Source organism: Leptodactylus fuscus, chromosome 11 (genome assembly GCF_031893055.1).
Source record: "Leptodactylus fuscus isolate aLepFus1 chromosome 11, aLepFus1.hap2, whole genome shotgun sequence".
Taxonomy (NCBI): domain Eukaryota; kingdom Metazoa; phylum Chordata; class Amphibia; order Anura; family Leptodactylidae; genus Leptodactylus; species Leptodactylus fuscus.
The window spans coordinates 60,207,607-60,351,785 of NC_134275.1; the positions used below are offsets into that span (position 1 = coordinate 60,207,607).

Consider the following 144,179-nt stretch of genomic DNA (forward strand, 5'->3'; position numbering starts at 1 on the left):
CTCTCAGACTGATTCTGGCTCTGACCTCTCATACTGATTCTGGCTCTGACCTTTCAGACTGATTCTGGCTCTGACCTCTCAGACTGTTTCTGGCTCTGACCTCTCAGACTGATTCTGGCTCTGACCTCTCATACTGATTCTGGCTCTGACCTCTCACACTGATTCTGGCTCTGACCTCTCATACTGATTCTGGCTCTGACCTTTCAGACTGATTCTGGCTCTGACTTCTCAGACTGAATCTGGCTCTGAACTCTCAGACTGATTTTGGCTCTGACCTCTCAGACTGATTCTGGCTCTGACCTCTCATACTGATTCTGGCTCTGAACTCTCATACTGATTCTGGCTCTGACCTTTCAGACTGATTCTGGGTTTGACCTCTCAGACTTATTCTGGCTCTGACCTCTCCGACTGATTCTGGCTCTGACCTCTCAGACTGATTCTGGCTCTGACCTCTCAGACTGATTCTGGCTCTGACCTCTCAGACTGATTCTGGCTCTGACCTCTCAGACTGATTCTGGCTCTGACCTCTCAGACTGATTCCGGCTCTGACCTCTCATACTGATTCTGGCTCTGACCTTTCAGACTGATTCTGGCTCTGACCTTTCAGACTGATTCTGGCTCTGACGTCTAATACTACTTCTGGCTCTGACTTCTCAGACTGATTCTGGCTCTGACCTCTCAGACTGATTCTGGCTCTGACATCTCATTCTAATTCTAGCTCTGACCTCTCAGACTGATTCTGGCTCTGACATCTCAGACTGTTTCTGGCTCTGACCTCTCAGACTGATTCCGGCTCTGACCTCTCATACTGATTCTGGCTCTGACCTCTCAGACTGATTCTGGCTCTGACCTCTCAGTCTGATTCTGGCTCTGACCTTTCAGACTGATTCTGGCTCTGACCTCTCAGACTGATTCTGGCTCTGACCTCTCAGACTGATTCTGGCTCTGACCTCTCAGACTGATTCTGGCTCTGACCTCTCAGACTGATTCTGGCTCTGACCTCTCAGTCTGATTCTGGCTCTGACCTCTCATACTAATTCTAGCTCTGACATCTCAGACTGTTTCTGGCTCTGACATCTCATACTGCTTCTGGCTCTGACCTCTCATACTGATTCTGGCTGTGACCTCTCATACTGCTTCTGGCTATGACCTCTCATACCGATTCTGTCTCTGACCTCTCAGACTGATTCTGGCTCTGACCTCTCAGACTGATTCTGGCTCTGACCTCTCAGACTGACTCTGGCTCTGACCCATCAGTCTGATTCTGGCTCTGACCTTTCATACTGATTCTGGCTCTGACCTCTCATACTGATTCTGGCTCTCACCTCTCAGACTGTTTCTGGTTCTGACCTTTTAGACTGATTCTGGCTCTGACCTCTCATACTGATTCTGGCTCTAACCTCTCAGACTGTTTCTGGCTCTGACCTCTCAGACTGATTCTGGCTCTGACCTCTCAGACTGATTCTGGCTCTGACCTCTCAGACTGATTCTGGCTCTGACTTCTCAGACTGATTCTGGCTCTGACCTCTCAGACTGATTCTGGCTCTGACCTCTCAGACTGATTCTGGCTCTGACCTCTCAGACTGATTCTGGCTCTGACCTCTCATACTGATTCTGGCTCTGACCTCTCATACTGATTCCGGCTCTGACCTCTCATTCTGATTCTGGCTCTGACCTCTTAGTCTGATTCCGGGCTCTGACCTCTCATACTGATTCTGGCTCTGACCTCTCATACTGCTTCTGGCTCTGACTTCTCATACCGATTCTGTCTCTGACCTCTCAGACTGATTCTGGCTCTGACCTCTCAGACTGATTCTGGCTCTGACCTCTCAGACTGATTCTGGCTCTGACCTCTCAGACTGATTCTGGCTCTGACCTCTCATACTGATTCTGGCTCTGAATTCTCAGACTGATTCTGGCTCTGACCTCTCAGACTGATTCCGGCTCTGACCTCTCATACTGATTCTTGCTCTGTCCTCTCATACTGCTTCTGGCTATGACCTCTCATACCGATTCTGGCTCTGACCTCTCAGATTGATTCTGGTTCTGTCCTCTCATACTGATTCTGGCTCTGACCTCTCAGTCTGATTCCGGGCTCTGACCTCTCATACTGATTCTGGCTCTGACCTCTCATACTGCTTCTGGCTATGACCTCTCATACCGATTCTGGCTCTCACATCTCATACTGCTTCTGTCTCTGACCTCTCAGATTGAGTCCGGCTCTGACCTCTCATACTGATTCTGGCTCTGACCTCTCAGACTGATTCTGGCTCTGACCTTTCATACTGATTCTGGCTCTGACCTCTCATACTGATTCTGGCTCTGACCTCTCATACGGATTCTGGCTCTGAACTCTCAGACCGATTCTGGCTCTGAACTCTCAGACCGATTCTGGCTCTGAACTCTCAGACCGATTCTGGCTCTGAACTCTCAGACCGATTCTGGCTCTGAACTCTCAGACCGATTCTGGCTCTGACCTCTCAGACTGATTCTGGCTCTGACCTCTCATACTGATTCTGGTTCTGACCTCTTATACTAATTCTGGCTCTGACCTCTCAGTCTGATTCTGGCTCTGACCTCTCAGTCTGATTCTGGCTCTGAACTCTCAGACCGATTCTGGCTCTGACCTCTCATACTGATTCTGGCTCTGAACTCTCAGACCGATTCTGGCTCTGACCTCTCAGACTGATTCTGGCTCTGACCTCTCATACTGATTCTGGTTCTGACCTCTTATACTAATTCTGGCTCTGACCTCTCAGTCTGATTCTGGCTCTGACCTCTCAGTCTGATTCTGACTCTGACCTCTCAGACTGATTCTGGCTCTGACCTCTCATACTGATTCTGGCTCTGACATCGCATATATATGCGCTCATGCGGGTGTCCCATATATATATGTGCTCATGTATATGTGTATATATATATATATATATATATATATATATATATATATATATATATATATATATATAAGATAAGATAAGATATTCCTTTAATAGTCCCACAATGGGGAAATTTCAGTGATACAGTTTCATAGATGGTACAGTAGTATATAACAGGAGAGAAACACATACAAGCTCATGGCAGAGAAATCCTAGGAATCAGAGCAACTAAAAAAGAAAGAAACACAGACACACTGCAGGATCATTTAGTTCTCTGTGCGGATTGCTGTTAATAATAATAATAATAATACAGCCGACTGTGGTTGTAGGACACGAGGAGGGGTCACAGCATGTAGATATAACAAGCAGAAATTTTTGCAGAGGTGGGGGACATAGTCAGCTATTATGATAACGTGGTAGTTCTTGGTAGGTAGTGAGATCTGCTCACAGCTGATAGTTTGGTATCTTGTATCAGCACTATTGTCCTTTTAACCACAAGAAAAATGCCCCAAATGTCCTTTGTCACAAGCCCTCCTCCTTCTTCCTCCTTACCACAGTGTTCTACTGCCCCAAGGAAGTCAGAGACCATCCAGGTATACATGGTGCTGCTCTCTTGCCAAGCTTCCATAACTCCTGGGGTAGGTGGGTGATGGTAGGTTTCCAGGCTGTAGCAGAGTTCTGCGTGTCCACAGTAGAAGAGAGAAATACCAGTCAGCTGTAGCATCCTCACACATCAGCAATAGACGCCAAAAATCATCTCCTTGAAGAAGAAGTCCACACTTCCATGTAGGTTTTCCTCCATGCTGCATGGAGAGCCATGCTGTCCTAGCTGGGGGGATGGTAACAGGCACATGTGGAAACCAGCTGAACCAGGTCTTGTCATTGTCCATGCTTTACAATGGAAAACAAAAGGAACAAAATACTCCACAGGGTCTTCCATTCGATTTATAGTTGCTAATTCATAGTGCTAGATTGCTTGGTTACCGGATTCTTGAAGATACAGAGAAAAAGAGTGAAAAAGGAAAGAAAAGTTTGCTCCCAGCTTGGAGCACTGCATCAAGGCAGCCAAGCCCCTCAGGGGGGCGGCGCCAAAAAAAAAAAAAAAAGAAGTATATATATATATATATATATATATATATATATATATATATATACACGGTGCTCGCATATATATACTGGGTGTCCCAAAAAAATGCGTGCGCATATGTGCGCGGGTGTCGCATATATATGCGCTCGCATATATATGCGCTCGCATATATATGCGCTCGCATATATATGCGCTCGCATATATATGCATATATTTATATATATAAATATGCGCGGGTGTCCCATATATATGCGCAGAGGTCAGAGGGTGTATATGCGCTCGCGTATATGTGCGCTCTATATATATATGCATATATTTATATATATAAATATGCGCGGGTGTCCCGTATATATGCGCTCGCGTATATATGCGCTCGCGTATATATGCGCTCGCGTATATATGCGAGCGCGTATATATGCGAGCGCGTATATATGCGAGCGCGTATATATGGGACACCTGCGCATATTTATATATATAAATATATGCATATATATAGAGAACGCATATATACGCGAGCGCATATACACTCTATATATATGCATATATTTATATATATAAATATGCGTGGGTGTCCCATATATATGCGAGCGCATATACACCCTCTATATATATGCATATATTTATATATATAAATATGCGCGGGTGTCCCATATATATGCGAGCGCATATATATGCGAGCGCATATATATGCGAGCGCATATATATGCGAGCGCATATATATGCGAGCGCATATATATGCGAGCGCATATATATGCGAGCGCATATATATGCGAGCGCATATATATGCGAGCGCATATATATGCGAGCGCATATATATGCGATCGCATATATATGCGAGCGCATATATATGCGAGCGCATATATATATATATATATATGCGAGCGCATATATATATGCGAGCGCATATATATATATGCGAGCGCATATATATATATGCGAGCGCATATATATATATGCGAGCGCATATATATATATGCGAGCGCATATATATATATGCGAGCGCATATAAATATATGCGAGCGCATATATATATATGCGAGCGCATATATATATATGCGAGCGCATATATATGGGACACCCGCGCATATTTATATATATAAATATATGCATATATATGCAAGCGCATATATATGCGAGCGCATATATATATGCGACACCCGCGCACATATGCGCACGCATTTTTTTGGGCTCTGACATCTCATATATATATGCGCTCGCGCGGGTGTCCCATATATATGTGCTCGTGTATATGTATGTATACATATTTATATATAGATATATATATATATATATATATATATATATATATACACACACACACACAGGGTGCTCGCATATATATACTGGGTGTCCCAAAAAAATGCGCGCGCACATGTGCGCGGGTGTCCCATATATATGTGCATCAGCTTCAAACTTTTCTCTAATTCGAGTGATGGTAACTCGTGTAGGTGGTTCTTTGTTAAACTCCCTCCTAAATGGATTTTGGACCATACCTCTTTACAAAACAATTCAAGTTCAGTTAAGTTTGATGGTCGCCGAGCATGGACAGCCCGCTCTCGAATGATCTAAAAACAAAGATTGTTCAACATAGTTGTTCAGGGGAAGGATACAAAAAGTTGTCTCAGAGATTTAACCTGTCAGTTTCCACTGTGAGGAACACAGTAAGGAAATGGAAGACCACAGGGACAGTTCTTGTTAAGCCCAGAAGTGGCAGGCCAAGAAAAATATCAGAAAGGCAGAGAAGAAGAATGGTGAGAAGAGTCAAGGACAATCCACAGACCACCTCCAAAGAGCTGCAGCATCATCTTGCTGCAGATGGTGTCACTGTGCATCAGTCAACAATACAGCGCACTTTGCACAAGGAGAAGCTGTATGGGAGAGTGATAAGAAAGAAGCCATTTCTGCAAGCACGCCACAAACAGAGTCACCTGAGGTATGCAAAAGCACATTTGGACAAGCCAGCTTCATTTTGGAAGAAGGTCTTGTGGACTGATGAAACAAAGATTGAGTTGTTTGGTCATACAAAAAGGCGTTATGCATGGCATCCAAAAAAAACAGCATTCCAAGAAAAACACTTGCTACCCACTGTAGAATTTGGTGGAGGTTCCATCATGCTTTCTGGCTGTGTGGCCAATGTCGGCACCGGGAATCTTGTTAAAGTTGAGGGTCGCATGGATTCCACTCAGTATCAGCAGATTCTTGAGAATAATGTTCAAGAATCAGTGACGAAGTTGAAGTTACGCCGGGGATGGATATTTCAGCAAGACAATGATCCAAAACACCACTCCAAATCCTCAGGCATTCATGCAGAGGAACAATTACAATGTTCTGGAATGGCCATCCCAGTCCCCAGACCTGAATATCATTGAACATCTGGATGATTTGAGAGCGGGCTGTCCATGCTCGGCGACCATCAAACCTAACTGAACTTGAATTGTTTTGTAAAGAGGAATGGTCCAAAATACCTTCATCCAGGATCCAGGAACTGATTAAAAGCTACAGGAAGCGACTAGAGGCTGTTATCTTTGCAAAAGGAGGATCTACTAAATATTAATGTCACTTTTCTGTTGAGGTGCCCATACTTTTGCACCGGTCAAATTTTGGTTGAATGCATATTGCACATTTTCTGTTAGTACAATAAACCTCATTTCAATCCTGAAATATTACTGTGTCCATCAGTTATTAGATATATCAAACTGAAATGGCTGCGGCAAACACCAAAATATTTAGAACTAAAAATGATTAAGATTAATAGGGGTGCCCAAACTTTTTCATAGGACTGTATATATATATATATATATATATATATATATATATATATATATATATATATACATACTAGCTGGTACCCGCGACTTCGTCTGCGGTGATTGTAGAAGTGGGTAAATACAGGCGCGGGTAAGGTTTTAGTAGTGTGTATAAGGTGTGGGATATAAAATGTAACTTTGTATCTTGTTTTTGCTGTAATTCTGAGAATACGTGAGACTTTTGTGTTGAATGTAATTTGTATTTCAGCTGCTATACGGTGTTCTGGGAAACTGTACATAGTGTGTTTGGGACAGAGGTATTTCAGGTTAATATACTTCGATATACGACATTGTATGATTTGTTATTTTCCGCCAGTACATGTAAGTTTTGGGCACAGGATACTCTGGAGCAAGCAACATAAAGTCTGGCCCTGTGCATGACAGTTTAGTAACCCATCATGTCCTTCACATTAACCCTTGTGTAAGAGTTACTGATATGTGAGAGACTTGGAGGTAATAATTCAGTATCTTCATTATTGAGGTCTTTTATTAGTACCTCCATATGTCTCACATATTAGTAACCTTTATATGGGGCACACAGGGGTTAATATGAGGGACATGATGGGGTTTATTCCTATTAATGTGAGGCACATGGAGTTACTAACACTAAAATAATAATCACAAATGCCTGACATTAATGAGAATAGGAACTACAGGAAGGGAGCTGTGTGTTTCTTCACTTTGCTAGCAGCTTCCTCTCCTCCTCGGGAACGTTTGCAGGATGCAGACGGCAGGAGCTATCACTATAGCAGGCAGAGACCTGAGCGAATAAGCTCCACCCCCCGGGTTTCCTGCACCCCTCTCATTGGAGGGCAGTGAGAGAAGGGGAGTGTCCTTATGCCTCAGCTCTAGCAGAGCACTGAAGGGACGCTCCAACTTCATTTAACTCTTGCAGGTCCTGTGCTGCTGGTGTGCCAGTGAAATATGGCAGGAGTGCCACTCTTGGCACGTGTGCCAGGGGTTGCAGATCTCTGCTGTAGAGGGTAATATGAATTTTGTGGCTTGCTATGGTCCAAAGTGTGTGAGATTGCAGAGATAGTGATGTGAGTTTGGGTTTTGTGGGGGTCCTGGCACAAACGTATGTGCGCTATTGTGACGTAAAGTAGCCTATTGTGCAATCCTGTGTAGTAACTATGTTTGTGGAAAATTTCTGCCAAATCGGTGGAGCGGGTTTTGCGTGATTGACCGCCAAACATCCAAACCCACAAACATTTCACAATTATAATATACTAGCTGGTACCCACGACTTCGTCTGCAGTGAGTGTAGCAGTGGGTATATACAGGCGTGGGTAAGGTTTTCGTACTGTGTATAAGGTATGGGATATGAAATGTAACTTTGTATCTTGTTTTTGCTGTAATTCAGAGAATACGTGAGACTTTTGTGTTGAAGTTACTTTGTATTTGAGCTGCTATATATATGGTGTTGTGAGAAACTTTACATAGTGACTTTGGGACAGAAGTATTTGAAGTTAACCCTTTCCCGCCGATGGCATTTTTTGATTTTCGTTTTTGACTCCCCTCCTTCTAAACCCCATAACTTTTTTATTTCTCCGCTCCCAGAGTCATATGAGGTCTTAATTTTTCCTGGGACAAGTTTTTCTTCATGATGCCACCATTATTTATTCTATATAATGTACTGGGAAGCAGGGAAAAAATTCAGAATGGGGTGGATTTGACGAAAAAATGCATTTCTGCGATTTCTTACGGGCTTTGGTTTTACAGCGTTCACTGTGCAACCAAAATGACATGTCCCCTGTATTCTGTGTTTCGTTACGATTCCGGGGATACCAAATTTATATGGTTTTATTTACTTTTTGACCCTTTAAAAAAATCCAAAACTGTGTTAAAAAATTTTTTGGGAAAAGTCGTCATATTCCGACAGCCGTAACTTTTTTATACGTCCGTGTACGGGGATGTATAGGGCGTCCTTTTTTGCAGGGTCGGGTGTACTTTTTAGTTCTACCATTTTCAGGAAATGTTATTGCTTTGATCACTTTTTATTCAAATTTTTATCAGAATCAAAACAGTGAAAAAACGGCGGTTTGGCACTTTTGACCATTTTTCCCGCTACGGCGTTTACCGAACAGGAAAAATATTTGTATAGCTTTGTAGAGCGGGCGATTTTGGACGCAGGGATACCTAACATGTATGTGTTTCACAGTTTTTAACTACTTTTATATGTGTTCTAGGGAAAGGGGGGTGATTTGAATTTTTAATCTTTTTTATTTGTTTTTATATTTTTTTTACTTTTTTTTACACTTTTTTTTTTGCATTTATTAGACCTCCTAGGGGTATTGACATGGGTGGGCGGTGTTGCGGATTGTCAGAGCGGTGGGGGTCAGCAAACATGGCTGCTCCGGAGCGTTAAAGAGAACCTCCTAGAGTATTGGTAAGGTGAGGGGCAAACTGGTAATGTATATGTATATGTGATTGTGTGGGGTTAGGGGCGAGGCTGTAGAGGGCAATATGAATTTTGTGGCTTGCTATGGTCCAAAGTGTGTGAGATTGCAGAGATGGTGGTGTGAGTTTGGGTTTTGTGGGGGTCCTCGGAAAAACGTATGTGCGCTATTGTGACGAAAAGTAGCCTATTGCGCAATCCAGTGTAGTAACTATGTTTGTGGAAACTTTCAGCCAAATCGGTCGAGCGGGTTTTGCGTGATTGAGTAACAAACATCCAAACACACAAACCCACAAACATCCAAGCTCACAAACTTTCACAGGATGTATCTATGTGCAGGAATGTGTATTTCCTGTATTCTTATTGATAATCATATACATATACAATGTCTCTCTTGGCCAGTTCTGGCGCCCCCTATAGACACTCCACTGTACCGTAGCTGCTCCTGTAGTGAGGTGACTAGATTGGAGTTTCTGGCGGCAGCTCCTATTAGCAACTCCATTCTAGTCACCTCAGTACTGAACAGTCTACATTGGAGTTGATTCTAGTAGTTCCTGCCTCCAGCACCTCACTAGTGAATTGTCTAGATTGGAGTCGCTCCTGGTAGGTCCTCCCTACAGTAACTCCATTCTAGCCCGTTCACTAGTGAGGTGACTAGAGGGAGGACCTACCAGGAGCAACTCCATTCTAGACGCAACCATGCTACCTGCGGTGTGGGTGTGGCTTGTAGTAGAGGGCGTGGTTAGACGGATGCGGATCCGTATAGTCCGCAGGCCGGCCACCAGGTCACATGGCGCCATCTAGTGGGGACACGACGCACTGGTGTCCGCAGAAGTCCTTCCCATGACGCTCCTAGTTGCGGCCAGAGGTAAGGGGCGTGTCCTGGAGATGACGCAGCGGCGCATGCTCTGTGGGCGGCGGGAGGAGAGGAAGTGGAAGAGGTGGAGCAGGAGCCGGAGCGGCTACAAAAAGGTAAAATCCCCCGAAATCAGCCCGGACGTTGAGCCCCTGCCCCGCCCCCACACACAGGGCGGCCCTGTAAGCCTGAGCGCCCGCTGCGGGGCGCCAGAGAGCCGCCCCCGCCTGCCCACACATACAGCGACCGCCACAACGGACCCCACTAGGGGGTAAATACCCGGAGATCACTATGTGTACCGGCCCGGGGGAGACAGTACCTGCAGGCTATAGTATATACCTGGAATAGGGCAACAACAGCCTTACATCAATATACGTGCCCGGCTAAGTGGGTAGATACCCAGAGACTGTTATATATACCCGGCTAAGGGGGTAAATACTCAGAGACTGTTATATGTACCCAGCAAGGGGGCAATACTCAGGAAACTGTTATATGTATCCAGCAAAGGGGGTAAATACCCAGAGACTGTTATATGTACCCGGCAAAGGGGGAAAAGACCCGGAGATTGTGATATATTCTGAAATTTCCCCACTGTGGGGAAAAAGGATTATTTTATCTCTCTTATCTTATATACCCGTCAAAGGGGGTAAATACCCAGAGATTGTTATATATATACCTGTCAAAGGGGTAAATACCCAGAGATTGTTATATATACCCGTCAAAGGGGGGTAAATACCCAGAGATTGTTATATATACCTTGCAAAGGGGGAAAATACCCAGAGATTATTATATATACCCGTCAAAGGGGGTAAATACCCAGAGATTGTTATATATACCTTGCAAAGGGGGAAAATACCCAGAGATTATTATATATACCCGTCAAAGGGAGTAAATACCCAAAGATTGATATATATACCCGTCAAAGGGAGAAAATACCCAGAGATTGTTATGTATACCTGTCAAAGGGGGTAAATACCCAGAGATTGTTATACACTCCTGGATAAGGAGGAAAACACCTGAAGATCACTGTACTCCTGAATGTATATGCCTGGTGACTGATATACAAGTGATGTAAACCTGGAAACCATCATGGATTTATTCATTTTGCTTAATCACATGGTAGCATTGTATTCTGCCGAGTACAATGGGGTCACTGTCCCATATAGGGCTCACTACACATATTGGGGTCACTGTCCCATATAGGTCTCACTACACATATTGGGGTCACTGTCCCATATAGGTCTCACTACACATATTGGGGTCACTGTCCCATGTAGGGCTCACTACACATATTGGGGTCACTGTCCCATATAGGGCTCACTACACATATTGGGGTCACTGTCCCATATAGGGCTCACTACACATATTGGGGTCACTGTCCCATATAGGGCTCACTACACATATTGGGGTCACTGTCCCATATAGGGCTCACTACACATATTGGGGTCACTGTCCCATATAGGGCTCACTACACATATTGGGGTCACTGTCCCATATAGGGCTCACTACACATATTGGGGTCACTGTCCCATATAGGGCTCACTACACATATTGGGGTCACTGTCCCATATAGGGCTCACTACACATATTGGGGTCACTGTCCCATATAGGGCTCACTACACATATTGGGGTCACTGTCCCATATAGGGCTCACTACACATATTGGACTTGAGGAGCAGACAATCAAGCAGAGCTCAGGAGGATTGAGCAAGCTAGGCTTCAAGCGGCACTTAGAGCTGACGAAACGTCGGAGCAGGCGGAGATGCTGGAACAATCACAGGCACGGCGTGAAGAACAAATTCAACAACAGGCCAGCTTGAGAGCTGCCAAAAGCGAACTGCTGAGATGCCAGAACAATTACAGGCACGGCATGCCACGCCAACTCACACACAGCTATGCTCCAGGTTTCCATAACAACCCCGCCATTTTTATACACTACACCCATAGCTCACCCGGGGGTGAGCGGCTGTGTCCGCCAGAGTTGTGGAGCATGGCCCCCAGTGCGACCTCAACCCATCAGGTCTCTATATGATTGTGAACCCTGGAAGAGAATCCATGGTGTCCAAGTATCCATAAAGGCCCCCCGCGCGTCTCTAAAGGACACCATGAGATCCTCCATGCACTGGATGTCTTCCACTTTTTGAACCCAGTGGCGAAAAGAAGGGGTGGGACGATTTCCAGGGCGCCGGGACACATGCCCTAGCGGCATTAATCATGTGCCGCAGGGAAGATCTACGGTAGGCACGGAGAGGGAAGTCCGAGCGGTGGAGCAAGAAGAGGGCCGGCGATTAGGGGAGGGGAGTCTGTATGATCTGGACAAGCAGTCTGTGAACGCCATCCCAAAAGTTCCTCAGTGCAAAGCAGCTCCAAAAAATGTACAAAAGTGTCCCCTCCTCTGTGCCACAGCGCCAGCAAAAAGGAGAAGAGGACGGGAAGAACCTGTGCAATTTAGATGGGACATGGTACCATCTAAAGATCTTCTATCCTGCCTCCTGATACTTACAAGCAAGCGAACTCTTGTGGGCAAACTCAAGGATTCTAGCACATTGTGAGTCCGAGAAGGACAGATTCAGGTCCGCCTCCCATATACACAGGAAGGAGGGTCTGTGGCCCGGAGGAGGGGAAACCAGAAGGAGGTAAAAGTCCGAGAGAGAGAGAGCCTGAATAATATCCAGAGATTGTTATATATACTCAGCAAAACAGGTACAAGCCTAGAGACTGTGATATATACCTGGTAAACAGGGTAAATACCCAGAAATTGTTATATGTACCCAGCAAAGGGGGTAAATACCCTGAGATCGTAATACGTACCCAGGAAAGAGCATAAATACACACAGATTGTTATTTGTACCCGGCAAAGGGAGTAAATATGCAGTGATCAATATACGTATCCTGCAAAGGGGTAAATGCCCATAGATCATTATACTTAACCAGCAAAGGCGGTAAATACCCAGATATTGTTAAATGTACCCGACAAAGGGCGTGAATACCCAGACATCATTATATTTACCTGGCAAAGGGGGTAAATATCCTGAGATTCTTATACGTACCTTTAGAAAGGGGGTAAATACCTAGAGTTTGTGATATTTACCCGGCAAAGGGGGAAAATGCCCAGAGATTGGTATATACACCCGGCAAAGGGGTAAAATCCCAGAGAACATATAAAGTACCCGGCAAAGGGGGTAAAAACCCCTTAGGTTATGTATACCTAGCAAATGAGTGTTTTCACATGGTAGAATTTTTTCCTCCCAGAATCTTCCTCACATTGATTTCAATGGGAGCAGCAGGGCGCTAAAAAATGAAGTGTCCTGCACGATCTTGCCACAGATTCCATGGCTAATTCCTTGGTTGGAAACTCCTTTACCATTATATATACTCAATATAGGATACATTTTACACTGTATGTACATTACATATCATAAACACATATATATATCTGCTATATTGTATATAGGTCACATCGTGTATATATATGCTACACTGTATATGCACCACACACCATACACATATACACTCACCGGCCACTTTATTAGGTACACCTGTCCAACTGCTCGTTAACACTTAATTTCTAATCAGCCAATCTCATGGCGGCAACTCAGTGCATTTAGGCATGTAGACATGGTCAAGACAATCTCCTGCAGTTCAAACCGAGCATCAGTATGGGGAAGAAAGGTGATTTGAGTGCCTTTGAACGTGGCATGGTTGTTGGTGCCAGAAGGGCTGGTCTGAGTATTTCAGAAACTGCTGATCTACTGGGATTTTCATGCACAACCATCTCTAGGGTTTACAGAGAATGGTCCGAAAAAGAAAAAACATCCAGTGAGCGGCAGTTCTGTGGGCGGAAATGCGTTGTTGATGCCAGAGGTCAGAGGAGAATGGCCAGACTGGTTCGAGCTGATAGAAAGGCAACAGTGACTCAAATAGCCACCCGTTACAACCAAGATAGCCAGAAGAGCATCTCTGAACGCACAGTATGTCGAACTTTGAGGCAGATGGGCTACAGCAGCAGAAGAGCACACCGGGTGCCACTCCTTTCAGCTAAGAACAGGAAACTGAGGCTACAATTTGCACAAGCTCATCGAAATTGGACAATTGAAGATTGGAAAAACGTTGCCTGGTCTGATGGGTCTCGATTTCTGCTGCGACATTCGGATGGTAGGGTCAGAATTTGGCGTCAACAACATGAAAGCATGGATCCATCCTGCCTTGTATCAACGGTTCAGGCTGGTGGTGGTGGTGTCATGGTGTGGGGAATATTTTCTTGGCACTCTTTGGGCCCTTTGGTACCAATTGAGCATCGTTGCAACGCCAAAGCCTACCTGAGTATTGTTGCTGACCATGTCCATCCCTTTATGACCACAATGTACCCAACATCTGATGGCTACTTTCAGCAGGATAATGCGCCATGTCATAAAGCTGGAATCATCTCAGACTGGTTTCTTGAACATGACAATGAGTTCACTGTACTCCAATGGCCTCCACAGTCACCAGATCTCAATCCAATAGAGCATCTTTGGGATGTGGTGGAACGGGAGATTCACATCATGGATGTGCAGCCGACAAATCTGCGGCAACTGTGTGATGCCATCATGTCAATATGGACCAAAATCTCTGAGGAATGCTTCCAGCACCTTGTTGAATCTATGCCACGAAGAATTGAGGCAGTTCTGAAGGCAAAAGGGGGTTCAACCCGTTACTAGCATGGTGTACCTAATAAAGTGGCCGGTGAGTGTATATGCTGCATTGTATGTACACCACACATCAGACACATAAATCAATAGTCTAGTGTGTGTACTCGGCCCAGTATATGACTTTTAGGCTCTCTCTAATCCTCCGTCTTCTCTGAGCTGGTTGCCGAAGGCTAGCTGCTATGATCTCTCCCGCTCCTGTAGACTATAATGTCCTGTCAGATCAGCTGATTGGTGCGAGGTCTGGTTTCGGAACCCACACTGATGCATAAAAAACACCTGGTGGCTTCAAATCCTCTTTAAAGGGAACCTGTCACATTGATTTGGGATCCTAAACCACCCACAGGTCCTTATAGACTTTATACTGACCTAGAGATTAGTCGGACTCCTCTCTGGTGCTCCCGGCGCCTGCACAATTCCTCAGTGAAGAGGAGTGTGCACTCCCTGGTTTGACTGTTTAAGTGCCAGAGGTACAGGGTAAGGTGTAGTCATTTGGCTTCACTAAAGGAACTGCATCGGCGCGAGGAGTAAAGCAGTGTGGGAGCATAAAACTTATTTGTAGTGCATGGATGGCTTTTGGGACACTAAACTCCAAGGCCATAAGGACTGACAGAATCACGCTGACAGATTCCTTTTATATTTATACTCTAGTTGCCCTGCAAACATAGTTCTGCTCTTTCCACTTGTCCAGGAGTCCATTCACACTGTGCCCCTTCCACTGTCCTGTCATCCCATTGCTGCACCATCCATCCTGTGTCCTGTGCACCTATTGGATGTAGGTGGAGATGACCCTATGTAACTGAGAATTGGACCCAAAATAAATGGCTGTAACGTACAGGTTTAGAGGTCATCTTCACTCTAGAAGGAACTTCTCACAGCCGTATTCACTGCACACCAACAAGATGGCCCCTGCTGTAGGATGACTCTCGTACAGGAGACTATGCACTCTCCTGGACGTACATATGCCATCGGTGACACCTAGGCCTGGACAGATATGAATTAACCTCCACAGGCTTCCTTACTGCCTCATATAGAAACCAGTTCCAACTAGCAAAACCGCAGACACCTGTCTACAGACTATTTTAGGGTGCCTAAAAAAATAAGCCTTCACACATTGCTGTGTCTCTTTAAAGGGGCTCTATCAGTGGGAAAAGTTATTATTAACTAACTATATACTTTCATAGCCTTTAGAAAGGCTATTCTACACCTACCTTTTGTATGTTTATCGCCTCCGTAGTTTTTGAATGAGACTGATATGCTAATTAGCTCTCCAGCGAGCATTGGAAGTCTCAGCGAGCACTGTCTGCTATGCTGCTGTCTCATATCCCTGCTCTCACACACAGCAGAGCGTGCTCGCTGAAACTTCCGTTGCTCACTGGAGGCTAATTAGAATTCAAAAACTACTGAGGGGATTTACATACAAAAGGTAGGTGTGGAATAGCCTTTCTAAAGGCTATGCAAGTATATGTTTAGATAAAAATGACTTTTTCCAGTAAGAGAGCCCCTTTAATGAGAAGCAGAGTCCCCGATCAGCGCCTCCTATTTTGATAAATTTCCCCTGGCCTTTGCTTCCTTGTGTGATATGTGCAGAAACGCGCCGGTATATATTTTCTCCCAGGCTGTGCATGTTTTTTCAGGAGTCTAAAGCTGCGTTCACATCTGCGTCGTTTTTATGGTCTGTTGCAGGGCCAGAAGAGCTGTAAAATGGTTCAGCAACAGATTGTGAGGGATCTGTCAGGTGTCCCTTATTTCTTCACAGACATAGCCGGGCAAAAAAAAAAAGCTGGTTTTGCAGGACTTTATCTTCTGGGATTTCTCCTGGAATTTGCACAAGAGACTGTGACACAGATGTGAACGTAGCCTTACTGTATGGACCGACCAATATAACCAATTTACTCTCTGTTCTCCATTTTCTTGTAGCCAAAACACTGGAGGCCATAGTGAACGCCCTCGCCATGTCTGGCGACACGGAGGAAGTGACTCGCCTCCGTAAGCCCAGATTTTCTTATGAGGAAAACCAGATCCTTATCAGAGAAGTGCGAGCCCATTATTCTATGCTGTATGGTGCACAGAGCAGACGCCTTAGCGTGGCAGAGCGACGCCGTGTGTGGGAGGGCATCGCTGCAAAGATCAATGCCATCACTAACTGGAAACGAACAGCTCAGGAAGTTCAGAAACGCTGGAATGACTTTAAGAGACGGACCAAGGAGAAGCTGGCTCGCATCCCTCATTCCACACAGAATGGCACCGCAGAGGACGTTCTCACGGCAGAGGAGGAAACCATCTTTGCCATCCTGGGGCCTGGGGTGGTACCTGGGAGGGAGTCCTATCTCCATGGGACGCGGCTGGCAGCTATGGGTGAGCATTAGATTGTACCTTCTCAAGTTCTCAGTGACATGATTATAGTCTATTATCTGCAATAACCCTTATGTTCTTCTTAGCGGACCCTTGGTGCTGATCTTCACTTTAGAAAATATCTAGTGACCACCATAAACCCTAAAGGGGCAATTCAGTTTTAGACTCCCATCATCTATGTATACATTATAGAGCACCTGTTACCATCAGGGCTATGTGATACAAAGGTTTCCGTCCTTCATATTGTATGAGGTCTCCCGATCCTTTCCTGCTACTGGATCGATCACTAGAGAGGATGGTGTCGAGTTCCTAGAGGACCCGTCCACCCTTCTGTCCTCTACTATTGGTGATAGAATTGTAGGAATACATTGACAATTGAATGTTACCGGCTTGAGGGGGTGGGGGTCCCTGCATTGTTCATTCATCTCTGACAGTGGCAGCCTATGGAACACCCCTTTGTCAAGAGGAATAACGGAGAGTTGTCAATTTATTCATAAACTTCTAAGAGGAATAACAGGAACGGCACAACGCAGACTTGTAGGAAAATATTCCACAGAATTGTTATTTCATGGATATCGAGGATACTAGCATGTGAAAATCCGCCCAGAGTAGTGTGACATACCACATTATTCCTTTATTTTTCTTGTCCCCCTATTTCTGTAGCCAGTAGTTTCTCCGTTCTCCTGATATTCCTGCTGCTATTTTGTGCAAATGAGACTTCGGTACACTAATGAGACAATTTTTAGTACCTGGATGGTCCTAGCCTCCACTGACAACCAAAGTGGTCTTAACTTCCACTGTTAACTGGGCAGAACTAGCCTCCATTGACATCAAGGAGGTCTTAGCTTCCATTGTTATCTGTGTGGTCCTAGCTTCCACTGGGTCAACTGAGTGTGATCTTTCCGTGCTGTGACATTGTCCAATAAGAGGAGCCACCTGATACCATGTGACCTCACTCTACTCTCTGTTCAGCAGGAGAAGCGCAGTGAGAAGAGGAAATCCCGGAGATCATCTGTATAGAAAATCCCAAGGCCATGAGCAGCTCATCTTGCATGGGCCACACAGTCGGGCACACACCTACACACAGCCATGTCACCCTACAGAAGAAAGCTGTCTACACCTGACTGCGTTGAAGGAAAGGCTTATTAGGAATATGAACAGCAATCCATCCGGCACAAGCAATTCCCCTCAAAGTCCGCAATAACCCTTCAGACAAAAGTGAATCTTATACAATGCTATGAAACTCCTCAGACCTGAGCGATTCTCCTCCATCTATTTGATAACCCTCATAGATATGAGCGATTCTCCTCCAGTGCTACTATAACGCCACAGGTACAAGTGATTCTACCACCAACTCCTCCATAACCCCTAAGACATGAGTGATTCTCCTCCAACTCTATGATAACCCTTCAGGCATGAGTGATTCTCCACCAACTCTACCATAACCCCTAAGACATGAGTGATTCTCCTCCAGCTCTACCATAGCCCCACGGATAGGAGCGATTCTCCTCCAGTGCTACTATAACTCCACAGGCACAAGTGATTCTCTTCCAAGTCTACCATAACCCCTAAGACATGATTGATTCTCCATCAACTCTACCATAACTCCGCAGACATGAACAATTCTTCACTATTTTTCCAATAATCCTTCCGACACAAGCAAAAACCCCACAGGTAAATATACATGGAAGAGAATTGCTCATCTGTGAATGGTCAGGGGTTATTGCATATTTGATGAAGAATTGCTTGGGACTGAGAGATTATCACAAAGTTGGTGGAGAATCTCTTGTGTCTCAGGAGTCAACTGTAGAACTGGAGCTGAAGACTTGTGGGGAGAATCGCTTGTGTTGTAGGGCTTAACCATGGAGATGTCTGAGGAGTTCACCGTGGAGTTGGAAGAGAATCTCTCAAGTCTAAGGAGTTAATGTAGAATTGGCGGAGTATCGCTCATGTCTGAGGCGTTAACCATAGAGATGGAGGAGAATTGTCCATGTCTGAGGAGTTATTGTAGAGTTGGAGAAGAATTGCTCATGTCTAAGGAGTTATTGTAGAGTTGGAGAAGAATTGCTCATGTCTAAGGAGTTATTGTAGTGTTGGAGGAGAATCTCTCATGTCTAAGGAGTTATTGTACAGTTGGAGGAGAATCGCTCATGTCTGAGGAGTTATTGTAGAGTTGGAGGAGAATCTCTCATGTCTAAGGAGTTATTGTAGAGTTGGAGAAGAATCACTCATGTCTAAGGAGTTATTGTAGAGTTGGAGGAGAATCGCTCAGGTCTAAGGAGTTATTGTAGAGTTGGAGGAGAATCGCTCATGTTTGAGGAGTTAATGTAGAGTTGGAGGAGAATCGCTCATGTCTAAGGAGTTATTGTAGAGTTGGAGGAGAATTGCTCATGTCTAAGGAGTTAGTGTAGAGTTGGAGGAGAATCGCTCATGTCTGAGGAGTTAATGTAGAGTTGGAGGAGAATCACTCATGTCTAAGGAGTTAGTGTAGAGTTGGAGGAGAATCGCTCATGTCTGAGGAGTTAATGTAGAGTTGGAGGAGAATCGTTCATGTCTGAGGAGTTATTGTAGAGTTGGAGGAGAATTGCTCATGTCTAAGGAGCTATTGTAGAGTTGGAGGAGAATCGCTCATGTCTGAGGAGTTAATGTAGAGTTGGAGGAGAATCGTTCATGTCTGAGGAGTTATTGTAGAGTTGGAGTAGAATTGCTCATGTTTAAGGAGTTATTGTAGAGTCGGAGGAGAATCGCTCATGTCTGAGGAGTTAGTGTAGAGTTGGAGGAGAATCACTCATGTCTGAGGAGTTAACTATAGAGATGGAAGAGAATTGCTCGGGTCTGTGGAGACATTGTACAGTTAACACACGAAAGATTCATTTGCACAATAGAGGTGAGACTAGTTGGAGAATGGACGAATTACTGGAGAAAAGTGACTAAAGAAATGGGAGCATGAGTAACAGGTGATGTGGTATTTAATAGAGATGAGCGAACACTGTTGGATCAGCCGATCCGAACAGCACGCTCCCATAGAAATGAATGGAAGCAACTGTGACGTTGACTTTGCCGGCGGCCGGCCGGTGTCACAGGTCCTTCCATTCATTTCTATGGGAGCGTGCTGTTCGGATCGGCTGATCCGAACAGTGTTCGCTCATCTCTAGTATTTAACACTCTTCTGGGTGGTGATAGCTCCTCTTTTAGGATGTTTGTCACACATGGACATCTTTCCTGTAGCCGTAGACTTGTGATGTTGTTCACCATAGCCTCCATTTGTCAGTCCTGCTGAAAAAACATCTCGATGAAAAATTTTTTGCGTTAACAGATTCACTTGAAAAAAAATGAAACAGAAGTTTAAAAAGCTCCAGAAGGATGATGTCTACAGAGGGCGCTGTTTGTAGTCAGGACCCTTCTCTGTAACCACAGAACAAGCAGTGAGACATGCAAAACACAGTCATGTACAAATGTAAGTGTCCCCCATGTACGGTGTTATTTATTCCCATCTGTGGACACTGAACTACCTGCTCCGTAGTCACACAGAATATACCGACAAAGAAAAGAAAGAACAAATTCACTTTACAGTAAATGTATATTTTAGATATAAATTTCAGTGCTGCATTTTTTTTGTTCTTAAAGACTTAGCTGTGGGTTTTTTTCACCAAAATCCAGAAGGGGGACGTATAAGTGATTCTTGTATATCTCCCATTTCTTGTGAAGCCCACTTAGGAAAAAAAAAAAAACGCAATGTGTGGCCTTAGCTTAAATCTCTTCAGATTTTTTTCTGCTGTGGATTATAAAACCCCAAAATATTGTGTTGTACTGTACCAAATGTGGACAAAAATCTGCATCAAATTCAGTGTTTGGTGCTAGAGGAACATTTTGTGTGTTTCCATCAACGAAAAACTTATTTTCATGCCCTTATATCTCAGACATTCGGCTTGATGAAGACTCCACGTCTGGATCCACAGAGCTCTCTGATGCTTCGCTAAGAAGATTCTAGATGCTGATGAGTCCGGAGACTCATAAAGAAATCAAACAATTGTCTAGTTCTTGGAAGGTCATCTATAAGCGAAGAAGATTGCAGGATCTTCTCCAGACATGGTTGTTCAATGAAGATGTAGGATACGATACTGGGAGACATCATCAAGCATCTTGTGAACTTCATCCCAGCATCTACAGGAAGATGTCTCCACTACTGATGTCCCAAGACAGGAGGGAGACAAACACCCATGATATCTGCTTAGAGGTTTCAGGAGCAGGTTACCTACGTCCAAGAAGAATGTCCAAAAACAAGATGCTAGAAGACCACTCTATGAGACCAAAATTTCATGATGAGGTGTACAAGGAAGCTTTCATCCCTACTGAAGTCACGGTGCAGAAGGTGACCATTAGATAGAATAGCACACATGACTACTACATGGGGCTGTGTCTAGGTAAGGCCAACGTTGTCCACTTGGGCTTGTAAAACCATGTGCTCTAGACAGATAAGTCAGTGATTGTGTGGCTTCATCGCAGGACCAGAAGAACCTAATACCTGCAACGTAAAGCATGCTGGTGAAGACGTCTGGCCAGCTCATCATCATGGAGTCCACAATGAATGTTTCATTGTACCAGAGACGGTTGGAGAAGATTGTTAAGACCATCTTATGGAAGATTAACGCTCAGCAAAGTAAGGACTTTGTAACGTGGCAACTCATATCTTTAACAAAAAGGGTCCCGTTGTTACAGTCCAATGTAAATCCTTTCTTACTTTCTTTCTTATGGTAGAGTTGGAAGGGACCTCAAGGGCCATCGGGTCCAACCCCCTGCGAGTGCCGGTTTTCCTAAATCATCCCAGCTAATTATTACTTTCTTTCTTATGGTAGAGTTGGAAGGGACAAACAATCCACTGAGACGCTACGTAATAAATTACAGTGAAGTGAATTTGGTCTTGTTTCAGTTGATTCTTTATATTCGGTGGGTCTGAGGAGCAGATCCTTACGTTTCCACATATCAGAAAAGGTCAAATTTACATGGGGGTACTTACTTTTCCAAATGCCTATATTTTATAGCTTGAGGAGCAGAGTTCTGTTGATTTCTGTCTATGAGGCCTTTAGTTGGTTATTAAAAGGACACTTCTCAATAGATACCACAGCTTACCCAACACCAATGACTCCTCAACTTCAGGAGGCTCCTTCAGGATGAGCCACAAGGCTCTGGTATAAAAAGATCTTTAGATCTTGTAGTTTTAATTTCACGGGAGAGCAGCAGTGACAGCATTGCACACAACTAATACAATATCTCTTCTAATCCGCAGACTTACATTTACCCGGGCCCGGATCGTCTAGTGCAGAAAACTCTCTCAGTGGTCCCTGCTGCCCCCCAGAAGCTCCACTGCTGCTTCACCCTAAGGAATCTGTTTCTCCGACACCTCAGCTTCATATTGTTCAGCTGCCCCAGCTTAGCCCTTCTCCAGATCCATCAGATGGGGACTCTCCAGAACAACTGCCCCCAGGTTCCGGTTCTCCTTTACTTGCACCTGGGGGTGTCAGTCAGCACTATGACCCTACGGTTGCAATGCTGAGAGCCCAGCAAGAAACAGCTGAAGCTATACGACACCTGACCTATACCCTGCGGCAGAGTATGGACCGCTTGACCAACGTCCTGGCCACCCTGTTGCCACTTATACCTCCCCAGTCAGCATCACCGGCACCCTCAGCCCTTATTGGGCCGGTTTACTTTCCTACAAAGACAGAGCCAGAGTCTGAACCGTGTTCTGTGGGTTATGAGGTAGAAAGTCACGAGGCTCACGAAGATGGAGCCCAGGAGGTGACAGAAGAGCAGCCGCAACTTCCATCCTCTCCACCTCCTAACAAGAGGAAGAGGTTTTCCTACTTAACCCCTCGTAAGCGCAGAGGCCGTTGGAAAAACGTATAGATGCCGGTGAACTGTATGAGGAGGCGCAGAGCTTCAGGATTCTTTCTCAATGACTCCCCAGATAGAAAACGCTGAATTCTTTCCGCAGGCGCCATGTTTATTTCAGTGTTTGAAATGCGACTCCCACAATCCTCTTGTAGTAGGAATTGTTGAGGATAGTGTAGTCCAAACACAGCTGGCAGGACCTCATGCTCCTCTCTGCTCCTATACCCCGGTGGCCATGAAGCTATTTGTGGCTTTGTAGCCTTCGGCCTTCCTTTATTGGGTGACTTTGAGGAGATTGCTCCTTCGTGCTGATTCCTCCTCACGGATAATGTTTTTGTTGGTGTACAGCTGCCTGGAGGAAGCCTTCGATAAAACACACTGGTATTGGGGTTGGTAGCAGAGGCTGACCTCTGGTGTCAGGGTGAAAGCAGAAATATTTCAGATCCCTCATGTCATCCTGAAGCTTCCAGACATCAGGGTGACTGGGTGCAGATGATGGATATAAAGGGAGCCGCCCGTCCAGCGTTTGTTCCCTGTTGCTCTCAGGTTTTTATATGGGAATGTTCCATATTGTGACTGACTTCTCGGGTCCTGTCCTCCTCTCTAGCTCAGAAAGCAATATATATGTATAGAAATCTGCATCCTTACTAGATGGTTTCCCCGCCTCGTTATGTTAATTAGACGAATGGGAGCGTTGATTCTGTATGTAAATATCATATTAAAAGCTTCTGGTTTCTATCATGTCGTCTTCATTAAAGAGAGGAGGACAGAATTCTGCAGGTGGGAGAGCTGAATGCCGGATACACATGGTGCAACGCTAGACAGAAACTCCAGGAGCAACACCTATGTAATGTACCAATAGCCTGTCCCTCCAAAAATAGCTGATATTTACCCCCACCAGCTAGCTTCTTCTGGGGTGCCTATAGATAATGCAGCTCATGACAATTGACAGGCTTCTCCTGTACTCGCTATTCTGTTTTCGGTAGTAGATTATATGTGAAAATTTAAAGAGAACCTAAAACCATCTCTGCCAACTCCAGCTCTTTTGGAGGTTCCCTTCCACTATTTTCCTCTATCTCCTACTATTCCTGAACAATTAGTGCAGGTAGTTTTGGTACCTGATATGCTCATTAGGCTGTGTAATGTCAGTTGTGCGTGCCAGACTCATCAGAGCTAAGAATCACACCCCTTTGTCTACTCCTGCCTGACCCCGCCCTCCTGACAGTACAGAACTTAAATAACATATCAGGTACCAAAACGTTCAGCATTTATTGCTTGGCAGCAATGGGGACTACAGAAAAAAATCCCAGCACAGAGGTGGTGAAAGGTCCTCTTTAAATAGCACATCAGGCACCAAAACTAACTGCACTGATTGCTCTAGAATGGTGGGGGCTACAGAAAAAAAATCCAAGTGTGCCAGAATCAGTGGAGCAGCAGCTATTGCTGGAGGTGGCGAACGATCCTCTTGAAAGGGGATAAGATATGGATGAGGAGAGCCCAGCAATCAGTATCATAGTCCTGGAAAATCCTTTAGGCTGGGTTCTCACTACGCTTTTTTGCTGAAGAATTATCCACACTTGTTAATTGCAGTAACAAGTAGCACATGTTACTATGAAGCTCACCTGTATGGTAATGGTCATTAAACTGAAAACTTTTCGTGCACTGGCTGTTGTCATACATGTGAGGGCTCATTCACATCTGCGCCCGTACTCCGATCTGCAGGTTTCCGTTTCCTGCACAAAACAGGGTAGGAGACAGAAACCCGCAGGCATGTTTCAAGCCCATTCATTTGAATGGGCTTGAAAAGTTCGGCCGTGTGCGCCGGTGAGCATTTTATGTGTTCCGCGGCAAAACCGTTTTTTTTTAAACCGGACACAGAGTCGGACATGCAGTACTCTGTGTCTGGTTTAAAAAAACGGTTTAGCCGCGGAGAGCATAAAACGCTCATCAGCACTCACGGCCGGACTAGGCATGACAGGTTTCCGTCTTCTGCATGCAGAAGACGGAAACCTGAGAACGGAGACCAGATGCTGGTGTGAACCCAGCATAACATATAGTAATGTGCTACTCATTGCTTCAATTAAAGGGGTATTCCCATGACGCTTGTTCACTAACCTGCAGGCTGTTGTGCTCTCTTCACTTCCTGCTTTTCTCGGCACATTGGTGGGCGGGGTTTCACTTGCACAAGATTGGTTGTAAATGAATTACCACTGTGTGAAGCTGATGTAGCAGAGCTGGATTTGAGTCAGTTTGCATTACATACAGAGGTAGGACTCCCTATCTCAGCCCTTATCAGCCAAATTCAATTAAACCGACTGATAAGAGCTCAGAAATCCTGGAGCACTCACCTCCCCTATCTGAGAAGCTCCAGTACTTATCAGACACAAACAGCTCAGAGATACTCCCAGTCCCTTCCTTCCCCCCTGAGAGCAGGCAGCTACATCACTTGACAAATGAGCAGATAATCCCAAGGGCCATAGAAATGGAGTGTAAACAATGAAGTGAATAAATTAAGATAGAGGCCAAACAAAGCAGTTTTGATAAAGCAATGCATTTAGGAAAAGTCTTAAATTGACATAAACTAGCAGTATAGATAGGATCCTTGTGATGGGACAACCCCTTTAAAAACCATGCACAAAAATAAAAAAAAAATTGCTGTATAAACACTGCCTAAGGCTAATTCCCCACATTGCGGAAACGCTGCTTTGTTTGTTGCAGATTTTGTTGTGGTTTTTGAGCCAAAGCCAAGAGTGGCTACAAATGGAATCGGAAATATATAGAAAGCTCTTAAACACTTAACTTCTGTTCAATCTACTCCTGGCTTTGGCTCAAAAAACCACAACAAAATCTGCAACAAAAAAAAAAAGCTGCATTTCCGCAACGTGGGGCCCCAGCCTAAGGGGCCACACAATTGCATACAACCAATGGCGTAGTTATTGGGGGTGAAGAGGTAGCAATTGCTAACAGGCCCTGGATCCTGAGGGGGTCCAAAGGCCTCTACAACATGAGATGACGCCAATATTATAGGTAGCTAATGGTAAGTTACACTTCTGCGTACTATTGGAGGCATAACATGAAGCCTCTGTGCAAAATATGTAATGGTGCCCTACCTACTTTATATTTTATGTGTTAGAGAGACCTTTAATGCTCTTACAGGGTCCAGGGCTCAGTAGCAACGTCTATTCCTGCACCGCCTATTGCTACCCCTTGCACACCTCAGTACACTCATATAGTGCAGCCCAAGCCTTACACCTCTTGCACACAACCATAGTTGCTACGCGACTACAGATCTGCAAAAAGGCTTGTACGATCCCCTACACTTGTAATGCGAGCAAAATAGGGCATGCTTCATAATTGGTGGTCCTTGGCTACGGCATGGGCACATGTCTGCAAAAAGTGCTGTCGTGTGTATGGGCCCATAGGGGTGAAGGTGTCCGTACTGTGTAGATTGCAGATCAAGACTACGGTTGGCCTCATCGTGCTATTACACATCTTAGGTTTACTCGCATTAACACGCTTTTTATTCTAGATCTGCAGTTTCGCACCAGCGCTATTACATGCGCTGATTTTACTTGTGTTGAGGTGGGTGATGTCTTTTTTTCTACACCAATAGATATAATTGACATTGATCAAAAATGCACAAACGTGGTTTTAAGAAAGACCCCCCTTACCATGAATAAAAACACAAGTGTAATATCCCCCTCTGAAGGGAATGAAGAATTGGGTAAAGCTTGTATTTGTGCACTGCGAGGGGGTGCGCTCATGGCCATGACACATTTTTATATCTGCCTAACATACGTCATAAATGACAACTGGTGATCGGGGGAACATTACTATGATTATTTGTTTGTCCCCTCATTGGCCAGTGTAAGCCTCTATTCAGACGACCAAGGTGCAAAACAGCTGTGAAAAGGGACATTTTTCATGGCCATTTTGCATCCATGGGGCAACTGTTTTCACGCATCCCTCATGGTTTTGAGTTTATAGTGAGATCCGTGTAAATAGGGTTCACTTTATGGGTGTGACAATAAGAACTGTCAGCATTGCTGGGGCAATTTCAGTACCCTAGCAATCACCTCGGGGCTGGAACAGTAATTTCAAGGCTGCAACAACGCAGGGCCGCCATCAGGAATTTTGGGGCCCCATATAGCCTAAGTGTCTGCCCCCCTCCCCCTCGCCATTTTAAAACTACCTTATTTTGCGACATACCAATTATGTATTATATTTCCCTTTATTTAGCAGCATTACGAGGCTTAATCAGATTCTATTTGCAGGTACAATCTGCTACGTGTGACAGCCCCTATAGGAAGCCAACACCATCTATAAAAGCCCTCCTAATAAATCCTCAGGGCTTATTCACATTGTGTTTTTGGCCTCCCTTGCCGGGATACGTTGGTAACCAGTCAGAATCAGCTGTCAACTTATCCCTGCACGAAGAACTGGCCATTAAAAAAAAGGCAGTTCTCCGTGCAGGGATAAGTGGGGAGCTGATTGTGACTGGTTACCAACGTATCCTGGCAAGGGAGGCCAAAAACGCAATGTGAACACTCCTTTAACGTGAAAGTCCCACCCCCAAACAGGGGGATGCAGATCTGAGTTGAAATAGGACATACAATGACTGCTGCGGGCGCCAGGGAGCCAGCACACGGTGGCGGGCCAAAACCGGCCCCCCCCATTTTTCAATTTGGCCGGGCCCCTGACGCCAGTAGCAGTAGTACTGGCCTATCGGCGGCCCTGCAACAACGAGTCAGGTCTGTGACTGCAATTTCAGGGTTGCCACAATCACTTCAAGGCTCAGAACACACTTGAGCTTTTTGCAAAGTTTGCAGTTCTAAGATACATGAACAACAATTCTCTTCACAAAATACAAGTGGAGGCCCAGCGGAGATGTAAAAAAATATTAATAATCACCTTCCTTCACCTCTTTTGGACCTTCTTGCAGTGTCCGTCACACTCTGTTTCGGTCCCCTGGTGATGCCATACGCCCACGGTCACCGCCGAAGCCTGTGATTGGGCATTACCAGTCACATGGGCACGCTTGGCCTCAAAAAACTGCAGAAAATCTGTGACAAAAAAAAGCTGGGTTTCCACAACCTGGGGCCTCAACCTAAGGCACATGTATGTATGTATGCATGTCATTGGGCCATGATCAAACATGAGGGGGTCCAGGTCCCCACTCACTGAAATTGGGACTCAAAACGTACAGGATATAGGACCTGTCCTGAGTTTTATTTTTGGCTCATAGACACATTAATGGAACTGTGACTATACATGGTCACGTCTATGGGACCATAGAAAGATATGGGTCAGTGTGATAGCTGGGAAAAACAGACGGTCATGTGCGTGATGCCTAAATTGGGCACATTCACATATCCAATTTTTTTTTTTTATGGCCTGTGAATAAAATAAAATGTCCTTTTGATGACGATTAGTTGAAGATCCATCACCCGAACCCCTGATGATCAGCATTTTGGTGAACTCTGTGGCCTCGTCACACTAAACCAAACACAATGCCATTAGTGGATGTCCTGGAATTATTTTTTTTGCCTGGAGGCCGGGGAAGCTAAAAGAAAAAAAACAAACAAACATACGTATGTGTTTGGTCAGCAGCACCCGGGTATTTGTTCCGGCAGAAGTCTTCAGGAAAGGAATCGGGATGTCACAAGTGACATGTGAGCAACGTCCTGGGTCCTTGCTTGAGGTTACTGATTGGTCTCAGTGGTCACGTGCGGCCAGGACTTCCACTGGACCAGGCCCATGGGCACCGCTGGACCACACAGCAGCCTGGGATACTGGAGCGGCACAGACAAGTATATTTTTTATTATTTTACACCTTCCCTGGCCTCCAGGAAAAAAAAACTGTAATTAATGGACAGCCCCTTTAATTTTATGGTGATGGCGGAGAGAAAAATCATCCAAGGAGGAAACCCGGGCGGACTCCATTATAACCTATGGGGTCTTTGGGTTTCTGTGTGTAATTGCTTATTAAGCAGACAGGGTTTCCGTATTTCACGTTCCCAATTGTACCCGAATGACAGAACCCCAAACGCCAGTGTGAACCTAGGCTTAGGCTACATTCACATTTGCATCATAGACTCTGCCCGCCTGACATCGATGCACTAAAAAGCCACAACTTTTATGTCTGCTGCATTCAGTATAAAAACAATAGACTATATTCAATGGTGGCCGCCGAGCTCTGTATGTAACCTCCATTTATCAGTCCATTGTCCTGCTCCTCCTTCAGACCAGAACAAAGACCCTGCTAATCTATTCTAGGATTCGGTCGTCAATTGAGAAAGCCTAGAGAACCACCAAATCTTATCTGTCCGCATCATGTGCAGGGACATGGCTGCTTCATTATAGAGACCTCCAGAAACCTCCATCATTGTGTCATCGGTCACCGCCAGGGGCAGAGCACGTGACACACCGGAAGTGAGCCCTGGAAATACGTCACAGCACAGACCAACATGGCCGCGCCGGCAGCGCTGTGACGGAAAGACAGTAACTGACAGAAACCGAGAATACAGCGAGGGATTGTGGGAGAGACCGAGAAGGAAGGCGCGGAACCGGAGCTCGGACCGGGATATATATCTACCTGGAGGAGGTCGGTATGTAGCAGAGTCTGTGGTATTACATAGGACTGCAGGTGACATCTACTACATTATCTGTATATAGAGAGTTATCACTGTGTTATCTGTAGTGTTACATAGGACTGCAGGTGACATCTACTACATTACCTGTACTCAGAGAGTTATCACTGTGTTATCTGTGGTGTTACATAGGACTGCAGGTGACATCTACTACATTATCTGTACTCAGAGAGTTATCACTGTGTTATCTGTGGTGTTACATAGGACTGCAGGTGACATCTACATTATCTGTACTCAGAGAGTTATCACTGTGTTATCTGTGGTGTTACATAGGACTGCAGGTGACATCTACTACATTATCTGTACTCAGAGAGTTATCACTGTGTTATCTGTAGTGTTACATAGGACTGCAGGTGACATCTACTACATTATCTGTACTCAGAGAGTTATCACTATGTTATCTGTAGTGTTACATAGGACTGCAGGTGACATCTACTACATTATCTGTATATAGAGAGTTATCACTGTGTTATCTGTGGTGTTACATAGGACTGCAGGTGACATCTACTACTTTACCTGTACTCAGAGAGTTATCACTGTGTTATCTGTGGTGTTACATAGGACTGCAGGTGACATCTACTACATTATCTGTACTCAGAGAGTTATCACTGTTATCTGTGGTGTTACATAGGACTGCAGGTGACATCTACTACATTACCTGTATATAGAGAGTTATCACTGTGTTATCTGTGGTGTTACATAGGACTGCAGGTGACATCTACTACATTATCTGTACTCAGAGAGTTATCACTGTGTTATCTGTGGTGTTACATAGGACTGCAGGTGACATCTACTACATTATCTGTACTTAGAGAGTTATCACTGTGTTATCTGTAGTGTTACATAGGACTGCAGGTGACATCTACTACATTATCTGTACTCAGAGAGTTATCACTGTGTTATCTGTAGTGTTACATAGGACTGCAGGTGACATCTACTACATTACCTGTACTCAGAGAGCTATCATTGTGTTATCTGTAGTGTTACATAGGACTGCAGGTGACATCTACTACATTATCTGTATATAGAGAGTTATCACTGTGTTATCTGTGGTGTTACATAGGACTGCAGGTGACATCTACTACATTATCTGTACTCAGAGAGTTATCACTGTGTTACCTGTGGTGTTACATAGGACTGCCGGTGACATCTACTACATTATCTGTATATAGAGAGTTATCACTGTGTTATCTGTGGTGTTACATAGGACTGCAGGTGACATCTACTACATTATCTGTACTGAGAGAGTTATCACTGTTATCTGTAGTGTTACATAGGACTGCAGGTGACATCTACTACATTATCTGTACTCAGAGAGTTATCACTGTGTTATCTGTAGTGTTACATAGGACTGCAGGTGACATCTACTACATTATCTGTACTCAGAGAGTTATCACTGTGTTATCTGCTGTGTTACATAGGACTGCAGGTGACATCTACTACATTATCTGTATATAGAGAGTTATCACTGTGTTATCTGTGGTGTTACATAGGACTGCAGGTGACATCTACTACATTATCTGTACTGAGAGAGTTATCACTGTTATCTGTAGTGTTACATAGGACTGCAGGTGACATCTACTACATTATCTGTACTCAGAGAGTTATCACTGTGTTATCTGTAGTGTTACATAGGACTGCAGGTGACATCTACTACATTACCTGTACTCAGAGAGCTATCATTGTGTTATCTGTAGTGTTACATAGGACTGCAGGTGACATCTACTACATTATCTGTATATAGAGAGTTATCACTGTGTTATCTGTGGTGTTACATAGGACTGCAGGTGACATCTACTACTTTACCTGTACTCAGAGTTATCACTGTGTTATCTGTGGTGTTACATAGGACTGCAGGTGACATCTACTACATTACCTGTACTCAGAGAGTTATCACTGTTATCTGTGGTGTTACATAGGACTGCAGGTGACATCTACTACATTACCTGTATATAGAGAGTTATCACTGTGTTATCTGTGGTGTTACATAGGACTGCAGGTGACATCTACTACATTATCTGTACTCAGAGAGTTATCACTGTGTTATCTGTAGTGTTACATAGGACTGCAGGTGACATCTACTACATTACCTGTACTCAGAGAGTTATCACTGTGTTATCTGTGGTGTTACATAGGACTGCAGGTGACATCTACTACATTATCTGTACTCAGAGAGTTATCACTGTGTTATCTGTAGTGTTACATAGGACTGCAGGTGACATCTACTACATTACCTGTACTCAGAGAGCTATCATTGTGTTATCTGTAGTGTTACATAGGACTGCAGGTGACATCTACTACATTATCTGTATATAGAGAGTTATCACTGTGTTATCTGTGGTGTTACATAGGACTGCAGGTGACATCTACTACATTATCTGTACTCAGAGAGTTATCACTGTGTTACCTGTGGTGTTACATAGGACTGCCGGTGACATCTACTACATTATCTGTACTCAGAGAGTTATCACTGTATTATCTGTGGTGTTACATAGGACTGCAGGTGACATCTACTACATTATCTGTACTCAGAGAGTTATCACTGTGTTATCTGCTGTGTTACATAGGACTGCAGGTGACATCTACTACATTATCTGTATATAGAGAGTTATCACTGTGTTATCTGTGGTGTTACATAGGACTGCAGGTGACATCTACTACATTATCTGTACTGAGAGAGTTATCACTGTTATCTGTAGTGTTACATAGGACTGCAGGTGACATCTACTACATTACCTGTACTCAGAGAGTTATCACTGTGTTATCTGTAGTGTTACATAGGACTGCAGGTGACATCTACTACATTATCTGTACTCAGAGAGTTATCACTGTATTATCTGTGGTGTTACATAGGACTGCAGGTGACATCTACTACATTATCTGTACTCAGAGAGATATCACTGTGTTACCTGTGGTGTTACATAGGACTGCCGGTGACATCTACTACATTACCTGTACTCAGAGAGATATCACTGCGTTACCTGTGGTGTTACATAGGACTGCCGGTGACATCTACTACATTACCTGTACTCAGAGAGATATCACTGTGCTACCTGTGGTGTTACATAGGACTGCAGGTGACATCTACTACATTACCTGTACTCAGAGAGTTATCACTGTGTTATCTGTAGTATTACATAGGACTGCAGGTGACATCTACTACATTACCTGTACTCAGAGAGTTATCACTGTATTATCTGTGGTGTTACATAGGACTGCAGGTGACATCTACTACATTACCTGTACTCAGAGAGTTATCACTGTGTTATCTGTGGTGTTACATAGGACTGCAGGTGACATCTACTACATTATCTGTACTCAGAGAGTTATCACTGTGTTATCTGTAGTGTTACATAGGACTGCAGGTGACATCTACTACATTACCTGTACTCAGAGAGTTATCACTGTGTTATCTATGGTGTTACATAGGACTGCAGGTGACATCTACTACATTATCTGTACTCAGAGAGTTATCATTGTGTTATCTGTAGTGTTACATAGGACTGCAGGTGACATCTACTACATTACCTGTACTCAGAGAGCTATCATTGTGTTATCTGTAGTGTTACATAGGACTGCAGGTGACATCTACTACATTATCTGTACTCAGAGAGTTATCACTATGTTATCTGTAGTGTTACATAGGACTGCAGGTGACATCTACTACATTATCTGTATATAGAGAGTTATCACTGTGTTATCTGTGGTGTTACATAGGACTGCAGGTGACATCTACTACATTATCTGTACTGAGAGAGTTATCACTGTTATCTGTAGTGTTACATAGGACTGCAGGTGTCATCTACTACATTACCTGTACTCAGAGAGTTATCACTGTGTTATCTGTAGTGTTACATAGGACTGCAGGTGACATCTACTACATTATCTGTACTCAGAGAGTTATCACTGTGTTATCTGTAGTGTTACATAGGACTGCAGGTGACATCTACTACATTACCTGTATATAGAGAGTTATCACTGTGTTATCTGTGGTGTTACATAGGACTGCAGGTGACATCTACTACATTATCTGTACTCAGAGAGTTATCACTGTGTTACCTGTGGTGTTACATAGGACTGCCGGTGACATCTACTACATTACCTGTACTCAGAGAGATATCACTGCGTTATCTGTGGTGTTACATAGGACTGCAGGTGACATCTACTACATTACCTGTACTCAGAGAGTTATCACTGTGCTATCTGTAGTGTTACATAGGACTGCAGGTGACATCTACTACATTATCTGTACTCAGAGAGTTATCACTGTGTTATCTGTAGTGTTACATAGGACTGCAGGTGACATCTACTACATTACCTGTATATAGAGAGTTATCACTGTGTTATCTGTGGTGTTACATAGGACTGCAGGTGACATCTACTACATTATCTGTACTCAGAGAGTTATCACTGTGTTACCTGTGGTGTTACATAGGACTGCCGGTGACATCTACTACATTACCTGTACTCAGAGAGATATCACTGCGTTATCTGTGGTGTTACATAGGACTGCAGGTGACATCTACTACATTATCTGTACTGAGAGAGTTATCACTGTGTTATCTGTAGTGTTACATAGGACTGCAGGTGACATCTACTACATTACCTGTATATAGAGAGTTATCACTGTGTTATCTGTGGTGTTACATAGGACTGCAGGTGACATCTACTACATTATCTGTACTCAGAGAGTTATCACTGTGTTACCTGTGGTGTTACATAGGACTGCCGGTGACATCTACTACATTATCTGTACTCAGAGAGTTATCACTGTATTATCTGTAGTGTTACATAGGACTGCAGGTGACATCTACTACATTATCTGTACTCAGAGAGATATCACTGTGCTACCTGTGGTGTTACATAGGACTGCAGGTGACATCTACTACATTACCTGTACTCAGAGAGTTATCACTGTGTTACCTGTGGTGTTACATAGGACTGCAGGTGACATCTACTACATTATCTGTACTCAGAGAGTTATCACTGTGTTATCTGTGGTGTTACATAGGACTGCAGGTGACATCTACTACATTACCTGTACTCAGAGAGTTATCACTGTGTTACCTGTGGTGTTACATAGGACTGCCGGTGACATCTACTACATTATCTGTACTCAGAGAGTTATCACTGTATTATCTGTGGTGTTACATAGGACTGCAGGTGACATCTACTACATTATCTCTACTCAGAGAGTTATCACTGTGTTACCTGTGGTGTTACATAGGACTGCCGGTGACATCTACTACATTACCTGTAGTCAGAGAGATATCACTGCGTTATCTGCAGTATTACATAGGACTGCAGGTGACATCTACTATATTATCTGTATATAGAGAGTTATCACTGTGTTATCTGTAGTGTTACATAGGACTGCAGGTGACATCTACTACATTACCTGTACTCAGGGAGTTATCACTGTGTTATCTGTAGTGTTACATAGGACTGCAGGTGACATCTACTACATTATCTGTACTCAGAGAGTTATCACTGTGTTATCTGTGGTGTTACATAGGACTGCAGGTGACATCTACTACATTATCTCTACTCAGAGAGTTATCACTGTGTTATCTGTGGTGTTACATAGGACTGCAGGTGACATCTACTACATTACCTGTACTCAGAGAGTTATCACTGTGTTATCTGTGGTGTTACATAGGACTGCAGGTGACATCTACTACATTACCTGTACTCAGAGAGTTATCACTGTGTTATCTGTGGTGTTACATAGGACTGCATGTGACATGTATTACATTATCTGTACTCATAGAGTTATCACTGTGTTATCTGTGGTGTTACATAGGACTGCAGGTGACATCTACTACATTACCTGTACTCAGAGAGTTATCACTGTGTTATCTGTGGTGTTACATAGGACTGCATGTGACATGTATTACATTATCTGTACTCAGAGAGTTATCACTGTGCTACCTGTGGTGTTACATAGGACTGCAGGTGACATCTATTACATTTTTCACCCTCGCAGCTTCTCCGATTCTCTTGTCTTTCCTCAGACTACTTTGGCCTATCCTCTCTCATGGCGCTCAGTGTGGCCTCCCAGTTCTTCTCTCAAGATGATGAGGCCTCGGATGTCATCTCCACCTCAGAGAAGGTAACAGTCTATAGAGGGGAACATAACTGTGTTACCTGGTAGGTTTATGGGGTGGTTAAATGACAGGGTAACCTGGTGGGCTTTGAGGGCGGTCACGTGATGTTATTCCCCACTTGTATTATATGTTGAGCTCTTTTTTTTTCTTGGACAGTTGCAGAGTCGGGGGACCCATTCATCTTAGGCTTGCTTCATCTTAGCAGTCTCATTCTCATCTCCTTTTTCTTCCAGGTGGTGGAGTTGCTGAACATGGCCGCCCTCGCCACCAACGATTCTAAGATCACAATGCTGAAACAGGTGGGTGTGCTTTCTGTCCGGAAGACCACGTTCCAGTTGTTTGTCCACAGAGCTTCCATATATCCTTCTTTTCCAGGTTCAGGAGTTGATCATCAACAAGGACCCGACACTGCTGGACAACTTCCTGGATGTACGTTCTGATCTGGGGCGGGGGGGGCAGCAGTTTGGGGTGCAGGCTCTGACTTTCCTTTTGTCCGTTCTGTAGGAGATTATTGCTTTTCAGGCTGACAAATCCGTGGACGTCCGGAAGTTTGTGGTAAATTTCATAGAAGAAGCCTGGTGAGTGCAACACAAGCCTCTCAGATTGGGGGGAGAAGGAGGTGTATGTGAATGGGGATGATTCAAAACACTGTGGCCAGACAGGGGAAAGATAGATGGGGCTAGCAATGAGTTTTCTATTGTCAAAGTTTTCAGGGGTCTCGGTGGGTGGTGGTAAGATGAGTCATCTTTGCTTTCTCTCTAGGGTCTGAATTTCTAGGGTCTCAGTGGGTAGACCATCTTTAGCTCCTCTCTTGAGGCTATGGTTTAAAGGGTTCCAGTGGGTGTAGTCAGGATGATTCACCTGCATCTCCTCTCTTGTGGTCAGGGTTTCGGGGGTCTCAGGAGATATAGTCAGAATGGACCACGTGTGTCTCCTCTCTTAGTGCCTGGGTTTTAGGGGTCTTGGCAGGTGTTTTCAGGGTGAGTCTGCTGCATTTCCTCTCATTGCCAGGGTTCCCGGCAGGTGTTGTCAGGGGGGAGTCACCTGTTTCCTCTCTTGGGTCTGGATCTTGGTGCGGGTTGTCTGGGTGGGTCAGCTGCATCTCCTTTTTCGGGATCAGGTTTTTGGAGATTTTGTGAGGTGTTCTCAGGGTTCACCTGCGTTTCTTAGTGTCCTAGATTTTGTGGTTCTTGTCAGGGTGAGTCACCTGTGTCTTCTTGTTCTCAGAGTCTTGGCAGGTTATGTCAGTCTGGGGTCACCAGGGTCTATTCTTTTTTCCCGGCAGTAAGCTGGATAATGAGCTCCTCATCAAGCTGATCGCTAATCTGCACATGCTCCTGAAGGATGAGAACGTCAATGTGGTGAAGAAGTCCATCCTGACCATGACTCAACTGTACAAAGTGGCTCTTCAGGTCGGTGTGATCGCACTCAGGCGCTGGCATCATCATTGCATTATAGGGAGTGGCAGCGGACCTGGTCTGGTCCTAAAAGATTTTTTCCTGACAGTCTAGCTGGGCTGTGCGGAACACCCCTCCTGACAGTACTCGTCCATAGACCTGTACTGTAAGAAGGGGCATATCGCCAGCCATGACACTGCGCTGTGAAGAACACGCCACAGTACTAATATATGGACAAATACAGCCTTGAGGGGGAGGCCATTCCTCACAGCCCAGCTAGACTGTCAGGAACCCCCTTTTGACAGTGGGTAGAGATCGTGGCCGTTATAACAGCACCGATGTCTTCAGCCCTGGGGCTCATAACGGGAAAGTCGACAGTGCGCTGAATTCAGTGCACTGTTGGGGTTCTAGCGGTATATTAAGCCACATGTGCCCGAAGACATGAAAGGTCCTCTTTAAACATTAGCAGGGGTCCGACATCCAAGCCCCTGGCCGCTCAACTGTTTAAAGAGACTGTAGGTCTTTCCAATTGTATAGCGGCTGCGAATGGTTCTCTGCGATAAGGTCAGGTGACCGTTGTATTTGGCCTGTGAAGCATTAGTGGCACTTGGGACGATCCTGATCACTCGTGAACTCTGATGAAGCCAGTATAAGGAGTACCTTATGTCATAGCCACTAGTTAGAAGGCTCCCTCACCCATAACATGTCACATGGTGCTAGTCCTGAATGTACAACAATCTGCCTCTTGCATCTGGTAAGGCCTCGTTCACATCTGTGCCCGGCACTCCGTTCTGCAGGTTTCCGTTTCCTGCGCAAAACAGAGGCAGGAGACAGGAACCTGCAGGCATCTTTCAAACCCGTTCATTTGAATGGGTTTGAAAACTGTCCGGCCGTGAGCGCCAGTGAGCGTTTTATGCTCTCCGCGGCGAAACCGTTTTTTTTTAAACCAGACACAAAGTCGGATATGCAGTACTCTGTGTCCGGTTTTTAAAAAAACAAAACAAAACGGTTTTGCTACGGAGAGCTCGAAACGCTCACCGGCGCTCACGGCCGGACTCGGCATGACAGGTTTCCGTCTTCTGCATGCAGAAGACGGACACCTGATAATGGAGCCCAGACGCTGGTGTGAACCCAGTGTAAGCTTTGTCTGTGGCCTTCACCAAATCCAAGTTCTCTTCTCTTAAACAGTGGGTGGCCCGATCTCGCCCTACTTCGGAACGTCAGGAATCCTGCTGGGATCTGGTAACTGAAATGGCAACTGACATTCTCCAACTCTTGGAGTCTGACAACGATGGGATTCGCACACACGCAGTGAAGTTTGTGGAGAGTTTGATTGTCACCTTGTCCGCTCGAACTGCAGACAGTGAAATCCCAAAGAGGCAAGAGGGAGACATCAGCCTGGAGCAAATACCTTCTGATCACCCCTTTCTGAAGTACAGTATGTATTTACAGCCCTCTTCTCCGGCCCATTCATTGAAGAGTTATTTATTTGACTCCCTGGAATTAGCCACTAGCATCAAGAGAGGGACAGCTCTCAGTCCGTCATGGGGGGTGGTAAGGCGAGGGAATTACCTCTGGGATGCATCGGAAGAGTGCTGACGTATTCTGTTTCTTTGTAGATGTATTACGAGATGTTGGGAAGCAAGCCCTTAAAGAACTCCTTAAATTCATGGCTCACCCTGCAATCTCCAGCATCAATCTTACTGCGGCACTAGGCTCTTTGGCATCAATAGCTCGTCAGAGACCCATGTTCATGGCAGAAGTCATCCAAGCCTATGAGACGCTGCATGGTGAGATGATAGGGCTGCACTGCATGTGGGTAGGACATTCAGTTTGCAGCATAACAGCCTGGAGAAAAATCTACTCACTCTTTTTCTTCTCTTCCTTCTCACCCTTTTTTTCCCCCCATGCAGCAAACTTGCCCCCAACCCTAGCCAAATCTCAAGTGAGCAGCGTTAGAAAAAACCTGAAGCTGCAGTTGCTTAGTGTTCTCCGGCACCCGTCATCTTGTGAATACCAGGGGCCTATCAGCACCCTTCTGATGGATCTGGGTACTGCTCAAGCAGAGATTACTCGCCATCTTCCTCCACCAAAGGATCTTGGCCGCAAGAGAACCAGGGAGGGTGGAGAAGGAGGCCAGAAGAAGAGTCGTACAGGTAAGATTTTAAGTAAGAGTACATATTAATGGCAAGGACAATTGTCACTAGTCTATACTTGTTTATATAGTTGGTAGAACATAGAACGACCTAGGTATTTCGGTTACCAGTAATCTCAATAGTTGCATTGAAAGATAGGCAGCACGAGAGAATTTTGCAAGGCATAAATGGTGGGAAATGCCCACTATGTACAAAAATATAACTACTATAATATAATACTGCTCCTATGTATAAGAATATAACTACTATAATACTACACCTATGTAATACTGCTTCTATGTACAAAAATATAAACTACTATAATATAATACTACTCCTATATACAAGAATATAACTACTATAATACTGCTCCTATGTACAAAAATATAACTACTATAATACTACTCCTATGTATAAGAATATAACTACTATAATACTGCTCTATGTACAAGAATATAACTACTATAATACTGCTCCTATGTACAAGAATATAACTACTATAATACTACCTCCTATGTACAAGAATATAACTACTATAATACTGCCCGATGTACAAGAATATAACTACTATAATACTGCTCCTATGTACAAGAATATAACTACTATAATACTGCTCCTTTGTACAAGACTATAACTACTATAATACTACTCCTATGTACAAGACTATAACTACTATAATACTGCTCCTATGTACAAGAATATAACTACTATAATACTGCTCCTATGTACAAGAATATAACTACTATAATACTGCCTCTATGTACAAGAATATAACTACTATAATACTGCCCCCTATGTACAAGAATATAACAACTATAATACTGCTCCTAAGTACAAGAATATAACTACTATAATACTACTCCTATGTACAAGAATATAACTACTATAATACTACTCTTATGTACAAGAATATAACTAGTATAATACTGTTCCTATGTACAAGAATATAACTACTATAATACTACTCCTATGTACAAGAATATAACTACTATAATACTGCCTCTATGTACAAGAATATAACTACTATAATACTGCTCCTATGTACAAGAATATAACTACTATAATACTGCTCCTATGTACAAGAATATAACTACTATAATACTGCTCCTATGTACAAGAATATAACTACTATAATACTGCTCCTATGTACAAGAATATAACTACTATAATACTGCCTCTATGTACAAGAATATAACTACTATAATACTGCTCCTATGTACAAGAATATAACTACTATAATACTACTGCTATGTACAAGAATATAACTAGTATAATACTGCTCCTATGTACAAGAATATAACTACTATAATGTCATCATTTCTGCTCTTATTAACTCCTTTTTGAGGTTCATTATACATGGATGGCTAATGTCTTGATCTTAAGACTTGTCACACGCTCCGGAACTGGGTGGACGTCATCGCAGCTGGTGCTTCATGGGCTTAAGGAGTTTGACATCAGTAATTTGGTTATAATACTAATCTCAGTACCATGTAGAGGAGATTCTACAGTTTCCATATATACCTCTGTTGTTCAGGTTTGCAGCCCCACTTTCATGTACATTTTCATTGTATTGATATGTAAATGAATGGGATCCTCATTGTGGGGGAGGGGGGGTTGTCTTGGAATGTTTTCTTTGCATATGGATACAATGGTGTTTTACCTGACAGTGTAGCTCTAAAGCTGAGTAACAGACGAGTATATTTGGAAACTGTATAATCACCTGCACAAGGTTTTGGAATTGGGATTGGCTGTTACCAATCCTCATATAACTAGGTTGATAATTAGGTAGAAAAATAAAATAAGTTATTTCTCTGAGCTTTGGTGTGCAAAAGAAAAGAAAAACTGGACACCGTGCCGAGAGGTTTCCATACTCCTTGAGACTTTGGGTTTTTCTGAGTGTTCTAGTTGCTCATGGCTTACCCCATCTGATCTAATGTGTGATGAGAACAGTCTCTTTCTTGCAGACATTCCTTTGGCTGATGATGATGATGAGAAGGACACCATCCCCCACAGCACCTTACCCCCGGCTGCCCCCAGCTCGCTGTCTGCTACTGACATCACTGCCGATTTTCTGCGTCCATTACTGACTCCAGAAAGTGTTGCCAATCTGGTGAGTGTGGAGTTCGGCCGATGGTTTGTGTAGAGCGAATGCTTCCGCTTCATCTTTCTTCTTAAGCTGTGGCCTAACCCATTCCTTTGTGGTCATGTCTTGTGATCCCTGGGAGCTCCTACAGAAATGTCTGTCTTGTCTTCAGGTCCTTATCAGTATGGTCTACCTGCCAGATACAATGCCGGCCTCCTTCCAATCCACGTACACCCCAGTGGAATCTGCTGGAACGGATGCTCAGATAAGGCACCTTGCACGTCTCATGGCTACACAGATGACTGCGGCTGGAATCGGACCTGGTAATGTGACGACATCTGTATGCTAATACCGCACGTTTAGGTCAGCTGCAGACTCATGAATAGTGTACTGCATAGTAGTCCTGCGGTGAGGCTGGTAGGGTGGGTTTGGGTCTCTGGACAGTGTTCAACTCATAAAATCCAGCCATTGTTTGGGCTGCTATTTTACTGATAGATAAAGCTGTGTACAGCTGACCTTAAAGGGGAGGTGAGTTAGGTGAGTTTTTAATTTAGACGCTGTTAGGGATTTGGGGTTTGCCCTTGGCATGTAGCCTAAGAACAGGAAATTGTTAGTTATTTAGTTTTAAAGGGATCCTTAAGAAAGGCTATTCTTCTCCTACCTTTAGATGTCTACTCCGACCGTCGTTTGGTAGAAATCCCGGTTTACTTTGGTTTGCAAATGAGTTCTCTCACAGCACTGGGGGGGTCCTCAATGCTGCGAGAGAACTCTCCAGCGCCACTTCCATCTTCACCTGAAACGGCCTCTCCCTGTGTCTTCTTCCGTCCTGGGTTTCAATCTTCTAGGCCTCGGGCAGAGCTGACTGCACATGCCCGGGCCACAAGAAAATGGCCGCTTACACAGCTGGTTTAAGCAGCCATTTTCTTGTGGCCCGGGCATGTGCAATTGGCTCTGCCCGAGGCCTAAAAGATCGAAACCCAGGATGGAAGAAGACACAGGCAGAGGGTGTTCCAGAAGAAGATGGAGGCGTCGCTGGAGATTTCTCTCGCAGCTTTGGGGACGCCCCCAGTGCTGTTTGAGTGCTGGGGCCCACCCCCAGTGCTGCGAGAGAACTCTGTTGCATACCGAAGAAGACTGGGAATTCTACCAATTCCCTACATCTAAAGGTAGGAGAATAGCCTTTCTACGTGTTAGTCATAAAAAAAGGGTATCCAATGATAGGATTTCTTTAACCTTCTGCCAATACTCCGTGAGCAGATTCCCACTGCTTCTTCAGCAGTGGCGTCATGTTCCTCATTCACACAGTCTGCAGTCAGTCACTGTCTGCCATACAGGCGTAGCACCGAGTAATGGTGTAAGACATGGGATGTGACGGATCGTAAACATACTGTTAGAAATTGCCATACAATGGCGCTAAAACCAGACTGAAGTTCCCGTCTCGCCTTGGACACTCCTATTTGCTTTGTGTTTCTTCAGGTGTGGAGAAAGTGAAGGAAGCAAGTGTGGAGGTGGTGGAGGAGGAAAGTGTAAAACCTGAAGGATTAGTTATCAAAAGAAGGGTCTCCTCTCTGCATACTCCGGGTCAGGCCATCTCTGTGGTGGGTTCTCAGGCTAAGGATATAAAGGATGAAGACATCGGAGCCCCACTTGCCAAGAAAAGACCTGAGCCTATTTTGCCCGTGACACAGCTCAGGTGAGAAGACTCTGTACAGGGCTTTGGCTTCCACAATGTCCCTCTCATTCCACGAGCTTAATTTTTCTTCTGTTCTTTTTAGGACGGCTGGTGCAGGGGGCCGGAAGAAGATCTTTAAACTCAAAGAAGTTTTGGAACCATTGACTGAAGCCCAAATCAAAAGCCTCAAGCTGGCCGCGGTGCAAAGGATCTTGCAGGCAGAGCGTAGTGTGGGGGGCAGCAGTGCAGCCCAGGTACCCTACAGTCCTCCCTGTTATTATTTCACTGCCCTAAAGTTGTATATTCTGCGTCTTCTCTTGTCTCCTCTCACAGTAGCACAGTGTAAGAGGTACAAGCTCCCCTGGGATGGTATTAGAAGGTCACAACTTAGAGAGTAAAATAAGTGACCATAGAAGAGTCTCTAAGAGGAGCGACGTTACAGCAACTGCTCAGTGTAGGGAGGGAGCAGAGCCTACAGAAGGGGGACGTCAGACAAGATCACATCGAACCTTTGTATACCAGGAGGAACATGTCCACGAGATCACATCGAACCTTTGTATACCAGGAGGAACATGTCCACGAGATCACATCTGGCGTTTTTTAATAGGAGTGACACATCGGCCCTGTTTGTTCTAGTAGGGACACGTCCACAAGGTCACATCTCCACTGTATTACTAAGGAAGAGCTTGTGAATGAAAGAGTGCAGATTGCGGGTGCATGAACCTGTGTCGCCATCATTGTTTCCATGTCACTGAGTCCCTGACTTTGGCTCTCTTCCTTCTACAGATGAGGGTGAAGGTTTTGGCGCGGTTGGTGACCCAGCTAGATACTTCCCTGAAGGCTGAAGTCTTGAGCCACTTTCTCTGTGATCCTCGTGGACGTCTGGACATGGCTCTGGCTTGGCTCTTTCAGGAGTACTGTGAATATCAGTCTGGGGCCGGAGAAGAAGGATATCAGGAGTGTCTGATAGGAATTCTTACTGGACTGCAGGAGCGACCAGACCAGAGAGATGGGTCAGTACTGGCCGGTGTCTGCTCTAGGGCACAATCTCATTGTACTATTCTCTTTTCAACAATTTGATATATTTTTTTTCTTTTCCTTGAAGTGTCTTTACAAAAGTTGTTCTGGAGGCTCCACTGCTCACAGACTCTGCACTAGACGTTATCCGCAAATACTGTGAGGACGAGGTAAGGCCTGGCCAGGGTCGTCGATGAATATCACTGATGTGATATACACTGAGTACACTCTTCAGTTATATAGATAAGGAGTTATACTGTGGATGTTATGTATCAGGGTGTGTGTATGATAGCGCAGGGATATATTACTATATATGTTATGTATCAGGGTGTGTGTATGATAGAGTTAGAGGTGTATACTGGGAATCATTCATGGGTTTTATTTATCAGGACATAAAAAACCCCTTCCCGTCAGAAGTTCAGGAATCCAACCTCAGATGAAGAACATACAACAGATTCTTCTTGGTCATTGGTCACAAAATGGAAAAGCAAAGTGTGATAAACTTTGTCCTGCTCCAAATGTTTCCAATGGGAGGCAGAATGAGGGAAGAATCTGCTGCTGATTATTATATAGATCTTTACATACATACACACACACACACGAGATATATGTCAGATTTGAAAAATTGAGCTCTGTCAGGAAGTCAAAAAATGGCTGCGGTGGGAATGGGTTAATACTAGAGATGAGCGAATAGTATTCGAAGCTATAGTTCCGAATACCTCGCTCCATAAGAATGCATGTAAGCGGCCGGCGCTTAACCCCTTGGTGTTCGGCCGCTTCCATTCATTCCTATGGGAGCGAGGTAATCAAAACTATAATTTCGAATACTATTTGCTCATCTCTAGTTAATACAGCTGAATGATCCAGCCCAGCAAACTGCCAAAACTTCTGCTTTTATAGAGATGACACTTGTTGATCAGTTAATAACGGGTATTTGGGTTAGGGTTATGGTTAGACTTCTGTGCTCCCGGAGTCATCCTTACTTGATGATGTCACTGTGTGATATTTTTAGCGGCTCTTGCTGATGTCACATCTTTTTGTATTCAGGGTCGCAGTTACCTGGGGATGTCCACATTGAGGGATCTCATCCTCACTCGCCCAGCTCGGCAATTCCAGTATTTGCATTTACTCTTGGACCTAAGTTCAAATGAGAAGGATAAGGTAGGAGTTCCTCTGTGCTGCTGTGACTCCTGCCTCTTCTCCCGCTGTATTGTTTGTTTGTTTTTTTTTATTCCACGTTGTGTGTTGTTAGGTCCGCCAGCAGGCTCTGCTCCTTATTAAGCGCATGTATGAGAAGGATAGTCTCCGCCAATACATAGAGAAGTTCGCTCTGAATTACCTTCAGCTGCTCGTCCATCCCAACCCCCCATCTGTGCTTTTTGGGGCAGATAAGGATACAGGTAAGCAATGGCTAATGTTGCAGACATGCGCTGATTTGGGTGGGTGGGGTATAAAAGCTGATAGCCTGCAGCCAGTGCTCTTTCTTCTCAGAGGTGGCTGCCCCCTGGACAGAGGACACGGTGAAGCATTGTCTCTACCTCTACCTGGCATTACTGCCACAGAACCACAAACTGATCCATGAACTGGCGTCCGTCTACACAGAGGCCACGGCCGATATCAAGAGAACTGTGCTGCGTGTCATTGAGACCCCGGTGAGGCATTACGGTCTTCCTTCAGTACACAGACTTAAGAGCCACGTAACTTTGGATCTAATTCTGGTTATTATTATCCTGCAGATCCGTGGCATGGGAATGAACTCCCCGGAGCTGCTCCTGCTGGTGGAGAACTGCCCCAAGGGGGCAGAAACCCTGGTGACTCGTTGCCTGCACATATTAACCGATAAAGGTAGGTCCCGGACCCCGACATTGTATTGACATACAAAGATGGGACATATAAGGGTTAATGCGTGAGTGTTGGATGCTGGGGTCATCAGACAGGCAGCACATGGTGCAGCACGTGCGAGATTCGTTGTCAGGAGGAATACCCCAGAGGTGCGAGAATAAACCTAAAACATCATCTAGGACATGGGAAACAAGGTGCATACAACGATTCCAAACCTCCTGCTATCGGCTATATGCTGATATTCCTGGCTGTGGATATAGTGTATAGGTGGAGCTGCTGTACTGACTCTACCGTATAATGTGCTGAAGGTAGAGTCTGTCAGTGACTACTCCCTCCCTATACACCAAGCCTTCCTGACAGACCTGGCATAGAGCAGACACTTTTATATGCTGAAACATCTATACTGTACATGGTATAGGGAATCCATTTCCCTCTTTTGACGATATCATCTTGATGTTGAAGATGATGATACCTGGGATGTGACCGCATCTGTCATGTGGTGAGATCACTAGTAACTGTGTCCGTCCTCGTTCTAGTTCCCCCTTCTCCGGAGCTGGTGAAACGTGTCCGGGATCTGTACCAGAAGCGTCTCCCAGATGTCCGTTTCCTGATCCCTGTACTGAACGGCCTGGATAAGGTAAGTTGAGAGCTAACGCTGACTAACGTCCCTCAGAATATAGACTGTAGTCAGGATCCCATCGGATGGAGACGACCTCACTGTGCACTTTCTGTCATGTAGAAGGAGGTCATTCAGGCTTTGCCCAAGCTCATCAAGCTCAACCCCATCGTTGTGAAAGAAGTGTTCAATCGGCTGCTGGGAACACAGCACGGTAAGAGAAATGCGTGGATTGGGGACAAGGGGCAGGGCTGACACCAGGGAATCTACTTGTGTGTATGGCCTATTACATCTAGATGGAGCAACTTGTACAATGTGGCTGTAACTCTTCTAGGAGATGGAAGTAGCACGATGTCTCCTCTGACTCCTGGAGACCTGTTGGTTGCTCTTCATAGCATAGACTCCAGTAAATGTGACATGAAATCCGTCATTAAAGGTAATTCTTCATGATCTATGACATCTGCTGTGTTTCCTGGAACTCCTCATTCTTCTGTTTGACCGTCTTCTTTGCCTTCTTCTGCTCCAGCCACCAATCTGTGTTTTTCTGCACGCTCGGTGTATACATCTGAAGTGCTGGCGGTGGTTCTGCAGCAGCTAATGGATACCACACCGCTCCCCATGCTTCTTATGAGGACAGTCATACAGGCCCTAGGCATGTACCCCAGGTTAGGGGGCTTCATTATGAATATCCTCACCCGTCTCATCTACAAACAGGTAAGAATTGTCTGGACGGTTGGTTTGGACATCGGGCCTTTGGAATGATGTCATTTGACGCTTCACATGTTGGGAAAGTTACAAGCTGAGGGGCTGCTCCAAATACAGGTTGTGCTCTCATTTCCAAAGTGGAGTGTGTCCTGACCGAGAAGCGACATGATGATTATTTGGCTTCATAGAGACAATTGCTTATGATAAAATAGGCGGTGGTGGTTCATTGTCTCAAGGGTTATTTATAGAACCTCAGTTGGTTCCAAGTTTTCTCAGTCTGACAGGACTGCCCCGGGGGTCTTTGTTTAGGCAGCCAGGACACTGAGATGGAGAAAACAAAGGAACCCTCTGCCCTCCCTTCCTTCACTTTTTATTGAGCGTGCAAACATTTGCCCTGTGGGAGTCCCACCTGTGGGTGCAGTTTTTAGTCCCTGCCCCAGTGCTGTATTCCTGTGACTTTAATATATGTCATGGAGTGGAGCAGATCCCTAGAGCAGTGTTATAGGACTAAGGCCATAAGACTAAACGGCAATGAGTCCAACACTGAATACCTGTGGCAAGAGACGAATGTTCCTGAAGGACCTAGAAACACAGTGTGAACGTAGTAGCCCGAGGCTGCACACAAGGCTATGGAAGTACAACTCTTATTTTTTGGCTTTGTGAATTCTTACAGCAGTAGAGTATGGTTGTACGGGTTTATTTGTTATATAAGACATGACTGCCAAAACTTGCAGAGCCCCTTCCTCCTAGTCTTATCTTACAGTTTCCTGCCCCGTGGCCCTCATATAGTATATAAAATCCCCCACAGGGGTCCACACAGGATAATACTCCCAAGTGGCACTTCCAGTACTGGCTAATATCAGCTCTTACTCTGATTCCCTCCATTACTGCCCCATCTACGTCTCATACCAGCGATATGACTTTAGTCTCCAATCTTTTACACATTCTTGTCGTTACTTTAGGTCTGGAAGTATCCGAAGGTTTGGGAAGGTTTCATTAAATGCTGCCAGAGAACCAAACCGCAGTCCTTTAGTGTCCTCCTCCAGCTCCCTCCTCCGCAGCTCCAGTCAGTTCTCCAGACGTCCCCTGATCTCAGAGATCCTCTGTTGGCTCATGTTAGGGCTTTTACACCGAACCAGGTGAGTTCTGAGAAATCCTTACTGAACACATGGCCCAATGCTTTCTAATGTCGATGGATGTAATAATCGAGTGTCTTTCCCACCAGTTGGCCCATGTTCCTCATGCCATCATGGCAATTCTAGAAGCTGAATCCAGAACTGACACTGAATCGGATGAAGTTGTTCCGGCAGATGAGGTCAGTAGTTAAAGCCTCCATGATGCTGGTAAAACACGCTAAATTCGGGACCTCTCTTAATCAGATCGTTGTTCATTCCTTTCTTGGTTGTCTAAGGCGGCAGAAATTCCATCCCAAGACCTCATCGCCCATCGTCTTAACCAAGAAAAAACACTAAAGCGCCAAGTTCTGGAGGATCAGAAAGCAAAAGTTGCCCAGGAAATGGAGGAGGAAACAGAGATGGAGCTTCCAGTTATCATGGTTGATGAAGAGGAAGAGATGTTGATGGTTTGTGTTGTGTTATTTCACACCTTCCCGACATCTGCCATACTAGTATGGCGGATGCTGGGTGTCTAAAGATGGCGCCCACCATAGCTGCCGAGTGTCTGCAGTTTTATACAGTAGACACCTGGCGCTAATCCCCGCACCAATTGCAGGCATTAACTCCTCTGGCACCTTGGTCAGAGTTGACTGAGGCGCCAATTTGCAGACGGAACCTGGGCTCCCGCATTTTCCCAGGGATCTCAGGCACCCGGAAAAAGCGCCAGGGCCTGAGTCCCGTTTCTGTGAAGGCTTCCCGACCTACTGTATGTAGCCTGCAATAGAAAATTTGTCTCGCAAACATAAAGACCTCATATGGCTCTGAGAGCGGGAAAAAATAAAATAAAATGAGGTTTGGAAGGAGAGGAATCAAAAATGAGAATCGAAAAAGGGGTTAAAGGAGTTGTGAGGACTTCAAAAACATGACTGCTTACTTTTTCTCCGGAAGTGACATTCGTGTCTATTAGTCACATGGCCACGCTGCAGCTCATTCATATTCAGTTTAATTAGACGATGTGCCATTATAATGTGACCAATGGACGTGAGGTCCCTTCCTGAGAAGAAAGCAGACATGTTTGAGTCCTGCACTACCCTTTTAACGTCCTCTCCATTCAGGCGCTGACTCACTGTCAATTATATCGCATTTCTTTCTCTCCTCAGAAAATCCAAGGAAAAGAATCTCCCCAAGAAGAAGGTGAGAGCGCCCCCACCAGCACAGCACGTTCTCCACCCCCTGAGGAGCCAATGGAAGAAGGACTAGACCAGCGAGAAGATTAGATTATTGCCTCTTTGTAGTCATTGGTTTTCCTGTTTTTTTTTGTGTTCTAGTGTGACTGTGTTTGAGGAGCCAGAGAATTGAGACGCAGGTTCTTGGCCCCCAAATGGAAAAACAAAAAAAAAAAAAATAATAACCGTTCACCTGGAAGTGAAGTATGAATTTGAGTGACTTATTTTTTCCATACCATTCATCTGTTAAATTTTTTGATATCTGTAGATGAATATTAAAGTGTTGTCCCCGGTCGAAGTTTTTGTTTTGGCAATGACTAGTAAATATAAGAAACTTTGTAATATATTTTATCAGATGGAAATGTTTCTAAATCCTATTATCTCAATTCACTGAGATGTGTCTATGCTGAAGACAGACGTTTATGGAGACTCGCCATGTTTACGTCTCGCTCCTGCGAATTCCTGTAAAGTGTTAGAAATCTTACTGTGACGTGTAGCATCTATTATCTGATCCTATACTTCACTCACCCCTTCTCCCCCTCCCCTCTCCATAGAATTCTATGTAACATGATCTTCTGTGTGCTCTGCCTTCACACTAATGGTAAGTTCACACAGCAGAAAGTGAAAGAGGAAATTCCTCTTCACTTTCCGTCGCCGGATTTTTCTCGCAGCGACGGAATGCAGTGCAACAGCGTTCCGTAGTGGAATTTATTTATTTATATCACTCTGTCACTCCTTTTTGTGTGCGACGAAGGGATGCTGTACCCTTTTGGGACCTTCCCGACGGTCTGTGTGGGAGTGGAGGTCTGTAATGGGCTTCCCTCCCCGTGTTTTGTGACCTGTCTCCGCTTTGGCTGAGGCAGGCAAGGGTATCCCAGGTGGTGGCAGACCAGGGAGAAACTGGACGAATGATCGGTTCCTAGTACCCTAGGGTGGTGGCAGCCCCAAGGGGAAAAGAACTACGTCCTGGATTTGCTGCTTCGGCAGCAAGTCCTTTAGTTACTCCGAGTCTCTTGGTGCCTTTTGGCCCAGTGGCAAGGCGCATAGTCGGGAACAGTTTTCCTTTTTGGGATAGGGTACCTAAGCAGTAAGCATACTGAGCACGTTGGCACAGTTTAGAGGCCTTTGAAGAAAAAAAAAAATCTGCTTTCCGTTGTGGAATCCTACTCCTGATTCGGTCCAGATGAATAGGCCTAATCACGAGGGAGTCTTGAGCCATGGATGCCGCAGCTGCAGAATCCGTATGAAGATAGGTCACCAGCTCAAAAAAAAATCGCTAACAGAAAAAAAAAAAACAGTGATTCCCATTGAAATGAGTGGAAGGCAGTTTTTCAGGTGGATTCTGTGTCAAAATACGCCTGCAAAAAAAATCAGTGTGAACATACCCTAAAGATGTATTTCAGTGAATTGAGTGGTTTACTAGGCAAGAGGAGTTGATAATAGAAGATGGGGGGCACTCTCCTCAGATGGTGACTTCATGGAATTCTGGTTCATAGCTTCGGTTAATAGGCGCTTCTCCTCTGCTTCCAGCACCGTTTTCTCTCTAGCCCCTCCATTCCTGAGTAACAGGCGCTTGCTGATGTCCTATTTAGGCTCTTTACAGTCAGATGGCGGTGCCAGGCAAGGGACGTGATTCAGAATCACACCCCTTGTCTGCTCCTGCCTGATAGTTTTGGTGCCTGGTATACCATTTAATCTCTGTATTAACAGCACATACCAGTGCCCCGGGCAAAAGGGGGATCTAGTGACATTGGTGCAACATCCAGATCTCTTGGCAAGGTTTGTGAAGTCATGTGTGGGAGGTCCCACTAATTCTGATGGGGTGGAGCGTAGCTTAAAGAAGTTGCCTGTGTTGTTAATATTAGCTTACCTGATCTGGCATCCCTCTCCTTTCTCTTGCAATCTCACTGGGGTGCCAGGGTCAGAACTAGACCAAGACTCCAAGGTCCATCATTAAGAGTCTGTTGGTTAAGTTTAAAGGGGTCCTCTGTGAGTAGTAACAGCATAAAGCAAAAACCTATCATTATATAAAAATCCTAAACGACTTCATTTAGCAAAAGCTGCTTGTTTTCGCTTGAGGATCCTAGAATGTTGGGACATGCAGGGAGGGCAGGATGTGCGATGAAACAGGAGCGATGTTACTGCTACCTCTGCCACAAAAGACATGCAAGAAGAATGGGGATATAAAAATATATTGGTGCTGACTACTTGCATAACTATAGTAGGGGGGAAGGGTCACAGCTGCTCTGTGCTATGTACATGCAGTATGCACATTTGCTATCACCAGCCAGGGGCTTCAGTGTGGGGGCAGAAGCATCTGAGACTGGCACATCATGAAGTTCTCTAGATCTTCTTTGCTATCTTCTCCCTAACTTTGTTGTTTGGTCTCCTAGGAATGTCCCATCGACCTCACGATACATTATCTTCAGGATGTAGCAATGTACATTAAGACTCCTTGCATGCGGCATCCATGCTGTTCATCCATGGACTGGATACATACATTATGTTCCAAATTATTATGCAAATTGAATTTACATGTCAAAGATTTTCTTTTTCACTTAAACTCATGGCTGGTTTTGGGTCTCAGGGCTCTTTGGATCACTGAAATTAATCTCAAACTCCTGTGATAATTAGTTTGCCAGTTGAGCCCAATTAAAGGAAACTTACTGAGGCCCCACGGTGTGAGAACGCTGTTTTTTTTTTTGGTTTTTTTTAGTGTTTTCCAGATTTTGTGGTGTTCTTTTGAGCCAAACCTAGTAGTGGCTACTGAAGGAAATGGAAATATCTACAACACGCTTACACTACTTTCTACTCAATCCACTCGGCTTGGGCTCAAATAAACGTTCCTGCAACCAGGCCACAAGTTTCAAGCCATATAGGAAAGAAAAAGGATTTCTGTTGCCAAAAAGCATCCAATAGTGCAGTTCCTTGGACAAAGTTTCAAAACATTAGCAATTTTTAGAAAACTTAATTGTGATCTACTGTGTAGATTTGATGCTGATTCAAAGCACAGATGGGTTTGTGCAGATAAAGGCAGAATATGAAACATTTGTGCCAGATGAATTCATTGGATTAAGAGAAAAGCTGCTAAAATACCATTACAAAGCAAGAAACAGGAATATGATTCTGCTAGTGCTGACCTCAAGGTGTAGGATCCCCCAGAGGCTTGCAGGTGTGCATAAACCTACTATTCAGCACCCTTAAAGAGGACCTTTCACCATATCTGGGCACATGCAGTGTTATATACTGCCAGAAAGCTGACAGTGCGCTGAATTCAGCGCGCTGTCGGCTTTCCCGATCCGTGCCCGGTGTAAAGCGCTATCGGTCCCGGTACCGTAGCGCTTTACAGTCAGAAGGGCGTTTCTGACCATTAGCCAGAGACGTCCTTCTGCCTCGCGGCGCCAATCGCGCTGTGCTGTGGAGCCGGGAGGAACGCCCCCTCCTGCTCCTGATAATACTCGTCTACGGACAAGCTGTGTGAGCAGAGGGAGGGGGCGTTCCTCCCCGCTCCACAGCACAGCGCGATTGGCACCGCGAGGCAGAAGGACGTCTCTGGCTAATGGTCAGAAACGCCCTTCTGACCATAGAAGAGCTACGGTACCGGGCCGTAAGCTCTTCACACCGGGCACAGATCGGGAAAGCCGACAGTGCGCTGAATTCAGCGCACTGTCAGCTTTCTGGCAGTATATAGAACTGCCTGTGCCCGGATATGGTGAAAGGTCCTCTTTAAACAGTGCTTATAAACAGAAAGGGTGCTTTCACATGGAGGAAGTTAGCGCTGATTCTGGCGCGGACCCATTGAAGTCAATGGAAAACTTCATTTTCAGCACTAATTCTGACAAATCAGCACCAACTTCCTCCATGTGAAAGCACCCAAACATTTACAGTGGTCCCAGTCGAGCATAGTGAGGAGGAGTTGATAGTCAACATTGTCAAATGCTGCAGAGAAATCCAGAAGAATAAGAAGAGACAAGTCACAATTGGATTTAGCCATCAGGAGATCATTGGAGACTTTTGTGAGGGCCGTTTCAATAGAGTGCAGAAGCCAGATTGTAAGGGGTCAAGAAAAGATAGCAGATTAAACAAGAATAGATCAAGCGGTCCAAGATTTTGGAGATGAAGGGGTCCAAGGGAGATTTTATGTGAGCATGTTTGAAATAGGATGGAAAAATTCCAGAAGAGAGAGAGGTTAAATATTTTTAGTAAGGATATACGCCTAACAACCGCCAAGTACCATGGCTCTTACACACCCTTTCTACTCTCGCCTCCTTTAAGGAGGGATTCCTGGTCCTAGGGGGAGATTTCAACCTCTCGCTTAACCCCCTCCTGGACTCCACATCCAAATCCACTCCTATCTCTCAACGACTCCTAGGCAGCTTGGCCCGAGCTCTCAATGATCTTCACCTACTGGATGCCTGGCGTGCCTCTCATCCGTCTGATAGAGATTACACGTTCTTCTCTCACCCACAAAACTCGTACCACCGCCTAGATTATATCTTCATCCCCTCGGATTTACTTCCTACCCTTCTCAACACGTCTATCGGCACGATCTCGATTTCGGATCACGCCCCTGTCTCCACTACACTAGAACTCAAAGCCCTCCCCAAACCTCAATGGACTTGGACACTAAATGAGTCCCTACTGGAAGACACTGACCTTGTCACAGACCTTGAAGCTTCTTTGTCCGAATATTTTGAACTAAATGCACAACCTGACATTTCCCCTGCTATAGTATGGGAAGCACATAAGGCCTTCATTCGTGGCCACCTTATCAGACACGCTTCGATACGCAAGAAGGAAAAGCAGAAAAGGTTAGACGGACTTCTCATCCGCATTGCTCAGCTGGAAAGATCTCACAAACGATCCCTAGCCATACAGTCCTTACCCTCCCTCACTGCCTTACGTGAGGAACTTAAAGACCTCCTCAACGCCAGACAGGCCAAACACCATCTACACTTTCGATCCCTTTTATATGCACATGGGGACAGAGGAAACAAACTTATGTCAGCCCTCATCAAGAAAGCGAAATCGAAATCTTTCATCTCCTCTGTTAAATCGCGCACTGGAGCTCTAGTTACCTCCACTCAGGATATTGCCACAGCGTTTGTCCAGTTTTATACCGATCTGTATAACTTAAAAAACTCCCCCACTGATTGCCCTGAGACGGATAGAGCACGCCTCACCACTGAATTTCTGAACTCACTTAACCTCCCTACCCTGCCCCCCACTGACACAACAGCCCTGCTAGCCCCTGTTACGGCCAGTGAACTAAACTCAGTCATACATAGCTTTCACCTTGGTAAAAGCCCTGGCCCGGACGGTTTCCCCCTTCAGTATTATAAAAAATTTCTTAATATTCTCTCACCGCACCTTGTCAGATTGTGTAACGCACTCCTTCTGGGAGGGTCCCTCCCAACCCAATCCCAGGAGGCTTATATAACCCTCATCCCAAAAGAAGGCAAAGATCCAACCCAATGTGGGAGCTACCGCCCGATATCTTTACTTAACGTAGACCTTAAAATCTGGGCCAAGCTACTCGCCCTTCGCATTAGGCCCCTTCTCCCACACTTGATCCATGACGAGCAGGCCGGATTTGTTCGTGGCAGGGAAGGCAGGGATAATACAGCGATTCTTCTACCATTGATACAACGGGCAACCACCCTCAAAGAACCCTTGATACTGCTAGGAGTGGACGCGGAAAAAGCGTTCGATAGGGTGGATTGGGATTTCATGCGCTCAACGCTACTCAAGTTTGGCTTCCCACCACCCTTTATAGCTGCCATATTTACGCTCTACGCCCATCCCCATGCACGGATACGAATCAATGGCACCCTATCTAGCCCATTCACTATCTCTAACGGTACACGCCAGGGATGCCCCCTCTCTCCCTCCCTTTTCATTTTAGTTTTGGAAACGCTCCTGCAAGCCGTTCGCCAGTCTGATCTTATACAGGGAGTCTCCATTAAAGGTCGCACCTTTAAGGCAACAGCATTTGCGGACGACGTACTTTTCATTATATCCAACCCCCTTACTGGCCTTCAAGCCATTACGAACATCCTCACTGCATATGGTACTATTTCCAAATACAAAGCCAATTTATCAAAATCTGAGATCTTGCCTGTCTATTTACCACCATCTCTCAAGGCCACCTTACAGACTTCAACCCCCTATCAATGGACTGACACATCCCTTAAGTACCTTGGAATTTACCTGGCCCCAAACCTGGCAGACCTTTACAACTTAAACTTCGCGCCGTTGCTCCGAGATCTCCGAAAAGACCTCGACACGTACTCCTCCCTCCCACTTTCATGGTTTGGTCGCAAAAACCTCATCCAGACTTACCTAGTCCCTAAAATCCTATATAAATTGAATATGCTTCCCATCTTCCTCCCTAAGATATTTTTTGTTAAACTTCGGCAGCTCTTCTCCCGGTTTATCTGGAGAAATAAACCCCCGAGGCTCTCATGGGCTTTACTGGTTAAACCAAAAGCTGAAGGCGGTATAGGCCTACCAGACATATCACGCTACTATGCTGCCGCTCAATTGCGATGGTGGTCGACCCTTACCTCTCCTATTCGACCCATAACATATGAAAGAGATGCTCGTACGCTGTCAATGCTTTGGCTCCCACCCCCGCGCATATCAACCTCATTTTCTTCCTCGCTCCTACTCCGTGGTGCTCTAGAAATCTGGAGATCCTTGGCGCCCTCCCTTGCGCCGTCCCCATCTCCGCTACTTCCAGTTGGACTCTTACCTTGCCTTCAGCTGTATCCCTCGTCAATAGACGATGATCCCTGGCGATCTTTGATGCATGTCACACTATTGGATATTGCCTCTCCAGACGGCCTACTGTCTTGGGAGAAATGCGTTCCACTGCTCCCGTCTAGAAAGCTCTCCTTTCTACACCTTCGAACTCTTAAGTTCCACATGGACAAGTTCAATGCCTCATCCTCTTTACGTACCTCCCTCACTCTCTTTGAAAAGACACTGGTTTCCAAAACAGGACTCCTGAGGAAGACCTCTACCCTCCTGCATAAACACATTCACCCTTCCAAATCTTCCAAGCCGGCATTCATCTCGAGCTGGGAAATGGAGCTCCACCTGACTCTTACTGAGGAGGAAATTAAATCTGTGCTACGCCAATCCCATGGCCCCTCACCATGCATTAGAATTCAAGAATCGCACTATAAACTCCTCACCCGCTGGTACCGCACCCCCGACTGGCTCTACAACAAACGCCTTTCCGACACTGACAAATGCTGGCGTTGCGACTCTGCTCAGGGCACATACCTCCACCTGTGGTGGACCTGCCCGGTAATTAGAGACTTCTGGGAGACGATACAACTACATATCAGACGCATTACGGGATCCAAACTGACCATCTCCCCTGAAATTATTTTTCTCTCTCTCCCATCCACCTCTTTTCAGCCGCAAACTCACATTCTAGCCTCACACCTTCTCACAGCGGCAAAGACGCTTATACCTAGATATTGGCTTCAACCTTCCTCTCCACCAATTTCACTCTGGTGGGAAAAAATACATGAAATCGCCCGCTTTGAGGAGTTATTAAGCAAATCCTGAAGGAGGCACGACGCTTTCCAAAAAATCTGGAGACCATTCCTGGAGTATTCGAGGTGCTAGTACTTCTACCCCCCCCCCCCCCGCCCTACTTTCCTTCGCTTTCTTGTCTTGTGACACTTCTCAATTTCTCCCCTCTGACACCCTTCCTCCACTAGCTGCTTCTTACTTGATATCCTTGTGTCGAATCTTCTCCCCCCCCATGTCTTCACCTACGCTACCCTCAGCCGCACTACCCCCCCTCCTCACTTACTGATTCTTCCCCCCCCCCTTTTTACTGCCTTTCTTGCGCCCCTTGTCTTACCCCCCCCCCCCTCCTTTTGTTTCTCACCCCCTCCACAACCACCACCACCCTCCCCCCCCCCATACCCCCCCCCGCTCCTTATCCCAACCCTGCCACTGGACTCAGGGAGAGGACGAGAGAGGGAGATAGGGACGATTAATGTGCTCCTATGTCTCACATCTTACAATCATTAGAGATTGCGAGACCCTACCTCCCCTTACTAGTTCATCTCTTCCATATCCCTTACATACTCTGATTCCGATCAGTTATCCATTTAGCCCATCAGATGAATCTATTTCTAACCTGATTAGTGTTCATTCTTACAATTGTATGCCGTTTATACATTCTTTTTGCCTGTTCATTGCTAACATTGTTATGTAAGATTTCTGCTATTTTCCTCTGTAAAATGTAAAAAACTGTTCAATAAAGTTTACTTGAATTAAAAAATATATATTTTAGTAAGGTAAGTCGTGGCAGCAGCTGACTACCTCCCCCCTCCCCTTTCCTCCAAACCCCATAACTTTTTTTTATTTCTCCGCGCTCAGAGCCATACGAGCTCTTAATCTTTGCGGGAAAAATGTTTCTTCATGATGACACCATTAATTATTCGGTACAATGTACTGGGAAAAATTTTTTTAGAATGGGGTAGATGTGAAGAAAAAGTGCATTTGTGCGTTTTTCTTATGGGCTCTGTTTTTACGACATTCACTGTGCAGCCAAAATGACTTCACCTGTATTCTATGTTTCAGTACAATTCCAAGGACATCTAATCATAAAATAGTGATCTCTAGTGATTGTGAGAGTTAAAGTGATATAGTACAGTGCTTATTAATGGTGTCTAAGAGAACTGCAGGATTAGTACTGTCTGATGGTCGCTGAGAGAACTGCAGGATTAGTACTCTCTGATGGTCGCTGAGAGGACTGCAGGATTAGTACTCTCTGATGGTCGCTGAGAGAACTGCAGGATTAGTATTCTCTGATGGTCGCTGAGAGGACTGCAGGATTAGCACTCTCTGATGGTCGCTGAGAGGACTGCAGGATTAGTACTCTCTGATGGTCACTGAGAGGACTGCAGGATTAGTACTCTCTGATGGTCGCTGAGAGAACTGCAGTCTTAGTATAGTGCTATCTGGTGGTGTCTATGTGAGCTAATGACTCTCCGCCTAATCCGTATACCAGCCAAGTCCCTGCTTAATGGAAGGGGGCGAGTCCCTGTTCAGGATATGCAAATAAGGCCAGCAGCAAGCGACCAGCCCACAGACGTTACAGCAGCCGCTCAAGAACCGAACCACAATCTATTTTTCAACCCAAGCATTGGAAGCCCCCGCAGGCTGAAACATGCAAAAATTGCTGCAAAACTCAGTTTCGCTCCTCTACACGGAAATCTTTAGTAAAAGGCGAAAGATTTGTTCATTCTGAAGAGAAACCAGAGTATACCAAGTGAGAGGCCCGCCCCTGGGAACCGAGGCCATGGCCCCAGTCCTGTGCTAGCTCAAGGAGAGCACCTAGAAGAGGCAATGCAAAAGTAGTAAACATCACAGCCCCAAAGGACAAGATGACATTTTTGGCAGCAGGCTCCTTTGGGTTCCAGGTGGCAGCTGTCGACTCAGCATCCTCTCCGCCTAAGCCACGTACCATGCATTTTCCCTGCTGAAGAAGGGAAGGGGCGGTCCCTGTTCAAGATAGCCATTGACAGCCGCCATTACCTTTTTCTGCAGTGGTTTTGTGAACTGCAATCTAGAACTTCTACAGACGTCAACAGTATAATGGGATGAATCCATACAGTTTTCCCAAAACAATGACCCCCATTAGCCAATACAAACCTGCAAGTTTTTCACACATATTTCAACTGCAATACACACGGTCACTCCACATGCACAATCCAACAGTGACATTCAAACTGAGATACACGCATCAGAGGTTTAGATACGCGCATCAGCACACAGTTCCACACGACGGAGGATTACATACGCACGTCTGCACACAGTTTTACACATCGCAAGGTTAGATACACACATCTGCACAAAATAGCACACGGCAGAAGATTAGATATGAACTTCGTCACACAGTACCACACGCCAGAGGATTAGATACGTGCTTCTGCACATAGTTCTACATGTCGGATGATTCGATACATGCAACTGCACACAATACCACAAGCAGGAGGATTAGATATGCATCTCTGCACATAACTGAGGATTAGATGCACACATCTGCAGAAAATACCACACGGCGGAGGATTAGATACGAACCTCTGCACACAGTATCACGCAAGAGGACTAGATACGCGCATCTGCATACAATTCTACACGTCGGAGGTTTAGATACACGCGTCTGCACACAATTACAATGGCACACAGTACAATCCAGTAACACAAAAAAAAAACCAGGCTTTATTCTTAGTAAAGTTTATTTAACAGTGCACATATATTTACATAAGTAGCTGTAACTAGGAAATGAACAAGTAACACGAACACGAAGAATAAGCATTTTACTGGTTAGATTGTCTCTGCTAGAATTAAACAGTGTTTATACAAAAATACATATATATATACTGTATACCTAAGGCACTGCTCTGTCTGAACAACAAGTGCTATGAAGCGAGGCCAATGACAAGTTTAAGACTAAAACGGGATTTTAGCAAACAAAACCATTCCCTCCGTGGCCAACCATCTCATCCGAAACCAACCTGACAAACTGGTGACGACTCCTTGTGTCAATGAAGTTCCACATTTCAGTGTATGACGTGTTTGCATATAATGCAGGCGACCTTGTGAACGGCATGAGATCCATTTTCCAGCCAATGAGAGACACCATTTACATAGATGAGTATTTGGGTAACAGATCAGGGATCCATCGGTAGAAACAGATCAGTTTATTCCAGCCTGCCCGTGCCATGCTATGGGCAGAATACAGGCTGCCACAGCCTCACAGTATAACAGATGGGAATTCAGATTTCATCTCAATTTCCCCAATTGTAAAAATAAGAAAAAAAAGGCCATATATATGTGATATGGAATTGCTTTAAAACCTGCATTATGAGTACGGAGTTGGTAAACCTGAAGTCGATCGTACATTCCTAATGATCTATATAAGTATCGCCCTGAGACCTGCTACATTCATAAGGAAACCCTGTGCACAGCTCCTGGGCTGGTGAACCCCTAACCCTGCAATTCATGTATTAGGCTCTGGAGCACCTTTCTAGTCAAGTAACTTATCTGAGGATTGATAAATCTTAACCATTGCACAAAACCGTAAAGGAAACCGATAAAATTCCAACCGTCCATATACTAATAAGATAAATACATCCATATTCTGCTACCTAACCTGGCAGCATCTCCGTATATTAAGCACAGCGTGTGGCTCTTAAGAAACGTAAAAGCCGTTAAGCCACAATCCTCGAAGAGGTCACTGACTTAACAGAGACGTCAGTCAGTGCAGCCGTCATACCTAAGTCTAATAACAATATGTCTACCGTAGAGCCTGCCGAAGCCAGCTAGTCTGAAATGTATAGGCTTGCTGCATGTAAAGAGTGGGATGGACAGCGCTCACCACTAAATCACTGTAAAATACCAACAGAAACCTCAAGATTATCAAGTAGTTGTCTAATACTGCTGTTTATGTACACAATAAAATAATACTTACAAATGTAACATCAAGACATAACGATAGAAAAAAAAATAATGAAATGTTTTAAAAACCAGGACAAAAAGTCAAGTTGTGGGAATCTGCAAGAAGTCCGATCCCTTACACAGTGTGACCCCATTCTGCAAATGGACGTATCAAAGGTCTATACTTTTCCAAAAAGTGCCATTCATGTCCACTGTGTCTCATACTGCAGGTCATCCCCATTCATGTAAGGGGGGTTGAGGTGCAATAACAGACACGGCCGATGGAAAAGCAGATCTGCAAACATGGCCCTGTCCACTGTGCAGAAGAGTCTCACCCATATTAGTGACTATAGATATTAGTAATGGCAGACACTTACCAGATTTCCACCAAACGTTAAATAAGATGCTGAAAGTGTAACAGATTTCAGCTCTTGAAGGGTTAGTTGTAACAGGCTCGTGTATAGGGCATTACTGCAACCATGACCATAGGTTTTCCATTGTAAGTGCTAGAACAGAAACCCACCTGGGCACATACAAGAGTCCAATAATTTACTGCATAAGACGGAAAAGTAAAGTTCTGTCAAAATTAGAAAAAAAACAAAATATGGATTAAGGTTTCTGAGACCCCGTGCAACTGCCCTACAACACACGTCGTCCCACGAGTGCGGTCTCTGAAGAAGTGCCATCGTATACCCTTTGTTGCTAGATGATCTTTGCATCTCTACATAATAAGTTGAAGTAGCAGCTTTTAAGGACAAGGCTTCAGCGCTTTATTAAATACTGGAGAGCGGAGTGCAAGAACGGGACGAGGACCGCACAGATGTCACATCTCTGGGGACAGAGGAAAAACCATGGTAAAAATAACAGACTGATATTAAAGGGGACCACTCACCGCCTCCACTGATTCTGGAGCAGTTGGAATTTTTTTTCCTCTAGCCCCCACTGTTCCTGAGCAATTGTTAGTTTCAGCTCACAGACTAGTTCAACACTCTGCTGTCAGATGGGCAGTAAAGAACCTAATTAGCATATACGGTGCTTACACTTACAGCAGTGATTGCTCAAGATGGTAGGAGCTCCTACTTGGCTGGAATCAGTGTAGCGAGGACAATTAAGGGATTCTATCATTAAAATGCAATTTTTTCTGGGTACCACATCAGAATGGTCTTAAGAAAGGCTATTCTTCTCCTACCTTTAGATGTCTTCTCCAGGCCACCGTTCGGTAGAAATCCCAGTTTTCGTCTGTATTCAAATGTGTTCTCTCACAGCACTGGAGGCGGTCCCAATCGCACAAACAGCACTGGAAATCTCCAGCGCTGCCTCCATCTTCAGCAATGGCCTCTCTGCGCGTCTTCTTCTGGAGCTGGGTTCAAACTTCTAGGCCTCGGGCAGAGCCGACTGCGCATGCCCGCGGCCACAAGAAAAATGGCCGCTTACACAGTAATTAAGCTGTCATTTTCTTGTGGACTGTGGGCATGCGCAGTCAGCTCTCCCGAGGCCTAGAAGTTTGAACCCAGCTCCGGAAGAAGACACAAGGAGAGGCCGTTGCTGAAGAAGATGGAGGCGGCACTGGAGATTTTTTCTCGCAGCATTGGGGACGCCCCCAGTGCTGTTTGAGCGCTTGGGACCGCCCCCAGTGCTGCGAGAGAACTAATTTGCATACACGAAAACTGGGATTTCTACCGAACAGCGGTGCAGAGAAGACATCTAAAGGTAGGAGAAGAATTGTCTTTCTTAAGGCTATTCCTATGTGTGAACAAGAAAAAAATGTGATATTAATTGTAGAATACCTTTAAGTAGACTCATGTGGATGGTGCGATTACTGCCACCAAAACTACCTGGTAAATCTAATGGAAACCATAAAAATTTCTAATGTGAACATAACCTTAATTACACTTTCTACCCTTATGTGAGCTGACCCAAGGAGTACGAGGTCTATCCTGTCCTATCTCCTGTCACTTCACTTGCTCACAATGTACCTGCAGCAGTCTCAATAGTTGCTGACAAAGAATTCACTTGTCCTTCTTCAAAAGCTAACTTGGGGGAAATTGTAGCAGCTTCAATGAGGTCCTGGTTACAGCTGTCCATAGCAATGGAGTCAGACAAATTGCTAGTCTTGGAATGGATTCCCAAGTCAATTATTTCCTCAAACGTCCATGTTGCAGACTTTCCGTTCAGCTTTGGTAGACTGTCACCTGTGCTATCATCTTCATTACAATGTATTTCATCTTGGCTCAGTATAGCTGTGTCATCGGTAAACTGGCTGTAAAAAGAAATGTATATATTAGACACAGGAGTAACTGGAAGCAACTTGGATGGATTAGAATTCCAATCATAAAAAAACATTATCTAATAACCCTCTCCTCTGGATCTATACTGCTTTATTGTGGATGGGATTAAAGAACCAAAATTCAAAAACAACGATAACTATGAACGTAGCCAGAAGTCAACAGAGTTCTCCTCAAGCGGAGCTGAGGGGGATCATCGGCGCCAACAACACGCTCATTATATGGCATCCCAGCGCGCTGCTGAGATGCCGAAACAATCACGGGCACAGCACGAGGAATGAGTTTAGCAGCAGGCCAGCCTGACAGCTGCCGAAACGCCGGAGCAGGCGGATCATCGACACCAACAACACGCTCATTAGATGGCATCCCAGTGAGATGCTGGAACAATCACAGGCACAGTGCAAGGAATGAGTTCAGCGGCAGGCCAGCTTGAGAGCTGCTGAAACGCCAAAGCAGCTGTCGCCATCGATGTCAACAACACGCTGACGAAGTCGAGGGCAGAGGCTAGTAAATAAATAGGAGTGGGAGGTTTCGCCTACCGAGTCTACAACCATGGAATTATCAAATTGGGCCACCTTTGTGGTGTAAGGGTGCATTCACACTGAGTATACGCTGACTGATTCGAAACGTTAAAACACGTTCAGAATCCACGCGTACAAAGCTGATCCCATTCATTTCTATGGGGAGCGCACGTATGACGGCTCCCATTGAAATGAATGGGATATGCTTTGTACTCGCCGATTCTGAACGTGTTTTAACGTTCAGAATCAGCCAGCGTATACTCCGTGTGAATGCACCCTAATAAAGTAAAAAAAACTGTGATTTAGTCACTTTTTTTTTGTGCCAACTAAGTCTCTGAAAGTGGGCAGGGCCTGGACATGGGCTCATCCACCACCCACACCAAAGTCATTTTTGTGGTGTGAATGATGGCAGAACCAACAGCAGCTCCAGGGCTGCTGTAGATTTACAAGGGAAAGGGGGAAAAGCACCTGACCCATGATGAAGCACAGCCTCAATATGAATGGAGCGCTCCTGGTGATGGCACAGGGGACATCAAGATAAGTGTAAAATATACCAGGCTTCATGAATTCCCCCCATGGTGTTTTTGCACCATGGGATTTCTTTTGGTTTAAAAAAAAAAAAAAAAGTAAAATACTATCTACCTAATTAAGTCACATGTCTTACACCAAATAATATTTCTGCTTTATCGGAAGTCTGAGAAAAGTATTAGGTGAAGATTAAATGTCAATTGGAGCTAGGACATTAAAAAAAAAAAAAAAAAAAGTTTTGTAGAAAATCTGGCAGCCATGCAGATTTCTTTTGCTCATTCAGAATAGAGATGCCCTCCCCAGAGGCGGGACCTGTACCCATCAGACATTTCCAGCAATAACCATGCCCAGACACATATATTACTCTGTACCAGGCGCCAGCACTGACCTCGACTCTGCTGATGAGTGTCCATTAAGTTTCTCCTCCATGTCTGGCCTGTCACCATTAATAAATAATTCATTGCTTTCATCCACAGCAGCTTTCTGGGACAAGGAATCCTGAGAATCAGTTTTTTCTCTCATTTCACTGCCTCCATCTCCATCCTCATCTTCGGTGACTCTTCCTGAAAGACATCACAACAGGGTACAATAGAACTACACAGGTAGCTCATGCAATTCATGGCAATCTAATCTACAGCTCACTGTTGGCTTCTTGATCTCAAAAACAAATATAGACTTAAAGAGGAACTTTCAGGTCCTCGGGCACCAGCGGTTTTATATACCGCTAGAAAGCCGACAGTGCGCTGAATTCAGTGCTATCCAGTTATGTCCCCTGGATGAAGAGCTATCGGTGCCATTACCAGAGTTCTTCAGTTTCAGAAAGGGCGCTCCTGACAGTCTGTGAGTAGAGTCCATAGCTCTATACTGTGAGGGGGCGTTCCTTAACGCCCTCCATGACGCTGAGTGGTAAGGACTGCCCCCTCTGACAGTACAGCGCTATGGACTCTACTGTCAGGAAGGGCGTTCATCACAGACTGTCAGGAACGCCCTCCTGAATTCAGCGCACTGTTGACTTTCTAGCGGTATTTAAAACCGCAGGTGCCCGAGGACATGAAAGGTTCTCTTCAAGTATATAACTAATCTGTTAAAACTCTACTACTCCAATGTTAAGGTATGTGGGTCATCTAAAGGCACGACTTAAGCATATTACCCAGATCCTCAACAGATCATTGCCCAGCGCCCTGGTGTCACCTTCTCTATTGTTCCACAGTCCAAGTTCTGATGCGCACATTGGCATTGTATGCGCTTTCATCTGTGGACAGGGGTCCGTGGTAAGCATCCTGACCTGTCAGTGACTATGCAACCCCGTATTCAGCAAGGTGTGATACTCATGTGAATTGACACCTTTCTGTCATAGCCAGGAATAAATTTAGCAATTTGTGCTCCAGCTCTTCTTTGGGATCTGGCCAGACAGCCTAACTTTCACTTCCCACACACACCAATGCATCTTGTGCCACAGTGTCATTTCAGTTTTTTACCGCACCTCAATTAAAATAACGCTAAAGTGCATGTATACAAATAGCACAACAAAGTGCACATATCAATCGTAGTAATCATGGCAGAAGAATTGTGAATTACTCTTAGATATTCATCCCTCCGCCACACACACGTGCTCTTCAACACAAACCTAACCAACCTTGTGAGTTTCTCTCTACTTCGCTGGAGTCTTCATCTTCTTCAGACTTGTCTTCGCTCTTTCAGACAAAAAAAAAGCAACAAAAACATTTACTTATAATACTGATACATTCACTATTATTATTTATATTTTTTACATTTCAGGTTTATTTTTCGTGATCTGTGTTGTACATAATCTTATTTCCGTGCTTTGACCCTCTTTCCACTAACATGAATTGTCAAAGAAGAGTCAAGATTCCCTCCATACACACCAGCTGATGGACGCGTCAGACCAAAATCTGTGGGTTCGGTGAACATTCATTGACTGTGCATGGCCAGCTTAAAGAGGACCTTTCACATTCTCAACGACATGTGGTTTTATGTACCGCTAGAAAGCCAACAATGTGCTGAATTCATGGCACTTTCCCGGTGGTGGAGATATCGGTGCTGTTCATTTCGGTACCAATACCTCCACACTGTCAGAAGAGCAGGCCTTACAGATCAGTGTCATCGTTGAGTTGTGAGGAAAGCTCCCCCTGACAGTACTCCTCCACAGACTTGTACTATCAGGGGGATACTCCTTACCACCTCAGTACAGTGACGGCTTTCTAGCCGAATATAATACCGCACATCGATGATGACGTGAACCACTACACTCAGCATCCACCGACACTTGATGTGACCATTGAGTATATAAATAAGTTCATACAATATGTCTTCTGTGCTAATAGCCCGTTATTTGAGGGGGTTCCAGATACCCAATGGGGCTGAAACAGGAAAAAATTGAGGATATCCTACCTGGACAATTCTATTAAAGAGCATTCCTCCTAAATCACAATATAAGCCAAACAAAATGACCTTCACTACAGGTCTGCAAGAGATTGAGCATGTACATGCATCCGTGCAGGAGATTCATGACTACAATATAGGTTGTATACAATATACCCATAAGTGACCACAAGTACAGTATGGGAAGGCCAGTTCGGTAAAAATAACATGAGATAGGTGGCCCTACCTTAGCATCACTCTGATCGTTCTTCCGAGTTCTCTTCATTATTTCTTCAATTCTCTATAAAAAGATAAAATAGTTTACTCTTCCAACTGGAGTTATACATATATGGCCATACATACGGAGCCTTCCTCAGATCTGACTACTGCCCTGCTGGTCTCTGCAGGTTGTATCTTTAATGAGGATTACAAGTCTAGTTGTAATCTTGATACATATATATCTTTATCTATCAATCTATCTATCAATCTCCTATCTACCTACCTATCTCATATCTCAATCTCCTATCTACCTACCTATCTCATATCTCTATCTCATATCTCTATCTCATATCTCTATCTCATATCTCTATCTCATATCTCTATCTCATATCTCTATCTCATATCTCTATCTCATATCTCTATCTCATATCTCTATCTCATATCTCTATCTCATATCTCTATCTCATATCTCTATCTCATATCTCTATCTCATATCTCTATCTCATATCTCTATCTCATATCTCTATCTCATATCTCTATCTCATATCTCCTATCTATCTATCTATCTCCTATCTATCTATCTATCTATCTCCTATCATCTATCTATCTATCTATCTATCTACCTCCTATCTATCTTGTATCTATCTATCCATCTATATCCTATCTATCTATCCATCTATCTATCCATCTATCTATCATCTATCTATCATCTATCTATCATCTATCTATCATCTATCTATCATCTATCTATCATCTATCTATCATCTATCTATCATCTATCTGTTACTTCTAGCACAAAATTCAATGGGGAAGATAGAAAATGAGAAAGGAAAGGACACAAAAAAACACATTATGATCTATCTTCAGGTGGTTTCTGCCTTGCAAAGCCCATTGAAGTGAATGAACAGGAGACAGAACAAAAACCTGCTAGTGGTTTTTTTTCGCCTCATTTTTCGCCTTCATTTCTATGGGTTTTACATGGTGAAATCCCACTGAAGCTAGAGGACGCTGCTTGTGATCCTGATCACTGTATACCTTTTTTCTCTGCAGTCTTTCCTGCATATTTTGCTGCATGATTTTTTCCCGTTCTTGTCTTTGCTTCTCAGCTTCTTCAAGAGCTTTAGCTTCTGCTTCTTCTCGCTTATATAAAATAACAGCAAATTAGTTTAACACATATACACCATCGCATACATTAATGTCTGCCCTGCACAATATCAGGAATCACTAGGTCATCCCAAGACCAAGAGATCTGTGTTGTGGCACTGAGATCCATAGGAGTGGATTCTGAAAGAGAATCAAAAGAACACCAGGGGGCGCCATATCTAGTATGTAACAGCAATACCTAGACATTGGAGCATTACAGATGAGAGACAGTTACACTGCATAGGATCTATTAGAATAAGTCTATATTTAATCATGAATCTACCCACTTAGGCCTACAGTTCATTGTCTATGCTGGATAATTATATATGCTCAGTAATCGGTCTATAAGGGATGTCTCTGCAGGTAACTAAGAATCTACATAAAGGTGTAAAATAACAGACTAAGTATATTGGTAAGTTGCAGGACTTTTCATTATACAAGTCATTAAAGATGACCTTTCATCACCTCCAGAAACTCCAACGCTTCATCCTTCAATAGGTGGCGCTCCACTGATTCTGGCACAGCTGACATTTTTTTCTAGTCCCCACTGTTTCTGAGCAATCATTCAATATGCTATTCAGGCTCTCCACTGTCAGGTAGGTGGATCTGGGCTGAAGTAGATAGTCTGGGACCACCCACCTGACAGTACGGTCTAATTAACATACTGGGTGCAGAAACTAACAACACTAATTGTTCAGGAATGGCGGGGGCTAGGGAAAAAACCCAATTGTGAAGCTACATCTATTGAAAGATGTAAAGAGTTGGAAATTATGAAGGTGGTGTAAGGCCAGTTTTAAAGAGTTATCTATATAAAGACAAGAAGCCCCCAAAATACATTACATAAAAATCCTATTACTGTGATAGAGAAATGGTTCCAAACCTGTAGCTGAAGTTCTGCCAGTCGCTCCTGTTCTTCTTGGTCTCTGCGAATCTTTTCCTCTACAGCCAGTCTTTCTTCCTCCTCTTTTTCCAGCTTTCTCTTCTCCTCCAGTAGTTTTGCTTCTTCTTCTAGTCTCAGTCTATCCTCTTCTGCTTTACGAGCCATTTCTTCCTGTCTTATCCTGTCAATAGTTGACATAGCTAAATTAAACCGGTGTGCCCCGTTATTGGACAATTGAAATACCTGTAAACTATACATCATATCAGATCTATCCGTATATATTTTCTTTACATTCTACTTTTGGAAATGCTACAGTTCCTCTACCTCTTTAGAAAGGCTATTCATCTCTCACCTTTAGATGTGATCTCCGCCGCGCCGTTCCTAAGAAATACCGTTTTTTACCGGCATGTAAATTAGTTCTCTCACAGCGATGGGGGCGGGCCCCAGTGCTGAAAATGCGATGGGGGTGTCTCCACTGCAGCTCGAGAACACAATCCTGCGACGCCTCTATCTTCGGCTGGATCCTCCCCTTCTCTGTTGTCTTCCTCCTGTGTCACCTCCGATGCCTGCGTAGTTGGCTCTGCCAGTGAGACACCAGCAGAGCAGAGTGCGAATGCCGGCCGGCAGCCATTTTTGGGAGGCTGCTCCTGCATTGAACTACAAGAGCAAGAGCGGCCTCCCAAAAATGGCCGTCGGCCGGCATGCGCAGTCGGCTCTACTAGTGTCTTACTGGCAGAGCCAACTGCGCAGGCGTTGGAGGTGACACAGGAGGAAGGTGACAGAGAAGGGGAGGATCCAGCCAAAGATGAAGGCGTCGCAGGATTGTGTTCTTTAACAGCAGTAAGAACACCCCCATCGCTGCCAGAGAACTAATTTACATACCGGTAAAAACCGGTATTTCTAAGGAACGGCTCAGCGGAGATCACATCTAAAGGTAAGAGACGAATAGCCTTTATAAAGGCTATTCCGACGTCTTATCCACAAAAAAAGAGGTTTTAATGGTAAAATCCCTTTAAAGAGAGTCTGTCACCAGAACCCGGCCACACAGATTCAGGTAACCCTAATATATCCAACACTGATTTCCCATTGTGAATCTGCTGATGAGATTTTACCACTTTTGTCAATAAGCAAATGAGATCTTTAGCACAACAAGAGCGTTACCACTTATCTCTATGGAGCAACAACACAACCCTCATTGCTCCCAAGAGCTAATGTGTATATTGATGTAACAACATTATCAGTATGGAAGAAGTGATTCACAAGGGGAAAACACTGTACAATTCAGGTGACTCCATCTTATGGGAAGGGTTGATATGCTGCTTCTGGTGACACCTAACAAAAGAATAAATCACTATAAAAGTCAGGATAGGCCCACAAGATGAACACAGGGAAGGGAGGACTGTGCTAAAAGCAGACTAGGGCAAGTGGGATATAAGAACTTACTATAATGAAACAGTCCTGTGCAAAGAGAAGGAGCCATCCCCTAGCACTATGCAAGAAACAAAAAATTCAGACACCTCCCAATGTAGTACTAGTAGAGATGAGCGAGTACTATTCGAAACGGCACGCTCCCATAGGAATGAATGGATGCAGCTGGCGCGCAGGGGGTTGAGCGGCAGGACGCCGGCACAGGCTGAGTCCATTCATTCCTATGGTAATGTGCTATTAGAATAGTACTTGCTCATCTCTACTAGTGATGTATTTTGGTGCTGTGTGCAAAATGCTAATATAATTCTTGTACTTGTAATTATAAGCCGGCTCTATTAATGGCCTAAACTTTGGCCATGATTACATTAGCATAGGTGCTTTACTACAGCTCACTATGGTTCTCCTATGTGGAGTTACAGAGCTTAGGATGGGAGTGCATGTAGAGCTTTTGCAGATGGAATTGCACCTATAGACAGAGGATAACATCATTGGCTGTTAAAGAGGACCTCTTATCACTTGCATCAATTGCACCAGCTCTACCGATTCCGACACAGTTGGAAATGTTTCTCTAGTCGCCACCATTCCTAGCAGTCAATGCTGTTAGGTATGGTCCCTGATGTGCTATTTAGTCTCTGTACTGTCAGGTAGAAGTAGACACAGGGTTTGATCTTGAGCTCTTACACCCAATTAGAGCTCTGAATTGTGCCCCTCTGACATTACAGAGCCAAACTAGTATATCAGGGATCAAAACGAACTGCATTTGTTGCTCAGACACAGTGCTGGAATCAGCGGAGGAGCGCCTATTAACACATGATAAGAATTGGTGAACAGTCCTCTTTAACCTCCTATCCACATCACATTTCTACCCCTTTTTATAACAACCCAGTGGAAAGACAAAAAAAAAAAAATTATAATTATAATCCGTAACCTTTCTTCTTCTTGTCTTTGGATTCGCTCTTTCTCCTCGCGCTCTCTTTGCTCCCGTGCAAGACGGCGATTTTCAGCTAACATTTTAGCAGCTTCCTCAGCAGTGGTGCTCCCTGATATTGTCTTGTTACTGGATTCTACAAATAAAATACACATTCTCCTATCTGCAGTGCTACAAAAGTCAGAATTTATAATGTTTTAAAACCTGTGAATTTACCAATTGTGCTGTATTCTTTTATGGATTACCATACCACTCCCAACTTTATGCGCTCGAACTGGAAGATGTTGAACGTCTTTTTAAGCTAAAGCCGGATGTTGTGGAAATACATCAATCTTAGGCCTGGTTCACATCTAGAAATGCGTTTCCATTTGGGGAACCCTCAAACGGAAACCTAATCCACATCAAAAAGCGGTTACCTTAGGAAACCCGCAGAACCCATAGACTATCATAGAGTTCATATGGTTTCCGCACGAAAAATGCAGAGAGAAAAGTGCAGCTTGAACGGAATCCCCAAATGCAGATGTGAACCCGGACTAACCGGCTATGGAAATGTGGCAGAAAACATCCAGTTTTATACCCCCCAAGAAAAATGGTTCTCAGATTCTCAGCTTTCATGTGATGCCAAGATTGAAGTACTAGCTATAACAGAACCGGAGATATCACTAGTTAAAACCACTAGTGATATCAAATTCTTTTACAGTTAGTACTTTAATCAGATAATCTCAGCTTTCTTATTATACCAGAAACATTTGGTATAAAACCAGAGATACAACCATTTGACGTGACCATCCCCCCTGTTACATGTGTCAGCTCTACATACTGTATTGTGTATGAGTGTACAGACAGTCTCTCCCTGGCAATGCTCAGAAAATTGTTAATGGGAACCTTACAGCTGCTTTTCTATTCCTTTTAAGAAATGTGATAGATTAATAAAGAATATTACAAAAACATTCACACAATTCCCCCCGACCCCATAACCAAAAAATAAAAAAATGGGAGTCGCACTGATGCAGTAAGGAAACGACCACTACTAGACAGTTTACACTGTCCATCTAGAGACAGATAAAGCTGTTTTGTTGTAATCTTTTTTTTAAAGGGATTCTACAATTAAAATGCATTTTTTTGTCGATCACACGTAGAAATAGCCTTAAGAAAGGTTATTCTTCTCCTACCTTTAGAGGTCTTCTCCGCACCGCCGTTCAGTTGAAACCCCGGTTTTCTTCGGTATGCAATTGAGTTCTCTTCCAGCACTGGGGGCGTCGCCAATGCTGCCAGAGAACTCTCCAGCGCCGACTCCCTCTTCTTCAGGAACGGCCTCTTCACGCGTCTTCTTCCGGAGCTGGGTTCAATCTTCTAAGTCTCAGGCAGAGCAGACTGTGCATGCCCGCGGCCACAAGAAAATGGCCGCTTATGCTTAACGTGTAAGCAGGCATTTTTCTTTTGGCCACGGGCATGCACAGTCTGCTCTGCCCGAGGCCTAGAAGATAAAACCCTGCTCTGGAAGAAGACGTGTAGAGAGGCCGTTCCTGAAGTAGATGGAGGCGGAACTGGAGAGTTCTCTCGCAGCATTGAGGACGCCCCCAGTGCTGCGAACGAACTCATTTTCATATTGAAGAAAACTGGGATTTCAACTGAACGGCGGCGCGGAGAAGACATCTTAAGGTAGGAGAAGAATAGCCTTTCTTAAGGCTATTTCTACGTGTAATCGACAAAAAAAATGCATTTTACTGGTAGAATCCCTTTAACCATTCCTTCTTCTATTATTGCAGATCTATATGGTATAGATACAAACAGAAATGGCATTTCTTGACACATTAAAAAAAAAAAGTGACCAGTAGGCAAACTGAAATAAGAGCATGAAGTGGTCCTTGGCACACTTATGTGTAAGCTGTTTAGTGACCCTGCCTGAGACTTCACAATAGGATTAGTTTCTTTTGCATAGAGAGTTCATATACTTTCCAGTCCTGCACTTTATATAGATGTCCGAGAACGCTCAGTCAGCAGAAACATCTTCCTCCGGACACACACGTCCACATACATGTTTGGTTGCGTGTGCTATTAGTGTTAATAACCTTTGCTAGAGGCTTAACGACCTTGAGGAAAGAAAGATTAGGCATTTTGAAATCTGACATACCGATCATTTTTCCCCCAATTGGTGGTCGGAAGACTCACATAAAACACAAGAGATGATCACAGCTGATGGGTTTGGCTGACAGGAGGTATTTCATGATCATTTTTCTAATATACTTTATTAACCTATCTAATCTCCTTTTAAAACAAAAACAGGCTGTAAAGTTTCCACTAGCAATGTCCTAAGCATTGCTAGGGAGAGTCTATGTGTACTCAATGCAGCATGTAGAGCTGTAGCATTTGCCAAAAGGTGGATAGTCACTTCATATGGCCGTATCTCTGGTTTTATACAAACGAAAACTGGAATCCAATGAAAGCTAATCTGCTCTCATTTGACACAAGAACCATTTTTCCAGGTTGTATAAAACCAGAGATACAGCCATCTGAAGTGAATGCTACAGCTCTACAATACTGGCAATACAGATGTGTACGTATCTCCTTGGTAACAGCTCAGTTAGAAGGCTGCTAGGGAGAATTTTAGAGCCTGTTTTCTTTTACATTAAAGTTAGATAGGTTAAGTCTATTACAAAAATGTTCAAACACCCCCCAAAACAAAAACCAAAAATTATACAGTGTCAGTGTGTAGACCGGAGAGCTTTACTTGTAAGCAGAGTCCCTATAATTCTATGTAGAAATCCTCAACCGTTTCAATGTATGAAGGGAAAGATAAGATTGCAGATGACATCACACACGCGCGCAATAAAATTTACCATCTTTGGTCTTTGAACTTGTGGCCTCTTTTTCTGAGGTCTGTGGGGTTTTGGGCTCTGAGCTAACCGCATCTGTAGATTTCTCCTTTGGTTTGGTTTCTGGTTCAGCAGTCTTTTTGGTAGAGCTTAAGACAGATGGTGTGAGTGAAGGACGCTGGATTGGAACTGGTTTTTGAGTCACAGTCGGTGAAGGAGGTCTCTGCTTCATTAAGCTTGGAGATGGTGGACGGTTCCTTTGTGTCACTGAGCTACTGTTCTTTCTGAAATACGGAGAAAAATGTATGGGGTTACATTAATCCTTCCAGAATGTATGCGTCTCGTTGGAGGCCAAGGGGGATTTGTAACTAGCAGCTTCATGGCTGAAGTCTAACGGCTTATTCACATGAAAACGCATTAGGATAGTTCCCAATGACTCCCATCAAAGATTTAGTAATGCAGAAAATGTAACCGAGCACCATAAAAGAGGCAACAAATGGAGGCTGACTAAAACGCACTTACTTTTCAAGTGTTGGTGACGGTGCACGCTTTGCTACACCGACGGGAGAAGGAGACCTTCGTCGTGAAGTCACAGTAGGAGATGGTGGACGTTTCCCCACAGAAGGTGGTGAAGGTTTTTCGACGCTCGACTTCTATTAAGCATTATAATGTATTACACATATTGCAGAAAACATAGGAGTGCAAATGTTATACCTGTTCTGAATCACATAACAGAACTAGCAAATCTATTAATCTGTCTGTGCTGATTGCAAGCCCGGAACTTTTCGCCACCATATAAAGTATCCCCAAGATAGGTAATAAACCTATACAAGGAAACACCTATAAGGCTTTTGGATGAACAGGCCAAGGTCATAGTGAGCGCCTCGTAGTACTAACACACAGTAAATACAGTAGACTGTAACTCAGACTTTGCAGCACTGAACGTACAGGTATCCCTCAGGGTCGGAGACCAATCAGGTGGTAGAGGAGTGGGGTGGAGCGCGCACAAACCAACCGAACATGTAATCTTTCAAAATCTTTAAATACTAGCCCACGACGCTTTTCGGGTAAATATCCCTTTTTCAAGTGCTGATAGCCTGCAGAGACTGCGTCCGATATGTTATCAGCTGGTTTTATATGCACTTGAAAAAGGGATATTTACCCGAAATGCATCGTGCTCTTGGGATTACTACCTTGAGACCAAAAGGCATAAAATCCAAAATATCCTAAACTTCACCCCACCCCCTGAACATCTGCTATCAGGTCAGAAACACCACCGTAAATATCAAGATTAGATGAGCAGTCAGATCTTAATGGGGGCATCTAAGATTTTTTTTTTTTTTTTTTTTTGGGCAGGAGACACCATGAATAACTGGATGTGGGGTCAACAGCCGTCTCTAGCACAAGTCACCTGTTTGGGCCTGCTTATGATGACCATACTATACACAGCATTGTGCTTTGGACTGCTAGTGCCGGGCCTTCTACAGTGTCTGGGAACAATGATTGCAGTTCACCTCCGTTTGATGTTAGCTGGACTGCAGTACTGGCACCTGGACACTATACAGGAGATGGCGCCACCTGCTTCCAGCTCAGTTCACATCAGAAGTGGACCTGAAAAGCTGTGGTAGACCGGCTGTCGGTCACAGACCAGAAAGGCTGTAAAAAACCCTGAATAACCCCCTTATAGTAGTTGTCTGTATCTTTTTTTTATTTTTACAGACAACATAGCCAGCTTTCTTCCACTGCTCATATCATGCGATATCGTTTCTGAACTAATATTCTGCTTGCACAAAAAAACTGAAAAGCAGAGGATGGAAAAATCAAGGCTTGCTCCTTACCTGACTGGCTTCCGAGAGGGTAGAAGCGGACGCTGCAGTGCTCGGAGACTTCCCTCTGTCAATGCTGCGGCTGCGCATAGGACCTTTAGAGACGGAGGGTGGGGTACTGGTGGTAGTGGCTGAAGCTGAACGAGGACAGAGGTAAGATTCTATAAAGTTAAGAATTTGACAGGACAAAACAGAGAGCCAAGTGCAGAGCATAACAGAGGAAAAGGAGAGAGAGAGAGAGAAAGAGATTGTGTGTTAGAAACAGCGAGAAGCCCACCGATGGTAGTGCGAAGTGCAACAGATCACACAGACACCACCACCCCAATACACAGTGTACTGAAGCAATAGCACCAGGAAGAAAAGACCCTATTTACTAAATGGATGGGTTCGCTCACTTCAGCATCATTGTATGGATATTTTACCCACTATCACTGTCTTATTAACAACTATTTTTTCTCAGGCTGATTCAATTAGGAAAGAGAAAATTGGTGTTTGGGCTGTAGATGAGATTATGTAATGCCATCACCATTAAATAAAACTCTTTATAGGGCTGAACCACAAATAGCAGGTAGGGGAGAAGTATCTGATCACACAGCCCAGTTCCCCCTCTGTATGGCGCCATCCAGAGGAAGCCGAAGGGAACGGTAGAGACTATGACTGTGCAAAACCACTCGACGCCCCCTGCAGCCCCGACAGATCAGATACTTATTACCTACCCTGTGGAAAGACAATGTTTAATCCATGTTACAGCCCCTTTAAAGAGGTTTTCAAGGATAAAAATATTGACCAATTCTTAGGATAGGTCAACACCAATAATAGATCTGTGGGGTCTGACACTCGCCCCATGGATTAACTGTTCACTGCAGCTCATACACAGAGAATGGAGCAGGAAGCAGATAGCACCGATTTCTATTTAGTGGCCATATCATGTACTGCAGATCAGTCACTATACAGAACAGCACTGTCTGCTTCCTGCACCACTCTGTGTATCATCTGCTGGGAACAAAAGACCAATGATGTTAGTGATCTATTCAAGATGGGTCATCAATATTTTTAGGCCAGAAACTCCTTTTAAAGATAACCTTTCACCACCTCCACCAAGTCCAGTTCTTTGCATTAACAGCTCCTGCGTCACAGATTCTGACAAAATTGGAAGATTTCTCTAGCCCCGTCTGTTCCCAGGTAATCAATGCTGTTTGTCTTGATGCCTGATTTACCATTTAGACTTTATACTGTCATTAGGGCGGTGTCGGACAAGGGGGTGTGATTCTGAGCTCTGACATAGTCTCTGATTGGAGCTCTGAGTCACACCCCCTGCCTGACATGACAGAGCTTAAAATCATTAGACACCCAAACTTGTTACTTAGGAATGGCGGGGGCTAGAGAGAAAATTCTAACTGTGCTGGAATCGGTGATGCAGCCCCTATTAACAGATGCTAAGAATGGGAATTGGTGGAGGTGGTGAAAGGTGCTTGTTAAGCTTTGTTTAAAAAAAAAAATAATAATAAAAAAAAAAAAGATGGCATCCGATAATCCACACCTTCAGAATCAGAAAAAGGGGTTGCTTTTCTTTTCCCCAGAAACAGCGCCACCCTCTTGACCAAAGGCTGGGCATGGCAATAGAGCTCAGTGGGGCTGTGCTGCAGTACAAGGCGCAGTCCGCAGACAAGAGCGGTGCTATTTCTTGGGGGAGAGGGCGTCAGACTGCATCTATATCACAGTAACATTTACTTATATCATTGTTTTCATCTGAAAGGAGACATAAATGGATTCTACTATTAAAATCAAATATTTTCTCACTAACACGTAGGAAAAGCCTTAAGAAAGGCTATCACTTCTCCTACCTTTAGATGTCTTTTCTGCGCCGCCGTTTCGTAGAAATCCCGGTTTTTGCCAGTGTGCAAATACGTTCTCTCTCAGCACTGGGGGCATTCCCAATGCTGCGAGAGAACTCTCCAGCGCCACCTCCATCTTCTTCAGCAACGGGCTCTTCACGCGTCGTCTTCCGGGGGTTGGCTTCAAACTTCTAGGCCTCGGGCAAAGCTGACTGCACAAGCACGCCCGCCACAAGAAAATGGCTGCTTACATGGTATTGGAAGCGGCCATTTTCTTGTGGCCAGCAGGCATGTGCAGTCAGCTGCCCGAGGCCTAGAAGTTTGACCGCCACAAGAAGACACGAAGAAGACCCGTTTCTGAAGAAGATGGAGGTGGCGGCGCTAGAGAGTTCACTCGCAGTATTGGGGACGCGCCCACTGCTGTTTTAGCGCTGGGGCCCACCCCCAGTGCTGCGAGAGAACTCATTCACATACCGGTAAAAAAAACGGTATTTCTACCGAACGGCGGGCTGGAGACGACTTCTAAAGGTAGGAGACGAATAGCCTTTCTTAAGGCTATTCCGACGTCTTAATGAGAAAAAAAAATTGATTTTTAATGGTAGAATCCTTTTAACAAAATCTATCTAAGGACTGGGGTCAGTTCTCCGTGATGCTATACATTACACGACTTGATGTAGAGCACTCCACTGCAAGGATTCACGTGCAACTTGTAGCACTTAGGGTTACCTGGCAAGTCTTTTCCATCGGCTGATAATGTAGCAGCACTCTTACTCCTAGCTAGGGAAGACTGAGTGGGGGCGAGGAGACGACTGATTAAACTACTGTCCAGGGGACTGCTCGGGGGGCGATGAGCTAAACGGATAAATGAAATGTGGTTTGTTACGACTAGTTACACTGCAAGACAGAAAAACCAAGTGCAAGAAACCGCATTATAAGCAAACAGCACGAAGAGGATTGGTATTAGATGTGAGTAGCAGAAAACAGGTTCAAGTCATCGCCCAAACAGACAGGATTAAAGCAGTGGATTAATCTCAAGACAGAAAGATTTCCAAATGGACACGGTCAATGGTATCTGCACTACATGAGTCTCTATACAGTCATATTGTCAGTAATCGGACCTGTAGGAACATTATACATGCATTTAAGAAAAGAAAATATTAAGGCGGACATCAGATGACATTGCAGGCAGCTAAAAGGAAAACTGAAATGTTACACGTTGGGCTGTTAGGTAAGGAGAAAGTGAAGACAAACACAGCAATATGACATATTAGGAACAATAACTGGTTAGCATCCTGTACAGGAGACAAAGGATTAGATCCAGGCACAGCGGCAGAGAGTCCAGAGCGGGATTATTGCTGTATGTAGAAGCCTAAGCAGCACAGACATTGGGATTCATTGCTTTGCTAGAATCTGTTGAAGATTGTTTAGTTAGGTTAAAAGACATGTCATTTAGCGTTACAACATATAACCCTTTACGTTAATGTCACACAGAGTAACTGAATGACAAAGGATAGACATGGATTTATCCGATAACATACTGAATACCTATAGTCACCACTAGGGGGAGCTCGGACCACACTATTACTGAGTACAATGTAGGACAGTACGGAAGTTCCCTTTAATGGTGGCTATTGGAACTCAGCGCGGAAGAGGGGGATTTGCCTCACTGTATGTAAAAGCTTCGCTATTATGCAAAAAAAGAGAATTTTTCAACCAATGTGTTAAAAAATTGCTATTCAATGGGTGGATACTCCATTTATAATCCCAACTCTGCCCCTATAGTTAAGCCTTGCTGTATCTTTAATATAATGGCCACATGTTTACAACTGTGTGACACAACAGGGTTTATTTTAGGAGTTTTAGAAACAACATATTTTGTGCAACGATCTTGATGGGCAGAAAAAAAACTTAGCCAGGGTTGGCCAGGATTTTTCAATTCATGGCCTATGCTGTTCGGGGTGGCATCTACCACCCCTACTATACACAGTACAGAGTGTGAAGCAGTAAGCTATATGCCCTGTATACTGGTCTGCTTCCATAGACTTCAACAGGAGCCAGAGCTATCTGCTCCCGACTCTATGCTGTGTATAGTGTGAGCCTCTCACGCAGCCTACAGGGGCCAGCTATTGGCCTAAAGATAGGCCACGGGTACAATATTCTTGGCCAACCCCTTTAATAATGACCTGACACTACTATAGACATGTCTGTTTTAGTAAATACTTGCACTCTCTGTGATATGGCTTCTATATCATCCCTTCTGGTAACATTACATTGGGCTGTTCCTCTGTTAGGGTGCATTCGCACTAAGTATACGCGGAGCTGATTCTGAACGTAAAAAAAACTTTCGAAATGAGCGCGTACAATGCAGATCCCATTCATTTCTATGGGAGCCGGCCTACGTGCGCTCCCCATTGAAATGAATGGGCTGCTGCTTTCATTGTGATACGTGCGTATCACATTGAAAGCAATAGGGGAAAAAAGCCTCCCATTCATTTCAATGGGGAGCACACGTAGGCCGTCTCCCATAGAAATTAATGGGATCTGCATTGTACGCGCTCATTCCGAACGTGTTTTACGCTCAGAATGAGATGAGCGTATACTTAGTGTGAATGCACCCTTAGGGTAAGTTCACACAGGGTTTTTTGGATCGGAACCTGACACGGAGGCCGCCTCAGGTTCCGATCCAAAAGCCGGGTAGCCGCGACTGAAAGCCGATGCACTGCACCGACATCCAGCCGCACACTCCGCTCTGGATTAGGCCGAATGAATGGGCCTAGCCCGGAGGAGGGAGTGTCTTCAGGCCGAATCGCAAGGCGAAAAAGCCTGAAGAATGAGCATCTCGCTCACTGATGTGCAAATATAAACATCTAACATGGACTGGGCAGCGTGTGATGGGGCACAGATACCCCGCTAACTGGAAACACCCAGCTGTCAATGTATTCTGACTTCCCAAGAAGAACAGTACAATTGAGTTTTTGAAGATACTCCAATATTATTTCACAAAAAGTACAGGTATCTATGAACAAAGACATGTCCAGAGCAGTGACCAGAAGCGTACGGCCGGGTTCACTTATGTGTGTTTTTGCTTTGCACCTGATCAAAACCGAAAATTGACATCAGTTTGCATCCGTCACCCCTTGACTTCAATGGGAATAACAAAATAGGAGCGGCCATGATCTTTACTGCAGAGTGAACACACACTCAAGTAAACCCCATTCACTCCATAACCCGTCATGGTGTATAGTGGGTTGGAGCTATGGCGCCATATAGGCTATGGAGTCCTGCCCAGCACATACAAAGCAGATGGAACAGACACCTGATTTTTCTTCCTTTTTCGTTCCCTCTAGATGTGCAGGAGGAGATTTTTTACTACTCAGTCTACTGAGGGAAGCGCTTCTCTTGTGGCCTGGTCCTCCTAAATGTTAAACCAACAAAATAAAACTTATCACACTGGAACAAGCAGAAAAACACAGAATAAGAGCACTGTAGTCTAACCTATACACTATTGTGCTATGGTCTTCCAGACAATATTTTCATAAAAAGGTCACAGGAAGCCAATAAGACAGGCGAACATGTCAGATTACTAACACTGATGATACAGCATGATGTATGGAGAAATATTATAGGACTATGTACTAGGTGGAGGGGTACAGACTATTGTTTAGCATTATCAGCCATGCTGAAAAGGAAGTCTGATCGTGCGGGGAAACAAACAATTCTCATAAATATCTGGAAAAATAACATTCAGTTATTTATAAATGGAAGTAAGCTGCCATGAGGCTCTATTCATTTGTATGTGGCTTATAAATGTATATTAAACAGCAAGAGCTTGTCCCGCACGAGTGCTGATCAATGTGAATCACAATGAGCGGCGATCGTTTGCATCGGTCGTATTACACAGGTCCAGACAAACTGAATGGGAGATCAATGGTTTGTGCCCCATTTTGTTACAGGGATTTTCGACAACAAATTCCCGATTATATAATGCGATGTGCTGCCGATACTCTGCAACTTCTATCCTGCCCGGCTAATGGGCAACAAGCGTTCCTAGGAGCACTTGCTGCCAATAACAGCCCTGTATCATTTCGTCTAGTAGGGCCTTTATCCTTGCAAAGTCTCAGGCCCAAATAAAGCCACCTTCTGATCAGATGAAGATTTATTTAGCCAATCTCATGGTAACCAAGGTTGTTAATGTTTTAATTATCAGGAGAACAGACTCCTCTCAGCCTGGGATTCCTATCTGTGATCGTCAATCTCTATTATCAAAGGAAACCTAAAGGATGTCATTATAACTGAAGGGGATTTGTGAGGATGCAGTCATAGCAGTCATTACTCCCCCCAGTGATCAGGAGGATGACCGAACGTCCCCCTAAGGCCTCCCCTTCTGAATGGAGCACCAGTGTGCTTTTGTGACCGGTTCTCCGTTCACTTGCAGTTCCATAGAAATTAATAGAGCACCGGTCGGGAAGCGCACTGATGCTCCATTCACAAGGAGTCCTGATCACCGGGGGACCCAGCGATCGGGCACTTATCCCAAGATAAGGAATAAGTGTCCATACCTGGAAAACCCCTTTAACATAGAATAAAGGATTAGTTTTTATGGTTCGACCTAAGCAGCAGTATGAAAAAAAAAACAAAAAAAAAACACGTTATTCACAAGTTGCACCTTTCTGCTCCTGGTTTGCAACCTTAGGCGAGAAGGGCTGTGGGCTTAGAGGAGTTTTGTTACTGAGCCGGCTTAATGAGGAACTCCTCGGCTTGGCACCTGGAAAATGTGCAAAGTTAGCACCAAGAAAGACATCGAACAAATACAAGATGCAAAACGTGGAATCTGAACATCTGCTTACATATTAAGGAATAAAGTGGGAGGGGAAAAGTAAAAGGTTAATGGTACTGTAAAAATAAAATATTACATTTGCAAAGTACAACAAGGACGAAAATCTGAATATTGTCACGAAGAAGACAAAGATGGAGATAGAAAAATTTCCAGTTCGTACCCCAGGACATGTCTTGGGTAACAATAATGGATATTTACCCACAGAACGAGTGATAAATGTCTCATCATTGACCACCATTGGGACCTCCAGTGAAAACTAGACAAAGGGTATCAAGGCCCCAATTCCTCCTCTCGGCATAACCACAGTAGCAGAGGTTGTGCGTGTACCCCAGCAATCCAGTCAGTGTTTTTGGGCTTATGAAAACAGAGGACAGCGCTCAGTTGTGGCAGGGCACAAATAAAGCTTTATTAGAACATTACTAGCTACGTCATAAGACTTTGTTCACATTTGCCTTTTGGAGGCTCACAGCATCTGCTTGCATGGACTGTTTCATCCAGCGGGTTCAGTTAAAATAACAGACACCTGACAAACCCCAATACAGTCAAAAGGGGTCATCAGACTCTATAAGTGTCCATTAATTTAGCAGTCCGTGTGTCCGTTGTTCTGGTCCTCCGATGGACCGGACTATCAGACACCCAGACACAGGGGTGAACTTAGCATAAATCTTAGCTACTGAATCTGGAATGTCCTGTTAAATATTAACATGCACAGTTTAGGTATCACTTAAAGGGATTCTACCATTAAAACCCTTTTATTTGAAGATAAGACATCAGACTACGTCTCTTACCTTTAGATGTGATCTCTGCCGTGCCTTTCTTTAGAAATACCAGTTTTTACCGGTATGCAAATTAGTTCTCCCGCAGCGATGGGGGCGCGCTCCAGCGCTGGAAATACGATGGGGGCATTCCCACTGCTGCTCGAGAACAGGCCCCAGCAACGCCTCCATCTTCTGCTGGATCCTCCCCTTCTTTCTTCGGCGTCATCTCCCACGGCCATAGTACTGACGCCGCAACTGCGCGCATGCGCAATCGGCTCTACTAGTGTCTCACTGGCAGAGCCAACTGCGCAGGTGTCGGAGGTGACGCCGAAGAACGAAGGGGAGGATCCAGCAGAAGATACAGGCGTCGCTGGAGCCTGTTCTCGAGCAGCAGTGGGAATGCCCCCATCTCATTTCCAGCGCTGAGGCCCAGCCCCATCACTGCGAGAGAACCAATTTGCATACCGGTAAAAACCGGTATTTCTAAGGAACGGCGCAGCGGAGATCCCATCTAAAAGGTAAGCGATGAATAGCCTTTCTAAAGGCTATTCCGACGTCTTATCCACAAAAAAAAAAAGTTTTTAATGGTAGAATCCCTTTAAAGAAAAACGACTGGCCACAATTAGAGAAAATATCAAACTAGATCGTTATTAATATTGGCTAGAAAAATGACAATAATAATAATAATAATTCTTGTAACAGACGGTATAGTCAAGTTCTTAAAGCCATCAACATAAATGTACCTTTTTCTAGGGTGGCAGATGAAGAAGACAGACGCTTGTGAATGCCGCCATCTGCCTGCTTTAGGTTTGATGCTGATGTGGAACGCACGTTTGCTGCAATAATACAAAATATACAGACGTATGAAAATCAAATCTCTGCAGTATTTGTTAAGGGTTAGTCAAGCTGGTGTTAGCCATGGTGTCCAAGCAATGGTCACATGGGAACCAAGTCATATTCTCAAAAGGGCAGCAGCAAGCACAACCAATATACTCAGAGAACTGCAGCAATAAATATACGGCCACATGGAGTGGAAATCCTCTTTAAAGTACTCAGCGGGTATTCATAAGTATGTAACACGCCGCAGCACAAGTAAAAGCAGAAATGTTCAAAGGAAAAACAACCTGCTGACCACCATTTTTACAAACCAATAAATAATTTCCTGAAGCGCAGCTGAAAAGTCCCGTTTTGCTGACCTATAGGGCTCAGGTTTCTGGGCAGCACTGACTTCTGTCAACAAAAATAGTTTCTGCAGATGGTGGATCATAGAAACCGCAAGAAGTGTAGTGTAGTGTGGAGGACACGTGGGCGCCAGATTGTGTGAACTGCAATATGGACACTATGGGACTAGAAGCAATACAGAAAAGGCTTATTGTAAATTCTCTGCCGATTCTGTCCCAGATCATACAGCAAAGCTGACAAGTGAGCACGAAACGTGAAGTGCAGCCTGCTGCGTGTGCAAACTGGGATGATTCCTAAATATAATAACTAAATTATAACAAAGTGCTTAGAAGACAACACTATACTAAAGATGACGCTGTTTTCTAATAACAGATCTATCTAAATGAAGTGAATCTAGAAATACAGGCGTCTGACCCAGGGAACAGGCAGCAGACTGACAACTACTCTGTTACTACAGACATAGCAGAGTGAACGTCAGTGCAATATTACAATAGGAAGATTAATGGGAGTCTGTTACTAGAATCCATAATATCCACTAAGCACTGCAGACAGACTCACATACGTGCCCCTAACCTAATCATGTTTTCCCCTTGTGAATAAGGGCCCATTGTGTCAATATTCAAATGAGCTTTGCAGAGCAATGAAAGCGTTGCCCATGCTCAAAAGTGTCAACGCCCTCCAACAAGCTCATCTGCATATTGACTGAGGCTAAGGCCCCACTGGGCAGAAACGCACCGCTAAAACGCTGCGGGAAGAACCGCGGCGTGAACGCAATGCTTTCAACAGAAAGTTCACTGAGTTTTAATCCGCATACTTTCTGTTGCAATTATATCTATAGGAAAGTCGCCAGCGTTTCCGTAGATATAATTGACATGCTGCGATTTTCAAAACAGCAACGGTTTTGGAAATCAAAGAATGTCCGCGCTGCGATTTTTTTTCTGCAAAGTGAGCATGGGATTCGCATGAATTCCATCCACTTTGCAAGTGCTGTATAACGCCATGATTTTTACTGCAGTGTTTCCGCCGCAGCCAAATTGCGGCGTTTCCAGCAGGTGGGGCCCCGGCCTTAAACAGCTATATTTTGGCAGTGAAGGCCCCAATGCACAAGGGGAAAACACTGTCTGATTCAGGTGACCCTATATGTAGGGCTGTGGTGATTTGCTGGGTTCTAGTGTCAGACTATTCTTAACTAATAGGTTTGCACCTAAAATGTGGCGGGTAATTGATGCATCTAGTTATAGATCACTTTTTTCCCCGACTAGCTTGACCAGGGCCACGGCAATGCCAGATAGGGGTGTGCCTTAAAGTGGGCATAGATCACAAGCGGCATTCTGCACATAAATTGTGGCATAAAATTTTGCCTTAAATTGGGTCAATTGATAAGAAGTGTACGGACGCAAAGTAGAGGCAGGAAAATCTAGCGAACACATGGACTGAATCTCACGTCAGAGACTTGGTGGTGTGAAACCTGCCTAAGGCTGAGGCCCCACATTGCGGAAACGCAGCTTTTTTTTGTTGCAGTTTTTTGAGCCAAAGCCAAGGATGGCTACAATAGGAATGGGAAATATATAGGAAGTTCTTATACTACCATATGTTCAATCCGCTCCTGACTTTGGCTCAAAAAACCACAACAAAAAAAGCCGTGTTTCTGCAATGTGGGGTCTTAGGTTAAAGCTGCAGTCCTTCATTGTGGAAACGCAGCTTTTTTTTTGGTGCGGGGATTTGTTGCGGTTTTTTTGAGCGGATTTTCCTTTTGTGTGCCAAAGCCAGGAATGGATTGAGTATGAGAGATTCCTATATATTTCCCGTTCCTTTTATGGCCGTCCTTGGCTTTAGCTCAAAGCAAAATCTGCAACAACAAAAAAAGAGCTGCGTTTCTGCAACGTGGTCCCTCAGCCTTAGCCACCACATCTGGAGCCTAGGGGCTGCAATGCTTCCTTCTGCCATGGATTACAAGCTAACAAACATATACATTATTTATGGGGTGTAAAGACCTTCACAGACTCTTACATAAAATGCCTAAATTGTGATAGCTCATGAAACTTTTTTTTGTTGAATTCTCAACTTGCAAAATGTTGTAATTTTCCCAAGGGACTTCTTATATAATGGAAATCTTTGTGACACTCGTCCTAATGTATTCTTTCGGCACATATGTAAGCTATAAAAGCAGTAGCAGAGAAAAACACCACTTTTGTTTCCGTGCACATAACACACAACAGGTTAGGCAGACCTTTTGAAGGAATCATTGGCACAGGCAATAAAAGGGATATTAAACCATGCAGAAAAGCAATCGCTGAGGTCATGCACATTGGACTCATGTAGGTGAATATTACATTGATAAAGGTGATAAAGGATACTGCATTAGTCACTGCAGGCATGCCATTCCTTGTGTTTCAGGCCAGGGCTCCACAGCCATAAAACACATGGGATTACAGATCCCCTTAGTGCGATATCATTCCCAGTGTATATCTATGGGGTGGCGCAGAATGACATTCATCCCCATAGTATTGTACTGAAACATTTTGATTTTAATATTGCATATCATAAATGGCTGTGGAGCCTTACCCTAAAAAGGTTACTACTTTTGGACAGTCCCTCATCATTTGCACCGTAGGAAATGCTTGTTTTATTGCTTTGGTGATGTATTCAGGAACGGTTTGCACAAACCTCCCATTGTAGTGCATGTCATCCAATCACTCTTAATCTGTTTGGCTCATGGACGTAACCACTTGATGCCCTGCAGATGATCCAGCTTAAGAAATGTGAAGCCAGTCATACATTACAAATAAAGCTTTATGTGGCCGCCAGCTAAATATATAGTGGTCTATGTAATACAACAGACCGGGTCTGACTCTCTTCTTCCGTTCCTTTTAGCGCTCCGCTTTCTAAGGCTAAGTTCACACTAGGATGATGTCCCTATGAAAAATCTGACCTGTCTTTTACAAAAGAAATTCTGAGACTGTTTAGGAGGCGAGGCAGATCTGCACAAGAACTAGCCTCTTTGTCATTCAATGAAAATCCAAATTTTTCCCAAAACGGGGCATGAAACGGATGGAGTGCGCCGGACACAAGATGCAGGCAGATGTGATGAGGATTTAGGTGTGGAGTCTACAATGAAAACCTCATGTAAGTATGCTAATAGGAGCTGTGTATCTGATGCATATCATGTGTGAACTGTATGTTACAACCTGGGACATTTAGGGTAAGTTCACCTGGGGTTTTTTGGACTGGTCCAAAACACGGGTAGCTGCGACTTCTCGCACTGTGCTCCGGATTAGGCCCAAGTGAATGGGCCTAGTGTGGAGGGAGTGTCTTCAGGCTGATGTCGCGAGGCGAACCCGCCTGTAAGAATGAGCATGTCGCTTCTTTTTTCCGGGAGCTGAAAAAATGGCTCCCGGAAAAAAGAACTGACCGGCTCCCATTGATTTCAATGGGAGCCGTCTCTTTGGTCAGGATTTTGAGGCGGATACGGCCTCAGAATCCTGACCAAAAAACCCCGAGTGAACTTACCCTTATGGCACATCCACAGGATGCGTGGTCACCTCTCACTCACAGACGAAGTAAGATGGGGCTTGGGCAATCTCCCATTCTTAAAATAGGATTCCCCTTTTAATGGAAATAGAAGATGGCAAACCTTGTAAAACATTGCACGTAAATGATTATCTGACGGCCACTAAGACGCTGCATTATCAGGAGGTTTATATTCAAGTACAGACACACAGAGCATGTGGCAGACACGTCAATGATGTGCAGTAGAATGGGTAAGGAATTAGCTTGTTACCCCCCTGTGTTATTTTGCCAGTAATACCTGCTAAACATCGAGGCCATTACCAGGACATGGTCACTGTTTGTCCAGTTTTTCAGGTACAGCTGCGGTATCGCCAGCAAAGACGTGCGGACATAAGCACCCTGCCCATTGTGTACAAGCACTGGTTGCAGGTGGCAGCTGCTCTGCAGGTTCTTACCCTTGTTTGTGGCCAAAATCTATAGAAATATATATTTTACACATTTCCAAATGGAAAGCAAACTTCTACACCTACGAGGATCTCTGTCCAAAATTAGATAACCTCAGAGTGAATGGTTATAAAGCAGCCAGAAAATCTTGGGTTAGTATATAAGGGAAAGCAAGAGCTCATCCAAATAAATACCGCCAGATCCACTTTCATCTCCAGGTTGTGGCTCTGTGCTGGACAAATTTTTGCCTATTAAATCTACATGGCTGGGAGAACTACTTCCCGAAGCACCTATACAAGAACAAAACAGTCAGAGCTATGAATGGTTCACAGCACACTATGTGGAAAAACAATCATTGCAACATAACGTTCATGCTGGGCCAACAACAAGATCAGTCAATAGGTCTGAAATAGAATAAAGGGATTAAGGGGCTCTATACCTATGAGGACAACTTATTATTCAGAAGATAAGGGACTTCAGTCAGATCAATGAGGGTCTGACTGCTGGGATCTCCACTCAGTCATGACTGGATGCTTCGTACCCCCTATCGGAAACAAAATGCTTGGCTTCCTCCAGCTGTTCCGTAGAGATAGGACATGGCTGCCAGTTCATTCATGGGTAGAAGAGATCCTGCTCTAGTCATTTCCCTTATTCCCTGGCATTCAGTCGCGGCATTCCACTTCGGATTAGGCCCAAATTAATGGGCCTAGTCGGGAGGGAGGTGTCGCTAGGCGGACGTCCGCGGCTGAATCCGCCTGAAGAAAGGGCAGATCGATTCTTTTTTCAGCGAGCAGGAACAAACCGCTTGCGAAAAAAGAAAATGACCAGCTCCTATTGATTTCAACGGGAGGCCGTTTTTTGAACCGGATTCTGACGTGGATTCCGCATCAAAATCCGGCCCAAAAAACCCTGTGTGGACTTACCCTTAGGACCTGCAGCTGGAGTAGAGCAGAGCAGGCTATATATTAGAAATAAAGCTTATTCAGTGCAGTGAATGTCCTGGTGAGCTTTATTTCTCCCCGTGTAACCCCTTTAACGGTTTACCTGCCATTCACCATCAGTATATGAAGTTAGGTATTAAAACACTGTGATAAAGCAACATGATCTATTAAGGGGACACAAAAAAAACATTGCTTTCTTTTTATTATCACTTTAAGTAGAAAAGGAAAAAAAATTACCTTGTTTGTCTCCTTCTGCAGATCCTCCCCAAGACCATCTTTTCTGCCTCTGGTCCAAATGACTGCTGCGCTCAAGAGTTCGCCTAACGTTTGCTTCTCTGCGTTCCTAAAAAGTCAAGCAAACATTCACTTAGCTGTCACACACTGCGCCCCAGGAGAGTCCTACAAGTACAACTGAAAATCATGATCTCTCCCTGTAAGACTAGGGCGTATCGGAGGCGCAGAACATGGTCATTGCTTCAGTGTGTTGTCCCTGCCAGCAAGAGGAGGTCTGTTAGTAGCCTTCACCAAGTCAGATGGAAAGACCATGCTGGCAAGAGAGTGTTAACCTGGACAATTTTTATAGACATCACTGTGACCTAGTTGTATCCGGTTGTAATTAAATGGCTGCACCCATAATTTCAGATCAACGTGTATCTTCTCTGGAGTTATTGCAGATTTGCTCTAGAATTCACCCTGTGCACTGTGAAGGATGGAGCCCGCACTGCAGGACAATTTGTGTTGTGGATAGTATTTATTTTAGGGGCTTTCTGAGAGTCAGAATTGACCATTATTAAGGGATTGGTGGTGTCCGATAACCTGGACCCCTTCTGATCAGCTGCCTGAATAGGCCGTGGCGCTGAGGTCACATTCATCGTTGACATGGCACAGCAGCAGCTCCGTCCTATTCCAGTGAATGAGGCTGAGCTGCAACACAAAACCATAGCCTGTATTGCAATGTACCAAAATGCAGCAGCCTCTTTAACCCGCTGATCTGTGGGGGTCTGGGTTGTTGGACTCCCACCAATCACATAAATCAATATATAAGTCCAGGATAATCCCATTAAATTCCATGCATGTTGTCACTACTTTATAACGTTGCAGGTTTTTCACCCACAATGATGCAGTGAATAAACATCAGCAAACAGTTGTGTGCGCTCCGTCCTGCCAGGAATACAACCTTGTCTTCCAGTAGTCTTTGTTTTCTCTTTTCTTCCGCCGCTACCCTCTTTTGTTCATCCTTCAGCTTCTGCTCCTCCAGTTTCTTCTGCTTTTCCTCCATTTGCTTTTCATACTGAAGTTTTGCCTTTTTTTCTTTTTCAAGTAATTCTTTTTCTTTGGCAGCTACAAAGTAAAACATGAAACCTGGTTAGCGCTACAGACACAAGGAAGACGTTGTAAATGAGAGGACGTACTATAAGCTCAGCTTGGACAATATAAGATATAGGAGGTTATATAGGACATTATAGGATGAAGGTGATACATATAGCAATAACAAAGACTGGAAGACTTACCATTTAGCCTCTCTCTCTCTTCTCTGCGTTCTCGAGCTAATCTTTGCCTCTCATCTGTTCTTAAAGCTGAGCCATCAATTACTATAAAAAGACAGACATGACTGACATCACTTTACTGCAGCACAGCAAAGTCTCGCACACGTGTTTTGGGAAATACAGCTTACCTGGCTTAGTTGTCTTTACACTGGCGGGGGATTGTACGGGGACGGGGCTGGATCCAGTCTGGCTCCTGCGCTCGTCGGCTATTGCTTGTGCTGCGGCCACTAAACAGAAAGATAAAAGCCCAATGTAAACACAAAAGAAAAGGACACGTGGCTGGCTACCATGAGAGATACCAACAGAAAAGTACAGGACGTGTAGTACTGCACTATACCGGAGGGAGGCGCTACTGGTTAGCCAATACAAGGGTTTTACCAGTGTAAAGAGTGTGCAGATTTGTTGTAACCAACAGCATTTGAGTTACAATGGTCGTAAAAAAACCCAATAAAACACTGTGCAGTGAAAATACTGTAAACTGAGGGACCGCTGTAATCTAAAGAAGGAAAAACGTCACTATCTCGATGTCTAGTTGGAATAGAAGGACGTCTATAAGATTGTCAACGGTTTCTGACAGCAAGCATCTGCGCTATAGAGCTGCAACCAAGGAACAGTGCGGGTAACAGTAATACACTCCTCATGTAGCGTACGTCTATATATAAAAGCTTTTCACAACTACACAAGTGATGCCATATTGCTAGGACATGGTGACTGGTAGGATCCCCACAATCACTATAATGGAGGGGTACTCTGGGGAGCGCCCGTGTATGCACCGTGATATTTCTAAATGTGTTTTTGTTCTCACTAGAGGTAAGGTTATAGTCACAGCGGCTTGATATGTATTGAGATGTATACATTGGGAGTATTACATCATGTATACCATTGTACAGTAATACAGCGGCAAGCATCAGCCAAGGGCCACAAAGCAAAGAACCATGTAGTGTATGGGTTTTCCTTCCGAACCATGTAGCGTATGGGTTTTCTTCCGAACGATGTAGCGTATGGGTTTTCTTCCGAACCATGTAGCGTATGGGTTTTCTTCCGAACCACGTAGCGTATGGGTTTTCTTCCGAACCACGTAGTGTATGGGTTTTCCTTCCAGCACCTTCCAGTTTAATGGAAAAATGGGTGCCAAACATATATCATCAGTATCATCTCTTGACATCATTTTCCGGCATAGAGGGAATGATAATCACCCCCCCCCCCCTTCCCCCCATGTGTATTTAGTCACCAGGCATCTACTAAGCGTATCCATAGTCTGAAGTAGAAGTAAATACAGATGGATTATATTCAGCGCACCACGGTACAGCAGGCCATACTGTCTGCCATGGAGAACTGCTCAGTATTTGTCCAATCACACTGACATCAGAATATATAAAAGTCTTCTTCTATTGCTGGGATAAGCCTTACAAATAAAGCAAACAAAAAGTCCATTTAGTCCAAGAAAGCAAAATGACAAGAGTCCGCCCAGGCAGCAGGATATCCACAAAGGGCCCGTTATATATAGAAATTCCCATCTGCAGAGCCAGGAACAAGGTCACCATATAACCCCTTACACATACATCACTTACACACATTACATGACACTGCTAGATGGGAAGGTTTATATCGTTAGAAATGATAAAGTGAAGCCGTTTAGAAATATTAATTTGTCTTCTGGACCCCTCCCCCATAATAATAATGTAGGGTACCAAAGCAGCACAACCACAAAGTGTAAATGCCACCATACAAGGAGCAAATATCTCTAATATTCAGCGAGCACATGACGGCTCCACACATGTGGCAGTCATAAGTCTTGTGTGCAAGGTTGTATATGGCACCTCATTAAATGGTCACTAACTTTTTAGACAACTTAGTCCCATGTAAAGGGATCCTATCATTAAAATGCTATTTTTTTTTCCTCGATAAAACGTAGGAATCTTCTCCTACCTTTAGATGACTTCTCCACGTCACCATTTGGAAGAAATCCTGGTTTTCTTCGGTATGCAAATGAGTTCTCTCGCAGCACTTGGGGCGTCCCCAATGCTGCGAGAGAAATCTCCAGCGACGCCTCCATCTTCTTCTGGAACGGCCTCTCTCTGCGTCTTCTTCCATCCTGGGTTTCAATCTTCTAGGACTCAGGCAGAGCCGACTGTGCACAACAAAATGGCTGCTTACACAGCTTACTGAGTAAGCAGCCATTTTCTTGTGGCCGCTGGCATGCGCAGTCGGCTCTGCCCGAGGCCTAGAAGATTGAAACCCAGGACGGAAGAAGACGCAGAGAGAGGGCATTCCAGATGATGATGGAGGCGCCGCTGGAGATTTCTCTCACAGCATTGGGGACGCCCCTATTGCTGTTTGAGCGCTGAGGCCTGCCCCCAGTGCTGTGAGAGAACTCATTTACATACCGAAGAAAACCCGTATTTCTACCGAACAGCGGCGCGGAGAAGACATGTAAAGGTAGGAGAAGAATAGACTTTCTTAAGGCTATTCCTACGTGTTAGTCAGAAAATAAGGGTATCCAATGATAGGATTCCTTTAATAGATCTAGTGACTCTGGACCAAAATATAATACACATTGTTTAAAAGAGTTGCCATTTTCTACCTGAAAAACCTCTCTAAGGTCCTTGCCACTAGGTGTCTCCCTCTTTTTTTTAAATTTGCTGTTCACTCCCTGTTGCTAAGTCAAGCCTGTCTTTAGGCACCAACAAGCTCAAGACGGGAATAGAGGGAGGGAAGGGGGTGATGGCTAGGTCTTCTTTTCCTGCCTGTATCCTGCTCAGAAAGGAGTCTGCAGTTTTTCACAGTGACTGTTGGGAGTATCTATCTACTTCTGACTGATGGGATGTCAGTCACAGAGAACAAGCAGAAGAATGGACAGAATAAGGTAAATGTGAATGAACCCCAACCTGTTTATACAGTATTACAGAAAAATTTTCTTCCTGACTCATCACCTGGATAACACTCTTACATGCTGTATCTGGGGTACATAGAAGTCTATGAGTATATTCTGTATATATGTTAGGGGTACGTTCAAGTGGTATCTATGCTGAAATTGCCCTGTGGTGTGAACATAGCCTTACCAACCTTTCAGTTTTATACAGTAAATGCCTGATTCCTATAAATAAGTCAAGAACAGCATGAAAATCAGAACAAAGGGCAGAGGAAGAACCGTATATGGATTACATAGTTTGTGTGCCTAAGAATAATTGGACTTTAATAAGGCATTTTTAACACTTCCTGATCTGAGGAGCCGCAGCAGCCAAATCTCTCAAGACTTTATCCTCAATCGTCTATTTCTACAAGTCACTACGCAATCAAACAGAAGGAAGGAAAGGACATTTCACCATGGTAACCGCCATTGTCAGGATAATAAGCTTCCCCAAGGCAAACTAAAAGAACTGAAAGTACTCGGCGTCTAATGAAAAACGCAATGTAATAATCAGCTGTGTACACAACGGAAAATTAAAGGGGACCTTTAAAAGGAATGGGTGACCAACTAAATTTGTGGAATATATAATACTAGCATGTACCCGCGACTTCGTCTGTGGGTTGGCGGTGGCGCTGAACCGCTTATATGTACGCTCTTGCTGGCGCTTCTGATTGGTGGTGCGCACATGTGCGAAACCCTGCGCGCCCCCGCCTCCCATTGGCCCTCACTGGGCACCGCGGTCTCTGTACCTACCTATACATCCCAAAAGAGGGAGAAAATATGCGCCGCGGGAAACTTAACGCCGCCCACTTTTATGTTGATTCCGTCCATTCGCATGGATTTTTTTTATGTGCCCCCACACGGCCCCCCCTTCATCTGCCCCAGTGTCATGCCGTGCTCCCCCTTCATCTGCAGCAGTGGGTACCATCTGCAGTACCCGTAGCTGCATCTAATTGACCATCCTATCAGTTATAGAAGATAAAAGGAGATGGGTATTTGGGCAGAACGCATCATCTATGGTCACCGCGGTCCCTAGAACCAGAGATAACATGTTCATTAATGGTTCGCATTCAACGTGCCTATCTGTGTAAAGATGTAAGGAGGACGTACAATGGCTCCATTCTATGCTTGTGGTTTGGAAATCAAAAATACAAGAAAAACACAGAACAAAACAGTTTATTTATAGCAGTGTATATATATAGGATCATTGTAAAGTGGGCTGGACAAGGACTCAAAAGCACCGCACTAGATTTACAAGATGATTTTATTTTATCATCTAAATTATATACTTTAAAAAAGTAGATGGGAAAGGACAGAAAGCGTTCTGATGGCTTGCCATCAGGAAAAAAACCGCAGTGGGTTTGTAAATGCAGTGGTTTTGCAGCGTGAATGAAACAGCCATGTTGTGGGTTGAACAACCACGGCACAGACCAATGAGTATTGTGGGTTTTCAGCACACCCATTGATTGAGATATGGTTAAAGGGGCTGTCCAGGCTAAAATGGACAACCCCTTTAACTTTTAAATCAGCCGTGGGCAATGATAAAAAAAAAAAAAAAAAAAGATTAAAAAAAAATCATACTCACCTGTCCCCGATGCTCCGGTGTCCTCCGGTCCTTCTATTGAATGGGTCTCTTCTGGAGTTTCGTTGAAGGCAATCAGCGAATAGCATGCGATGTCACTACCTCTGACATCACGGGTCTCTTACTGACGCCAATCAGCGGAACTCCAGAAGAGAGCGGTTCAGCAGAAGAACTGCGACACACCGGGAGGACACTGGAGCTTCGGGGACAGGAGAGTATGTTTGTTTGTTTTTTCACCGACCCTGGCCGATTTAAAGGGGGTTGTCCAATTTTGCCTGGACACCCCCTTTAAAGGGATACTATGATATTTTTTTTCTTTTTAAAATTAAATATTAGTCTACTATCAGTATCTTTCCTTCTCATTCTTTCTTCTTCTTCAATAGGTCACATAATGACAATATGACCTCTTTTTTCTAGCATTGGTTACTGTGCAAGGAGGCTGTCTCTTCTCTATTGCCTGCAGATACTATTAAGAACGATCACATGATCTCAGATTCACAGTCCCACCCCCTATTCATCTGCCCTACCTCCTTGCTGTTTCTCTGCCACTCACAATTCCTGCTCCCTTTAGCCCCCTCTCGCCCAGTCTAGTCACCGTGCCTCATTACCTATCCCAGTGTTACCGGCAGTAGTTGGTGCAGCTTTACAAGGACCTTGTAGAACGTTTGGCAACATCACCCTCAGTCTACGATCCTAAATGATGATCATGAATTTTAGAATTAGCTCTGGAGTGTTTGATAGAAACAGAAAACAGGCATGGACACAGGTACTAGACATGGGTGACAGCATCAGCAATAGCACATTTACTTTAATGGCCATTTTGTATAGCTTTAAAGTAAAAGAATCAAACAAATTATTAAAAAAAAAAAACCACAAAACACACACGCTCTCTTTAAATCTCAAGCACTTTGCTGTTACTGTACATAGGATTGGGTTAGCGCCTGCAGGAGATAACTATAACTGTGAGGACCCTGCTACTTTTGGCGATTGTGCCGTTTATATCCTCGATAGTCCTATACTTAGGACTAGAGATGAGCGAATAGTATTTGAAACTCCAGTTTCGAATACCTCGCTCCATAGGAATAAATGGAAACGGCCGGCACTTAACCCCTTGGTGTCCGGCCACTTTCATTCATTCCTATGGGAGCGAGGTATTCGAAACTATAATTTTGAATACTATTTGCTCTACTCACGACCACATTTTTCATGGGTCAGGCCAGCTTCACATCTGCGTTCAGGCCATTCCGTTCCCCTCTCCTTAAAACTACGGAGAGAAAAGTGCTGCTTACAGGACCCCATTATAGTCTGTGAGATCCGTGGGTTTTCCTTAGGTAACGGCTTTCTTATGCGAATTAGGTTTCCGATGGGGGGGGGGGGTTCAAGCAGACTCCCCTAATGGTAACCCATGCACAGATGTGAACCGGGACTCAGAGTGGGGGTTGTGAGCCCTTCCAAAAAGGACAGGTCCTATTCTTGTCCGTTTTGGGGTCTGGGCTCCCTCACTGAAGACCACTGACAGCAGATGTCACGTGTCACCCACCTGTTCCGTGTTTCATAAACCGTACAGGTCGCAGGTGCATGCAGCCTTACAGGTAGATAGACATTTGCGGTAAAGAGGTATTGCCACGCTATGTAAGATTCTTAAGAGATAATCTAGAAAATAAAAACACAAATCTTTGCAGGCATAAAAAACCATTCAGAAGTCAGAACACAACTTGCTACAGAACGGCATTCTTACTATTGACGTGTGACGAGGACAGAGCTCTGCACACTGTCATTCACGTGTCACTTGACAGCTTCAGTACAGGGTTATCGCCACCACCAACAGGGCCTTTAAATAACATGCAGTACATGCCGCAACGCCCGGCCTCGCAGGACATAACCTTCCAATAATGGATTATTTGTGCAGGGGCTACAATTGCCCAGCACAGACATATTTATATACTTGGCCTTAGCACAAGGAGGAACTCAAAGTTAAAGCCTGGTAATGACATTGTTCCCCTAATATATGTGTAATACCCGCTGCAGGAGCGATGTGTTACCGACTGTAACTTCCCCCAGGACTTAGTAGGGAATATAAAAAAGCTTTTCATATGGCAGCTCCGATCTAAAAAAGTAGACGTCAACCTCTATACAAAATTTTTTCTTTTGCTCCAGCTACATTAAATCTGAGAATAATGAAATAATAGAATGCAACTTTTCATGCAAAGCCAATGATACAACTAATACAGCCGCACTTTTATCGCTCAGCATCATGAGACCATATTTACACAATGCACTTCTAGTCCACCGCAGTTTCTTGTGATGGATGACAAATTCTCTCAATTTGGCTAGTGCAAGAAATGCAGCCTCTCCGGTAGGCCCGATACAAGTCAGTAGTAGCAGTGTAGCCCACCCGCACCTCCTGGAGCCATCCTGGTACTTCCATACACCTTCCTACTACAATATCTCGCTGTAAGGGTCTGTGCCAGTTGTCGTGTTCTCTCAGCATACTCTGCCTCTAGTTCACACAGTGCGGTTCCTGACTCTAGGCTGTTGCATGTTCCTTTTTGTTTCTGTGCCCATGACTGTCTGCGACTACTTTAGTCTGCTCTGGCTGAGCAATGTATTGTTCAGTTCCTTGTGCTGTTCCGTTTGCACGTATGATTCGGTTTCTAGTCTCCATGCTTTCTGTTGCTATTCTGTATAACTGTGGCCCCTGGGCTTTCTGCCATAAATCCTGATTCCTGTATGTTTATAGTGTTTCAGCCTGTTCCTGTCTGCGGTTTGCATACGTTATCCCGTTTCTGTGGAAGCACCAGAGCTCTGTCCCCCTGGTCAGCTCCGGGACCACCTCAGGAAGAAGAGGCCTGGTAGAGTCCCCACACTGACGTCCAGACCACCGTATGGGGGTTAAAGGGTGAAAACTGGGGAGTCTATTGAGATCACACCCATAGACCTAGTTCACATGGGGTTCCGTGTGAACACATTCCGTGGCGGCTGCCACGACGGGATGCCGATGCAGTACACCGACATCCCGTCACAGCTTTCCACTCCGGATTAGGCCAAAATGAACGGTGTAAGTGTCAATTTTTTTTCCTTTTTTGCTATTACATAGGGAGGGAATTGCTGATTATTTTGTAATATACTTTAAACATTATATGTTTTTTGTTTTGTTTTTTTTAGCAGAAAACATGTTCTAACGCACTAAGGGTGCCTGCACACGGAGTTTACGCTCGCTCATTCTGAACGTAAGGGCTAGTTCACACGGTGGCAAGGAGGCGGATTTTGCCTCAAAATCCGCCTCCATACAATGGTGGTCTATGGAGACCACTAGCGTTCTTTTTTCCACTACCAGCAAGTTGCCGCTAGCGGAAAAAAGAAGCGAGCTGCCCTTTCTTCAGGCGGATTCCACAGCTCACTGGCGGCAGCAACCTCCGGAGTCGGCACATTCATTTGAGCTCCGGAGGGGGAAGCAGCGACCGAGACGGTCGTGGCAGGCGGGTTTATGCCAAAATCCGCCCCCCCGTGTGCACGAGCCCTAAAACTCGTTCAGAGTGAGCGATGTAAAAAACAGATCCCATTGACTTGAATGGGTGCCGGCATACGCGCGCTTCCCATTGAAATCAATGGAAGGCTTTTTTTACCTATTGCTTTCTATGTGATACGCGCGTATGCCGGCACCCATTCAAGTTAATGGGATGTGGTTTTCACGTTGCTCACTCTGAATGAGTTTTACACTCAGAATGAGCAAGCATAAACTCCGTGTGCAGGCTTCCTAAGGGTTGCTAGGGAGATCTATCTCCTAATAATGAGTATGTATAGATATAACAAAATAGGGTGTCACTTTTTGACAAGTGGTCAGACCCCCTCTGATTTGCAACCTATGCTATGGATAGAGTCTAGGATTCCACAGGTCTCCAGTATGTTATCTGTGAGGGTCTCACACCCGGACTGAGGAGTTGAAGCTGCTAGTATATGGTCAGCTTGCGCAGCGTCGCTCCTATTCAAGTAACCACATGCCACTGCAGCTCCATATTCGCTATGAAGTGGATGGGGCTGCTTTGCCACTCCTATCCATCACATGGCGACTAGGAGTTTCCAGGACCCAGAGGTTGCTACAACATCTGACCCGTGTCAGCCAATGGCGAATCACCTACTGATAACCTATGCTGTGGTCACCGGTATGAAAAATCAATTTCGGGCCGGAAAGCCCATTCAATACTGAGAGTCCCAATGGGGACAGAGACTGATGTAAGTGAATACTATCTCTGCACAGTGCTGCGGATGTTGGGGTTAAATAATTGAGCAAAATAAATACATAAACCACAAACAAAGCATAAAGTATCCCAATGAGCGTATAAAGCGGCTCATTGCTGAGTAGTGAGTGTACAGATAAGTAATATGGAGGCAGCAATGAGGTTTCACATTACAAACACCTTGTCTATGTTTGATACGAGGCAACGAAAAAAAGCTTAAGGGCACAAACCTCATCCCATACGTCTGTACACGTCCTAGAACTAATGATTTTACGTTGATATATATATATGTATATAATAACTGCGGGATAATAAAATATACACAGTAGAAAAAATAAAGTATATATGTGACACACACACAGTTTTGTATTAGGTAAAAGCCACATGGCAAATCCGACTACTCTCCACCACGATACATGCTGACAATATGGAAAAAGTTGTGACTCCGCTGTTTCCTCAGATACAAGACAGTCCTGCTGTGACAGGAAGACGAATCCACGGAGCGGATCACATTGCATGTCCTTTACCTACCTTAGAGATCAGCGCTGCACAGGACATAGACGGGACTTTGGGAATATAACATAACAGAGGACGACTGTCCCCACACGGTGACAACACGGCTGCAGGAACCTAGGAAGCTTTTAGAGTGTAGGGGGTGCAGAGGTAGCAAATTGTACTGGGCCCAGGAATCTGGAGGGGTCTCATGGGCCTCTATGGAACAAAAGATGACACCAGTATTATAGATGTGGGGGCCACATTACAGATTTAGCATCAGGGCTCCGGAGTTTCAAATTATGCCTCCAATTTCTTCCTCACTTTACCCCGGATTGGAGCTCTTGCCATATATGAGCACTCGGCACGTTAGAAAGTCAAATATTTTGAAGAGAAGGCCCAAGAAAAAGGACTTCCACTCATTACATAAAGATCCAAGACGTTTCAGCACGTCCCAGATTCTGCTAAAAATCGGCGAAAACAAAATTACTGCAAAGAGGGGTCTTGTCTCTGCCGTTTTCAATAGAAACCGGGTGGAAATCTGGCAGACACCATTATAGTCTGAGGGGTAACCAATCAGTTTTCATCTTTTGGGTCTCCAAGTGGACCCAAAGGACGGAAACTCAAACACTTGTGTACCTAGCATAAATTGGTGTAATCCCTTTAACCCTTCCCCGACATCCGCCGTAATAGTACGGCGCATGCCAGGTGTGTAACGATGGCGACCGCCCGGTGTCTACTGCTTTATGCAGTAGACAACCGGCGCTAATGTCTCCGATTGGCGCTGCAGTCAGAGACGCCGGAGGCGCCATTTTCCCGGCGGCCGCCATTTTCTTTGTGATCGCCGGCACCCGGAGTAAGCTCCGGGGCCGACGTCACGTTTCTATGACAGCCGGGAGCCTTGTGAAGGCTCCCCGATTTGTCATTACATTGCTTCTATTGCAGGCTATGCTATATAGCCTGAAATAGAAGTGCCGGTATTTTGCAATGCATTAGCATTTTAATGTATTGCATTAGTGATCAGACCCCCTGGGGTTCAAGACCCCCTAGGAGGTCTAATAAATGCAAAAAACATTTTTTAAAAAAGTAAAAAATATATATAATTTTTTTTAAAAAGTATTAAAAATTCAACCCCCCCCCCTTTCCCTAGAACACATATAAAAGTAGTTAAATACTGTGAAACACATACATGTTAGGTATCCCCGTGTCCGAATTCGCCCGCTCTACAAAGCTATACAAATATTTTTCCTGTTCGGTAAACGCCGTAGCGGGAAAAATAGTCAAAAGTGCCAAACCGCCGTATTGATTCTGATAAAAAAAAATTATAAAAAGTGATCAAAGCAAAAGCATTTCTTGAAAATGGTAGAACTAAAAAGTACACCCGGCCCCGCAAAAAAAGACACCCTATGCATCCCCGTACACTGACGTATAAAAAAAGTTATGGCTGTCAGAATATGGCGACTTTTAGAAAAAAAAAAAAATTTAACACAGTTTTTGATTTTTTTTAAGGGGTTAAAATGTAAATAACACCATATAAATTTGGTATCCCCGGAATCATACCGAATCACAGAATACAGAGGACATGTCATTTTGGCTGCACAGTGAATGTCGTAAAACCGAAGCCCGTAAGAAAGTCGCAGAAATGCATTTTTTCTTCAAATCCACCCCATTCTGAATTTTTTTCCAGCTTCCCAGTACATTATACAGAATAATTAATGGTGGCATCATGAAGAAAAATTTGTCCCGCAAAGATTAAGAGCTCATATGGCTCTGGGAGCGGAGAAATAAAAAAATTATGGAGTTTAGAAGGAGGGGAGTCAAAAACGAAAAACGAAAATCAAAAAATGCCGTCGGTGGGAAGGAGTTAAAGGGAAAATGCCTCCCAAATCAGTTACACTAAGTTCACAATAGTGTTCGCATATCTGCGTTCTAGATCCAGCTTAAATCAGTGGAGAATAAAGTCCTGCAAGAAGTAACTTTCTGTCTGACGATTTTAGTATAAAATCAGTGGAAACTGGGCAGGCCCAAAGGATGGAAACCCGAGCACCAATGTGAATCTAGCTTAGTAGTGTCATGTAGGAGCCTCCAAAAAAAAGTTGTAAAAATACCATTGTCGCCACAAATAATGATGCAATGAAGAAAAAAAAAAAAAAAAAAAAAACCACACACACATAATATAAAATTTATAGATAGACCTACATATACACACACACACTTACATATGGTAATCCAGTGCATAGGGGGCATGGGTGGATTTGCAAGATTAGCCTGCAGCCAGCTGTAATACAAGACATCATGAATCATGGCTAATGGGTGCCAATTCCAGGTGAGCAAGAGCATTTGTGGCCGTCTGTAACCAAATATAGCATATATGTCATATTTTGATTTCACGCCCTGGATTATACGAGGTGGCAGGTCAGAAATAAACTCTGCCGTGCCATTAATTTCTAAGAAAATCTCTGGAAATAGCTGAAGTACAGCAGGTAAGGGATAACATGATCGGACTATCCCCTAATGCCTAACTCTCATCATCACTTCTTACATTTTTTTACTTGTTGCATTATTTTGTCATGGTGCTAGACCACCATCACTAGACCACGGGTCCCAAGCAGGGCTGAGGAACAGGTAGGCCAAAGCATTAACTCCAACTGCACAGCCCTGGTGGTATGTAAATGGAGAGTCTTCTTCTGGCGCTGGGTTCAGCCTTCTAGGCCTCGGGCAGCGTAGATTGCACGTGCCCGCAGCCACAAGAAAATTGGCCACTTACACAGTAAGCAGGTGTAAGCGGTCATTTTCTTGTGGCCTGTGGGCATGCGCAGTCTACGCTGCACAAGGCCTAGAAGTCTGAACCCAGCTCCGGAAGAACACGCGCAGAGAGACTGTTCCTGAAGAAGATGGAGGCGACGCTGAAGATTTCTCTCGCAGCATTGGGCACGCCCCCACTGCTGTGAGAGAACTCATTTGCATACCAATGAAAACCGGGATTTCTACTGAACAGCGGTGCGGAGAAGACATCTAAAGGTAGGAGAAGAATGGTCTTTCTTAAGGCTATTCCTACGTGTGATCAAGAAAAAAAAAAAATTTGATTTTAATGATAGAATCCCTTGAATCATCTAACCTGTGGATAGGTGATAAATGTTTTCATGGAAAATTCCTTTAAACTGGAAAAAGCTCATAGTTTAAAAAAAAAAAAAATTATGATCACACTTGTTTTCCAAGAAAGGCGCTTAGCAAATATTTGAGCAAAAGCAATAACTTCAACTAGAAGTGGCTACACAACCTGAAAACCCAAGACGGAGTCCGGGCTTGCTCACATATCTCCAGAAGCTGGATAAGGCGACGTCTCTGTCGCAGTGTCCCACCTGAAGTCTGTGGAGAAAAAAGCCGTTATCCTCCACTGGTTTCAGATTTATGACGGCGGACACCATTATAGTCAATAGGATCCGTCAGACAGAGTGTGTTACTGCTGTTTCAATGATCCGACGCTTCGTTTCTCGGGTCAGTTGGCGACGCTAGTGTGAACTAGGACTGGAAAATGTTGTAATATTATATTTAGATTGCACGAAATGCAAGGAATTTGTAAGGTTTAAATATGCGTGGAAGGTGGAGAAATTCTGATACAACACGGAGGAGTGGGGCTGGAGAAGACTGAGGCTGCTTTTATAAAACAACAGACATGCGAGTTGTCAGGTTTTTTTTCACTGAACCATAGACTTCAATGGCCAACCTGAGCAGAGGGAAAAACCCATTACGTGAAAAACCATGGACATGTGAGAATTGCTGCACTGGCTAAAAGGAGTCCGGGTGCAGTCAGTTTTCATGGATGGCAAAATGGACAGAAAAGTAGTTCGCGTGAAAGGGTCCTCTTATAAATCCTGGTGCAAATGTGGATTTCACTCTAAATTTCTAGCAGACCAATCAACAGGCCTGGTGCACTGACCGGACTATAAAAAAAGGACACGTTCCTGACGGGTTGCAAAACACCTTTGGGGAAAAAAAAGCCACTCCCAGGAGGACTTCCTCAGGTATAAAGAGGCTGTACTCACATTCAAGCGCACACTCACCTCTGCTAGGCAGCTCTACTTCACCACACTCATATCTATCCTTTACCGCAACCCCAAATAGCTATTCGCTACCTTCAACCCCCTCCTCCGTGCCCCCTCCGACGTCACTTATCTCAGCTGAGATTTCATGGTGAAATCAGCAGAAAGAAAAGTCCTTGTAAAAAAAAAAAAAAAAAAAAAAACAATCTGCTTCAAAATCAGCTCCAAATTCCTCCATGTGAACTACCCCTAAATCTGTAGACTGCACGCTGACCCAATAAAATCAATGGGCTTTTACCCTCTGGACCATTTAGAAGAACATTACAGCATGTCAGATTTTGATCTGTTTTCTAGTATTAGAAAAGGACACTTAAAGGGATCCTATCATTAAAACTCAATTTTTTGTCCCTAACACCCTTAAGAAAGACTATTCGTCTCGTACCTTTAGATGTCTTCTCCGGGCCAGACGAAAACCGCGATTTATACCGAACGGCGGCTCGGAGAAGACCTCTAAAGGTAGGAGACGAATAGCCTTTCTTAAGGCTATTCCTACGTGTTAGGGACCAAAAATTGAGTTTTGATGATAGGATCCCTTTAAGATAATGACATCTCAGAGCGCTCGCTGGAGTTTCTTAGCGCTGCATCAGTTGTTTCTGATCTTCCGTGGCCCCAGGAGGCCCCATGATGGATAAAAACAACATCAGGCACCTGACAGAGTCCTTACCTTTATTTTTGTGTCATTGGCTACAACTATTACAAACTTTTGCGACACAGTATTAAACATTTCCTATTGCGGTTGTGAAGTAATGGACTAATATTTTACTAAGTATCCAATAAATAATACACAGAAAAAAAATGAACAAACCTAGAGAAAGTGCAGAGTATAAATGTATGGCATAGGAAACCCATAAAAGCCCCGGAAATGTAATGAGTGTCACATCTCTGCTCCACAGGGTGATGGACAGGAAGTCGGCCTCACTGTAGGCAGAACTCCGACTCGTAACTATAGGAGGAAGCTGCAGAGACGTCAGAGATGAAGTCTCCCGTGTGCGCTCATATGACCGGCCATACCCAGGAGCACAGCCCTGACAGTCACACACGGCGGCAGATCTGCAAACAACATACACATCACATACAGGGAATACAAGGGCTTCCTTATATCTGCTCCTGGGAAAGCTGGATGATCGTGCAGCTTCAGAAGTCCATAATACAACTGCATGATACTGTCCATACATGACCTGGACCTACTGTCATTCTATTCAAATTAATTTCGATGACTATAGGTCTACATGGTGACAAAGTTCAGATTTAGGCATCTCTGTTTGGGGACCCTCCAAATGGAATACCCAAGGCATTAAATAGTGGTGAGCCATGAAACCATACGGACCCTATAGACTATAATGGGGTCCGTGTGTTCTCCACGCGATGTCCGCACAAGTCACGCGGAGAGAAAAGTACTTTAAGCAGCACTTTTCTCTCCATATGATTCGTGCAGAAAACACATGGACCCCTTTATAGTCTATGGGGTCCGTGTGGTTTCATTGCTCACCGCTTTTTAACGCGTTCTGTATTCCGTTCAGGCAGACTCCACAAACGGAATACCAAACACAGATGTGAACCAAGCCTTATAGAACTGTGTAGTTTCAATGTTGCAGGTGGAATAAACATATTAAAGAGGGTTTGGGAGATTACTATTTTTACTGCATTGAATAAACCTTCTAGTCATACAGATGAGGGTCACTCAGTGCCCCCATTATTAGCCCAATAGAAAGCACCGGATGCTGGAAGTCTCTGTGCTCGGCCTCTCCTACTCCTGAGATGGCGCAGACTCTGCTCTACTCCAGTTGCTTTTATATAGAGTAGAGGGGTGTCAGTCTCGAGACCACAGGTCAGTATGGGAGGCTGAGAACTGCGACGTCTGCTGCTCCAAAGCATTCCCCTCCTCCCCCACTGTGTTCTGCACAGCTAATAATTGGGGTACGGGATGTCCCTCATTTATACCAAAGATTCACTTCTATGTGGTTGCAGTATATGGCAGCTCCATAGACACTGGTCATACATGCGCACTGTTATTTCACTCACAAGGAGCTATCGGGGACTTTCAGGCCTGCGTTTTCCTGATTTATGGGGGTCCTAGCAGTTGCCCCAGCAATACTAAAGAAAAGGGGATAAGTATCTGTAACGACACAATTGCTTTAAAATTGTAAAGGTTTTTCATCACTAAGCTGGTCAGTTCTTGCCAGAGACCCACAATACAAACTTGCACTTTAGGTTACCTTTGGCTGCGGTAAGTCCATATGTGATACATTAACACTGCAGCGATAAGCAGATTTTTTACGTAGTTACAGCAACAAATGCACCATCTGAATATACACATACAACCTGGCAGTGATCAGCACACCCGTACATCTCCACCATGCACTAGGCTTCATACAGTGTGTAAGCCCCAAGTACCCACGTGAAGAACTTTTTACAAGACAGTCTTATCTGTAGGGATCAGGGGAAATCTCTGCAGTCTGCGGTTACTGTCACTTGTTGAGTCCCAAATAGTGCAAAACCTGCCGGGGGCCACAACCAAAGCATGGGATCACTATATTCAGTGTCCAGGGACATAATGCAGGGGCCTATAGCCTGTGGCTCAGGTACATAAAGTAGGGGCCCATAGCCTGTGGCTCAGGGACATAAAGCAGGGCCCATAGCCTGTGGCTCAGGGACATAAAGCAGGGCCCATACTCTGCGGCTCAGGGACATAAAGCAGGGGCCCATAGCCTGTGGCTCAGGGACATAGAGCAGGGGCCCATAGCCTGTGGCTCAGGGACATAAAGCAGGGCCCATACTCTGCGGCTCAGGGACATAAAGCAGGGGCCCATAGCCTGTGGCTCAGGGACATAGAGCAGGGGCCCATAGCCTGTGGCTCAGGGACATAAAGCAGGGCCCATACTCTGTGGCTCAGGGACATAAAGCAGGGGCCCATAGCCTGCAGCTCAGGGACATAAAGCAGGGGCCCATAGCCTGCAGCTCAGGTACATAGAGCAGGGGCCCATAGCCTGCAGCTCAGGTACATAAAGCAGGGGCCCATAGCCTGCAGCTCAGGTACATAGAGCAGGGGCCCATAGCCTGCGACTCCCAGGCAGGTAGGATGAATGCTGGGACTTGTAGTCTTCCACCAGTTGCACAGCCCCAGGGTCAGAGCTGATGCTCCAATCACATCTAGTGACTTGTGCTGTGTGACACGTCCTATACTACCCTGCGGGACCCCCGGCCAGAGCAGCCCCTCCTGAGCTCTCCCTCCATGACAGGCCACGTCCTCCCAAAGACTCCAGCCCACCACAACAGCTCCCCTTTCCTCCCTCCGCCTTATCTCCTTCTTCCGCCCCGTAAACAGCCTCCTACATGTCCTCCTGGGCAGCGGTGCCGTCTCTTACCCATTTGCTCCCGCAGCCCCTTCAGTTTGCCGCTACCGTCCGCCATGTTCCTTTCCCCCGGTGTTGCCGCTCTCTCGCTGTCCGCCCCGGGCTGCGCATGCGTCGGAGGGGATCACGCACAGCGGCTGTTGCTGCTGCTGTTGCTAGGGAGAAGTCTGTGATTGGGTTTACCCCTTGTGTCCCGGAACCGGCCGAAGTTCCAGGAAGTGTGTACCTGAGGGACAATGGTGGACTGTGTGCAAAGGATCAGACATCAAATAGGACTGACGTGTTTCTTTCTATATTGTCAGCTTCTCATTCACCAAAAACGTATTGCAATGAATTTATGACTATGTTCACACTACGACTCTATGGGCTTACTGACAGTCGTAGTGTGAACATGGCCATAAATAGACTGTCTAGGTCCATGCCTCATTTCTGTCCTTTGCTAGACTTTCCATTGGGGGTGGTTGCCTGAAAATTGCGCCATCAAGCATATACTGCGACAAATTCATTCACACACTTACCAGGAAAAAGTGATGAAAAAACAGTATATTACACTTTTCCCTCACGCAGACTACACGGCTTAGATGAGTCACATTAAACGAAGGCGTCCGTCACTATAGGGTTCCTTACTAAAAAAAAAATATTAAAAAATCCCCCAAAAACTTGTATAAACCAGCATATGTATCCACGTTGCCATTCATTTCAGTACAGGCACCCTTTTAGTTTCACGGACCATATCGGAAGCATCAATGGAAATCTATGGGTCCATGTAATAAATATATGCCCTGTGTATATCATCCGTTGTCCAAGGACTCAGCGATGTAGAAGAGTATAGGAAATATTACAAAAAAGTTCATCTGTTTGTCATGGATGTGGATAATTATACAAACATGGACAGAAGGTCGACCAAACAGAGTTGAAAGTGAATCCTTTGGACCTTCTCCTCATCATTACAGTTAATGAATCCGTCTTGGTATACTTTCGAATGTCGCTTTCAGCCATTGAAACATATACCCCAAAAACAAAATCCATCATCCATCACTCTGTCACCAGATGGACCAGTTTTCCATTCATTCTTGTCCCCAAGAGATAAAAAACATAAAAACTTTGCAAGTCTTTAGTAGGTGATACCTTTTTTAATGGCTAACTCATAATGATGACAGAATATGACGTTTCGAAGCTTCCTCTGAGCTCCTTCTTCAGATATAACTAAAAACACCTTCTAGAGGCTGTTTTTAGATATATCTGAAGAAGGAGCTCAGAGGAAGCTTCAAAACGTCATATTCTGTCATCATTATGAGTTAGCCATTAAAAAAGGTATCACCTACTGAAGACTTGCAAAGTTTTTTTGTTTTTTATATTTTATAACCACTGGCTAACACGGTACCAAAACAAACATTTTCCTGTCCCCAAGAGACACATTCATTTGTCATATCATAAGCAGAGCAATAAAACCTTCATATTCAAGTGGCAGTCCTAAGACGGGGTTTTTGGGACCAGAATCCGTGTCAAAATCCAGCTCAAAAAAATGCCTCCCAATCACTTCAATGAAAGCCGGTCATTTCCTTTTTCTACGAGTGGGAAAAAAACGACATGCCTTTTCTTCAGGCAGATTCCGCGACTGATTCAGCCATGGACGTCCGCCTTGCGACACTAACTAGGCCCATTCATTCAGAATGCCGTGACTGGATGCCGGTGCAGTGTATCCAGTTGCAGCTAGCCGTTTTTGGATCGGATTCTAAGGCAGCATCTGCCTCAGACTCCAGTCCAATAAACTCCCGTGTGAACCCGGCCTCAAAGGTGTTTACTAGAGATGAGCGAGTACTGTTCGGATCAGCCGATCCGAACAGCACGCACCATAGAAATGAATGGATGCACCTGGTACTTCCGCTTTGACGCCGGCCGGCCGCTTAACCCCCCGCATGCCGGCTACGTCCATTCATTTCTATGCGAGCGTGCTGTTCGGATCGGCTGATCCGAACAATACTCGTTCATCTCTAGTGTTTACCATGACATGATAGGTCATCAGTATCTGATCGATTAGGGTCGGTCGCCTGAGACCCCTGTTTGATGAAACTTTATGTGAGCACTGCAGCCACATCTTCAGTTAATACTGAGAACAGCGCCACTCATTGCATGGGTTGCAACTTCATGACCTGGCACCCGCTGCAACAGATTTGTCAATAATATCAAGCAGGGAAAGCAGAGCTGCCATTATTGTGACTGCTACAGCTCATATGTGTACTTTCAGGGGTGCAGAGGATGCAGTCACACAGGAGCCCAGAAGCCTTAGTAAGCCCATAAGTTGTTTTTCTCCAATAGTAGAAGATCAGTGTGATAAACAGTACATTTTAGTTGGGGACCTAGGAAAGATTTAGCATTGGCTCTCAAGTTTTATCTTACACCTCTGTGCACTTTATATATAGTTATACTCCAACTCTACGCCTTAGTTCTAACCCCAGATTGTTAGGGAGTCTTCCAAAGAAGGGAGGGGAGATCTTTGATTCTCAGAATGGAAGACTGATCTCTTTTGCCATGCGGTAAATCTATTTGTCTGGACCAGTATGTTCTTCTGGAAAGACCAATTTCCCTGCACTTATCTCTGTCAGTAGAAACAGTGAGAGAGAAATTGGCATATGAGAGGCGTCGTAATAGCCAACACCTAACCACTGCATTTTTATATATAAAATATGCATAGAAAGAATGCTGAAACACCCTGTACAAGCACAAGCTTACCAAAAGTAACATGAATCTGAATATCCCAAAACTGTTAAAGGAGTATTCCCATCTCAAGGATGCTATCTATACTGGTAGTTTATGTAAATTTAAGACTTTTCCTAAATATATTGCTTTTGCAATGCTGCTTTGTTCGCCTGCTGTGTGAAATTGTTCTTCACATTGTTTCCACAGGGTTTCCATAACCACGGACCTGTGTGATAGGACAAGTGACATCACTTACTGCTCTGCCAGAAGGACAGTTGGCTGATAAAGTCCTGTCTGTTATCTCTCTATGTAAACACACAGATAACACTGAGTCCTTCCCTACAAGTATGTGCATATTATCTGTTTTGCATAAGTATTGTGATACTTCATAGTGTCCTGTTTTGCAAGCTGGGAGGGAAGGGGAGAATACAGCAAGTGAGAAGAGGAGGCAGCAAGCAAAGCTGCTGAAACATCAAAATCTGGGATTTTAGATATAAACTTAGTTGTGATAATGTCAGGCACCGTAGATTAGACTCCATGTGGTTTTATTTTCGCACTTACTGTCCCTTTTTTCTTCTACGCGCCATAAAAACTTGAAATGGTACGCTAGCGCATAAACATCAGCTGGTCTGTGAGCCACATAAAAGACAAGATGGGCTAATAAGCTTTCAATAAACAACTGACAAAAGTATTTACAAGTCTGACACTGCACTCAGCACAGTATCGAGGCAGAAGGCTTGGAAACATTATGCTCTCAACATTTGCTAAGCATATGATAAGCACATCACTAGTTAGGCCCTGTTCACATGACGGAATTTGGAGAGGGCTTTAAGATAGTCTTCTGCTTTGGATTTCTCTCCAAATTCCGGCACTGTGTAACCCATGGTGGATAGGCGAGACAGAGCTTCTGCTTTATGTCATGGGTGTGCGTGCTGATTGGTCTCAGACACAATGGAGGTCATTTATTAACTGCGCCTTTTTTATCTGAAATTTAGCATTTGCGTCTTTTTTCTTAGTAGTGAATATTTTTTAAATTGGCGCAGTTCCTTGATAAATGTTGAGCACACGTTAATTATTTTAGGTCCCCTTTTTTTGGCCATGTGGCATAACTAGGAATGGCAGGGCCCCATGGCAAACTTTTGACATGAAGACTGACGCTGAAGACCCTGACTGACCGATCCCCTCTCCCCCCCTGCATTATTATGCCCCATAGTGGCCCCTGCACACACAGTATTATACCCCATAGTGGCCCCTACACACAGTATTATGCCCCTTAGTGGCTCCTGCACACAGTATTATTCCCCATAGTGGCCCTTGCACACTCTATTATGCCACATAGTGGCCCCTATACTGAGTATTATGCCCCATAGTGGCCCCTGCACACAGTATTATGCCCCATAGTGGCCCCTGTACTCAGTATTATGCCCCATAGTGGCCCCCTGCACACAGTATTATGCCCCATAGTGGCCCCTGCACACAGTATTATGCCCCATAGTGGCCCCTGCACACAGTATTATGCCCCATAGTGTCCCCTGCACACAGTATTATCCCCCATAGTGGCTCCTGCACACAGTATTATCCCCCATAGTGGCTCCTGCACACAGTATTATCCCCCATAGTGGCTCCTGCACACATTATTATCCCCCATAGTGGCTCCTGCACACAGTATTATCCCCCATAGTGTCCCCTGCACACAGTATTATCCCCCATAGTGGCTCCTGCACACAGTATTATGACCCATAGTGGCCCCTGCACACAGTTTTATGCCCCATAGTGGCCCCTGCACACAGTATTATGCCCCATAGTGGCCCCTGCACACAATTTTATGCCCCATTGTGGACACACATGAACAATTGTTATACTGTGAGGTCTTTTCAGACTCCAGAGTATAATATTTGGAGACCCGGGGGATACAAACACAAAAAACACTGTTACTTACCTCTCCCTGACTCCACTGCACTACCCGCTGATGTCGGCCATTTTGTACGGGATGTCATGTGACGCGGGACCTGTGTCGTGACGCATAAGGACGCAGGCCCCGGTCATGTGATGTCAGGGACGTCACGCAAGTAGGCCAGAAGCCTGCCCAGAGCCAGGAGAGGTAAGTGAATAGGGCCCGTTAACGGCTGGAGTTACCAGTAATGACCTTTTAAAAAAAAACAAAAAAAACGCAGTGGTAGCAGCTGTCGCTGGGCCCCCTAATATCCCGGGCACTGGGGCAGCCGCTACCACTGCTACCACGGTAGTTACGTCCCGGCTTTATGCCTATTTCTCTAAAAAGGCGCACTTGTGTAATAAATTTTGCATATAATGTACCATGTGGATTGTGACTACAATGGTGTTTGACATGTTGGGCTTTTTACGCTGCCCATGTACTGGAGTGCATTTGCAAATATGGAAAGAAAAGAAACTAAACTTTGGCCATGCCCTTGTCTAGCCAAAAAGGAAAAGGGGACGAAGAAAGAATAACATCTGGAAGGTATAGTAAGAATATTAGTTCTAAGCAGATAACAAAAAAAAAAACCTTTAAAGATATTTTTAGGGAGTATTCACACTGATTGCAGAAATTTTGGTTACTGAAAATCAATTATGTGCATCTATAGGGGCTAATTTCAGGTTATAGAAGATCTAATTAAGAATAAAGGGACGAATAGAACAAAAGAAGTGATACTTACTAATTTTATCCTCTTTCACTTCCTGCACCATACTGTGGTCATGCAGTGATGACTCCATTTTTTTGCCTGCAGAAGTGACGTGTCCTTATATGCCACGTCACCATGTAGTCAATCGCTGGTCCCAGTGGTATACGGCATGTGACTGCTGAGGCCAGTGATAGGCTTCAGTGGTGACATAGGGGTATACTGACTTGACAATCACTGGTATACGCATGTGAAGAAGTATCACTTCTTTTGTTATTTCAGGACATTTCCTAGTGCTTGCCCATTTTTCTATAACTAGCAAAACCCGTCTAAGACAATGACATAACATGGGGGGGCCCAGATCAAAACTCAAGGTATGGTACTGATTCTTGCTGCCAGTTGTTACTGATAGAGGAATACTCTTAGGAAAGGTATACAGTATTTCTAGAGTGGGGAGCCCAGCATGGGTTAATTGGTTGGTTAGTATCTGGGAAGTAGATAGGGTCATGGGTGATAGTCAATCTGGGAGTTGCCAGGATTTGGTCTCCTTCTCCTGGAGTCCTACTTGCAAGACTTTTCTCTCTGCTGATTTTTAGACGAAATCTACAGTGGAGTCCCTTGGCCTGTCCTATACAGATGAATTCATCTCTGACATGCAGGCCCAACTTGCTGCTCTGTTCATATGGGGCACACAGGATCTCCGTTCTCGAGATAATTGGCAAACCCAGCCACCGTACCCTCACCATTAAGAACGGTAATCTCTATCCTGTTAATAGAGTAACCAGAATATCCCAAGATTTTGCGCGGACATTAGCATCGGACACTAGCTGTCGGACACTGATGGTAGTGTGAACGCCCCCAAAATCTAATTTTCCTTCATTATTGATTTGGACCCCCATAATATGATTTGTTGGCGAAAGGACCATAATAAATATATAATACAATAACACCAGCTCTCACAACACAAATAAGAAGGAAAAAAAAAAGAAATATATATAAAAAAAAAGTTAAAAACATTTTTTATTTATTTTTTTTACAATGACCTGCCTTTTATTTGGGCCTTCATACCTATTGCACATGAATAAATACATACCTTTGTTACAATTAGCAGAGGGAAGGTATTGCTGCATCCCCTTTATGGCACCATCCATGTTTAGACAGATGTGCCAGCACCAACCGAGGGGCTCAGCTAGGACTGCAATGTAAGTTGGGAATGGGCTAAACCATGAATTTATCCAAGATAGAGATATCTAATTTTACTAACAAATCTGATACAGGATTACATAATAATAAATGTATCTGATTCTATTATGTTCAATAAAATTGTATAATTTGATCTTAGCTTTGCACCCCCTAGTGGTGACCATGGGCCTCGTGAATTTTCACATTTACTACAGTTCGCTGTCAAATTCAGCTCCATCATCTCATCTTTAATGGTAAATAATATAATTTTTATTCATTGTAGTACTGATATTTGCAAAGAGATCCATAACTGGGCTGATCCATGGTTGCTTCTGCGGCACGTTTGCAGTACATACACAGCTTGTAGCTTTGGATCCTTTTGTGAAAGACCGGATTCTATCCGGATGAGTGTACTCTTATGGTGAAAAACATACAGGGGTTCTTATCAGTGAAGTTCCTGCCCTAGTCTGACACTGTTTGCCAAGACTTTTGGAGTAGATTCCCTGCATTGCAGGCATAGATTCCAGCGCAGATCAGCAAGAGGCAAGTCTTGAGTGAAGAACAGGTCAAAACAGCTGACAGGAAGATGGTTTGCATCCTGCTGGCAGTAACTTGAGCTAAATGCAAAGTGAGGTCAACCAGCCTTTCATTTCCACAGCACTACTAAGACATTCCTGGGGATTGTGTATTGTCAGCTTTATCACGTCCTCAGCAAGATACAACTATGAGACTGCAGCCAGCTGAACTATTGTTTGTACTGTGCACCTGATGGCTGCTATATTTCACCTGCTTGTGCCGCAGCCAGCATATTGACTGTATGGTATCTATGGGTTGTAGCGGCATGTAGCTATATCATCACTGGGTCAGTATTCCTCGTCTCGTGCCAGCATTGTATACATTCTTTCAGCAGAGGCCTAACATGAAACTTCTGGGCACTGATGCAAAATCTGTAATGGGGCCCATATCTACCCTGTGCTAGTTAGAATAGTTGTATATTTTATGTGGCATGGTTCAGGTCCTGGATCCCGCAGGGTCTACCTCTGCACCCCCTATAGATTATGCCCCTTTTATTTAGGTACTGTGGCATAGCTGTGTACAGTAACACTATAATATGACTTACTCTAGATTCACACTGGCATTAGGGTTTCTGTTCTTCGGGTCCACTTTGGGACCCGAAAAAAAGGAAACCAATCTGATTAAAAAGCACACTTAGGGTGCATTCACACTACGGAACGCCAGCGTGTATCACAGCCGTACACGCCGGCGTTACAGCAGGGCTGCCGGACACTTCCCATTCATTTCTATGGGAGCCGGCATGCGAGCGCTCCCCATAGAAATGAATGGAAAAAAGCAGTCCGTTCATTTCTATGGGGAGCGCTCGCATGCCGGCTCCCATAGAAATGAATGGGAAGTGTCCGGCAGCCCTGCTGTAACGCCGGCGTGTACGGCTGTGATACACGCTGGCGTTCCGTAGTGTGAATGCACCCTTAGGCTGTACTGGGGTACGTCGTATTTTTCCACTCGGTTGCGGAAAGAATGGGGCTCTTTAATATGGCATATAATATATAGTTGTGTGGGGTTTGATCATCCAAGCAAAACAATTGTGAAACATTTAAAGGGGTTGTCCCATCACAAGGATCCTAGCTATACTGCTTGATAATGTGAATGTAAGACTTTTCCTAAACATATTGCTTCAGCAAAACTGCTTTGTTTGTCCACTATATTACTTTATTCATTTTTTTTTTTACACATCCCTTGACTTATCTGGTCATAAGTCAAGTGATGTATCTGCTGCTCTGAGGGGGGAGGGAGGAGGGGCTAAGTGCACAGGAGCGAGCCTGGAGGGGGGTAGTTTACACTTTAGGGGGAGGGAAGGGGCCACCAATACAGACCCGGCATCCGCTGTAATAGAGAGGCGGATGCCGGGGAGTGTAGACGCCGGCACAGGTGAAGCCAGCAGCGGTGGGAACGATGCTGCTATTCCGGAGGGGGGGGGGGGGGGGGGCGGAGGAGTGGAATAGCAGCATCGGTCCTGCCGCTGCTGGCTTCACCTGTGCCGGCGTCTACACTCCCCGGCATCCGCCTCTCTATTACAGCGGATGCCGGGTCTGTATTTCATTGTGAAGGCTGTACGTCCGATGCCTAGTGCATCGGCAGCGCAAACGCAGGGCCAGCAGCATAGAAGCGACGACTTCTCGCCACTGGCTTTGCATATGTAACCCCGCCCACCAATGATGCAACAAAGCCGGAAGACAGAAGAATTTACTGCAGCGAAGACTAGCGAGTATGCGATGTGGGAATACCCCTTTAATATTCCATAGAGGAGTGACCAAATATATTCCTATTATCCCAATTACTATACTACATATACTACAAGCAGGAGCAACGCTATAAGGAGTGCAGAGGTAATACTCACATTAGGACCTGGGGAGATCTAAAGATCCTTCTGCTACATGAGAAGGCACCAGCATTATACATGGCATATGATTGCACTTTGCAGATTTTGCATAAAGAGCCCAAAACCCAGGGGTGCAACTTGAGGAGGTGCAGAGGCTGCAGTCACACCGGGGCCCATAAGCACTGGCATCAGTATTGAGATTGCAGTTTACATCTGGCCCATAAACCATGGAGACCCACAGATTACTCTAACCACACTAAGGTTGAGTAAACTCCATAGCACCCGTAACCATCACTATCAAGAATTCACTGTAGGGATGAGGTAGGGGGGCCCTGGACATAAGATTGCATCGGGGCCCACAGACCTTAGTTACGCCACTGCCAAAACCTTCCAACTGCATCTCTGTATGGAAGTGTTCTGTGTGGTATATATAAACCCAGGCAGATGATACATACAGATCATTTAGCCTATATTATATGCAGTTAGTTGCATAAGAAATTGAAATTCCTGTCTCCATAGCTGCCAAGGGAGAAATGTTCCTGCGTTTACAAGCTATAACTATATCATAGCATGTAATAAAAGCAGATCCTCTATCCTCTTGTGGATATTTGCTTTTTTAATAACAATTTAAAGCAACCTCTAAAACTAATGACAAACTCCCGGACCATTCAAGGTATAGGTTTATGCAGAATACACCTGTAAAAAATGCTGCGGAATTTCACATAAACAGCAATGCACCTAAAATGATCTATCAAATTTAGGCAAAATAGTTAAATAATTTGTGAAGTTCCAGGTAAGGTATTATAGTTATATGATAAAGGAGAGGTGGAAGTAGTAGTATGATAAAGTAGAGGGGCAAGAAGTACGAGGGGGAATGAGAAGAAAAAGAAAGAAGGGAAGAGCATCTGATACAATTACATGACTGGTGGGGAATGGAGCAAGACTCAGACTCAGAGCAAAACAATCTTTGTCAATTGCCATCAATTCTTCCATATCCAAAATTATGTGGTTGGGGAATTCTGCAAATTATTTTCTGGACGAGATCGAGTGCGATTTCCAATATCTAGGAATTGTGGTTCTGGCAACTTCCATGAAAAGTTGAATCAACCCTTTCTTGCCTAGTAGAAGCAAAAACAGAGCTCTTAAGCTGAGTTCACGCTGAGTTTTTGGTCCGGATTTTGACACTGGATCTGTCTCAGAATCCAGTCCAAAAAAAGCCTCCCATTGACTTCAACGAGCGCTGTTCACTTCTTTTTTTCCACTAGTGGTGCACTGGTATCCAGTTGTGGCTAGCCGTTTTTTGGACCAGAATCTGAGGCGGCCTCCGTGTCAAAATCCAGTGCAAAAAACCCTGTGTGTACTCAGCCTTAGTGGTTGTACACCATGTTGTTTTATATCTGATAGACTCCCTTTATATACTCTGTATTGTTTTTATTTATGTAGCTAAGCGGGCGTTCACACTTGTCCTGTATATAGACAGGTCTATGGATATATACAATTCAATCAAGAGGTTGGAGGAAGTGGCAGATCCTCTAAAGGGGCGCTGACTCTTGCACCCAGTGTCCGCCCAGTGCCATTCCACTGGGTTTCCATCCTCAGCCCCGAGAAACTGGATAGGGGACGGCTTCCCGGAGGTCAGTTTTAAAACCCATTCATTTGAATGGGTTTTAAAAGCAAACCCCCGGTGTCCATATGCAGCCTCTCCGTGGGGAACCCTTTTTTTTTTGGCCGACCACAAAGTTGGACATGCAGGAGTTTATGACCGGCCATAAGAAAACAGTTTCCCCACGGAGTGGCTTCATATGGACACCGGGGGCTTGCTTTAAAAACCGATTCAAATGAATGGGTTTTAATACTGACCACCCGGAAGCCATCCCCTATCCAGTTTCTCTGGGGAATAGGATGGAGACCTAGAGGGCGTACACGGGTGCAAGTATGAACGCCCCTTTACTTACATAGTGCCATCATATTCTGCAGCGCTTTACAGACATTGTCAATGACCCTTGTTCTACTTTGCAAATGAAAATTTCAATGAAAAAATTAGATTTAAACAGAAAGCATTGAGGATCGAGATTTGTAATGTTGAACATTCAGAGCCCCAAAAGATAATACCCATTTACTAAACTGTGAAAAGAATAGGGGTCTCCTTGTGGAAAAGTCTATAAATTGTAGAAATGGAGGACAATAATTGAGCACAACTTGTTCAGGCCGGAGAGGAGGTTTATCTGGAGCTATAAGAGGGAAGTAGACTGGTCTTTTGTATCTTTATTGATCTTTCCTATTTGCGTTGCTTCCTCTAGTTGTAAAGTTCTGCAAATACGAATATTATTACAATTATTATGTAATTTGTGTTATTATTGTGGTTTATATTATATTGCCGCTGTAATACAGATGTCTGGAGCGTAGAGTTTATTACCTCAGCGCTTCCCAACCCTTAAAAGCACAAAAGAGAAGTGCAAAGTCACGGCTTACATGTGCTTCCTGTCACTGGGGTGATGACAGGTCTCATTGCCAAAAGCCCACATTCTGTTCCATCATTAATTGTTACAAATCTGCCCTCTACTGGTAACACTATGAATTACATAATGAATGTAAATAATTAGTAGAGACTGTTATAATAATTAGGATACCTTCACTTCTGCACTAGGAGACTCCGTTGCAGTGTCCGTCATAATTGGCAGAGGAAAAATTCACAACAGGGGATAAAACTCCTCATTCTCAGCAGCAGGACCCCCCCACCGATCAGCACTTTATCCTCTATTCTATGGATAGAGAATACATATATTTAATGGCGTAACCTCTTTAAGAGTATTGTCCAGCCCAAAATGATTTTTCATACTGATGACCGATCCACAGGATAGTCATGAGTATGTGATCTCTGTGGTCCGACACCCGGACCCCACACAGATCAGCTGCTTCTGAGTCCTGGAAACAGTTACTGGACAGGAATTGGATGCAGGCCACTTGTATTGAAGTAATAGTTCTCAGAGCCACCACTGTGCTGTGGACAGGGCTGTTGCGCCATTCCTAGTACTTGAATAGGAACAGTGCTGCACATGCTTCCCATATACTAGCAGCTTCCAGCACCTACTGGAACAGCTGATCTGTGTGGGGTCCCGGTGTCAGACTCCCAGAGATCATATACTGAAGTACTGAAGATCTATGTGGTGGATGTTTAGATCCAGAAAACCCCTTTAAATGGAATACATCATGCATAGGACTTCTTTTTTTGCATTGCATTAAAGTATATGCCATTAATATAAAAGGAATAACAGCTTGGTAGAAACCAAAAGGACACTATCTTTTCACAAAACTAAGGCCACATTTCACAGGTTCATATTTGCGTTCGGGATTCCATTCAGGGATTCTGCTTGGGGACCCCCCAATTGGAAACCTAAATGCATAGAAAAGCGGTTACCTGGGAAAACACGCGGACCCCATAGACTATAATGGGGTCCATGTGGTTTCCGCTCGGTTTTCTCGGTTTTCCGCTCGGTTTTGCAAGCAGAACTTTTCTCTCCACATGTTTCATGCGGAAATCACACGGACCTCATTATAATCTATGGGGTCCACGTGTTTTCCTTAGGTAACAGCTTATAGGTTGCCGTTCGGAGGGTCCCCAAGCAGACTCCCTAACTGAAACCTGAACACAGATGTGAATCATGTCTAACTATGCTACAGATTTAACAGTCACCATGCCCAGATTAACATATGGATGGCGCTCTAAAACACTAGGAAACTGTATTGTACTGTAAATGGCTGATATTCTAAGTAAACAGATGCCATGATGATTGATCTCCCGCTCCTGTTGCTCTGGGCTCGGCGTGGTAAAAGCTGTCATAAATCTATTCCCATTCCTTGCTGTAAGAAAGTTTATCTAACCTGTGTACATTAGTAATAAGGCTGAATTTTATTGTGATGTATAGCATGTGAGGTTTCCACGGCTTGCTCTACATACTATATAACAGGTACTAAAGTACATTCACATTCCACAGCAGTGTAATACACAGATAGCACTGAGACTATAAATGCATCAGTATAAGTTCTCACCATAGACAGCAATGTTCATAGCTTCATAAACCTTATATGAGATGATACAATATTAAATGTTATTTCTTTAGACCATTAGCAGGAATTTTTTGCTAAATTTGAGACAGAAACCTCAAATTCTGCCTGAAATCTGTCTCCAATTCATATCAATGGGAGATAGGAGCTGATTTCTTCAGTTTGTGGGAAATATAAGCGTCCTTCTTATTCTTCAGGTGGATTCTGAATGAATCTTAGAAAGAATGGTATGGTAAAATACAACTTTTCCATTGGTGTGGACGTAGACATGAAATTTGACCCTTCCCGATAAAGGCAAGACAGGCGAATACAGTGGCATTTGTCTTCAAATTCCACTTCAAATTCAGCATCAAATTCCCGAAGCAGAAATTTTCTGCCTGACAAATTCAGTGCTAAATTCCTATGTGCAAACGATTGCTTAGGGTAAGTTCACACAGGGTTTTTTGGTCAAGATTTTGAGGCTGAATCCGCCTCAAAATCCTGACCAAAAAGATGGCTCCCATTGAAATCAATGGGAGCCGGTCAGTTCGTTTTTCTAGGAGCCATTTGTTCCGGAAAAAGAAGCGACATACTCATTCTTTTAGGCGGATTTGAAGACACTCCCTCCCGACTAGGCCCATTCATTTGGGCCTAATCCGGAGCAGTGTACGCGATTGGATGCCGATGCACTGTACCGACATCCAGTCGCAGCTACCCGTATTTTGGTCCAGAACCTGAGGCGGAGGCCGCCACAGGTAGATCTCCAGCTTCTGACCAAAGAACCCCATGTGAACTCACCCTTAGGTTATGTTCTTGTGACATAGATTTTGGAGCCTTTTTAGTTCTGAAATCTATATAAAAATCCACACATTACACCCCTATTTATATCAATGGGAATAAAGAAAAAACATGCTCTTTCTTGTCAAGGGTTGGTAGGTTGCAAACAAATAAGCCCCATCGAAAACCTCTGGTTGTAAACTATTGATCCAAAGCCAAACTACTTGCCGGACTTTTGAGTGAGGATGAGAACTTTGTGCACTGTCTGCACGGCTGAAAGCCTTGTCAACATAGATATTGGCATAGTTTTCACGCGCACGTACTTGCAGCTGAGATCACTTTAATTTTTAATCGCAGAACTTACAGATTTAGGAAACAGATTGAGACTTTATGGGTCAGTTCACACAATGGAAAATGAAGAGAAAATTCCTCTTCATTTTCCACCGCCAGCTTTATTGCAGCTAGCCATGATGGGATGCCAATGCAATGCATCGGTACTCCGTTGCGGCATCCTGTTCCTGATTAGGCCTGGATTAATGGGCCTAAGCAGGTGGGAGTCTCGAACTGCGGAATCCGCAGGAAGATCGAGCAGGATGCTTCTTTTTTTCCATGTCTTGCTTGAAAACAATGGGAGGTGGATTCAGGGGGGGACCTGCTCCAGATTCGGGGGCGTGTGAACTGACCCTTAATATACTTATTTTTATAAAAAATCCAGAACTGTTTCAGTTTTCACACAGATCACATGATCAGCCACAATATGCTGACATTTGTTTGATTTACTGTGTAGACTGAGGCACAGTCAACTGAGACTTGAGAATGTTAATTTACGTAGTTTTTAATTGAGTCTTGGACAAGATAGATAAACACAAGTATAGAAGAGAATGTGCTATAGCAAAATAACCATGACATAAACCATATTACATTCTCTACGATCAACATTAGCATTAAAGCTGGAGGCAAAACGTAATATAGAAGTTCCAAACATGTTATATCCTGCTCATATTCCATACCAGATGTAAAGCTTACATATACAGCATAAGGATATATGTTTACACTGTATGAGCCAGTAGATAAAAGTGAGAAGTTCAGAAGCTGATAGCTTTTAATGGTCTTTGAAAGTAAATATACTATATATATGTGTATATATATATATATATATATATATATATATATATATATATATATATAAATATATACACTGTATTTATGTGTATATATTGGTGTTACAGGTATTTTACTGCTGGATGTCCTGATTAACAAAGGATAGTTAAAATTGGGCACAAAAGTCCTGGAAGTCTGACCTCTTTAACTGGTGATGTCAGGGGAAAATAACAGATACCCAACAGACCCCATTATAATCAATGGAGTCCCTTTGAGATCTATTGCTGCCCTTCATGAGATGGATCCATTTTATTGTTTAATCATCTTCTGGTCCTAAAACAGACCAGAAGAACACTGATATGAACGCACCCATAGGCGGCACGCACATGGCTGTGTCTGTGTGTTATTACTCAGCTGTGAGGGCCGTCTACTACCAAACACTCTCTGCCCACATCCCAGACTTCATATCTGCAGACGAGAAGAGGAAACTCTACATCCTACTGGGAGAAGAAGAGGCCATTGTGGAGATCGCTGCCCAATACGTGTCCAGCTGTCACCAAACGAGAGGAAGATGAGACTCCACGGACTGTTATACCCCAAATCAAACCCCCCCCCCCCATACCCACCACTCCCCCCCCCCGACTCCAACTCCCCCCCCCACACACCATAATAAGAACAGCACATTGTCCTAAGCAGGATATTGTATGTCACTTCATACTCTGGAGTCTCTGAAAAGCATCGTTAAAGTGTCTGCTTGGAGCTTATTAAAAGCGGGGATAATTGAGGGGACGAGCAATGTTTGTTTTAATGCAATAATCAGATACTTTATTGCCCAAGTGATTTAAGGCGGACGCACCAATATCCTGTCGCTTCGCTGACTCATTTCCGCTTTATTTGTACAGCTCTGCCTGTTTATATGCAGCTATTTCCTTGCACATTTAGACTCCTGCGTTTTCTCCGCTTCGTTATAGAACAATTGACTTATTTCCATTTTGTTAACAGTATGCGTGTAGAATGAAGTGAAGAACATCAGTCATTTCTGTCTCCTAATAACAGCACAGTGTTCATCTATCTATCTATCTATCTATCTATCTATCTATCTATCATCTATCTATCTATCTCCTATCTATGCATCCATCCATCCATCTATCTATCCATCCATCCATCTATCTATCTATCTATCTATCTATCTCCTATCTATCTATCTATCTATCTATCTATCCATCCATCCATCCATCCATCCATCCATCCATCCATCCTCCATCCATCTACTGTATCTATCTATCTACTGTATCTATCTATCTATCTATCTATCTATCTATCTATCTATCTATCTATCTATCTATCTATCTATCTCTCTCTCTATCTATCTATCTACTGTATCTATCTATCTATCTATCTATCTATCTATCTATCTATCTATCTCCTATCTATCTATCTATCTATCTATCTATCTATCTATCTATCCATCTATCTAGCTGTAACTATAACTTAGGGCATTCAATCTACAGAAACGGTAGACTGTGCTACATAAAAGCATCTCGGAGAACATCTATGACCGCTAAAGTCACTCTCACTCCTATCTATGCTTTGCCCAAAAAGCTCATTTTATATGTAGAATATGTATAAAAGAGAAGGTGTTGTGTAATCTATCTTCATTTTGTAAATTTCATGTCTTTAGAAAAGAAATGTAGCCATATTGGAGACACACACCTCTGTTAATCCTCATGCACGCAGCCATGTGCATTGTGAGTGTACAAGACATTTGTCATTCATTTCTATGGCCCCATACACATATCTATGTATTTTCAAAGTACTGAGTAAAACTCAGAACAGACCCTATTCCTGTCCGTTTTGGAGCCTGTACTCACTGACCTCAGTAAATGGAGACATGGAAGACATATGGATGTCATCCATGTGCAGTCAAATCAAATCAAATCAAACAGGCTTTATTGGCACGTCCGAATAGATATTTGGCATTGCCAAAGCTAGTAAAGTGTGTGTGTGTGGGGGGGGGGAGTTGGAAACTCTCCAGACTACACCTTTAGGCTGGGGTTCCACAAGATGGAAACACTGTATATGCCACATTCTCATACATTTGTTGCCACACCTTGGCATATCTTACACCACGACCCTTACCTGCTGCAAACACCCCATTATAGAGAGGAGCATACAGTACCCAGACCACAGGTAAACCAGATATTTTTCACAAATTATTCTGTAATTCTGGTGCATTTACTTTAGTAATTCTCCTCCGTTGTCACTGATAACTTGAATGATCAGAAATATATTTCTTTTTTCACTGCTGCAATGACATGAAATATGGACAGCAGGTGTTTCATGTAATCTATAGCCATGATGAAACCTTGCAAAATTCAACTTTTTTGAAGAACACTCAATGCGCAACGCTATTTCATATGGTAATACTCCTTTAATTTTGACGTTCAGCTACTAGGAGTTGTTTTAAGGAGATAGAATTACTATGGATACATCAAAGAAGGTCTCAAAACACTTAATTGTACGGCGACAATGACAGCTTAATGATCTGAAATTGCAAAGCACCTCACTTTGAAGAAAAATACAGGTGGGTGATAGAAAAAAAACATCTCATGAAATAAAATTCTTTAGAGAAGAGTGAAACGCTTTGTCTTCTTTCCTGGTAATCTGCGGATACGCTATTGTCAGAAAATGACTTATTGTTTCAATTTTTCTTTACAGTTTTTAGTATTCTCACCCTACAGTTAATATACTGGTCAATATACTGGGCATTTGGAAAAGTATTCACTGGTGTTTTCCCAAATTAATGGTGCGGAAAATAGAAACATTAATAGATTTTCAATTTTTGTCCATTTCCATAATGAAGTGAATGAAGAAAAGAGAGAAGTAAATCCCTTCAATATTTGGTGTGACCTTTGCTCTTTGGAGGAGGAGTCCTGGAGGTGATGATACGGCCCCCGCAGAGCCCTGATCTCAGCATCATCCAGTCTGTCTGGGATTACATGAAGAGACGGAAGGATTGGAGCAAGCCTACATCCACAGATGATCTGTGTTAGGATAGCAAATCTAAGACAATAGTGAAAACCAGTACTAGATACACCAATATAAATGGTTGAACACAGCACAGTGTGTCCAACACCCCCCAGGCCACACCAACTCCAACCCCACAATGGTGTTCACCAGAGTCCTAGATGGTGGGGATGGACTTGGCTGCACAGCTGGGTAGAGCGGTACTGGTCGGGAAACGCCAAACACACAAATCACGGTAAACCAGACACTGAGATCTCTTACCAGCAGATGTTTCGGGTTGAGGTGTAGGTCCAAGGATCCTGAAGGCTGAAGCGGGTGGTCAGCAGGTGGCAGCAGAGAGTAAATCGTAGTCGTACAGTCCAGGGTTGCCAACGCAATACGGTGGGAAATCCAAAGGGAACATCAGGCAGGCTGAGTCGGTAACAGGAGCGGTAGAGAATTACAAAACACTGTTCAGGAAGCACAGGTCTAGAGGCAAGCCAGGGTCATAAACAGGAGCAAGGCACAGTGCAAAGGCAAGGTCAAAGGTCAGGCAAGGGGTCAGAAATACAGGCAAATGGGTAACAAGGGAACTACTAGGATCAGAAGTGCAACTGAATAGCCAGCAGTGGTCCGGAGCCAGATCCCTCCTTAAATAGGCTCCGACCCGCTGCTAGGCCGAAACCGGAAGTCCCCCGTCCAGCTCAGGAGGAGATCGGCAACCCCTGGAAATCCGGACTGCCTCCCGAGACCCGGAAGCGGGGTCTCGGGAGCACAGTGAGGAGAGGGCAGCAGCCTCCGCACAGTCCTCTGCGTAACAATCTGAGCTTAGTCCTCCAAGATGTCTGGAACAACTTTCCTGCTGAGTTCCTTCAAAGGCTATCTGCAAGTGTACAGAGGGGAATTGCAAAGATTACACAAAATATTGATGGGATTTAGATTTCTCTTTTCTTCATTCATATTGCTTTGTCAATGGACAAAAATAAACTAACACTTGTGAAAGCATTCTTACTTTTCATCCTATTTCCCCACACATGTCTAAAACTTTTGCACAGCACTGTAACTACAAGCACCTCCAAATCAGAACTTTTTACTAAAACTTGTAGGTAATAGGACTTGTGTAACACAATGTTACATCATGTAATCGTGGCGTGTTATCTTTGGATTCAGTGGGGAACGGCAATGAAGACTTTCCTAATTTAATCTGACATGTACGCTGACCGGGAAAACTTTTCTATTGGCTGATTAAGTAACTGCACACGACAAGGACATCTGTTCCAACTCTACAGACGGATGAACAGAGCTATTTCTATTCACGTTCCAGATTTATAAGAGATACTTGGATATAGTATAGGGTGATCTATGTCTGTAAATACTACGATGGCGTATTAGCAGCTTTACGCAAAGAACACCGAGTGAATTGAGTTTTATATTCAGATCTCTCTTTTAATTCCAGACAATAAATCTAGTCCTAGATGAAAGATTATACAGTCTGAATAGCTCTGAGGATTCAATACCATCTAGTTGATGGACAATCTATTGAGTTGGGAAAATTTTGTATGGGTTAACTGTTGGACTGGAACACCCATCCAACATACAGCATGGAATATATTGAACATTTTTCGTTGCAGTAATGTCCTTCACATTATAGACTGCGTCTGCTAGTTTACAACACTGACTACGTAGTTAACTTTCCTTGTAAAAAAAATAAAGTATTAACTCTTCAAAGTCAAACATACTTTTTGGATTTAATAATCTTTGTCTATACTTACGGGTTATTATGAAGTGTACAACATACAGGTAACATGTCCTGCCCATTTGCCTTCTGGTCCTTGGTAGGTAGCCTCAATAGACTTTCACAATGATATAGACTGATCTTCTCCTTGTCTCTGACAGCTGGGACCAGAAGCGCTGTTGGAGTATTTCACTATGTACCATTGGACCTTCTACTCACTGCTGATTGGCTGAACCAGACTCTCGCCAAAGTGTAGAGATCAGACATGTCACCTCCATCTGGGCGCAGTATCTAAGGGCCCCTTCACACGGCGTAAGCGCTCGGCTCATTCCGAGCCGTACACGCGAGTGCTTCTAAACACTTCCCATTCATTTCAATGGGAGCGCTTGTAAAGCCGGCTTTATGTGCGCTCCCATTGAAGTGAATGGGAAGTGTTTAGTAGTGTTCGCGTGTACGGCTCGGAATGAGCCGAGCGCTTACGCCGTGTGAAGGGGCCCTCAGGCCTGGTTGACATCTGCGTTCGGGTTAACGTTCGGGAAGTCCGCTTGCAATGGAAACATAAACGCATTAAAAAGCGGTTACATAAGGAAACCACATGGATCCCATAGACTATAATGAGATCCGTGTGGTTTCCGCACAAAACATGTGGAGAGAAAATTGCTGCTTGCGTATTTTGTGTGTAAACTGAGCGGAAACCACAGACCCCATTTATAGTCTATGGGATCCGTGGGTTATAATTAGAGATGAGCAAGTACTGTTCGAATCAGCCGATCCGAACAGCATGCACGCATAGAAATGAATGGACGTAGCCGGGACGCGGGGGGTTAAGCGGCCGGCCGGCGTCAAAGCGGAAGTACCAGGTGCATCCATTCATTTCTATGGAGCGTGCTGTTCGGATCGGCTGATCCCAACAGTACTCGCTCATCTCTAGTTATAATGCTTATAGGTTCAGTTCTGGGGTCCCCATGTGGGCTTCCCGAATGGAAACCAAACACAGATGTGAATGGGGCCTAACAGAATCTGATCGGAATGTGAATAATTATAAACAGATACAATCTTTCAAAATAATTTCCAATTTTATGCCATGGTCACGTAAGATGGTGCAAAGGCATACCTTGAATTATGTGCCATCTCAAAAAAAAACACAGCAAAATCTGCAACGTGGGGTGTTAACCTTACATCTCCTCCACAAGGCTAACACCTCATTAAGGCCTGGTTCATATCTGCGTTCTGCTATTCCGCTTGGGGACCCCCCGAACAGAATATCAAATGCATTGACAAGTGGTGAGCAATAAAAGCACACGGACCCCATAGACTATAATGGGGTCCATGTGTTTTCCGTACGAGTCATGTGGAAAGGAAAGTAGTTCATGAAGTCTATGGGGTCTCTGTGCTTTCATAGCTCCTATCCTACCAAATGTATGCTGGAAGGAAGGAGGGGATAGATGGAAAGGAGTATGACTACAGGATATGATTACTAACATATTTTGTAGTCTGTAGCCATGGAGATACATAGGTCTGTGCAGGATCTGTAGACACAGAACTGTAGAATATTTTCCAATGGAGTCAAGATACATTCACTTTATTTGTGCCTGGATAAAAGTTTCTGCTCTGCAACATTCATCATGGCAGCCAAATCTTTGTGTCTATGGCCATTTTAGAAAACTAGCTTACACAGCCGGAACCCAGTCATTACACTTAAAACGAAATATCCTTTATCAGTTCTTGAAGGCCATAAATCTGCACTTAACAAACAGTCATGTTAAAAAGATCATAGTCCACATAGTGTTCATCTTCCTGCATTCTTATAGAGCCGCGTTGGTGTAAAGTCTACGAGCTTCAATATTACTTTTCCGGGGTCTACGTATAGGATTGACTTTTTGGGAGGCCATGATAACCTGAAGCTCCACACAGGTATATATTATATGATTTACTATGTAGGGCTGTTTATACTGCGTTGTTAGCTTTGTTCTTCTCTCTGTGATGATACTGAAATTACGATTAGAGGTGGCTATGGGGAACCTTTATATGTATCTAATATGACTATGGGGAACCACTTACCGTACTGTATATATAGCTAATATGCCATAAACACGTATAAGTCACAAAATCCTATTTATTATGTGTAATGTTGCTTGTCTACTTTGTAATTATCTGTATACGCTTGCATGTTTGCATAGCGTTCCATGGAACTGGTTTAAGTGTGCTTTTTCATGGATAATATAATAAAAGGGAACATTTCCACTTTTATAATCACCTACATTGATGGGATTAAGTCTCATTTATAAAGAGGACACTGCTGGATATTGAAGACTTCAATGAAGAAGTGTCACTCACTGTATATAATAAGGGTTTGTGATGAGACTATAGGTGCGTCACCAACACTTCCTGTCTCATCTGTCAAACAGGGGAATATGGTGGCTTGGACCTCGGATTAGATCATGGATTTTTTGGTATGTACTTACTGTAATTTTATTTTTATTTTTTATGGTAGACCAGTGATTGGTTAAATCAAGTTTAGGTATGGTGGAAATAGTGGATTTTTGGTAAGCAATTTATAATACCGTACACGTGGATACACTTTTCAAAAACCCTATTCACAAGTGGTGGAAAAGATCTGTGTGTTTTCAGGTGCGGATTTTAATATTTTCAGCATTCCCATTATTTTGTGGAACTATCACTTTGGATTTTACCCTTTGCATTTGGATTCTCTTGAAAATTCTTTACGGGAAAAACTCCTTCATGTCTGAACCCGAATTTGGAAGAGCAGTATAAAACGTTGGGCCAGATTTCTAGAAACTGGTAAAATGAAAGTAGAAAGCAGAATTTCAGCAATTGGTGAAATTGATGGCAAAAAAAAAAAAAAAAATTTGGGTATACAAACTTCAAATAAAGCAGCGTTTCAAAAAGTTACATTTTCCTCTGGGCATCAAGGTCCAAAACTTGAATGGGTTAAGACTGTAACGCAAACCATGATGAGCATAAAGTGGGGTATTCTTATTATAGTGACTTAAAGGATCTGCCCACCTGTAAAATCAATGTAGTTGACAGAAAATAGAAGTTATGAGGGGCAACGTGGTGGCTCAGTGGTTAGAATTGCAGCACTGGAGTGCTGGGTTCGAATCCTGCCAGGAACAACATCTGTAAGGAGTTTGCATGTTCTCCCCGTGTTTGCGTGGATTTCCTCCCATTCTACAAAGACATACTTTAATTTGATGGTAACACACTCACTACCATTCTTCTTTTGAAAGAGTCCAACAGTAAAGCCCCGCGTTGCGGAAGTGCAGCATTTTTTGTTTCAGATTTCATTGTGGTTTTTTGAGAATGGCCTTATAATGGATGGAAAATATAAAGGAAGCTCTTAGATGTTTCCCTTCTGTTGAATCCACTTCTGGTTTGACTCAAAAAAATAAAATGCAGCAAAATTTGCAACAAAAAAAAAAAAAAAAGATTTCTGCAACATGGGGCCTCAGCCTAAAGCATTTGTTGGGCTTGGCTACTACTGTGATCCTGAAGAGACAACTAATAATAAACTGCAGGGAAGCAGCATCGGACTGGCCCATTAGAGGATCAGAAGATCCTACAGTAGGCCCATATTCTAACTTCAAAATGGATCCTAAAATTCCAGCGGCTGGTAACTCCATTGGGAACAAGAGACTATTTCTTATGGCTTCATTACAAATCCCCTTGTATGGATGGTAAGGTTGATGTCTATGCGTACAAATAAAGAGACATGATCTATAGATGGAGAGTGGGCCCAGGGAAGCCCAGAATGACATTGTTTACAATTTGCTTAGGGAAATTGGAAAGTTAGTGTCAATTTTCCCTCCAAAGAAGACGGAAAGCTCAGATCGGACTCCGGGCGCTAGTGTGAACCTAGCGTCTGTTGTGAAAACAATAACGCCATGGACAATATGGATGACTAATGGCCATAATGATGTCATTACCGTGACTTGAGCAACACAAATACTCCCTACATTGATCACTAGATTGGGAAGACTCCCATTCACTTGAGCAGCAGCAGTACCCCGGCATGGCCACCTGTCCAGTGTACGAAACAGTCTGCTTCCAACTACACTGTACAATTCCAATGGCCGCAGCAGTTTAGGCCTTCAGGGACACAGCCTAAAAGTACCTTGAGGACACGGCCTCATTTTTCAAAAATAACATGTCACTTGATATGGCAGTAACTTTGAGATGCTTTAACTGACACAAGTGATTTTGAGATTGTTTTTTCATGACACTTCGTGCTTCATTTTAGTGGTAAACATTGATCAATATTTTTGTATTTATTTATTTTAAAAAAATTGATGGAAAATTGACAATTTTCAAAATGTAAAATGCTCTGTTTTTTCAGACAGATAGTCATTCCAACCAAATACCGTATATACTTGAGTATAAGCTGACCCGAATATAAGCCGACCCCTCTAATTTTACCACAAAAAACTGGGAAAACTTATTGACTTGAGTATAAGCCTAGGGGGGGAAATGCAGCAGCTACTGGAAAATTTCAAAAATTAAAATGGTCGGAGTTTTTGGGTGCAGTAGATGCTGGGTTCTGGGGAAGGGGAGGGGGTGTTTTGGTTGTCTGTCTGCCCCTTCCCTGAGCTTGAGCAGGGGTGAACCTGCCCCTCTCGCCGCCCAAAGCGAACGAGAGAAAGCCGCCCCCCCCGCCGGGGAGTGGCTTAGCGGAGGGGGTGGGGCTTATCGGAGGGGCGGGGCTTAGCACCGTTCACAGGCATGAGAGCAGGCCTGCTCTCTGCCTGAGTGTGAGGGGGCGGGGCTTAGCGCCGTTCACAGGCATGAGAGCAGGCCTGCTCTCTGCCTGAGTGTGAGGGGAGGCTGCCGGAGCAGCGCTGCTTCAGCGGCCTCCCCAATCCACCGCTCCGTACTAAGCCAGTCCAGGACAGCTTGTCCTGGACTGGCTTAGGTAAGAAAAAATGCCGCCCTCCCTGAGGCCCTGCCATAGCGCCGCCTGAAGCGCTCGCTTCAGGTCGCCTCATGGGAGGTGCAGCACTGAGCTTGAGGACTGACGTTTTTTTCCCCCACTTGGAATTCAGCCTGGCTGACTATAGGGTATCTGCAGTGCTCCTATTAACCTCTTCCCAATTGAACAGGAGCACTGCAGATCCCCTATATTCAGTAGACCGGGCACTTTCAGTCACAGGGATACCGAATGTGTATGTGTATCACAGTCATTTTCTACTTTTGTATGTATTCTAGGGAAAGGAGGGATTTACAATTTAAAATTTATTTATTTTTTTTTAACCACTTCAGTACCGGGCCAATTTGTGGTCCAGGACCAGACACATTTTAGGTTTATTATGTATGTGCGGTTTTGAGGTCTGTAAAATTTTTCTTGTATGTCTTAGTCAACTAATTTTTGCGTCTTTTTTCGGGGACACATAGGGCTTTATTTTTATGTTATTTTTATTTTCAAATGTATTTTAATTTTTTTTATATCCAGGAAAATATAAACAAAATAGGAGGGAAATTGTGTCTGGTTTTCAATTTATAATTTTTTTTTTATTTAATAACACAAAGTGTCACTGAAAAACTTTATAATATAGTTTTTCCTCTCCGTTACGGTGATTTTTATTTTGTACTAGCTTTTACCCGCGACTTCGTCTGCGGTGATTTGACAATTGGGCGGACACAGATGTGTGAAACTGTAAAAGTGCTTTAAAAAGTTTGGTGGGCTGGCAAATGTGATGTGTTATAGTGTGTATCTAGTGATACAGACAATGTGATGTGTTGTATTGTGTATGTCGTGATACAGACAGTGTGATGTGTTGTATTGTGTATGTCGTGATACAGGCAATGTGATGTATTGTATTGTGTATGTCGTGATACAGGCAATGTGATGTGTTGTATTGTGTATGTCGTGATACAGGCAATGTGATGTGTTGTATTGTGTATGTTGTGATGTTGTGATACAGACAATGTGATGTGTTGTATTGTGTATGTCGTGATACAGACAATGTGATGTGTTATATAGTGGAAAGCTATATGTAAATGTGAGTGAGTAGAGTGAGGGCTACTCCTGAGGTGACAGTAAGGAGTGCGCAGGCAGGTTGAGGCAGGAAATGCCAGGCAGTGTGTGTGAATCTATAGCTGGGGCTAGGAGTCCTGCTTTTGTGAGTCTCCTGCTAGGAAGCCATGTTGTTTAGTGGCACCAAAAGTAGCCTGTGACTCAATCCTAAGGGAAAACTATGTTTGTGGAAAATTGCACGCAAATCCGTCCAGGTGTTTTAGCGTGATTGAGGAACAAACATCCAAACTCACAAACATCCAAACACACAAACTTTCACACTTATAATATTAGTAGGATGGTGTCGTTGGGGGTGGGGCTATAACCTTTAATAATGGCGTTTTATTAGCGTATTATTTATTTATTTTTTATTATTAGTTTATTTACTTTTTTTTAAAACTTTTTTATTATATTTTTATTTTATTTTTTTCCCAGATTGTGTCCCCATAAGGTAATAAGAGACCTTTGGGGACATCTGATCACTTTTTTTTTTGTACTTGAGGCTGATTTCTCCTATAACTGAGGCTGGTATATTTAACCTCAGTTACAGGAGAAATACAGATTCCTGCACGCTGCTATACACAGTATGCAGAGCTGATCTGAGTCCTGTAGGACCCAGCAGCTCTGGCAGGACACTGCTCCCGGCAGATCACGTGTCTGCCGGGTCAGAGGGCAGCTGATTTATGGCTGCGTCCATAGCCGTGTATACAGTGCTCATTTAGCGCTGTATACACAGCGATCGAGATAGCAGAGCAGGTAATAAATCTGCCCTGCTATCTCTCTGAGAGCTCCGGCTGAAGTTACAGCCAGCTCCTAGTGAAAGCAGCTGCACGATCTTGTGCAGCTGCTGTGTTCTGACTGGACGTACAGGTACGTCCTAGCAGAACTAGACAACCACTTCCCGGACGTATATAGTCTATGGGCGGTCCGGAAGTGGTTAAAGCTTCTTTTTTTCACCCCACTATTTTATGGGAGATTCTATTCACTGATATTGGTCATAGACACCCTCCCCCCTACTAAAATATATATATATATATATATATATATATATTTTTTTTTTTTTTTTTTTTTTTTTTGCTGACTCGAGTATAAGCCGAGGGGGGCTTTTTCAGCACAAAAACTGTGCTGAAAAATTCGGCTTATACTCGAGTATAATGTAATTAATAAATATTATCTACCATATCTCTGCTATATATATTGTCATCATCTTTTCATAGTCCTTTAAAGAGGACCTTTCATGCACATGTGATTTTATATATCGCTAGAAAACTGACAGTGCACTGAATTCAGAGCACTGTCGGCTTTCCCGTTACGTGCTCCTGTATTGGAAATATCGGTGCCGTTATTTTCAGCACTAATCTCTGCTCACCGTCAGAAGGGCATTCCTGACAGTCTAGCTGAGCTGTGAGGGGGTGTTCCTCCTAGCTCAATGTCATCATTGGGCGGTAAGGAATGCCACCTCTGACAGTACAGGGCTATGAATGAGTACTGTTGGGGGGAGGGGGCCTTCCCCACAGCCCAGCTAGACTGTCAGGAACACCCATAGTGATGGGATTGCCAGTCATCTAGAGAAAATTAATCTCCTTTTCTGCCTCCCAAGAGTTGTTTCCAGGATCAGAATTCTTTCCATTTCAAAAGATATTCTAGCTTTTCAACTGGCAGACCAGGCACACTGATTGTTTGTCCCAAATTTTTCTTGAAATTATGTTGATGTGGCATTTTCTACCATCCCATACAGCAATAACCGGCAAGATAATGCAGGTTCTTTTCTGCCTCCCCCTCCATTTTGTTTTCAGCACCAGAATCCTTTCCAATTTTAGAAGATATTCTGGCTTTTCCAGCTGGTAGTCCAGGCCACTGGGCCTCAAATTTTTCTTCAAATCTTGTAATTGTCACTCATTGGTGCTGCATCTGCTCCCATAAAGGGACAGTTTTTGGTGGCTTTTTTTATGAAGTTAATTCTTCACTGTTCAAGAGGCAGACTCGTTGACAGTTTTCCACAAATTTTTCTTCAAATTGTGTAGTTGCTACGCACTTGCCACTGCACTCTGTTGGCATAATAATAAAAAAATAAAGCAAACAACCCCACCATTGCTGCCTCCAATACCAATGCAATTTTGGTGCTGCATTATGCTCTCATAAAGGGATAATTTTTGGTAGCTTTTTTTTTCCTAAAAGCTAAATTTTTTAAAATCACTTTTCGACTAGACTCACAGCTAGAAAATGTGTCTCCCAAAAAATAAGCCAGTTTCACTTACAGGTCACCAAAACGGGCTACTTTTTCTACAAATCCACTGTTTTTTTTTTTTGCAATATAGCCACCATGGGTGTCTGAATAACCATGGGCATGCAAGAGTAATTTTTGGAGTGTCAGTGCAATGTATGGATAAACTCGGAGTTGTTTCCACTGCTTGCCATCTGTTTGTCCACGGACATATGTCACTTTCAGATTGACATAACTTCGGCTGTGTTTGTCATAGGGAGGGCTAGAAATTGGATAGATACAGTAGGTTCCTAGGAGCCCTGAGAGGGTTATAAGCCACTTTAAGGTGTGGAACATGCCAAACTTTATTGACCCGAAACTAATCTTGGATCCAAGCCATCTGAACTGGAAACTTGAGAGGTTTGCCCACCTTTCAATGAATGCCCTTGAATGGAGGAACTTTCTATATGCTGGCACTTGTCAAAAGTCCAGCCATGATTTCCTTATTGCGGCCGGGTTACCTTCTCATGAATGTAATGTCCCTGTCTGATAACCTGTCCACAAAAACTTGTGGACAACCCTTTGGGTAACCTACTTTTTGGTTTAAATCTGTGCCATTTTCAGTGCACCCAACTATCCTTTAGTACATCTTATCTTTGTGTCCAAACTCTGCTAGTACTAAGGTTCAATGAGGGACACTGGGGCTTTCATGTGATTGTTGAGGGACCATTGGGCATTAATATCCATGAAATATTTTAGACAAACCCCTTTAAACATAACAGGTTAGATGGATCTGTTCTAAATGGTTACTGAGCTTTCATGAAAAGTTAAAATAAATTCTACAGGGTATTGTTGGGTATGATATTGGCTGTATAACCTTTCATACATGGTGTCCAATCAGTTTTTCTGCTGCTAATTGCCCATTATGGCTGTAGTACAGCTGGCTGCAGCTGCAGAGGGTGTAAGTAACACACGGCATTCTATCCCCTTCCATCCATTATTACTACTAGTGATTTATTACATGTAAGTCAATTGGCAGGAGCCTCATGGGTTTTTTTTTGCCTTCCTCTGGATCAACACTGTAGGGGACTGTACCAGTGGCATAACTACCGCCATAGCAGCAGAGGCAGCTGCCACAGGGCCCGACATTAGGGGTCCGGTGACAGCCACTACCACTGCTATCATTATACTCTGGGGTTTTTTTGGACCCTCAAGTATAATGATTGGCAGACTGGGAGAGGTAAGAAACATAAAAAACACTGTTACTTACCTCTTCACGATCTGTGCAGACTTCAGCCTAATCGTCTGACATCTCATGACCCCAGCCTGCGTCCCGGGTCATGTGATGTCTGACGTCATTGAAGATGGACTACTTCGGAGGCCGACAGCGTAGGAGACGGGAGATGGGTGAGTAACAGAGTTTTTTTTATGTTTTCCTCCCCCTGGGTCTCCGAATATTATACTCTGGGGTCTGAAAAGACCCCAGAGTATAATAATTGTTTATGGGTGTCCACAGTGGGACATAATACTGTGTGCAGGAGCCACTATGGGACATAATACTGTGTGCAGGGGCCACTATAGGGCATAATACTGTGTGCAGGGGCCACTATGGGGTACAATACTGTGTGCAGGGGCCACTATGGGGGATAATAGAGCCACTGAACTGTAGGGTTATAGGTTGGACTTGATGGACTGATGTCTTCATCCAACCTCATCTACTATGTAACTATATCTGTGACTAACAACCCATCAGCAATAATACAAGCAGCTAGTCAGCAGTAGACAGACTCTCTGTGCACTCACTGTGAGAAGCTGCAGACTCCTCTCTGAGCAGTATCCAGGCACACAGCAGAGTAGAAAAGCTGTGTGTAAATATGAAGAAGCTGTGAAGATATATCTCTCCATACCTCCACTTTGGGAGATGTCTAATAGTAGGAACCTCAAAGAGGTTTTTCAGGTACAAAACAGCAACATTTTGGACCAGAATCACTTGCTCTATGAAATAAGACTACATTGTCTGAAAACAGTGACCGTTTAAGCCTCAATACCTGGAGCCTAAACCACAAGGACGAAAGCAGAGGTGAATATTATACGACAAGAGCTCTGTTGCTGTTGTTGTAGACTGCAGTATATTGCGCCACCTCAGGTGATTCTATGTCACTACACAAAAATACACTAAAAAAATCTATTGCACTAGCAGACGGATCTTTTCTATATGTGCCGAGTCCTGAAATGGTTAAAGGATCAACTGATGCATAAATAACTGATATAACAAGACGGCGTAGGAAGTATTTATCATGCTGTATTAGTAATCATGAAAGCATCTGTTCAGGGCGATCTGACATATAATGATGAACATTATGTTACGGTAAGGTTTCTTCGTGTAGGAGGAAAATCCTAAACTAACATAGGACCTAAAAGCTGCTTACTTAGCAATTTGCTTTATTTTTTTAAATATTTCATGCAACTTTTGTCATATGAGTTATGAATGATTGAGCTGTAGAAAGGATAATGGGGTGTAAAGGAACAGATGTGACGCAGTATATTGTATATTGTACTATTCATAGTGATATACTCTTGCCTAGGACTATTCTGTTGTATACTTACAATCAGCTGTAGCTTATAAAACACGCTAAAATGTCTTGCATATCCACCCACAAGTCGAGATTATATGTCAACAGTTGGAAAAAACTTTTCCAAGACTTTCACCCTTTGCTCATACCTACAGAGTTCACACTGGTCAGTGGTTCCATGCTTCTTAGTGTATATATTGTATAACAGGCAGGGTGTATATGTCAGTGATTGGTTTTCTGTAAATGATTGACTGCATTATTGATTGGATAAGACTCTGTTCACACTGTGTTTGTCTGATACTTAAGAAAGCTGTACTTTGTTTTATAGTGTTGACACTACTGCTTAGTTCCTAATATGTATGGGCAGTATAGTGTTCAATATCTGATAAATGACAATACTGTATATGTACTAGAAGCGAGTGAATGGGTTGAGCCGATCTTGAGATTTCAGAATCGTTTTTAAAATACGATTTTCAATCATTTTCCAGCCGATTGTGAAATTTGCTCGATCGCTGATCGGAATACGATCTTTCCCAATCCAGATCGCTCAACCCTAGTTACTTTATGTTTATGGAGTAGGGTTGAGCCGATCTTGAGATTTCAGGATCGTTTTTAAAATCTGATTTTTGATCATTTTCCAGCTGATTGCGATCATGAAATTTGCTCAATCGCCGATCGGGATTCAATTTTTCCCGATCCCGATCGCTCAACCCTACAAGTGAATCTCCAAATTTGTTTTGGGTCATATTGACAATGACTTGAATCAGGTGTCAAATTTTATTCCAGCTATTAAATTTGGGCTGAATATTAGTGCTCGGATTACTTTAAAAAATATTATATCAATGTTATACATTTTTTAGACACTTGGCAAAAGTTTCATTGAGGAACCTTCTGGACCACAACTAAATGAGCCAATGCAATCTGTGATTATCAGATTTATATTGGTCACTCATTGCCGTTGATCAGTTAACTTACTATCGATGACCAAGAATAATGGAACCAATTGCAGTGGTTTGTCAAAATCCAAAAGCTTTAGATTGCTCAGAATCTGAAATTTTTGAGAAATTAGATTGGTTCTAAACTGATTCACTCATCTCTAATAGGTTAAGCAGTAAAGCACGCCCTCTTCATGAAACTAGTCAGCGGCTACACTGCTGAACATGCTGAAATAAAATTAAAAAACCTGACCATTGGTTATTAGTAGAGATGAGCGAACACTAAAATGTTCGAGGTTCGAAATTCGATTCGAACAGCCGCTCAATGTTCGTGTGTTCGAACGGGTTTCGAACCCCATTATAGTCTATGGGGAACAGATACTCGTTAAGGGGGAAACCCAAATCCGTGTCTGGAGGGTCACCAAGTCCACTATGACACCCCAGGAAATGATGCCAACACCTCTGGAATGACACTGGGACAGCAGGGGAAGCATGTCTGGGGGCATCTAACACACCAAAGACCCTCTATTACCCCAACATCACAGCCTAACAACTACACACTTTACACACTCAATACCACCTCTCTGACAGTAGGAAAACACCTTGAAACATGTGTATTTGGCACTTGCAGTGAGGAGAGCTTGTCACCAGCAGTGAATTTGGCCCTTGTAGTAAGTTGAGGTTGGCACCAACATTTGTTTTGAAAATCAGGGTGGATTGAGCCTCTAACCAGCAGAGTTTGGGCAAATTCATGGTGGAGGGAGCCTCTAAAAACCCCAGTTTGGACCAATTCATGGTGGAGGGAGACTCTAAAAACCCCAGTTTGGACCAATTCATGGTGGAGGGAGACTCTAAAAACCCCAGTTTGGACCAATTCATGGTGGAGGGAGCCTCTAAAAACCCCAGTTTGGACCAATTCATGGTGGAGGGAGCCTCTAACCAGCCCAGTTTGGACCAATTAATGGTGGAGGGAGCCTCTAAACAGCCAAGTTTTGGGAAATTCATGGTGGAGGGAGCCTCTAACCAGCCCAGTTTGGACCAATTCATGGTGGAGGGAGCCTCTAAACAGCCCAGTTTGGGCAAATTCATGGTGGAGGGAGCCTCTAACCAGCCCAGTTTGGACCAATTAATGGTGGAGGGAGCCTCTAACCAGCCCAGTTTGGACCAATTAATGGTGGAGGGAGCCTCTAACCAGCCCAGTTTGGACCAATTAATGGTGGAGGGAGCCTCTAACCAGCCCAGTTTGGACCAATTAATGGTGGAGGGAGCCTCTAACCAGCCCAGTTTGGACCAATTAATGGTGGAGGGAGCCTCTAAACAGCCAAGTTTTGGGAAATTCATGGTGGAGGGAGCCTCTAACCAGCCCAGTTTGGACCAATTCATGGTGGAGGGAGCCTCTAAACAGCCCAGTTTGGGCAAATTCATGGTGGAGGGAGCCTCTAAAAAACCCAGTTTGGACCAATTCATGGTGGAGGGAGCCTCTAATTAGCCCAGTTTGGACCAATTAATTGTGGAGGGAGCCTCTAACCAGCCCAGTTTGGACCAATTAATGGTGGAGGGAGCCTCTAACCACCCCAGTTTGGGCAAATTCATGGTGGAGGGAGCCTCTAACCAGCCCAGTTTGGACCAATTAATGGTGGAGGGAGCCTCTAACCAGCCCAGTTTGGACCAATTCATGGTGGAGGGAGCCTCTAAACAGCCCAGTTTGGGCAAATTCATGGTGGAGGGAGCCTCTAAAAAACCCAGTTTGGACCAATTCATGGTGGAGGGAGCCTCTAATTAGCCCAGTTTGGACCAATTAATTGTGGAGGGAGCCTCTAACCAGCCCAGTTTGGACCAATTAATGGTGGAGGGAGCCTCTAACCACCCCAGTTTGGGCAAATTCATGGTGGAGGGAGCCTCTAACCAGCCCAGTTTGGACCAATTAATGGTGGAGTGAGCCTCTAACCAGCCCAGTTTGGACCAATTAATGGTGGAGGGAGCCTCTAACCACCCCAGTTTGGACCAATTCATGGTGGAGGGAGCCTCTAACCAGCCCAGTTTGGACCAATTCATGGTGTAGGGAGCCTCTAAACAGCCCAGTTTGGGCAAATTCATGGTGGAGGGAGCCTCTAACCAGCCCAGTTTGGACCAATTAATGGTGGAGGGAGCCTCTAAACAGCCAAGTTTTGGGAAATTCATGGTGGAGGGAGCCTCTAACCAGCCCAGTTTGGACCAATTAATGGTGGAGGGAGCCTCTAACCAGCCCAGTTTGGACCAATTAATGGTGGAGGGAGCCTCTAAACAGCCCAGTTTGGGCAAATTCATGGTGGAGGGAGCCTCTAAACAGCCAAGTTTTGGGAAATTCATGGTGGAGGGAGCCTCTAACCAGCCCAGTTTGGACCAATTCATGGTGGAGGGAGCCTCTAAACAGCCCAGTTTGGGCAAATTCATGGTGGAGGGAGCCTCTAAAAAACCCAGTTTGGACCAATTCATGGTGGAGGGAGCCTCTAATTAGCCCAGTTTGGACCAATTAATTGTGGAGGGAGCCTCTAACCAGCCCAGTTTGGACCAATTAATGGTGGAGGGAGCCTCTAACCACCCCAGTTTGGACCAATTCATGGTGGAGGGAGCCTCTAACCAGCCCAGTTTGGACCAATTCATGGTGGAGGGAGCCTCTAAACAGCCAAGTTTTGGGAAATTCATGGTGGAGGGAGCCTCTAACCAGCCCAGTTTGGACCAATTCATGGTGGAGGGAGCCTCTAACCACCCCAGTTTGGACCAATTCATGGTGGAGGGAGCCTCTAACCACCCCAGTTTGGACCAATTCATGGTGGAGGGAGCCTCTAAACAGCCCAGTTTGGGCAAATTCATGGTGGAGGGAGCCTCTAACCAGCCCAGTTTGGACCAATTAATGGTGGAGGGAGCCTCTAAACAGCCCAGTTTGGGCAAATTCATGGTGGAGGGAGCCTCTAACCAGCCCAGTTTGGACCAATTAATGGTGGAGGGAGCCTCTAAACAGCCAAGTTTTGGGAAATTCATGGTGGAGGGAGCCTCTAACCAGCCCAGTTTGGACCAATTAATGGTGGAGGGAGCCTCTAACCACCCCAGTTTGGGCAAATTCATGGTGGAGGGAGCCTCTAACCAGCCCAGTTTGGACCAATTAATGGTGGAGGGAGCCTCTAAACAGCCCAGTTTGGGCAAATTCATGGTGGAGGGAGCCTCTAAACAGCCAAGTTTTGGGAAATTCATGGTGGAGGGAGCCTCTAACCAGCCCAGTTTGGACCAATTCATGGTGGAGGGAGCCTCTAAACAGCCCAGTTTGGGCAAATTCATGGTGGAGGGAGCCTCTAAAAAACCCAGTTTGGACCAATTCATGGTGGAGGGAGCCTCTAATTAGCCCAGTTTGGACCAATTAATTGTGGAGGGAGCCTCTAACCAGCCCAGTTTGGACCAATTAATGGTGGAGGGAGCCTCTAACCACCCCAGTTTGGGCAAATTCATGGTGGAGGGAGCCTCTAACCAGCCCAGTTTGGACCAATTCATGGTGGAGGGAGCCTCTAAACAGCCCAGTTTGGGCAAATTCATGGTGGAGGGAGCCTCTAAAAAACCCAGTTTGGACCAATTCATGGTGGAGGGAGCCTCTAATTAGCCCAGTTTGGACCAATTAATTGTGGAGGGAGCCTCTAACCAGCCCAGTTTGGACCAATTAATGGTGGAGGGAGCCTCTAAAAAACCCAGTTTGGACCAATTCATGGTGGAGGGAGCCTCTAATTAGCCCAGTTTGGACCAATTAATTGTGGAGGGAGCCTCTAACCAGCCCAGTTTGGACCAATTAATGGTGGAGGGAGCCTCTAACCACCCCAGTTTGGACCAATTCATGGTGGAGGGAGCCTCTAACCACCCCAGTTTGGACCAATTCATGGTGGAGGGAGCCTCTAAACAGCCCAGTTTGGGCAAATTCATGGTGGAGGGAGCCTCTAACCAGCCCAGTTTGGACCAATTAATGGTGGAGGGAGCCTCTAAACAGCCCAGTTTGGGCAAATTCATGGTGGAGGGAGCCTCTAACCAGCCCAGTTTGGACCAATTAATGGTGGAGGGAGCCTCTAAACAGCCAAGTTTTGGGAAATTCATGGTGGAGGGAGCCTCTAACCAGCCCAGTTTGGACCAATTAATGGTGGAGGGAGCCTCTAACCACCCCAGTTTGGGCAAATTCATGGTGGAGGGAGCCTCTAACCAGCCCAGTTTGGACCAATTAATGGTGGAGGGAGCCTCTAAACAGCCCAGTTTGGGCAAATTCATGGTGGAGGGAGCCTCTAAACAGCCAAGTTTTGGGAAATTCATGGTGGAGGGAGCCTCTAACCAGCCCAGTTTGGACCAATTCATGGTGGAGGGAGCCTCTAAACAGCCCAGTTTGGGCAAATTCATGGTGGAGGGAGCCTCTAAAAAACCCAGTTTGGACCAATTCATGGTGGAGGGAGCCTCTAATTAGCCCAGTTTGGACCAATTAATTGTGGAGGGAGCCTCTAACCAGCCCAGTTTGGACCAATTAATGGTGGAGGGAGCCTCTAACCACCCCAGTTTGGGCAAATTCATGGTGGAGGGAGCCTCTAACCAGCCCAGTTTGGACCAATTAATGGTGGAGGGAGCCTCTAACCAGCCCAGTTTGGACCAATTAATGGTGGAGGGAGCCTCTAACCACCCCAGTTTGGACCAATTCATGGTGGAGGGAGCCTCTAACCAGCCCAGTTTGGACCAATTCATGGTGGAGGGAGCCTCTAAACAGCCAAGTTTTGGGAAATTCATGGTGGAGGGAGCCTCTAACCAGCCCAGTTTGGACCAATTCATGGTGGAGGGAGCCTCTAAACAGCCCAGTTTGGGCAAATTCATGGTGGAGGGAGCCTCTAACCAGCCCAGTTTGGACCAATTAATGGTGGAGGGAGCCTCTAAACAGCCAAGTTTTGGGAAATTCATGGTGGAGGGAGCCTCTAACCAGCCCAGTTTGGACCAATTAATGGTGGAGGGAGCCTCTAACCAGCCCAGTTTGGACCAATTAATGGTGGAGGGAGCCTCTAACCAGCCCAGTTTGGACCAATTAATGGTGGAGGGAGCCTCTAACCACCCCAGTTTGGGCAAATTCATGGTGGAGGGAGCCTCTAACCAGCCCAGTTTGGACCAATTAATGGTG

At 44.3% G+C, this 144,179-nt stretch overlaps 3 protein-coding genes, 1 long non-coding RNA gene and 1 other non-coding gene across 13 annotated transcripts; 2 read left to right on the forward strand and 3 right to left on the reverse strand.

Annotated features, from left to right (window-relative positions):
- The first annotated feature begins 10,054 nt into the window (after nucleotides 1-10,054).
- LOC142185081 (myb-related transcription factor, partner of profilin-like) lies at nucleotides 10,055-23,669 on the forward strand. Its single transcript, XM_075260330.1, has 3 exons — nucleotides 10,055-10,143; nucleotides 16,636-17,073; nucleotides 22,358-23,669. The coding sequence occupies exons 2-3, from the start codon at nucleotides 16,671-16,673 to the stop codon at nucleotides 22,975-22,977; spliced, it is 1,023 nt and encodes a 340-aa protein (XP_075116431.1). The 5' UTR covers nucleotides 10,055-10,143; nucleotides 16,636-16,670; the 3' UTR covers nucleotides 22,978-23,669.
- A 5,738-nt stretch (nucleotides 23,670-29,407) lies between these two features.
- SYMPK (symplekin scaffold protein) lies at nucleotides 29,408-49,825 on the forward strand. Of its 3 annotated transcripts, none has more exons than XM_075260258.1 (27): nucleotides 29,408-29,570; nucleotides 35,627-35,724; nucleotides 35,953-36,018; nucleotides 36,095-36,148; nucleotides 36,224-36,297; nucleotides 37,005-37,131; nucleotides 38,305-38,554; nucleotides 38,736-38,906; nucleotides 39,030-39,272; nucleotides 41,216-41,361; nucleotides 41,507-41,657; nucleotides 42,811-43,027; nucleotides 43,110-43,260; nucleotides 43,793-44,019; nucleotides 44,112-44,193; nucleotides 45,071-45,184; nucleotides 45,276-45,423; nucleotides 45,515-45,675; nucleotides 45,760-45,868; nucleotides 46,402-46,502; nucleotides 46,605-46,695; nucleotides 46,816-46,917; nucleotides 47,008-47,195; nucleotides 48,149-48,325; nucleotides 48,412-48,501; nucleotides 48,598-48,768; nucleotides 49,462-49,825. In XM_075260258.1, the coding sequence occupies exons 2-27, from the start codon at nucleotides 35,650-35,652 to the stop codon at nucleotides 49,576-49,578; spliced, it is 3,603 nt and encodes a 1,200-aa protein (XP_075116359.1). In that variant the 5' UTR covers nucleotides 29,408-29,570; nucleotides 35,627-35,649; the 3' UTR covers nucleotides 49,579-49,825. The 3 variants fall into 3 exon arrangements, with proteins under 3 accessions (XP_075116359.1, XP_075116358.1, XP_075116357.1); XM_075260257.1 differs by having other exon boundaries at nucleotides 29,408-29,566; nucleotides 35,599-35,724; XM_075260256.1 differs by having other exon boundaries at nucleotides 29,408-29,566.
- LOC142184231 (uncharacterized) lies at nucleotides 30,092-34,638 on the reverse strand. The gene is made up of 3 exons (XR_012711812.1): nucleotides 34,571-34,638; nucleotides 31,411-31,549; nucleotides 30,092-30,261 (listed from the first exon to the last, which is right to left on the reverse strand). It is a non-coding gene; the product is annotated as an uncharacterized LOC142184231 (long non-coding RNA).
- An 8,882-nt stretch (nucleotides 49,826-58,707) lies between the features above and the next one.
- On the reverse strand, nucleotides 58,708-58,823 carry LOC142185761 (U5 spliceosomal RNA). The gene has a single exon (XR_012711941.1). It is a non-coding gene; the product is annotated as a U5 spliceosomal RNA (small nuclear RNA).
- A 969-nt stretch (nucleotides 58,824-59,792) lies between these two features.
- Nucleotides 59,793-107,794, reverse strand: LOC142184125 (uncharacterized). 7 transcript variants are annotated; one of them, XM_075258839.1, is made up of 21 exons: nucleotides 107,701-107,794; nucleotides 91,138-91,236; nucleotides 90,974-91,054; nucleotides 90,640-90,803; nucleotides 89,700-89,805; nucleotides 88,716-88,811; nucleotides 84,129-84,221; nucleotides 82,457-82,555; nucleotides 81,107-81,205; nucleotides 78,517-78,642; nucleotides 75,968-76,092; nucleotides 74,652-74,782; nucleotides 74,154-74,413; nucleotides 71,314-71,449; nucleotides 68,958-69,138; nucleotides 67,970-68,074; nucleotides 66,963-67,016; nucleotides 65,970-66,027; nucleotides 64,722-64,896; nucleotides 62,976-63,259; nucleotides 59,793-61,830 (listed from the first exon to the last, which is right to left on the reverse strand). In XM_075258839.1, exons 1-21 carry the CDS (start codon nucleotides 107,744-107,746, stop codon nucleotides 61,823-61,825), a joined length of 2,526 nt encoding a protein of 841 aa, XP_075114940.1. In that variant the 5' UTR covers nucleotides 107,747-107,794; the 3' UTR covers nucleotides 59,793-61,822. The 7 variants fall into 7 exon arrangements, with proteins under 7 accessions (XP_075114940.1, XP_075114939.1, XP_075114941.1 ...); XM_075258838.1 differs by having other exon boundaries at nucleotides 75,968-76,116; XM_075258840.1 differs by lacking the exon at nucleotides 88,716-88,811 and having other exon boundaries at nucleotides 75,968-76,116.
- Nucleotides 107,795-144,179: the final 36,385 nt, after the last annotated feature.

Excerpts from the sequence above, each read along its gene's own strand:
- LOC142185081 (XM_075260330.1), top strand. The coding sequence starts at position 16,671 with ATGTCTGGCGACACGGAGGAAGTGACTCGCCTCCGTAAGCCCAGATTT. Across the intron at positions 17,074-22,357 it reads GACGCGGCTGGCAGCTATGG|ACTTACATTTACCCGGGCCC; the intron begins GTGAGCATTAGA and ends TCTAATCCGCAG.
- LOC142184125 (XM_075258838.1), bottom strand. The coding sequence starts at position 107,746 with ATGGCGGACGGTAGCGGCAAACTGAAGGGGCTGCGGGAGCAAATGG. Across the intron at positions 76,117-78,516 it reads CGATGGAAAAGACTTGCCAG|AATCTTACCTCTGTCCTCGT; the intron begins GTAACCCTAAGT and ends TTAACTTTATAG. Across the intron at positions 63,260-64,721 it reads CACTCATCAGCAGAGTCGAG|CCAGTTTACCGATGACACAG; the intron begins GTCAGTGCTGGC and ends TTCTTTTTACAG.
- SYMPK (XM_075260258.1), top strand. The coding sequence starts at position 35,650 with ATGGCGCTCAGTGTGGCCTCCCAGTTCTTCTCTCAAGATGATGAGGCC. Across the intron at positions 44,020-44,111 it reads CGACCAGACCAGAGAGATGG|TGTCTTTACAAAAGTTGTTC; the intron begins GTCAGTACTGGC and ends TTTTCCTTGAAG. Across the intron at positions 48,502-48,597 it reads AAGTTGTTCCGGCAGATGAG|GCGGCAGAAATTCCATCCCA; the intron begins GTCAGTAGTTAA and ends TGGTTGTCTAAG.